At 45.4% G+C, this 144,179-nt stretch overlaps 2 protein-coding genes across 2 annotated transcripts; both read right to left on the reverse strand.

The window, feature by feature from the left end:
- Positions 1 to 21,636: 21,636 nt before the first annotated feature.
- On the reverse strand, positions 21,637 to 33,267 carry LOC130480362 (L-threonine 3-dehydrogenase, mitochondrial-like). Its single transcript, XM_056852854.1, has 8 exons — positions 33,075 to 33,267; positions 31,322 to 31,364; positions 28,809 to 28,879; positions 26,683 to 26,832; positions 26,406 to 26,578; positions 24,692 to 24,782; positions 23,233 to 23,502; positions 21,637 to 21,789 (listed from the first exon to the last, which is right to left on the reverse strand). Exons 1-8 carry the CDS (start codon positions 33,256 to 33,258, stop codon positions 21,641 to 21,643), a joined length of 1,131 nt encoding a protein of 376 aa, XP_056708832.1. The 5' UTR covers positions 33,259 to 33,267; the 3' UTR covers positions 21,637 to 21,640.
- A 29,399-nt stretch (positions 33,268 to 62,666) lies between these two features.
- On the reverse strand, positions 62,667 to 88,737 carry MTMR9 (myotubularin related protein 9). Its single transcript, XM_056852659.1, has 10 exons — positions 88,382 to 88,737; positions 83,656 to 83,764; positions 81,426 to 81,551; positions 79,580 to 79,753; positions 77,084 to 77,301; positions 72,877 to 73,038; positions 71,995 to 72,136; positions 69,399 to 69,619; positions 65,992 to 66,143; positions 62,667 to 63,058 (listed from the first exon to the last, which is right to left on the reverse strand). Exons 1-10 carry the CDS (start codon positions 88,564 to 88,566, stop codon positions 62,880 to 62,882), a joined length of 1,668 nt encoding a protein of 555 aa, XP_056708637.1. The 5' UTR covers positions 88,567 to 88,737; the 3' UTR covers positions 62,667 to 62,879.
- Positions 88,738 to 144,179: the final 55,442 nt, after the last annotated feature.

A 144,179-nucleotide genomic window follows, 5' to 3' on the forward strand; every position in this document is an offset into this window, starting at 1 on the left:
TAGTCCAATATTAGGTGATCCAGTGGTTAGAGGCATACCAATGCTTGGATCCAACCAGCTTTCCTGTTGGTGAAAGAGTAAGGACCATTCAAAAGGCTGTACTTGCATGCATGATGGGTACAATTGCCAGGTCCCTCTTCTTCACCGGTGGAGCCTGAGGGGGGCAGTATTTGGGGAGGGGAGGGACTTCAAAGCCATAGAGTCCAATAGCCAAAGGGGCCATTTTCTCCAGGTGAACTGGTCTCTATCAGCTGGTGATCAGTTGTAATAGCAGGAAATCTCCAGCTAGTACCTGGAGGTTGGCAACCCTAATTGTTCCCCAGCGTCCCCTCTCCCTCCAGAGCTGCATCTCATGGAGATGAATGGGCTGCAGTGGGAAGGGAGAGGCAGGAAAGTTCCATTTGGCCATTGGAAAAATGTAGTCAGGATCCAACTTTCTGACCTGAATATCACCATCTTACCACTGCCTGAAAGGGGTGTGTGTGGTTTTCTGCATCTGGAATAGACACCATTCAGTGTAATGAGCATAGAAAGAGGAAATGGTGTTTTCTCTAACTCAGCTTGTTTAAAACAAGAGCTTTAATGATACAACTGAGGTAATTTGACTCTTCCAATATCCAGGGTGGGGGGGAGGACTTTCCAAAAAGTGGGTATTCTAAAACCAACAAACAAAGTGAAGCAAACTTATCTATGGAAGCATTCCAGACACGCTCTTATGCCTCGCGTGTGTCAATTATTGTGCAACTCGATATCAAGAAGAATTGTCATTTCAAGTCTTCTGCATTAGAACTTCAAAGACCAATTTGAGACTGCGCTCCATTTTCTCAGAAAACGTTTCAACTAGATCTTTGTCTTTGGCTGGCAGCAGGCTTTCCCTCTAATTCTTTTAAGAAACGTCCTCGCTTAGGCTTGCCATCTGGCCAGAAGAAAAGGGTCCTGTCCCTTTAACAGGCTTGACATGTAGAAATGGGCAGTTGAGGCTTTTCATTATAAATCATATTGTCTGCTATTTGCTGTAGGTCAAACAGATATTAAAAGAAAAGCGGCTAGAGGGACCTCCCTCCTCAGGCTCTGCCCCAAAATCCTCCCGCTGGTGGCAAAAGAGGGACCTGGCATCCCTACTGTGTGTACATAGTATGCATACACATGTCCTACGCCCCCTCCGAGCAATCACTGTATGTTTTCATCCACACACAAAGAGACTTGCCTTTTCCATAAGGCCATAGGTGGCATTGAAAAAAAAAATGCAGTTCTTTCCCAATTACTTTTCCAATCAGATGTTCCCTTATTTCTTACATAATTACTTGTTTTGATCACATCTTCCTAAAAATACTTTTAAGCGTTAAGTCTTTTGGATAATATCAAAATACTATAAACTGTATTGGAGAGTACTTGTTCACTGGAATCTAAGCATACCATTTAAACCTCTTGTTCTGAATGTATTTTTCTTACTTCCTTTATCCAGACTTTCAGTTTTCCTCCTCCAGCATAGTTCTATTCAGTGTTAATATCTTAGATATTTCTAAGCTCCTTACACGTTCTTTTTAATTATTATTTCTATTGGGCTCTTTTTGCTTATTCCTCTGTTGTGTGTAAAGTGCCGTCAAGTCGCAGCTGACGTATGGCGACCCCTTTTGGGGTTTTCATGGCAAGAGACTAACAGAGGTGGTTTGCCAGTGCCTTCCTCTGCACAGCAACCCTGGTATTCCTTGGTGGTCTCCCATCCAAATACTAACCAGGGCTGACCCTGCTTAGCTTCTGAGATCTTCCGAGATCAGGCTAGCTTGGGCCATTCCTCTGTTATAGCTTATTAATTCTCTGTTGCTAAAAGGTCATATTTTCTTCTGTTGTTTCAACTATTTTTCTGTGCTTATGATATTGACAACAAGTACGACCTAATTTAGCATTTATCCTTTGTTAAATTAACCCATCATCCATTTTTGTTTGTTTGTTTGTTCATTTATTTTAAGGCACTTTTAACACATCCTCTTCTGCTTCCATGGATTTAAGCCCTGTGAAGAAATGGAAAAAACCAAACATGTATATATTTGTATATTTGTAATTGAAAACAGAAAAGAATATATATTAGAATGAATTTAAAGTCTTTAATTAGAAAGCTGAATAATCATGCAAATTCAGAGTTTGTAAATCTAACAAATTAGAGAGGGAGAGCTGTTGTATTGGTCCCTTAGCTTGGTTAGAGAAGAACCAATCAGACAGCTGGGACAATGTAGCAATCTTATTGGCCCCTTTAACAAACTTTGATAAGAGCCAATCAGTAGTTAGAGTTTTCAATCCCCCTTCGAACTATAAGTAGAACTAGCTTAGTCAGTCAGAAGTAGGGTTGCCAGCTCCGGGTTGGGAAATACCTGGAGATTTTGGAGGTGGAGCCTGAGGAGGGTGGGGTTTGGGGAGGGGAGGGACTTCAATGCCACAGAGTCCAATTGCCAAAGCGGCCATTTTCTCCAGGTGAGCTGATCTCTATCGGCTGGAGATCAGTTGTAATAGCAGGAGATCTCCAGCTACTACCTGGAGGTTAGGAACCCTAATTATTAAAGAATTCAGTTGTTTGGGTCTGAAGAGAAACGAGTCGTTCTTTTACTTGGGAAGCAAGCGCCTAAAGCCTAACTATGTTAACCAACCCTGAATATCTTTCTTACAAGCCCCTTCTTATATCATCCAAAGTTGGAAAAGCCTACTGTATACTTAAATTACCTTGCAACCAGAAACAGATTTCTACAACTTTACAGTGTAAGTTTGTTTTAAAATTATGACTCTAACAGCTTTAGCTATCTCTCTGTGAGGGAATGACAGATTATACAATCTATTGGTTACACAGCCTTCTGACCTTGCAATTCATTAATTAATGTACTGTTGGTTAATTACGCAACTTATTAATTATACAACTAATTGTACAGCCACTGGTTGTACAAAAGAGCCCTAACGCAGCATGTTAGTTGCACAGAATGCCAATTTCTCTGCTTGATAATGTCATGGAGTATTGATTGCTCAGCCTATTGTGTGGTGTATCAGTTGCATAATTCAGATGGCTCATACCATTCATTGCACCTTGTATTGATTGCTCAAAATATCTATTGCGCAGCACACTGATCACCCAGGGTATCAGTCGTCTGAAGGATTAATTGCCTCTGTGGAGGTGTGCTGCCTCTTGCTTGTGTAACCCTTAAATTACACAATTTACAGTAGAAAAGAGCAAGAGTCCAGTAGCACCTCAAAGACTAATAACATTTCTGGCAGTGTATGAGCTTTCATGAGCCACCACTCACTTCGTATCTGAACAAGTGAGCTGTGGCTCACGAAAGCTCATACCCTGCCAGAAATGTTGTTAGTCTTTGAGGTGCTACTGGACTCTTGCTCTTTTCTACTGCTATTGACAGACTAACAAGGCTACCCATCACAAATTACAGTGCAATTCTGTGGGGTGGGGGTGCGAATGGGCTCAGGAAGCCGACTGACCCATACGCTGGCACATCTCAGAGATACACTTGGCACAGCTCTGTGGTGGTTGTGCATTGGTGCAACGCAGGCACAGGGCTCTGCACTAGGTTTGCCAACCTTTAGGTGGCGGCTGGAGATCTCTTGCTATTACAACTGATCTCCAGCCCATAGAGAACAGTTCACCTGGAGAGATCAGTTCACCTCCCCAAACCCCGCCCTCCTCAGGCTCCACCCCAAAACCTCCCGCCGGTGGTGAAGAGGGACCTGCCAACCCTACTCTGCGCCGGCTTGGTAGTGGGCGGTTCAGGAGGCATGGCTGGAGTCAGTTGGCCCCCTTAGCACTTTCAGTCTGGGAACACTCTCTAACAGAGGTGCTAAATTACACCAAGAAAAAAACCATGGCATAGCCCACAGGTAACCCATCTCCTCAGCCAGGACCCCAAGGGGCATCTGCACACTGACAGGTAAGCAGGGACTTTCCCCCAAATCTCCTTTCCCCTTTCCCTGAGCTCGTGGCTGGGAGCCACCCCAGCAACTAGAGTTATCCGGTTCCTCTTCGCCACCAGCGGGAGGCTTTTGGGGCAGAGTCTGAGGGTGGCAGGGTTTGGGGAGAGGAGGGACTTCAATGCCATAGAGTCCAATTGCCAAAGCGGCCAATAATATACGTGGACCCATACAGGTTTTTATAAACCTAAACATGCGTATAAGCTGTGTCCATACTCACCCACAATGACCAGCCGACCCTCACGGTGCTGAGCTAATTCTGACCAGCCTTCAGAATTAGCTCAGAACCGTGAGGGTCGGCTGGTCATTGGGCAAAAACGCACGGTCGCTTTATCCTCCTTTAATCCCTGTTTTAGCCAGGATCGAACGCACATTAGGCGAAATGCATGCATTCGATCCAGGCTGAATCCTGGCTGAAACAGGGATTAAAGGAAGATAAAGCGACCATGCGTTTTTGCCCATTGTGGGTGAGTATGGACACAGCTTATACGCATGTTTAGGTTTATAAAAACCTGTATGGGTCCACATATATTATTATGTTTTTTTCAGAGGTCTTTGTATCCTATACAAAATATTAAGACGGAAAAATATAAAATTCAGACAGTGACATTAATCAACTGAAGAAGCAACGGGATTGCGAAACGCACACGAATCCGGAAGTGTCGTTTTGATTTTTGTTCTTTGGATTTGACTTTTGTACTTGACTTATTCTTGGATGAATTGGACCTTTGGACTGGATTTGGTTTTGGAATTGATTTATATTGAACAAACTGGACTGTGGAATTTGGATTTTCACACAGAACCTTGTGTTTAACTACAACATCACGTGCTGACAGGTGGAGTAACCAGGCACCGGGACTTTTTATTTAGGATTAGTATGTTTATATGGATTAATTTGATGTCCTTGAAACTATTTTGGAATCTTTACAAGCAAGTTAAGTACTTACCTCGGTCTGTATCTTTGTTTTTCATTGCTCATGATTTATTGTTGTTCATAGAAATATATTGTGTTTAGTCAGAGAGCCTTGGTGCTGCTATTTTCTTCAACTAGTGTTTATACAGCACACGTATCAATTTATTCAGGTTTAACTACCTCGAGGCTGGCAACCCTACCCAGGTTCCACTCCCCAAACTGCCAGGAATTTCCCAACCCAGGGTTGGCAACCCTGCATGAACCTGACAAGAAAGTAGCACTGCCCACCTGCCCATCTGTGAGTCCTTTGAAACACCAAGGCACTGCTCAGAGATGAGGTTGGCGTTTCATCTTTTCAGTGGCGTTAACGCTTTTCCTGGCTCAGAGAGAAATGATATAGTTTGGTAAATAAGCCTCGGTTAAAGGGATAGGATATTCTTCTGCAGGCCAGTTGGCAACCCCGCAGTCCCAGACCAGTTCTCACTTCTGCAAATTCTCCCCCCAGTCAGAGCTCTCAGGTTTGCTTCACAGGGCGCCCTGTATAGAGTGCAGCTCAGCAAATACAGAATGAAGTGTTAACAAGTACAGAAAAGTGTTCCTAGTTTTATCTGTAAACTGTGGGAGGAACTGTGTGTGAATTCATTGAAATAAGAATGCTTTGTTGATGTTGCACCAGCAGGCGGAGCCAGAGAGCCATGTTCCTTTGATCCAAGTAAGATACAAAGTGCAGGAATTTCCTTTGGTGGGTTTTTTTTAATGCAATATGACATATTAATAGAAGAAGAGGAGGAGGAAGAAGAAGGGTTGGTTTTTACATGCCGACTTTCTCTCCCACTTAAGGAAGAATCAAACCAGCTTACAATCACCTTCCCTTCCCCTCCCCACAACAGACACCCTGTGAGGTAGGTGGGGCTGAGAGAAAGTGACTAGCCTAAAGCCACCCAGCTGGTTTCATGTGTAGGAGTGGGGAAACCAACCCGGTTCACCAGATTAGCATCTGCCGCTCATTTGGAGGAATGGGTAATCAAACCCTTTTCTCCAGGTGAGAGTCCACTGCTCCAAACCACCACTCTTAACCACTACAGCACCATGCTGGCTCTCATAATAGCTGAAGTAAATTCTTCCTTTTCTAATCAATTGAGAAGAAGTGCATGACTGATTTTTTTTTATTTTGGGGGGCACGGCATAGCTTTTAGCTCAGCCTTTATGGTTGCTGTCTCTGGGTTGGATAATTCCTGGAGACTTGAAGGAGGCGCCTGGAGAGGGTGGACTTTGGAGAAGGAAGGAAGCTCAGTGGGGATGTGATGCCATAGAATCCACCCCTCTGAAGCTGCCATTTCCTCCAGGGGAACTGATCTCTGTCATCTGGAGATTAGTTGCCATTCCGGGAGATCTCCAGGGCCCACTTGGAGGTTGGCAACCCTAGCTCAGCCAAGGATCAGTCCTCAAGCCTGTGGGTTCATAATATAGAAAGTGTTCCCAAGCATGTGTGCAATGCCTTTCAATGTTCCCCTTCACCAGCATTTCATGTACCTGTCAATCTAGATGCTGGTGTCCAGCTGTGGCCTTCAAAAAATGAAAGTCCAAAGCAGGGTCTGGAACATCAGAAGGAGCTTTTGCAAGGATGCTCTGGTGAAGAATTCTCCTCCCCAGGGCAAGGAAAGGCAACCAAAGCCAATGGAGAAGACAAACATATGAGGGGAGGGGCTGTGGCTCAGTGGTAGAGCATCTGCTTGGCATGCAGAAGGCCCCAGGTTCAATCCCCGGCATCTCCAGTTAAAGGGACTAGGCAAGTAAATGATGTGAAAGACCTCTGCCTGACACCCTGGAGAGTTGCTGCCTGTCTGAGTAGACAATACTGACTTTGATAGACCAAGGGTCTGATTCAGTATAAGGCAGCTTCATGTGTTCATGTGTGATCCAGAGATTGTTTTTCTCTGTCTTTTAAGTCCAGCAAGAAGGCTTGGGGGGCGGGGGTTATGCAGGGCAATATAAATAAGAATTCGAGTTTGTCTCCAGTGTGTCTTGACAAATTATATGGTTTTCACGAGAAGATGTCTTGATTTAAAAAAAATACAGGATACATTATGGGAGCTTCCAGGGTGCAGATCTTTGAAAAAAAATACTGATCCTTATTTTCCTATCCAAGCAGGCAATCAAGGGGGTGGGGGAGAGGAACGATCCAACAGCCTTGATTCTGAATTGCAACAGTGATCTTTAGTTTCAGCTTGGCTTGTCGATTTTGTAATTTTTGTCAGTGCAATCTTTGGGGAAAGTGATTTGCTACATTTTTTGGAGAAAGCACCTGCAGTTTCACAACAGCAAACACCGATTCAGTGACCTGATACCACTTGTTCGGAAGCCTTGCTCATGTGAGCAAACATGGTGTAGAAATGATGTCACGGGTTACTATTTTGTGCCAGGACTTGGAAGTCTTGGGTTCCAGTTGCCATTCTCTGTGAATTACCGTGGGACCTTGGGCCAGTCACCCTTTCTCACGCTCATCTACCTCACAGGGGTGTTGTGAAGACAAAAGGGAGGCAGAAAGAGATAACCATATAAGACCCTCTGGGTACCTTTGAGAAATAATGGGATAAAACAGAATGCACTGAGGTCAGTGGTGGGGGCTGCTGGTGGGAGCTAGGGTTGCCAACTCAAGGTTGGGAAATACCTGGAGATTCTGGGGGTGGAGTGTGAGGAGGGTGGGGTTTGGGGATGGGAGGGATTTCAATGGGGTATAATGCTATCGATTCCACCTTCCAATGCAGCCATTTTCTCTAGGTGAACTGATTTTTGTCACCTGGAGATCAGTTGTAATAGCAGAACTCCAGCCACCACCTGGAGGTTGGCAACCCACTTTCTTCTCTGCACATTCATGATATCTTAAGACTCACATTAACATGGTTTGAATGGACTCATTCTCATGATTCTTGGCAGAGCACTTGGGGAGGCTTATTTCAAATTCGTTGCGTCCCCTGGCACATCTTGTCACAAAAAATACCACCATATAATCTTTCAGATTGATTGCCTTCAAAATGTTCTCGTTCATTTACTTTGTGTCACATCTGCATGTGACAGAAGATGAGAATCTATATAAACAGTAAGCAAAAGCATCAGGTACAGCCCTTGCCACATCATACTCCTTCCAAAATGCAACTTCCCCTGCATGTAGAAAGTTAGTTCCTCAGGAAGAAAGCTAAGCTGGAAACATATTCTTTGATGCGCTATTGCAATATGCAGCTAATGTCATTCTATGTGGCACAGTCCTGGAAGGACTATACCATACTTTTTTCTTAATGTACCCTCTGTTGCTCTTTTTTGTCTTCAGGAGCAATGACTTCATCAGAACCCATCTGTAGGAAGCTTGGTAGTTTAGTGCAGTGATTAGCTGTCAGACAAGACCTTGGGAGACCTGTGTTCAAATCCCGGCTCTGCTGTGAAGCTCCCTGAGTGACCTTACCCAGTACATGGGCATGAACTCGCTGGCTCATACTTTGCAGCTACTGTGGTTTATCTGCAGTTGCTGCTCTTATGGTTCTGGAAATTATGTTTTTCTACTTGATCTTTAACCAAGAGAACAAACACCATCTTGGCCCGTAAATCACCACTTATCACAGAGTAAACAAATACAGAAGGCAGGGTTGAACTTTTCGCAGTGTGTCATAATGGAGAGAGGGAAAGCTGAGGCACAGATCTTTTGTACGTGAACTGGAGTGCTGCAGGCATTAATTTCTTAAATAAAAAAATAAAAAGTAAATTTAAAAAAAGGAAGGCAGGAAGAAAGTTTGTCTCCCAGACTACTTATTGCTGTGCTCGTTTTCTGTTCGCAGGGAGTTTTATTGCACATGGGAACTTGAAAAACAACAACCTCACCCTTCTTTCTGCAGTGGTACAGTCCAGTCTGCCACCTCCTTCCCACATGGTTCTGCCCCTTGTGTAGACCAAGCCCATAAGAGACTCACCCATGGAGTGGGTGTAACGATTCTGAGGACAACAGCAGGCTAGTTTGGACCAGGGAATCCTTGGTTCAAATCTGGTCTCTGCCACCCCAACCCAATCTGAAACACTGGGCTACAACTATCGATTTACCTTTAGGATTGTTATAAGACTCAAAGATTTAACATATGTGGAGCACTTTGAACATGAGAAAGTTATATAAATGTGTAGTAGTAGCAGTAGTAGTGGCAATGAGCTGTTGTGAGAACCTATAGGTTGAAAAGCAGAGTCTAAATTGAATGAATGGATTCAATGAATGGTTTTCCTGCATTTGCTTCCACTGCAGGTAATGCCTGTTTTATTACTATTGTCTGATAGGCAGAAATTCAGCTTTTGCACCACTGTGTATCTCCATAGCACCTGCAGGTTGTTATGCTGTCAATCAAGGCACACATGCCACATGAACATACTGCCAAGATGATGGCTCTTTTAATGAGAGCCAGCTTGGTGTAGTGGTTAGTGTCAGATTAGGATCTGGGAGACTCCAGTTTGAATCCTTGCTCTGCCGTGGAAGCTTGCTCAGTGACCTTGGGCCAGTCACATACTTTCTCAGCCTAACCTACCTCACAGGGCCGTCATTGGGAGGATAAAAAGGAGGTGGGAAGAATGATATGGTAAGCGGCTTTGGGTCCCCACCAAGGAGAGAGGCAGGGTATAAACGAATTAAACAAATAAAACTCTGCATCCATACACGGCTTTCAAGAGAGAGGGAAAAAACAGCACAAGTGAAATAATGCCTTTTAATCTTAGTCCATTGTAGTGGATTAAAAAATGAACTAATGAGCAACTTTTGCATGGAGTTCCTGCTTCTGACTTCACAGCCTTCATTTATTTTCCTTTACATGTAATAATATCAGTTTAGCAATCTTTGCTGCCTTGTGATTCAGCATTCCCACTCTGTTTGGGCTTGGATTCAAGGCCTTGCAGCTTCTGGGGGGGAAAATGCAGCAATAATGGTTCCGTTATTTTATGCAAGGCCATAGCAGAAACATCTTTCAGTGTGTGTGTTTCCCCCCTAGGGCTTGTTCTGGGATTTGGTGGCCCTTGACAAGATGCTGTCCAGCGGTCCTCCTCCCAAGCATGGGAGAGACATAGATGGAGAGGGCAAGCATGGAGGTGCTAACCTGACACTGCATCTTGCTCCTTTGTAGGGTTGCCAGGTCCCTCTTTGCCACCGGTGGGAGGCTTTGGGGGTGGGTCCTGAGGTGGGCGGGGTATGGGGAGGGGCAGGGCTTCAATGCCATAGAGTCCAATGGCCAAAGTGGCCATTTTCTCAGGTGAACTGATCTCTGTTGGCTGGAGATCAGTTGTAATAGCAGGAGATTTCCAGCTAGTACCTGGAGGTTGGCAACCCTAGTAGGACAAGCCCAGTACCACCTGCTGTTATCCAAAGGAAGAGGGCAGGCTGTGATCACTTATGCTTAGGGTTGCCAGGTCCCTCTTCGCTATTGGCGGGAGATTTTTAGGGCAGAGCCTGAGGAAGGCAGGGTTTGGGAGGGGAGGGACTTAAATGCCATATTGTCCAATGGCCAAAGCGGCCATTTTCTCCAGGTGAACTGATCTCTATCGGCTGGAGATCACTTGTAATAGCAGGAGATCTTCTGCTATTACCTGGAGCTCACGTGCTGATTCTTTTATATAACTAAGTTAACACAGCATAGGTTTTGTTGTAATTGTTAAATAACCTGGAGGTTGGCAACCCTACTGATGCTTCCTGATGGCAACCCTAACCTAAGGCCAAGGCCCAAGCTTCCCAATATAGTGCCTACCCCTGACACCTGCCTAGTTTCCGGTTCTCACCTGAGTATTTAGTGGAGCATTTCCCACCTTCATATCAATGAATCCTAACACCTGGATTTGTGGGCAAGAAAAAGGGGTTAGCCATGGGGATGATTCACCATACATCTCCACATCTCGAGAAACCTCACCAAGGAAGGGATTCTTCAGCAGCAAAAGACCGTAAAACCAGGTGGACCCTTACCAGCCCAGACCCAGGCATAGCCAGACACCAATAATAAAGTGTGGAGCATTTCTGAAGAGACCCTCATTTTTCTACTCACCGCATTTTCCAGTTTCTCAAACAGCTGACTAGAAAAGAGAATGCCTCTGTTTAGAAAGCAGGCATTGAAATAAAACTTTTAATTTTAATGCAAACACACACACACACACACACCTATATGTGAAATGAGAACAACGCTCTTTTATATTCTTTCTTTGGACTCCCCTAGTAATATCAATAGAGAGCCAGCATGGTGTAGTGCAGTGGTTCCCAAACTTTTCAGGCCACCACCCCCTTAGTTCTACAAACCCAACCCCAGCACCCCCTCCCTATCCAACAACACAGTTGAAGGGGCCCACCTCTAGTGCCCCCCGCTGCCCCCCTTGCCTCTTAGTGCCCCCCTAGGTAACCCCACTGCCCCCCAGGGGGTGGTACTGCCCACTTTGGGAACCACTGGTGTAGTGGTTAAGAGTGGCGGACTCTAATCTAGCAAACTGGGTTCACTTTCCTCCTCCTCCTCATGAAGCCTGCTGAATGACCTTGGGCCAAACACAGCACCCTCAGAACTCGCTCAGCCCAAGCAGAGGAAGGCAATGGCAAACCACTCTGAACGTCTCTTGCCTTGAAAACCCGACGGGGTCACCATAATTCAGCTGTGAGTTGAGAAAACACACAGACGTGCGGTAATATCAAGGTAATTGTGGAGAAAGTATTTTTTTGCTGAGCATCAGAGAGGTACTGCTAAGGTCACTGGCACAGGGCCCCCGATTCAGCACTCCAGTGGGATTCTCTATTCATGTAAAATGGTGGGGAGACCCTAGCATGGACATCCCTTTGCACATGCACACATCTCAGTCCTGCCAATTGTTGGATCAGGGTGAGGGTGAGTAGGATATCACACTGCATATCCAGCAAGAGAAGCCATATATTCCCATCATGATACATTTCCATGCTCCCTTGAGCCACTTGGATAAAATGGGGGATGCACATCTTCACCCAGGGCCATTTATTGTTGTATACAACTGAAGACACTCAATGCCTGCCTGCTTAGTTTTTTCCCCCTTTGGCTGGCTTTCAGCATAGGCTGGTATATGTAGCTTCTTTAGATGGATTGTAACTGAATATTAAGGAATATATTTACCAGAAATTGTTGCTGTTCATACCAAGTTTTTGGGATAGAACATGTTATGCAAGTAAACACATCAAAGTATTTTAAAAAAATATGTTTTCCAATTTAACATATTGTTTAACTTATGATTCCTGCTGGCCCTGTCCAAGTTAGAGGTCATTTGTAGCAAAAGGAAATTATACAATACTTCTCTTCCCAACTCCTGGATTAGTTTTATCATTTTCTTTTTAAATATAATAATGAATGAAAGGTGAATAAGAGTTTTTAATACCCCACTTTTCTCTACCTTAAATAGTCTCAAAGCGGTTTACAATAACCTTCCCTCCCCCGCAACACACAACAGGCACCTTGTGAGGTAGGTGGGGCTGAGAGAGCTCTGAGAGAACTGTGACTGGCCCAAGATCACCCAGCAGGCCTCATGTGGAGGAATGGGGAAACAAACCCAGTTCTCCAGATTAGAGTCCACCACTCTTAATCTTTTCTGGCTGAGTTTGCTAGCTAAGGAGAGTTCAAGTCCTTTTCAACTGTCAATGAACATTGTTTGCTTAGAGTTGCTTTCAACTTGGACAGTTTATTGAAACAGTTACAGGAAAGTTAGATTAATTGCTTTGTAATACAGGTAGAAAGTGTCCTTCTTATCTTGCTGTATCAGATGTAACTCATAAGCACATGCTGATGGCCTTATTGGCACTTAGGTTGATTATCTCATAGTTACCAACCACATGATTATGATAGAACAGGTTTAGAGAAAGATGAGATTGATTTTTAAAAAATAAATATGCACTTCTGTGACAAGCAAATCAGATTTCTCTGGATGGAAGTCTCAGAAGAAGACTAGGATGAGATTTCTTGGTGGGTAACTTGGGCTGTTCATAATCCCTAAAAGCAGTGAGACAATGAGCTGAAACCTGATTTGCTTATAAAATTATTACTTGCTATAATATGATGAAGTAATGCTAGGAACTTTAATAATTTTAGCATTTATCTTCCCAGTAATTGTAGGGTTTTTCATGCCTATATTTTTTTCCTCTCTTGCTCAATAAAAAACAATATTTTTTATCACAATAAAAGTTAAAAGTTTCTACAGATGTTCTGTCTGATTTGCGGGTTAATAGCTCAGAGAACTGAATTCAGCCCCTTTTGTATTATCAGAATTAAAGGTTGTTAATCACCTTTTAATAGATAAATCCTGAAGAACTTTGCTGCTAATCAGTTTTGCACAGGCAAAGCTTTTAAAAGTGTTTAGTGTAGGGCTCTCTAATTGGATTGCAGGAGGGAATCTCACATTACAACTGGAACTGAACACATTCAGTGTTGTCTGCTCTGACTGGCAGCTGCTCTCCTGGATCTCCTGTCTCTGAGGAGGGCAGGGAGCTGTTCCTGTTGGCAGCAGAGCATAGGACTCGCAATAATGGGTTTAAATTGTGGGTGGAAAGAGTTGTTCAGCAGTGGAATCAGCTCCCTAGGGAGGTGGTGAGCTCCCCCTCACTGGCAATCTTCAAGCAGTGGCTGGACAAACACTTGTCAGAGATGCTATAGGCTGATCCTGCATTAAGCAAGGGGTTGGACTAGATGGCCTGCATGGCCCCTTCCAACTCTATGATTCTATACTGTTTGGAAATGCTGGGGATTGAACCTGGGATTTTCTGTCTGCAAAGGAGATGCCCAGCCCCTGAGCCATGACCCCATCCTGACTGTTGAGGAGTGGTGCAAGGGGAGCAAAGGGAGGGGTTACATTTTTCCCCTGCCACACGTTGTCCTGCTCAAAATGACTCTTCAGTCTTGGCAACAAGAATGGGAGACCACTCACCAGTCCATGTCTCTTTGCAACTGAGTAAGGCACTCATACAAAAGGGTCTCTTCCATTGTCTATGTGAAGAAAGATAAGAGAAAATGAGTTCCTGGTCAGGAAGTCCCTTGCTTCTCCCAGGAACTCCCTGTCTGGTCTTAGACCAGCTCCTCTATCAGCAATATGGGGATAATGGTAATAATGGGTTGGATCTCACACAGCCCTTTGGTGAGAGAAAGGAACTGCCGCTGTCACAGGGAGGGGGTGTCTGGTTTTCACAAATGTCCCTCTTGAGATGCAACCCCTCCCCCATATTCTCAAGAAGCCCCTCCCAAACTGTCAGGATCTGGTTGCGGGGGTGGGGGAGGATGGCTACAGATGCTATGGGGAGAAGAGAGACATGCATTCTGTGATCAGAACTCTACTCACAGTTCTTGGGAACCAACCCAACCATTAATTTTAAAAATGATTCACCTGAAGAAATTCTAGAGTACCTTTCTTTGCATTTATCTACTTAGAAAAGACCCTGCTGCAATCTCCAACCGTGCAAACCTGTCTACAGGGCTGTATCTACAACACGCTGGACATTGTGCTATGGCTGCACTATAGCAATCATTTGCAACTGGTTTTTCCTGCATGGACAAGCCAAGTCACTTGCAGTGATTGCTGTAGTGCAGTGACAATGCAATGTGTGGATACAGACCAGGGCACAGAACAAATCTTGATCAGAGAAACAAAAGTGTAGCATGGGGGTATATCTAGGGTTGCCAGATGTGGGTTGGGAAATACCTGGAGATTTTTGGGGCGGAGCCTGAGAAAAGTGGGGTTTGGGGAGGGGAGGGACTTCAATATCATAGAGTCCAATTGCTAAAGTGGCCATTTTTCTCCAGGTGAACTGATCTCTATCAGCTGGTGATCAGGTGTAATAGCAGGAGATCTCCAGCTAGTACCTGGAGGTTTGTGTTATAGCAAAAACAACCTATTATAATGTAAATCAAGTTGCAGAGTCTAAGTTATAAGTTCTATTGTTATTACCCTCCTGGACAAACCTAAGGAGAAAAAAACTCAGTTCCCAACCTCCAGGGCTGGCCTGGAGAAAAAAAATCCTCTGTTGCCACCCTCCAGGAATGACCTAGAGAAAAAAGTGTTTGCCAATCTCAAGGGCTTCTCTAGACTGAAAATCAGTGGTTGCCAACCTCCAGGGCTTGTATTTTAACAAAAACAACCTGATGTAATTTTTACCAGGTTTTCATATCAAATGCACATTTAATGATTATATTTCTACGCTATGTATTCTTACTACAACTATAATTCTAAACATAAACCAACTCAATGTTCTACATACAAAATCTCCCACATACATGCAATACAAAAACCATATAATAGATCAGTCATCATACAAGTCAGTCATACAAGTCAGTCAGCCAAGTCCAGAAAGGGACTCCATGGCAGGTTCATGTCTTGTGACCAGGACAGGGCTGGAAAAGCAAAGGCCTTTCTAGGCTGTGGCCCCTGATCTCTGCAGTCTGGAGATCAGTTGTAATTCTGGGATAATTCCCAGCCCTAACCGGAGATTGGTAACCCTAACTCTCCCCCCCTTCAGGCTTGTTCCCTCAGGAAGAGAAATATCTTGGCCTTGTTACCTTCCAGTGAGCCTCTGGATGATTCCGCTATATTTCTGTATTGGAGGTGATTCCGGGCCAAACTAGACGGTATGGCATCCATGGGTCCAACCCATGGATGCCACCGCCATTTTAGAGATGAGCTTGGGACATTTAAAAATGCTGTGAGGTAGGGTTGCCAACCTCCAGGTACTAGCTGGAGATCTCCAGCTATTGCAACTGATATCCACCCTATCGAGATCAGTTCACCTGGAGGAAACGGCTGCATTGCCAATTGGACTCTATGTAGGATTGCCTGGTCCTTCTTTGCCACCGGCAGGAGGTTTTTGGAGTGGAGCCTGAGGTGGGAGGGGTTTGGGGAGGGGAGGGACTTTGTTGCCATAGAGTCTATACTGATACCCCCTTTGGGGTGAGGAGAGGACATACTAGAAATCCATTTACCGGCGTTTTCTCAAAATGCTGGATATTGGCAGTCAGTCACCAGTTGTTCACTTGACCTGGTCATAGAATTTCAAGACTGGAATTTTGAGCAGACAACTGGCCCACCAACGGTCCCTTGGAGCAAAGTGTCCATGGCAACAACATAACATACAATCCCATATCGATTACTGAGAAGAAATTCCCACAGCTGCTCTTGAACTTGAGATGTCTCTCTTTCCTCCTATGCTTAACACTTTTTAGCAACACTATGGTGTTAGTCCAATTCTCCCCCCCCCCCAGCTTACTTGTAACTGCAAGTCAGAATTCTCTTACTTTCAGGGTTGGCCAGTGATCAAAAAAGATTCAGCCAATTCATTGGTCAAATATTCTTAAAACATCCTATGAATTTGTTCCATGAATGGTGGTGCTTTTTGCTGGAGCAAGGAGTCTCTGAAGATCCTTGTGCTTCAGGGGAAAGCATCGCCATTAGTGGAATGGATTTGCAGGATCTCACCCATTAACTTGCTTTAGTGTACACACACAAAACCCTTAATAGTAAACAAGGGTGATACTTAATGCAGTTACAAAAAACACCTTAAATGTTATTGTGAAACAACAAAACTATCTTTTAAACAAAAAATGTAGATGGGACCTTGCCTCCCACCAGCAACACTTTCTTTCTGCCGCTGCTTGGAGCAGAGGCAGGAGAAAAAAGATACCAGAGTTGCTTGCTGTGTGACATCACTTCTGGGGAAAACCCAGAAGTGAATTTACGTTGCTGTAGGAAATGCTGGATGCCTTATGATTTTACCAAAGTTTCCAGTGATTCCCAGAGTGATGTGGCATCACTTCGGGTTTCCCTGGAAGTGACATCATGCCATGTGCAACGATCCCACATGTTCCTGCCCCCATCTCCCGCCGGTTGCCAGATCTAAGGGATTTATTTGCTGGTAAAAAAGGAAGGTAAGGTCCCCCATGAGAAACAGTGTGGTGTAGTGGTTAAGAGCGGTGGACTTTAATCTGGTGAACTGGGTTGGTTTCCCCACTCCTCCACATGAAGCCTGCTGGGAGGCCAGTAACAGTCCTATAAGAACTCTCTCAGCCCCATCTAACTCACAAGGTCCCTGTTGTGAGTTTGAGGTGGGGGAAGGGAAGGTGACGGTATTCCGGTAATCCACTTTGAGACTCTTTACGGTAGAGAAAAGTGGGGTATAAAAACCAATCTTTCTTCTTCTTCTTTGACCACCAGAGGAGGCTATGCTATGGATCATGGGACCTGCATCTACAAAAGCAGCCATGTGGGATGTAGGCTGTAGCAAGGAGGGGAATCGGGCAAGATTATTATAAAGCTTTTAACAGGATTAACTAAGGTTCTATCAATATTAATGATTTCCTGAACAGTTATGACATTTATCCTGGTCGACCAGAATCAGCTAACATTAGAAAATTGAAAATGAATTAAAGCCAATGTTCAAACGTCTGTTTGGAGACGTTCGCAGTTACAGCAATACATAGAAGGAGAAACTTTGCTGTGCTGCAGGGCTCGGGGCCAAGCAGGCTGTCTACCGCCCTTGCTAACAAATGACAGCGGCACAGATTTAAAAAAGAAACCAAAACCTAAGCTACCACCTGTGCAATGAATACTTGACCACTAAGGTTGCCAACCTCCAGGTATTAGCGGGCGATCTCCTGCTATTACAACTGATCTCCAGTCGATAGAGACCAGTTCACCTGGAGAAAATGGCCGCTTTGGCAATTGGACTCTATGGCATTGAAGTCCCTCCCCTCCCCAAACCCCTCCCTCCTCAGGCTCCGCCCCAAAAACCTCCCGATGGTGGCAAAGAGGGACCTGGCAACGATATTGACCACTGTCAAACAAGAGGCAGTCAGTTGTTTGCACACGAACAATCAATTAGCTGGGGTACCCTCCCTGCTTCGTATTGCTCGTAAATAAAAACGCAGCACACAGAATGTCTTCCCTTTAAAATTTTATTCAAATAGGCATCATTGATGACTTGTGGTACTGGAGGGGGGGGGGGAAGAGATCCCCAAGTCTTCTCTCTGTACAGTGGAACAGAACTGATACAACTAAGAGCCTCCCCTCAGCTCTAGAGGAGACTATTCATTCCTGTTAAATTGGCATTTGGAACTTCGTCAAGCTGGTGCTCGACTGCAATCCTAATGACCTTCTGCACACTTCCTTGAAAGTCCCCACCCATCTCAGGCAAGTTAACACACACAACAGCCAGCATGTTCCCGACTTCAGGTGCATTTTAGGATAGGCAGGAAGGTGCTGGTATGAGTAAATATTTCTGAATAGTCACTAAACCTATGTCCCTAATCTTGCAAAAATCATGGCACATTTGTTTCTGTGGCCCTGAGCAGTTTCATTCACTTTCCTCCGCCACGACGTAATTTTTCCTCATGATTTACTGCCCAGCTTATAGAAAAAAGAGGTGGTTGTTTAAACACAGCAGCCGCTCAATAGACAGTTACAGACCACAGTTCTACAGTTAAGGAGGGGGGATGTAAGGTTACTTTATAAGGCAGGAGGGTCTGGAGTGTGAGGGCAAAGGTGGGCATGTAAAAGAGCTTCAAGGAGCCTTCTGCTTATTTGATCAAGATCAGCTTCACAGACACAGTGGGCCAAATATTTCACTTAAGCTGGGGCAACAGCCCTGACCCAAAGTTCAGGTTCTCTCAGACCTGGTCATAATACAAGCTGCTCCCGCAGAGATTATTTCAGTTTGAGTGCTTGGGAGGTACATTTTGTGAATCTTACTTTCAGGTTTGAGAGAACACTCTCCTAAGGGATGTGGGGAGGGGAGAGCCAGCGGTTCATTGAGTATTTCTCAAACAAAGATAACGGGAAAGATGTCCTGCACTATAAACAACTACCAGGTTTCTACCAGTTTAACGGCCAATGGTGGATCGATGTGTTTTGAGGCTTGAGGTGGCAGCCATCCATCCCCTGATCCAGAGTTAATCCTAAAGAGAAAGAGGGCAACAAATAGAATAGCCTGGCAAGCTACATATACCCTTACAGGGCTTCTTGAGCCAAGTTCAGCCATTTTGGCTGCTCAGGCAATGAAGAAGGGCAGACATAGTCTAGAGGGAAACAATGCACAGCTCATCGCCTTGCTTTTAAAGAACCGGAGGGGGGGTTATCATCTTTGGCTCCTGGGGTGGTGGTGGGCAGGTAGGCATCTGGCTGGCAATGGGTGAGATGGGAGGTTGCTGCATCCCAAAACCTTGAGGCAACTCCCTCGGGTCAATTCATTACAGCTGGCCTTGTTAACGGTCAAAGCCTCTCCTGAAGAACTCTGGAATCTGTAGTTTGATGAGGTGATGACAATTCTGTGAGAAATCCTAGACCCTTCACAAATAGTTTTCAAGCTCCCCTGGGGAAAAGAATCCCTTGCCACCACACGAGATGGCGCAGGGTCTGGGAGAGCTAGAGATGTGACCTTTTGATCCAGGAGATCCCCATATCAAATCTCTGCTGTGCTCTCTCAGCTCTCCAGTTACACTAATCGCATAATACCGGTCTCCCTTACCGGATTACAAAATAAACGGGATTACAAAAATGTCTTAAATTTGTAAAGATGCCAGAATACAATTGTCTTATTAGAAATATCTAGCTGTACCGCTTGCAGAGGGTATGGCAGTACTATGGTGTCAGCCATTCAAGACATTTCCCTGTTCTGAAGACAGCTATTCTGTCAAAAGACTAGTTAAGGACATTCTGTAAATTTACAGGATCCTTGAGTGAGAGGGTGTGGGTGGGTGTTCACTGTTCAAACCTTATAAAAGAAATGAATTTTGTGACCTTGAAATCCTGAGCTACACCAGACATGGTGTGGATACTGAAGTGCTGGTTTGCAGTTTAATTCTTGCTTTTTAACTCTTTGCCAGCTTCCACCTGGCAAGGATGCTCCACTTTGATTTCATGGCCACTGTGAATGCACAGGCATGACGTTGCCAATGCAGTGTCTGCATAGGAAGTTTCCCATGCACGTTCCCCTATCTCTTTTTCTGATTTTCCCTTTCCACATGTGCTCTGCAGTGACTCCACCTTCACTCTTGGGGGGAGGGGTCTGTTCGTCATGACTGTTGTGATGAATCATTACCTTTTTTTTCCCTTCACACATGCACTATAGCGCCATAACTTCTATTAAACTTGAAAGTAAATTCCTAAATGGCAATAGACCATTACAGTGCAATCATAACTAATTTTTTAAGCAGAATCTGCCAATGGTACAACAGGAAAAATGTTGGGAAAATGGTACCTATGAGGGGCTGGTCGTGGGAAAATGGTGCCCATGTAGGCAGGATCTTTGCAGGGCAAGAAAAAGTGCACCATTCCTTAAAGACTGAGTCCTAATACATTTGGAGTACATTCTTTCCAAAAAGATTGAAGTCAAAGCAGATTTGAGAAAGAATGAATGGAGGTCAGGGAAAGTCTGGAAATGGAACAACTGGAGCATGATGTAATGTGGAAGCTCCAAAAAGTGCTCTGGTTTGTAAGTCAAAGTGGAGAAGAGCTGCCTTGTAGAAGCAGACTCTCCCTCCACCCTACCTCTGATCTCCCTACACGGTGGTACCTCCCTGTCACTTACCAACTTTTGGTTGACTCTCATCTCTAAGTCTGCAGGCCTATCTATCGACCCCCTTTTCTTTCCTACACTGTTGGGAGGAAGTGACCAAACAATGAGTTGAAGATCTAAATGCACACAGGCCAAGATCAACCTCAGTGAAAGTTTAGCTGGTTGGCAAGCTGTCCTTGGGGCAGGTGACCATCTCAAATGACAAGTTTACCATGCTGTTCTTCCCTGGCAGAACAAGGACCCATCAGGTCATTTATATCTACAACTGGCACTCCAATCCTCTGTCTCTTCTGCTGCCACGTTCTTTTCATTTTGCTCTTTTAGGCTTCTGCTGCATAATGTTGCAAGGAAATATGGCACCTTCTTTATGAAATGCGGCACCAAGAAGCCACCTTATCAGTGTCTGGGTCAAGAGGGGCGTACCTGAGATGCAGGTGGGCTGTCCTATTCCATTACATCGAGTAACACCACCACCACCATGCACAGCCAAAACAGGTGAGACAAAAATTGATCTGTGTTTGAAATAATACATTATGCTTTGGTAGAATGAATTTGCCGTAAGCCTCTGGTATGATTTGGTATATTGTAAGCTACACCTTAAAGGACTTAGTAGAAAGAACCAGTGTCATGGTTAAAGCACTAAACTCAGACTGAGGAGCCCTAGGTTTGAGTTCTTTTGGGACAGATGGTCTTTTAGCATAACCAGCTTCATGGGACTGTTGTGAGAAAAATGCAATCCCCTTGTAAACGGCCCCTGGCTCCCACATTCCCATTATCTCAGCAGATATGTCATCCCAATCCTGCATCTGCTAATGTCAACTTTGCTTTTAAGTTGTAATCCAATATCCAACAAAAAGACATGGAAGAAGCACCAAAGAATAAGAAAATAAGAACATCCTAGGTATTAGGCAAGGGGTTTTGTTTTGGAAGGGGGAGCAAGATATACCTTACAGAAACCAAATAATGTTGGCCCATGAGACCAACAGCTAGACTGCAACCAAGAATACTTGAAACATTGTTCTCAGTACCAAGTCATATTCAGCTAGCTTGATAAAAACTGGAAGAAAAGTGAACCAAGAGAAAGAAGCCACCCAACACACTTGTGGGAAGTGTAACAGTGCCAGGGACTGCTTCAAGACTTAGAAACGGAGGAAATTTTTATTAGTCATATTGAACAAAGAGGCTGCAGTATGCAAGGAGGGTCAGTTGGCCTGGGCAATCTTGGTAACACAGGATGCAGAGCCCAGGAAGTTGAACATTGTAGTCACTAGCTCTGGAAGGTCATAATCATGTTTCCATCCCCAGTCTCGGCGTGCATTGCTGTCGTCAAAAACCATGGGCCAGCTGTCAGCTACGCAAAAGCAACAACAACAACAACAAAGGAAAGAATTAAGTTGAACCTGGGGGCCAAGCTGCATGGGATAAGCATGTGTGTGCATGGATTTTAAACCCCAATGGCTGGTTTTCTTAAAACAAAGCAGTTTGAGGAGTGGCCATTTTTCAGTGGAGAAGCAGCAGAAGGGAAGGGATGCCTAACTTTCCCCCCTGGAAAATCTGGGCTCCCTGGATTTCCACATCAGTGTTTGCAAGGGTAAAATGCATGTCTGAAGCCCTATGTGTGAGTGGATGAAAAAGATGCAACAGACAAGGAAAGTTTAAAACTCCCTCCCCATTTGTCCAATGAAAGTCACACCCTCCCAAAGCTGTTTTTCATTACAAAGATGAGCTGTCTGGATTGAAACACAGGCACTCAAATTTAACATGACATTTAGGTATAACTTCAGCACTCTTTCTACCAGCATGAACTCCTAAATACCCTGTGAAGTGCAAAAAGCAGCAGAAGGGCTGGGGTACATCTCCACTCATTCTTGTTCCTCCGAGAGCAGGCTGAGGCTTCCCACTACAACACCTGTAGCTACAGTCCTCTAGGGGTAAAAGCAATTTGTATCAGGGAAACAGCACAGAGAGTGCCCCAATAGTGCTGTGGTCTTGATCCAGTAAAAGTTGTTCAACGGTGGAATCAGCTACCTAGGGAGGTGGTGAGCTCCCCCTCACTGGCAGTCTTTAAACAGAGGCTGGACAAGCACTTGTCAGGGATGCTCTAGGCTGATCCTGCATTAAGCAGGGGGTTAGACTACATGGCCTGTATGCCCCCTTCCATGATTCTATCCTAATCACCACCACCCCGCTTTTGTTGTTGTTGTTATGTTAAAATAAGCACCAGGAGATCTAGTCCCAGATTCCAACAGAATGCTTCTTTGCTTGTAGGTTTCAATGAAGGGCAAACCTTGGGTCAGGACTCAGAAGCCTCTAGTGCTAAGGCCGTTAGTAACCTACACACTTCGTTCACCTACAGATGTAGTGTCTGAACTTTCTGGATGATGCCCTAACACTCACGTTTCTTATACCACATTTTCAATATTGGCCTTCTCTGCTATGAGCAATGTAGCGGAAGCGCCGTTGCTCTCTTATGATGAGATGACTTCACCTTATGTGAATCAGACTATTGGTTCATACAGCCTAGGATTGTCTGCTGTGCCTGGCAGAGTTTCCTCAGGTTCTCTAGGTCTCTCTAGCCCTGCTCCCAGAGTTCTCACTTTCTACTTGCCAACTTCCATTGTTCAATGTGTAAGAAATGGCCTATCACATATTGGCCTAAGGCCCTGGCTCTGAACAGTTAATATCAAAGCCGGAGGCAAGGGCAGAGCATAAATATGTATTGACTGGAGGTTCCCTTTCTCCTACACTCAGGATACTTTAATAGACAGCCACAAGATAATACACAGGGACTAACCAATGGCTTGTCTGACTGCATCCACGTTGTAGGAAACTTCAAGTTCTGGAATATGCTTCTGGACCTCTTGAACCAGCTCCTCAGGAGTAAAACTCATGGCTCCAATGTTGTATGTCCTCATGCTAAGCAACTCGGCAGGTGCCTCCATGACCTCCAAGGTAGCTCTCAGGCAGTCACTGATGTACATCATTGGGAGGCGTGTGTCTGGCTTTAGGTTGCACTGGAACTTGCCAGATTTCACAGCATCATGGAAGATTTGGACAGCATAGTCTGGAGGAATGAAAAGTTTTTAACATGACTGCAGTGCCCTGTCCCTCAGTGTGAATGACAAGAATAAGGTACCTGCTGGAAATACCACAACTCCTACTATGCATGTACCAAACGTACCAAACGCATCAGTTCATTAGTTTGGTTTCCCATGACTTGTTTGAAGGAGAAGGAGGAGGAGAAGAGTTGGTTTTTATATGCAGACTTTCTCTACTACTTAAGGAAGAATCAAACAGGCTTACAATCACCTTCCCTTCCCCTTCCCACCCCTGTGAGGAAGGTGGTGCTGAGAGAGTGTGACTAGCCCAAGGTCACCCAGCTGGCTTCATGTGTAGGAGTGGGGAAACAAATCCAGTTCACCAGATTAGCCTCCGCCGCTCATGTGGAGGAGTGGGGAATCATATCCAGTTGTCCAGATCAGAGTCCACCACTCCAAACCATTGCTCTTAACCACTACACCACGCTGGCTCACACGCTGGATGTGTTTAGCTTGATAAAGGTCTTGAGCCAGTAAAGTTTGTCTGGAGAATAGAGTTGTTTCCCATGGCTGTGGCCAAGAAAAAAGGGCTCATACCATAGGAAATTGTTCGGAAAACTACTGTGTGAATGCTCAGCCACTGTGAATGCCCTTGTATGTATACCACCAAAAGAACTACATAGAGAATTGTTGCTATGTGGAAAGAGCCCTAGTCAAACCAGCTGTATGTGCATTGGCCAAAGATGAAGAGTGTGTTGAGCCTCCTTGCCATACCTTAGGACAGATGAATGCCAGATTTTAACTTAGGAAACAAGGGGTCAGCAACATTGGCTCCACTGCTTTCTCCCATGCAAGACAAAGACCTCTTCAACTCTCTCCTTCCCAGTGCCAACAACAACAGAAGTGCTCGCGGAACTTTCTCCTTGTTGCACTTCGTTTGACCATTTTCAGTTGCCCTGGTTATGGCTCATGTGCAGGAGCCAGCAGCTAAAGTGCAAAAGGGGAAAGGAGCAATAGACAGAGGCAGTCAACAGTGCTCCCTCCACTGAGCATGTGATTTCTATTCCTTCCACCACCTTGGATGACACCTTCAGAATTCTCAACAAGTACAGCTCTCCAACAAGTGTAACATGCAGTCTGTTTTCCCCATTAGGATGTATTTGAAGGCTAATTCCATACTGACAAGATATGATAACAACTTGTTTGCTCCCTTACCAGTTGTTCCCCCACCAGGCTGGGAATCAGCTGAGATAATGCCAGGATATCTTAGGCACCGGAAGTCCAGCCCATACCTGTAATGGTAATACTGAAAAGAACAACACAACATGCAGTCAGCAGCAGTACCTGAGAAGTACTCTAGCTAACGCGGATAAAATATTGCAGTGTGGATCCAAAGAATCATGAGCAGAATGGACTTCTCCTCTCCCACTGAAGCCAGCTGAACCCTCCTAAATGTCGCCCCTCAAAGTCAGAGGACCTCCAGAAACAGTTCTGGGTTCAACATATAGATATGTCAGAGGACAGAATACTTGGTGAAAATTGCCCGGCCCTCCTTTGCCTGTGGAAATGTACTTCCATGGCTGCAAAACAATTTTTGACACCAATTCTACGTCAAAGGATTTTAAACACATCCTACAGAATCTGGGCAGACTGAACTTATTCCATATTGAAACAAGTATTTTGAAACAATGGTCTGCAGAGTACTCTTCTTAACTGAAAGAGGACCAATAAAGTCCTGTAAGGTGAACAAGGAGCACCAATCCAAATTGCGCTGGAGAAACAGTAGTCACAGTTCCACAATGGATGATCATTTGAGCCAATATTTACAAAGTATTCTTGTTGGCTAATTTTTCATTGTTACAGGAAATATAAAAAAAATAATGGTCTGCATAAATATTAAGCCTTTCTTAAGTGGCATCCAAAGGCATATTTTGCCAATCAGCTTTCTGATTTTAAGCTTTGCCTGAGGTGGCTAAATTCAGGTTTAAAACAATAATTAAAACCCTGAAGGTTTCAGACTAGAAAAGAAGGGGGGCAGCAAGAAACAACTGGTCCATCCAACGATTGCCAAACAGAATGAAGAAACTGCAGAAAGTCACAAGTTACCAAGGCTTAGGTAAATAAAAAAGGTCTTTAACAAATGCTTAGTCAATAAAGTGGGCACCTGCCCATGTACATGTGGAGGGCATTCTACATCGGGGCAAATGTCCCATCTCTGGTAGCCATCTACCTCACTTCTGAAGGGGCAGATGATCTTAAAACATGGGTAGGCTCATATGAGATCAGGCAGACCCTGGTGTACTCCAGGTCCCTGACATTTAGGAACTCTAATGGTCAAAGCCAGCACTTTGTTTCAGCATGCCATTTGAAGTGAGAGGCACTGAAACTCTTTCAACATTGTCAAGATGTTACCAAAGATGCAGTTAATTGGGCCACTATATTTTAAACCAGTTAAAGTTTCCAAATGCTTTTGTGGGCAACCTCATATAAAACTTATTGCAGTAGTCTAACTTGTACACAATGAACAGAGCAATCCAAAGAAAAATTAGACCTCTTTAAGCACAATGGACTTAGAAGGATGTATATTTACTTTAGGATTACACTGTAAGACATGGATAATGGTGGCAAGATTAGGCTTTCTCAGCTAAGGCTGTAGCTGGTGACCCAACTCAAGTCAACGAAAAGTGCTTTGAGATGCAAATACAACACTAAACTGCAAATCTGATCCCTCAGGAAGTTGCAGCTCAGTACGGGAAAGATAAATCCCATGTTAACCTTCCATCTTTCCAACAGTATCTCCATCTTGTCTAGACTGTTTCAGGTTACTGATCCCTTATAGAACTGATACTAAACTGCTCTCATGACAGATGAAGCTTCTCCACATGTGGAAGCAGTAAAACAACCACATAGATGTCAGAGGAATACTTACTTCTCCCATGAGCTCAGCATGAACTTTGGAGACACCATAGATTGTCCTGGGCCTTTGGATGCAGAGATCAGGGGTTGGGTTTCTAGGGGAGGTGGGTCCAAATGCTCCAATTGTGCTGGGTACAAAGAGTCGCAAGTTGTGTTCAGCAGCAATGTCAAGAATGTTGTGCAATCCTGGGAACGGCAAACAGTTATCAACCTCTAAACCTAGATCTTCATTTCCCTTGGGCAACATGAACCATTATCCAAATAATACTAAGCCACTTGACACTACCCACCATTGATATTTACAGATCTTGCCAAAGGGACATTGGCTTCTCCCACAGCACTGAGCAAAGCACTATAATGAAACAGCCATGTAATCCGGTTGTTCACTACTATCTCACGCAGGTTCTTGTAGTCCAAAATGTCAGAGTAGATAAAAGGACCTGAAAAGAAGAGGTGAAGATGAGTTAGGAGAAGGGGCATGGAAGGGAAGAATGTGTTGGCTGAATCAGCATCTCAACTGTTCGTGGAAGAGTTCTTTACTATCACATTTGTAGCAAAAGTTTGCAAGTACAGCAAACAATAACAACTACGCAATAGGGGTGTCTCCAGCTCACTAAGATGCTGTTTAAAGTACATGGCCTGAGCGTACTAGGCAGCCCACAGCCAAGCTATTTTATGGTAGCACTTCATTCCTTGGAGCACCTGCATGAAAGATCTCACAGAATGCTCTTTTCCCCTTCATTTTGACTTGCTTCTGGACTGCCAAGGGAATTTCACAAAAGTGGGTTATTTGGGCCAGATTTAAACATGATGCTGGGCATGTAAGAAAACCCTTACCAGAGGAACATTCCATGCAGCTAGTGTTTCATTTATGTCAGACCACACATATGCAAGCAAGAGATCTGTGGCTTGGCTGGGCACCATGCTTACTTGTTAACACTGTGTGGGGAGTCCGCCAGCAGAAGGATTCCTTTTATAGTGTAAGAAATTTGCACAAATTTGGCTTCACATTTCTGATGTCATGTTTAATTTAAGCCCCCGGGTTGCAAAGATTCACTCCCTGATATAGGCTAGAGGCAAACAGCTTTCAAAGGAGATGACCAGATCACTGTTTCTCCGGAGCAACATGTTCACATACATATTACTGGGTTGGATCCAGCCAGCTTTTTTGCGCAATCTTGGCCAATCCCCCTCCTTATTATAGCCAGTGTCCCTGATAATTTTTGTCCATGATCCATAGCATAGCCTTTTTGGTGATCAGTGGAAAAGCAGGTTGGATCCAACCCATGGTCTCTGATTAAATAGGCTTCTGAAGCACTGCAAAGACAAGCTGGGAATGAAAGGTAATAATGTGATGAGAGAACAACTTTTAAAATCCCAAAACAATTCATGTGCATATAATACTGCCTCTCTCAAGCCCTAATCCTGCTGTCTTCCATGGCAAAGGAAGATTAAATGCATACAAAACACCATACTTGTCCTCCAGATTTTCTTTGGCTGGTTTACCATTTATGTCACTCAGTTGGCATTGCACTACTACCATCAGAAGAAACCTGATCTGGCTACCTTACCTACATTGTTTGATGCTTCATGGCATCACACACTATTAAAGTAGAAAAGTAAATATGGGTTAAATGTCCAACCCCTACTATGAAAGAACCTCTCTTTAGGAAGTTAAGTAGCTAAAGCTAAACTAACACTAGACTTTGGTGATCTTAAAGTCAAATGAATTAGAAGAGGCAGGGAGATAAATAATCTCAAGTAGCTGAACTTTTTCAAGCAGAAGGAATAAGACAAGAACACATTCAAATATGCTTATGGAGAAATCTCTAACCTGTGCTCCACTCATAATTAAATGTTTAAACTAAAAGATGGGTACATGAAACCCTCATCACAAGTCAGGAGTAATCCTGTGAGTCATATATCCATGAGTCTCTTGGAGCAGCTGTTCATTTCTTCCCACGGTGAAGAACAGGTGGAGGGGTAAAAAATCCTTGAAGTCCTGCCTCCCGAAGCAAGCGATGCTGAAACACCAATCTTAGATGCCCTTCTCTCTCAGAGCGAGAAAAGCAGTACACAAGCCCTAAGCCTGCACACATGAACACCTGAAGCTGCCTTATCTTGAGCCTGACACTTGGTATATTCACGCTCAGTCTTGCCTACTCTGACTGGCTCTCCAGGGTCTCGGGCAGAGGTTATTCACATTATGTACAACTTGATCCTTCTAACTGGAGATGCTATGGACTGAACAGGCATGCAAAGCTGGTGCAGTTATGCCTCTCAAGGACTCCTCTGGAACATGATTGTGAGAGATACTACCCAGACTGCTTCACAAAGGGAACTCTCTCTTGCAGAAAGAAGGCCATCTTTATTGGACTGTAAAGAATATGTGCCTGCTCATAATCTGGCCACTTACCACTATAGAAGACATTGTCAGGTGGCTTTCTAATATCTGACAGGATCACATTGTTCTTCCCAAAGCGTTTTCTAAAGAAGATGATACCATTAGTCTCAGGACACTTCTCAAAACATTCATTTCAGTTAGAAACATCTTTTTCAGAAGACGTTCAAATATGAAAATTCCCATTACATCGCTCAACAGAAGATATGAGATAGCTAAGTATAATTCATTACAAAAATTCCTGTGTCAACCCAGATCAGTCCACTAAGACAGCAGCTTAGGGCTGTTGATTCGGTTCGGCCCAAACTGAAAATCAGCCGAATTTCCCTTGATTCGGCGGTTTTTAGTTCGGGACGAACCAAACTCAAAACTGGCGGGCAACTAGGGAGCCGAATTCAGTGAGTTCGGGAGTTCACGAATAAATCCGGCAAATTCGGGGCGCCAGTAAGCAGCATAACCGTCAGTTAGCAGCATTCTCCTCCCCCGGCCAATCGGTGGCCAAGCTGGGTCTCCTTCTGGCCAATCAGTCAGGATTGAATACTGGAGGAATCAGCTGATGTGCGGCCCGGCCGGGGAGAGAGAGAGAGAGAGGGAAATCCTCCTGTGTTTGTGTGTGGGGGTGCTTGTGCACATTCGCTCCTTTCCGTGGCTGCAGGGGGTGCATTTTTGAGGGTACAGACCCCAAACTTTCAGCGGAGATTCAGACAAGCCTTCTTAAGAGACCACCCAAGTTTTGTAAACATTGGGTCAGGGGGTCCCGATATGGGCTCCCCCCTTTTTTCTTTCCATGGCTGCAGGGGGCGCATTTTTGGTGGTACAGACCCCAAACTTTCAACGGAGCTTCAGATGAGCCTTCTTAAGAGATCCCCCCAGGTTTTGTAAACATTGGGTCAGGACCCCCCGAGATATGGGCTCCACCCCTTTTTCCTCTCCTCCCTTTTCCATTTCCGTGGCTGCAGGGGGCGCTTTTTGGGGGGTGCAGCCCCCAAACTTTCAGCATAGCTTCAGACAATCCTTCTTAAGAGACCACCCAAGTTTTGTAAAGATGGGTTCATGGGGGCAGAAATATCGGCTCCCCCCCTTTTCTCTTTCCGTGGCTGCAGGGGGCGCATTTTTGGGTGTGCCGACCCCAAACTTTCAGCGGAGCTTCAGACAAGGCTTCTTAAGAGACCACCCAAGTTTTGTAAACATTGGGTCAGGGCCCCCCGAGATATGGGCTTTCCCCTTTTCCCTATTGGGATGAATGGATCACCCTCGAGAGATGCATACATATGGATCTCATATTGGATACAAATGGAATCATATTGGATTACCCAGCCTCCCAGCCCCTCCTGATGGAACAGAAGACAGCCACAGTAAGACCCCTTTGGGGGCTTTAATCTATAATTTTTCCTTTCTGTGTGTGTGTGGGGGGGGGGGAAGCAGAGTCTGTGTGTGTGTGGGGAGGGAGCAGTTTCTTTGGGTGGGTGGGAGCCAAAGGGGGCTTTTGCCGGTTCTGCTTGGGGTGTGTGTTCCCCCTCCAGTCTCTCTCTCCCTGGTTTGAGGAGGGGCTTCAGTTTTGTGTCTTCAGGTTTTCCCTCATTCATAAGATCAGTTAGGTTATTTTGATGCTTGCTCAAAACTGGTTTTCAAATGGTGACTTAAAGAATGCATCTGCCTGGTCCCAAGTCCAATGCAAAAGGAGAAATTCCACCCCTTCCTGCTCATTATGCATAGCTAGCTGCCTCTGTCCCTTTCCATGGTTTGCAAACTCCCAGGTGTCAGGTGTTGCTTTGCACTGTTGCAAAGGTGTTGCATTGCATGCTTGTGTTGCTTTGCAGTTGTATTGCTTTGCACATTTTTTCACACCTGCCCTGCCCTTGCTCTCAGCTGTTTGTCGGGGCTGGGAGCTTTGTGTGGGCGGCAAGCTCTGCTCAGAGATACACATTAAGGGTGGGGGGACCCCTTTCGGGGCCCATATCTCAGCCCCCCCTGACCCAATCTTTACAAAACTTGGGGGGTCTTTCAAGAAGCGTCCTTTGAAGCTCCTCTGAAAGTTTGGGACCTTTACCCCCAAAATGCCCCCCCAGAGCTGTGGAAAGGCGCGGTTGTGTTTTTAATGGCTTTATTCGGCCGAATTTTCCCCCCGAACTTTGAATTCCCACCGAATTGCACGGACCCGAAGCAGGAGAGTTCGGACTTCGGCATATCCCGAATCTAAACGGGCTGAATTCAGCCGAATCCGAACTATACTGAATTTTTTTTAATTCAACAGCCCTACAGCAGCTACCTCTCCAGACAAACCACCACAGCAGTTGCTTGTGGTGGCATGACGAGGAGGGCACCAGTGTTCCACAGGGATTCAGCTTGTTTCCCGCCATCGGTGGAAAGGGAGGCATTGGAATGCATGAAACAATAAGGCCATGACTGGCCTGCACTTTTTAACATAAAAAACGGATTGTGAAGGTTCATGGAAATCTTGGTTTTTTTCTTAAACAAATCATATACACTTGGCTGTAAATAAGAAGCATCAAAAAGTCACAGCTTACCGCAAGAGTTTAGCAAGTCCTACTCCAAGCTGACCTAGTCCCCCTAAAAGTCAATGAGAGGAGGTCAAAAGAAATTAATTCAGTGCCTAGCAAACCTAAAAAGGGGGGTTATGTTACATAAATAAGCACAGAAGAAATATTTATATGCTTCACTGGAGATTATCTTTCTAGGGAAAGAGTGACTAGATAATTAAGAATACTTCAGGGCATAGCGACTGTCTTGAAGTCCTTTCTGACTTGTGTTTCTACAACCAGGATCAAACTTAGCATTTGCTCTCAGGGAAACACAATGAACAGCACAATACCTACTGGTGTTCCAGCCAGGACTGGCAGCTTCTGCCCACCACTTGCAGTGGACATTTTAATTGATCATTATCAGGAATTTTATTCATCCTACTACCATGTGTCAGGGGACAGCGCGCTCGTGGACAGCAAAAAAAAATTATGTCCGATTTTATGGGGAACAGCTATTGCTTTACAACCCAACCTAGGATATCTTCTCAAAGAGTACACATTTCTAGTGGTTCTATTCCGGCAGATAAAATGGTGACATTCTGTATCATCTAGGACAAAAGATCAAACAAATGCTATACTACCCACTTAGTGCAGCTTCTTGGTGGGAGACTAGACCTATGTTTACAAAGAAGAATGCTGTAAGAGCCAGCACTGTGTAGTAGTTCAGAGAGGAGGCTTCTAATCTGGTTTCCCCACTCTTCCACATGAAGCCTGCTTGGTGACCTCAGGCTAGTCACTGTTCTCTCTGAACTCTCTCAGCCTCACCTACCTCACAAGGTGCCTATTGTGGGGAGAGGAAGGGAAGGTGATTGTAAGCCGGTTTGAGACTCCTTAAAGGTAGAGAAAATAAGGGTATAAAAACCAACTCTTCTTCTACTACTACTACTACTAAGAAAGATGCCTGGAGCAACATTCCTTGTTTACTTCTACTCTCCACTCCTGCTCTCCTTGGTCTAAAACGCATGGTCAGTTAGCCCCGTTCCACCCAGGATCAAATCTTTGCAAACGGACGGTACCTTATTTACTCTTTTTTTCAGCCCTGTATCGAAGCGAAATGAACCCGCCTTTTCCCATTCCTCTTCTGGGAGAAACAGAAACAGAAATAGGGGGAAACACAGATGATTGGCATCACTCACAGCCAATCACAAGGCAGTTTGTGAAGAGGCAGGAATTCAAATGCTTCCTGCCTGCTGCTACTTGGGAGCTTTTTCTAAGAAAAAGAAAGTCTTTTTTAAAACGAGGCTTGGATTCCCCCCCCCTTTCTTTCAGGTAGCTCCGTTTTTTGTTTTTTTTAGTTCTTAAAATGCTTTTAAAATTACAATCGAGGGGGGCGGGGGAAGTCTCCATTAGTCAATTCGAAAGGACCAATCACCAGGAGCTGGGGGGGAGGCGGTCAGCAGGAACCCGGATTTTCTGTTTACATGGATGCATTTGCACATAGTTTAGTCCCTGCTCATTCCAGGTAATGTGGGTTCATTTGATCCTGGGTGGAACGGGGATGGAACTGGGATGGAACTGTGCTAAGTGACCATGCGTTTTAGAGTCTTATCTTGTACTCTGGGCTATGCATATGGTCTATCTTGTGGTAAGGGGTAGCCTAGGAGACCATCACTGCTTCCCTAACCCTACATTTTCATGCAAACCAACTATCAATGAAGATGGCTTGATATGATTAGCAATAAGGAAATTCAAATAGCTCACAGAAAAACAGTCTGAAACTGCAGTCATGTACACTGACCTGTAATTAATACTCTGGGGTGATCTGTTTCTGAGAAAGATACAGAATGAAAGCTGGCATCTGAGGTTACTTGCCGGGGTGAGAAACCAAGACACCTCACCGGAACGACAGCAACCTGGCAGCCGCAGCCAGGTCTCTGCAGCACCTGCCTGACTGCTCGACTCAGGCTCCTGATGACTGGCATTGTTCCCACTGCAAGTACGCTGGAAGAAAAACACAAAGTTACAGTCACTAATAACCCATTTTGCTAGCTTTTCCGTATGGTGAACTGGATTTGTTTCTCCACTCCTACACATGAAGCCAGCTGGGTGACCTTGGGCCAGTCACACACTCTCAGCCCCACCTACCTCACAGGGTGTCTGTTGTGGGGAGGGGAAGGGAAGGTGATTGTAAGCTGGTTTGATTCTGCCTTAAGTGGTAGAGAAAGTCAGCATATAGAAACCAACTCTTCTACTTCTTCTTCTTCTATGGTAATTTACTTTCAGTTACTGCTTTGGAAAATCCAGGCTTGTCTAATTATTGGAATGTACCAGAAGTAACACAAAAGCTTGCAGTGGATATTACTATGGAACATTCCAACCTAATAATGCTATTTGCTTTAGGATTGCCCTGTTGACAACCATTTGTATAGAGCTAGTATTCAGTTGTACACTGGATTGCATCCAATGGCCATAAACCAAAGACGTTTTGCAAGTCTGCCAGTTGTTTCCTTAACTCCTGCAACCCAAGGGGACACTGTAGAGCCTGCTCAAGACAGCAGGTGGAAAATCCAAATGGCACACTTGTCTTGTTGACTAAGACATCAGATATTCTCTTGCATAAGGTTCATAGAATCATAGAGTTGGAAGGGACCACCAGGGCCATCAAGTCCAACCCCCTGCACAATGCAGGAAATTCACAACTACCTCCCCCCATCCACACCCCTAGTGACCAGAAGATGGCCAAGATGCCCTCCCTCTCATCATCTGCCTAAGGTCACAGAACCAGCATTGCTGACAGATGGCCATCTAACCTCTTTTTAAAAACCTCCAGGGAAGGAGAGCTTACCACCTCCCGAGGAAGCCTGTTCCACTGAGGAACCGCTCTGTTAGAAAATTCTTCCTAATGTCTAGACGGAAACTCTTTTGATTTAATTTCAACCCGTTGGTTCTGGTCTGACCTTCTTGAGCAACAGAAAACAACTTGCTGAAACAAATAGGCATTATGCAAAAGAGCCAATAGAAACTATCCACCATCACACACCACCTGTATCTGAACTTGGTGCAATTGACTTGATTGAAGGAAAATGCTGTACAGCTTTTGCAGGATCAAAAGGAAAAAGGACTGATCAGTTAAGTTGTAGCAAACATGAAAGTTATCTGGGAACAGGCACAGAATACATTAATGCAGCACCTTTTAAAGTGGCATTTCTACAATAAATGTTTTTAGCGGTTACTAATGATAAGTGTTTTGAAAGACACAATGCTTTATTCTTTACCATATCTGTTGGAATATGCCCCAATGTCACTAGCTCTCACAGCCAGCCAGAACAAGCAAGATTACACCTGTTGGCTGTAAATCTGATGCAGGGGTGAAGAGTTCAGACTGCTGATTCAAACTACTGATGAAGTGGCAGCAGCTTTCCACAGGGCCATGGAATGGAGAAAGAGAGGAATACCAGCACCATCGCTTTGATACAATCCTTCTATAGGCACGCCCAAACTAGAATGCTGGTTAGAAAACTCAGTAACTGACAGAAGGGGCTGGGGCTCCATCTGATCAAATATAAATTTTTCATCAAGATCAGCGATAAGAAAAGCTATCAGCCCTTGCAGGGAAAAATATCCTTAGTTACTACAGTTCTGCAGAATCTGCATCCTGGCCATTCCTCCTTTAGTGTTTGGCTTCCTAGAGGAGAAACTAAAGTTACAGATGATCCATTTACTTAAAAGAATACTGTATTTTATGGCCTTTTAAAAAGGCTTTGCATTCCTCCCCACACCCCTTCCAGAGTAGTAATATGAGCCTACAGAAACCAGGCACTTCTCACTTTTCCTGTTCAGCTTACCTCCTTTCCTGCCAGTGGCTCTGCAGAGAAAGAGAGATGAGTCAGAGGGGCATATATAGGGCACAGCCTCTCTGCTCAGCCAATCAGGAGTCTGGAGGGAGTGGGAGTTGTCCACTAGGTTATGCACACCCACATGATATCAGCACAAGGCAGATACATCACTGTACAGTTTATTTGACTTAAAATAACGTCATCCCACCACAGGCGGAGGATTTTGCAGAGGGCATGCAGCATGCTATTTTTCTAAGACAGTCATAACCACATGATAGCCTCAGGGAATAGGAGGCTAAATTAACCCTTACGGATTGGGTGCTACTCTGTGGCTACTGCGGTGACACCAAAAGGTAATGATGCTTCTGAACTACAAGCTGGGGCTGGAATCAGCCACTTGAAAGAGACCAAAAGGCACCAGAGTCACCTATTGCAACAGAACAGGACCATCTTTCTGGCACATATGTGCACGGATCAACCTACACAATCTGCAAAGCAGACACATCTTAACTGAATGAGCTATGCCATCAGACAGTCAAAAGATACATGTAACAAGTCAGAAAAGGTTCTCCTAGGTTGCTTGTCAGGCCACCCTTTAGAGAAGTCCTTCCCATAATGCTCAGCCAGGATTTAGCACATGAGAACACCATACAACTCGTTCTCTCCAGAAAATACAGCCCCACACTTTCCAACACTCCATATGGTATAAAGGTGAGGGGGGGGGGATTGAGAGAGTCCTTGAGAAAAAAAAGAACTCCTCCTCCCAAGTTCTCTCTCCCCTCCCCAAATTTTCACATCCCTGTCCCTGCCTGATGCACCTGCCACAGGGCTGTGTCAAGGGACAGTTCCCCCTGACATTGCTCTTCTGCCCATGGTGGGCATGGCTAAGAACAAGCCCTTCCCAGCAGCAGCAGCAACCCCAGCTGGGAATCAGAGCACACGATAGTGCAGTGGGCAGGGGATTAGGGCCATTCCTGCCAAACAGATTTCCCTATTTGCATTCTGGGTGCCATTTTGTCAGATTAAGCGATGTTATCTCAGTTTAGTTTTCCATGTAATTCTTGGGTTTGGGTGCGCCCCTATCCCATCTTTGGGCACTCAGAGTTCCCTTACTTTCCTTTCAGCAAATCATAGCTTGTGGCTACATATGACCCAGGCCTACAGAGCTCTCCTCAGACACAGAGCTGCAAAACAGTTTGATCATCGATCCCAAGTAGACTGTGGTTTCCTGAGAAAGGCAATGGAACCATATGTTCCCAGTTGTAAGAAACGCTACGCCTGAACTGAATAATGATCATATGGATGGATTCTTGGATCTTGGATGCCTAATAGTGATGCTGGCTTCTAAGGAATCTTTCTGTCTGGGCACAGATGGGTGCATACACAATTATATGGCTAGTGTTACCAACCTCCAGGTACTAGCTGGAGATCTCCTGCTATTACAACTGATCTCCAGCCAACAGAGATCAGTTCACCTGGAGAAAATGGCCGCTTTGGCAATTGGACTCTATGGCATTGAAGTCCCTCCCCTCCCCAAGCCTCACCCTCCTCAGGCTCCACCCCAAAAACATCCTACCGGTAACAAAGAGGGACTAGGCAACCCTGTCTATGGCACTTTCAATGCTCTTTAGGTAGATGGGCTTTTTAAATAACTAAATTTATTAATTATAATTATTAATATAGTGCTGGCTATTACCTTTAAAGCTCTCCCCAGCTTAGGGAGTTCATACTTGTCAAACCACATCTCCCAGGATATTCTCACATGCTAGTTAATCCCTTAGAAAACCTTCTCCTCCTGGTGTCCTCTTTTAAGATTATCTGTGTAGTCACAGTTAAAGCTATGGGATGTGTGTGTGTGTAATAGTCCCAGGCCTCTAAAATGGCCTACCAACGTGGGAGTGGATGGCACCTTCACTTGTTGTATGTAGGAAGGCAAACCAGTTTCAGTTCAAAGGACATGGGTAGAAGCGAAATTGTTTTGGCAGATCTAGCTGCATTCATAATCTCGCTAACAATGTTGTGTTGCCTTTAAACGGTAGTCCCCTGTGCAAGCACCAGGTCATTACTGACCCATGGGGTGATGTTACATCACGGCCTTTACAAGGCAAGCTATGTTATGGGGTGGTTTGCCATTGCCTTCCCCAGTCATCTATACTTTACCCCCAGCAAGCTGGGTACTCATTTTACCGACCTTGGAAGGATGGAAGGCTGAGTCAACCTTGAGCCGGCTACCTGAAACCGTGTGAACAAGAGGGTTCTTATTTTTTTTAAAGCAATATTTCATCAGTTCAGCACTTCCGAGAACAAACCACACAGGCAATCATTAGAGCAGATCTTGGGCAATACAAAGAATATGTTTAAGTGAAATACTATTGCACTTTCCCTTTACTCTATGAGATACCCCCAAGGGTGTCTCATAGAGTTATTTTACTCTATGAGATACCATCGTTTTACTCTGCTCTGGTTAGACCTCACCTAGAGTATTGTGTTCAGTTTTGGGCACCACAATTTAAAAAAGGATGTAGACAAGCTGGAACGTGTCTAGAGGAGGGCAACAAAGATGGTGAGGGGTCTGGAGACCAAGTCCTATGAGGAAAGCTTGAAAGATCTGGGTATCTTTAGCTTGAAGAGAAGACTGAGAGGGGATATGATAACCATCTTCAAATACTTGAAGGGCTGTCATATAGAGGATGGTGCCGAGTTGTTTTCTGTTGCCCCAGAAGGTCAGACCAGAACCAACAGGTTGAAATTAAATGAAAAGAGTTTCCGTCTAGACTTTAGGAAGAATTTTCTAACAGTTAGAGCAGTTCCTCAGTGGAATAGGCTTCCTCGAGAGGTGGTGAGCTCTCCTGTTTTTAAGCAGAGGCTCAATGGCCATCTATCAGCAATGCTGATTCTATGACCTTAGGCCGATCATGAGAGGGAGGGCATCTTGGCCATCTTCTGGGCATGGAGTGTGGATCACTGGGGGTGTGGGTGGGAGGTAGTTGTGAATTTCCTGCATTGTGCAGGGGGTTGGACTAGATGACCCTGGCTGGTCCCTTCCACTCTATGATTCTAGGGTTCATATGAAGAAACAATTATGCTGTTATAATTTAATAAAAATGAAATTAAGACTTTAAGTAAGCGAGCAATGAATAGGCCCTTAAACTTCCAACGATCCATTCTTAGACAGTAGGAAATAGAGATCTTGCAACCATAAAAACAAGATTATATAAACGTCCTAGCTGGCAAGTAGCTAACAAATGCGATTAACCTTGGGTAGAACCTGACGGGTTGCTATACTAGCAAAGTAGCTTTAGTACTTGCTCCCCATATATGAATCCAAACCAGGTTTTAGAATTTGGCAAGCCTTTGACATTCATCAGTATCAACAGAGCTATTTATGGAGAGTTAATGATTTCTAAGTGGTAATAAGAAACTTTGCCGCTTTCATTTCAAAAGTTCTTACATATGTCAATGCCACATTGAAATTGAGACAAGGCTAAAACAAGACAGGAAATAACAGTGTTATAGGCAACTATTCTTTTGTTAATCTACAGCACCCAATGTGCAACTGATGTTATCTAAATGAAAGGTAAATTGTAGAGAGATAAATTTCTATTTTAGATATATGTAATCTGCTAGTCTCCTTGATGGGAACCCAAAGCACATTCGAACCTGGGTCTCTTAGATCCTAGCCTGACATTCTACATACTACACTAGCTCTCTGAGTTTACTGAGTGGGTAATCTCTCCAAGTATTTGAAGAAGATGGCCAAATGTTAAAGAAGGTCTCTGCCTGCATCTCTCTTATGTGCATACAGTTGGCTGAAAGAAGTGTTGGTTTTATACTTGCTTTTCTCTACCTTTTAAGAAGTCTCAAAGTGGCTTACAATCACCTTCCCTTCCCACAACAGACACTTTTGTGAGGTAGGTGAGGCTGAGAGGGTTCTGAAAGAATTGTGACTAGTCCAAGGTCACCCAGCAGGCTTCATGTGAAGGAGTGGGGAAACCAACCCAGTTCACCAGATTAGAGTCTGCCACTCATGTGGAGGAGTGGGGAATCAAACCTGGTTCTCCAGATTAGAGTCCACCGCTCCTAACTACTACACAACACTGGGGATGTAAGGTCTCTCTTGGGGAACTGACATGCTGCCTTGGGGGAAATGTCTCTTTGCCCTCATTTCTGTCCTGCTCATATATTTATAAATACAGCTAATATTACAAGAATGCCATCAGAGCACTCTCATCCAAAGGAACCCCCAGCAGGAATCATCACACATCTCAGGACGATGGAGACAGAGTCCTAGCTGCAAATGGAGGCTTTCTGATGGCTTGTTAAGAACCTTAGAGTAAGCCTGAAGAAAGAACTTAAAGCAACCCTGAGCAGTCTGGGAACATCCCAAATGCCGCAGATGCAGAGGCTGGCCTTTACTTTGGAAGACGAGGATCTTATTAGCTCAAAAGCCACAACAGGTTAACTGAGCTGGAAGCTCAACTATGGTGCTCCCAATGAGAACTGACAAACATGCTGCAAGATGTAGATGGGCAGCGGCAGGCTTGGACTCACAAATATTCCACTCAGTAACAGAAAATCAACCAGCTTTGACTAGCTTGGAAGCGGCACAAGGATCTACATGAACTCGAAACCACTGGGAAAGAAAACCAAAGGAAGTGAGAGACTACAGGCAGCCTGTATTGGAAGCAAGGAATTTGATGGAGGACCTGCAGCCATGTCTAAGGAAGCCTCCTAGAGTTCTCTCTTACTCCACATGCATTGTAAGGACTTAAGAAAGATGGAGTGAGAATTGATAACAACACTTTTAAACGCCCCAGTTTGACACTGATATTAGCATCTACTCAAGAGGTGCTTTATTGGTGCAGGAATTTATCCTTCCATGGGCAAGAAAAGCCATGTATGGATACCTCCCTGAATCTGCAAAGCGCCCATCCAGTAAACATGAGGCTCAATTAGGAATTTAAATGCTGCAGAAAGAAGCTACTGCGCCTATGGGAGGAAGTCTGTGAAGAAACATGAAACACTTCCAAAAAGAACTACTCAGCTCGAAGAAGAGCCAAGAAGTCACAGGAGCTGCAAGAGGAGGACTTCACCACGCACAAGCATTGCAATGCAGATGTATTCTCCAAGAGGCATTGCTTGCAGAACAATGGAGAACTGCTCTGCCATAGGCAGGAAAACAGGGAATGGCTGCCCAGGAGAAGGACGGCGGATACCCCAGACTCAGTTTTCAGAAATGAAACTCTTCCTGATACAGAATATGTTTTATAACTCAATCCTGCATGTTCGTAACAGAGACCCTTACAAAGAGAGTACCCAGGTATCAATACTGTGTATTGATGGAGAACTAATTCACACATTTAATCACCATGGGATTTTTAAAAAAATCTCCTCTCAATGCAATTAAATCTTACTTGATCTCTGTTGTTGAATCCAGAACTCAGAAATGATGTACTGTACAGAAAATTGATAAAACTCACAGGCAGCAAGCACATGACAGCTAACTGTGACAGAAAAGCTAAAGTAAGCAGTCATGTTTTTCCACAGTGAAATTGTTATACACTTTGGAGAGGCCAAAATTCTTGGCCAGCCCCCAACTCATCCAGGAATAGGGTTGCCAGATCCAGGTTCGGAAACTCCTAGGGATTCTAGGATGGATCCTGGGGAGGACAGAGATCTCAGTAGGGTACAATGCCATAGAGTCCACCCTCTATTTGTCTGGCCACATCATCTGTAGCTCATCTTCTTCCTAGGAGTTCAGGCCAGCAGACATGAAATCATACCATTTTATCTTCTGAACGTGGAGGGAAAGCACTGTACAATGATGTTTCCTCCAGCTGCTTTTCTGTTAACATCAACGCCCACTGCTTTCCCATCTGCAAGGGATGCTTCTTGTGGTGCCTGAGATAACTGGATTGCCCAACTGGTTCATCACAAACAGGTTGAAATTCTACAGGCCACTGCAAGACTTATTCATGTGGATCTAGGGTTGCCAACCTCCAGGTGGGGCCTGAAGACCTCCCAGAATTACAACTGACTGTCAAATGACAGAGATCAGTTACCTGGAGAAAATGGCTGCTTTTGGAGGGTGGACTGTATAGCATACACCCTGTTGAGGTCCCTCCCCTCCCTAAACCCCACCCTCCCCAGGATCCACCCCCAAATCTCCAGGAATTTCCAAAACCAGAGGTGGCAGCCCTATGTGGATCACATAAAGCAGCACATTAAACTGTAGCTATGTCCAAGAAAGGAGCCCCGTGGCGCAGAGTGGTAAGCTGCAGTACTGCAGCCCAAGCTCTGCTCACGACCTGAGTTCAGTCTCGACAGAAGTTGGTTTCAGGTAGCTGGTTCAAGGCTGACTCAGCCTTCCATCCTTCTGAGGTCAGTAAAATGAGTACCCAGCTTGCTGGGGGTAAAGGGAAGATGACTGGGGAAGGCACTGGTTACCACCCCATAAACAAAGTCTGCCTATTAAATGTCGGGATGTGACGTCACCCCATGGGTCAGGAATGACCTGGTGCTTGCACAGGGGACCTTTACCTTTTTTATGTCCAGGATACACTATGGACATAAGGATGGTTGTGTGCACTTGCCCAGAGACATTCAATTTATTACCCAGCTTGGTTGTTACAAGCAGAATGTTAACAGTTCACCTCATTAGACGGTGGAGTTCAAGGGCTCCTGATGAGTTCAGCTGGAGCTAGTTCAACATGCTTAAATGCAAGGATGAGTTCTCCCACCTACAACTACTAGACAAGCAAGCTGGCATAATTTACAAAGATAAAAAGAAGGGAAAGTCTCCATGGAATGTATTCAACACTTTTGCAACTATATTCTAGAAGTTTGCTTGCACGGGAGCACGGGTGGGGGGTGAGTCTGATTCTTTTAAAAGATTTCTTTAAAAAAAATCAAACAAAGCTGACTGATGGGGGACTGCGAAAGCCGTATGAGCATGTGAACTGAAGTGTTCAAAGGTGGTATTGGCAAACTGGTCTGAACAGAGGAAGTACGGTAAGCATTTTTTATTTGTGGTTGTTGCCCCACTCTTTGGAATCTATTGCTAAATTAAGGCTGATATTGCCTAACTCTATAAAGTTTTGAGAAAGCAATGTGAGATGTTGTGTGTATAGCCTGTTAGGTGCCCACTGTTATTTTCAATAATGGTCTTTTTTAAAACCTCGGCTGTATTTTATGCATAGATCGTACAATCTTCAGAGTGTTAGTTACATGAGCTATTTTAATTGATGCATAGATATGATCCAGCTGAAGTTGAGCGGTCTTTCCTGTAGAAGAGTTAAGTATGTTCCTTCCTGTTGAAATCAATGAGATTTCAGTGCTCAACTTCACCTGCATCACAACCAGATATTACTCAAAATTGATGTAAGCACTTTAGGTTTATAAACCACCTAACCCAAAACAGCTCTACTACCAGGGGCTGTATCCAGGCTGAATTCCCCAATGGCAGATTTTTCAGGCAAATTTTCCAACTCTTCTGCCTCTCTCCTGCCACTCCAGCTCACTGATCCCCACAAAATGCTGCTCCTGGGGATTTGAGGACCCTAAGGAATGACATGAAGAAAGCCTGCCGTGCAAAGGGAGAATTGGTAAAAATTGCCAGGTTGCTCTGGATCCACTCCCAGGGCTTTATTCTTAGCCACTTAAGAACAGCAAACAGTGTACCAACTCACCCCACATTTTTAGACAGCAGGGCTCACATTTCGTTTTCAGATCAAATACAGATAGTCACTTCCCAGGAATTGCCATACCAATACAATTCTGGTTTTAATTTAAGACATTTCTGTTACAGCCCACAATCTCCTGGCACGTGTCAGCTAAGCATGGGTTAAACTTCCATTCACATACTGAATTGGGCAGCAATGCCTGTGCAGCAGTTTCTATGTGTGGCAGGAAGCAGAATCAGGATTTATAGGTCTCCCATTGCCTCTTCAATTGCTGCAGGAACGTAGCGCTGCTGCAGCAATATGTATGCTTTTTTTTAAAATTGGGGGATGGTAATAGAATACAAAATTTGGAACAAATTTAGAACAAAGCACAGCACAGACACCAGAATCCTATTTACACTGGCACAAAAATGAAAGGAAAGACAATATTGTGGAGGGGGATCAAGCTGGAATCCTACATCTTTCTCCAGGCATAGAGAAGGCTGTGCTCTGCTGCAGAGCCCGCTTCCTCTGGCAATAGCCACTTCTGCTTGTACTAGACCAGTGTCTTTCAGTGAGCTGCAAAGTGCCTAGCACAAGAGGAACATACCCCCACAGACGAGGACCATCTCCACACAGCCCTGAAAGATTTGTGCGCTGAGCAAAGGTAAAGGATCCAATCCACCAAGTTTATTATAAACAGGAGTCTTGGGACACCTTAAAGATCAACAAGTCTTTTTTCCTTTTTAATTCAAGTATAACTTTTGCGGACTTCATTAAGATACATATATAGCACTTTTCAAAACAAGTTCTCAGTGCAAGATAAAAATATAGGAACAGTGCCCCATTATTAAATACCAAGGGGGTCTTAAAGCCCTATTCGCACTGCAGTAAGAGCCAAACTAAATGTGATGGTGTCCTCATGGCTCTCACGAGGCTGCCATTTTAAAATGCTGCAAGGTTCCAATCCTGATCGGGCCCACTGCAGCATGCTTGTAAAAGCTTGGTGGGGGGAGTGCCAAAACAGCTAGTAGGGGGGTTGTTTCTACAACAGCCTACTCAGCTGCCTGAAAGACCCTTCCTCCAAAAGCCACAGGAGACCCCCGATTTCCCACATCAAAAAATCTTGTTTGGCCCCAGGGTTGCTAGCTCTGGGTTGGGAATAGGGCTGCCAAGTGCCCGGTAGTGGCGGGTAAAATCCCTCCTATCCACCGGGATGCCCACCGACCACCTGAGGGCTGGCGGGCAACGTGTGCACGCGCGCACACGCGTGACGCGCCCACGTCACTTTGTTTTACCCAGAAGTGACGCGGACACTCTAGCAACCTCTGCCAAAACTCTATGGAAACCATAGAGTTTCAGCAGAGATTGACAGAACGTCCACGTCGCTTCCGAGTAAACCCCGGAAGTGACGTGGGCGCGCCATGCAGGTCATGTGTGCGCATTGCGCAGGTCATGCGTGCACATCACATGCTGCTGAAGAGTTCCTGCTGGTGGAGCAAAGGGGCCTGGTAAGCCTAGTTAGGAAATATCTAAAGATTTTCGGGATGGAGCCTGAGGAGGGTGGGGTTTGGAAAGGGACTTCAATGGGGTATAATGCCATACAGTCCACTTTCCAAAGCAGCTATTCTCCAGATGAACTGATCTTTGTCACCTGGAGATTGGTTGTAATCCCAGGAGATCTCCAGCCATCATCTGGAGGTTGGCAGCATTACCCCAGTCTGCCATGAAGTCCAGAACTGCTGCTTTGTGCAAATTAGGAATGAATTCCTTGGAGGAAGGGCAGGGCAAAAATGTAAACAAAATACTTGCATTCCCTTGAAATTAGCAAGATTTTATGTAGTTGTGACCAACTAGATTCCAGAGGGAATTGTGCGTAACTGCTCCCTAGGGACTCGGGCTCACATGGTTATTGTGCATTTCCATGGGAAACCCTCCTTCACCTTTCATCGTTGGAAGCCAGAATAAGAAGCCGTGATTGACTATGTGTATACTTCATTGGTACAAGAGCCAAAGAAAGCCAACTCTATCAGTTTGCTATGAAAACATGCAAAGGGCTCACCAACACAGGAGGAGCTCCTGCAGGGTTCTGGAAAAGAGAATACTGATATACAACCAAGAAGAATCTAATACAGACCACTTCCAAATGGGTTGTCTGCCCGGGGTTCAATGAAGTTGGGAAACAGGTTGTGTTCCTCCTTCCCTACAGCACTGTAGTGCATTCACGCATCATCCTGGGCTTCCCTGAACTTTCTCAAAACAGCTTTGCTGCAAAGTTTTGGAAAAGACTGCAGTAAATCCTGGATGGCTTCCATGTGGGTGGGAAAGTTCATATCAGGGTAGCCTCCTCCCACCATCATCAGCTTTGTGTTAAGGGAAAAAAGGCAATTGAATACTGATGTACTATTATAACTGTATGTATAATAGGTTTCCTAGCATGAGTCAATCACTAAGCCATTTCTATTGTGGAGATATAAGGGGAAAGACATGAAAGCTGGGGATTCAGAGAACCTGACGTACACATTGTGATAACACTACATTGATACAACAATATTCAATTGCCAATTTAAACTATTGCTAAATCCACAGTGGCTTGGAGGAGAGGAGACAGCAGCTGCTGGGGGACTGGGACAGGGAAACAGCAGTAAAACCTGCCACGTGGGAAACACCCCCCCCCCCCCGCTGCCTTCTCTATAGGCAACTGCATCAGAAACAGGGAAAACCAAACAAGCCTGCCCCCATGTGGAAACCACCATAATCACTTATAACCCCATTTCCAAACAGTGATTAAACACACTGGGCCCCCAAAAGTGGCCTAGGCAAAGGAGCCTTCCTATATCCAGCAAAAAATCTTTTAAGACCCCCTTCTCAATCCAATCCCAGTCCCAACCAGAATCTGAGTACATGTATGCCACCCTTGCATCCTGGCAGCAGAAAGCACCATGGAAGTGTAACCCCTTAGGCGCTGGAGCTGCCTAAAGACAAACAAGAAGCTTCAGCCTGGAGCTAGGCTTGCCAGCCTCCAGTTGGTGGCTGGAGAGCTCCTGGAATTACAACTGGCCTCCAGAAGGCACATATCAGTTCCTCAAGAGAAAATGGCTGCTTTGGAGGGTGGACTTCATGGCATTATACCCAGCTGAGGTCCCCCCTCCCCAGGGTCCCCCCTCCAAATCTCCAGGTATTTCCCAACCCAGAGCTGGCAACCCTAAACTAGGGGCTTACCAGGAACATTCCTGGAGGACCACTGGCAGCCAGAACCAAGCTGAGCCAAGTGGCTCTGTGGTTTTGACAGCATCGATGGGTCTGTTCGTGTATTAGCCGGGCAGGTCTCCATTGAGGTGTAGATGCGGGGGGGCGGGGGGCAGAGGCAGAAAGCCAGAAAGCCCTAGCTGACAGTTTGGCTCAGACTCTCTCCCCCACCCCATAGCAATTCTTCAGGACTGTTTTAACATCAGTCTGCTCCTGAGTAAGCTTTTGCTTTGTGGGGGGGGGGGGAGTCCTTGTCAATTGTGATGGTTGTTCTTTCTGCTCCATTCAATGGGATGCCCTCCCCTATTTATTTATTTTTGTACATCAGAGTCGATGAATCGTGATTGTGGTTAAAAATGAATCAGGTCAGAGCACAATAAAAACAGAGACAAAGACTTTCTCTTAATCAAACAAAATTCCTTTACTTATCTAAACAGGGTGAGGTACATGGAGAGAAAAACAACTAACAATTCTTACTAATTCCCTATAAAACTTGCTAGAGATTCTAGCAGGTAACTATGGCTTAAATCCCATTGTCTGTGTCCCAGCTCAGGAGAGCTGAGACAAGCATCTTCCTGGTTTGAGATTCAAAACGTGAGTGTGCTCCAAAACTTTTCCTGTCTTAAAGGAACAGGGCAATAAAACACAATTGTTGCTAGTGACTTAAGGCTCGTTTACAATGGCGATTTGCCAACCAATAGAATAAAAGCACATGTCATTACATCATCTTCTTGAGACTAACTAAACAAACAAATTAACTCTTTAACTGTCTTGACAGAAATGGAACTCGCATTGTATTCCCAACAATTTTGTCCCTTTTTGGTGTCATAACAGACTTCTGCTCTCATCATGATAGCCTTTTTTAAACTGGTTTATTTTAAATTTAAAAATGAAATGTTGGTTCAGCCATTTTAGCGAGAGATTTCAACTCTGTATTTGCTGCTTTTGAGTCCTGCTTACATTTTTCTGTGGACACTGCCTGGAGGGAGTGCTGCTGGGAGTGCAGGGTACACACATTTAAAATAAAGGAATGCATAATTTATACCCCAGCTTGCCTCCAGGGAGAACAAGGCAAGCATACCTGGGATTCCCAGCAGTACCCCATACAGACACTGCCCAGACCTGCTTAGCTTCTTCAAGGTTGCTGAGTCACTTGCCTTCAAACCTTACCCCTTACACACACCAACAGACAGAATTACAGTCCCTACAAAAAGAAAGAGGCGTCTTGTTGCACCTGAAAAACAAGATGCATTGTAGCATAAGCTTCTGTTATTAGAGGGTGAGAGCTCAGCCAACTCCTTTAAAATCCCAGGACAAAGAATAATTTATGCACATTTCCTATGGAACGTGCAAGGAGGCTTGTCCTTGAGAGGATGTGTCCATTCAGATTATGGTATAGAGTCTACACACACTGGAATTTCATGACCACTTGAAAACTAACATAAACACAACTACCTAAAGTCAGTATGGATAGCATTGTATTTGGCTCTCCATTCTGTCAGGCAGGCAGCCTCTGCAGTACTAGAACAATATTCAAATCCAGTAGTCTTCAAGGTTCTACTGGGCTTGAATTTTCCCTGCTGTGTTGCTATTTTGGAGGAATTTCTTCCTCCAGAGTAGACACCCCCTTTCCCATTCATGGAACATTATTTTCCTTTTTTGTTTCTCCCAATAAACCCTGCACCTTGGAATTAACAGTGTCACACTTAAGTTTTCACTTGGTACTTTTCCATTTGGTATTCACCTTGAGCCAGTGATGAAGGATTATTGAGGTGAAAGAAAAGAGGTCAAGGAAGTGTCTCTAGAAGTCTGTCGCCCCTCTGCCACAGAGTTCTCAGATATACTTCCCACAGAGACATTTGAACTGCTTCTGCCAAGCAGAACAGGAAAAAAAGGAAGCCGGGGAGGGATCATTTCTCTCCCTATCCTTTTGTTCGGTTATATATGGTTTGTGACATTTCCACACACAACTTAGAAGTATAGTAGTTAAGCATAGTGGTCACTTACAACAACGGTAATGGCAAGAAAACAGTGATTAAACCACATAGCAACTGCCATGGGCTGAGGAAACAGTAGTGCGATCTCTGTTTAAACTTTGGTTGAGATAACTGGACCTACTGATTGATCATGATTCAACAATCTGAGGTTGGGGTCTTCCTTTGTTGAAAAGGGGTGACTTTCAGATTAAACAGCAAAGCGCCCTGATAAATGTTTTCCCCCATTGGCACCACAATAAGTGATAGTTTTTAGGGCACCTCCAGCATCCTGTTTTGCTGCAAAGGAGTAACTCAGCTATCCAACTAGAACTGGGTTCCTTGTAATAGAGGAAGTCCCATGGTGGGTGGCATCCTGGGTCCCCCCATCCACTGCATTGGCTCACTGATCATGCCCACTGGTAAACCAGAAGCCACTGCTACGGACAGCTATTTGCTAGAGAACAACTGGCTACACACTTGGCCTGGCCTTTGAACATCCCTGGGAAGGTCCCAGTAGGCCACTGTTCTAGAAACAGGCTGAGCTAAATGGCCTCTTGAAGTGCTGGAAGCCCTACAGATGACTATTTGCTTAGAGACGGGCAATGATAATGACAGCTGTTATCATTATGACCTGGGGTTGTATTGATTCACTCCAGCAGCACTGCCAGTACTGAAGGGGCAATCTGGCTCAGCTTGTTCCAGGGCTGTTTTAAGGCTCTCCACATAGGGCTGCTAACCTTCAAGCATGGCCTGGAAAGAACCCAGAATTTCAACTGACCTCCAGACTACAGAGATCAGTCCCCCTAGAGAAAATAGTAGCTATAGAAGGGAGAGTCTATGGCATCATATCCCTGCTAGGCTCCCACTCCTTCCCAAACGTCACTCTTCCTATACTCCACTCTCAAATCTCCAGGAATTTCCCAACCTGAAGTTTGCAACCTTATGTCCACCACTGCCCAAGCATGGAAAAAAGAATGTGCACCCAGTTCTGTCCCTGTGGGTCATTGAAGCTGCAACAGGACTGCTAACTAGAAGCATGGGGGGGGGAGAGAGAGAAAGAATGGGAGTTTTGAAAGCATATTCCCCTATAGTGTACATGTACACTCACACACTCTCCCTCTTCTCCAACAGTACAGAGTTTTCTACACAGTCAAAATCTAGCAACACCTTTCTGTAGCAGAGAAGTAGAAAAAGGAGAACAGGGAGAGTGCTTGGGCAAGAGGTGAAGAAAGGAAAGTGAACTGAGGTGTGATCCAAGGAGGGAACCCCAAGGCCAGTTGTAATCTTCCTCCTCCAAGGCTTGCAGCTTAAATGACCACAAGAAGGAGAAGAGGAAGAAGAAGAGTTGGTTTTTATATGCCGACTTTCTCTACCACTTAAGGGAGAATCAAACCGGCTTACAATCACCTTCCCTCCTCCTCCCCACAACAGACACCCTGTGAGGTAGGTGGGGCTGAGAGACTTCAGAAATAACTGTGACTAGTCCAAGGTCACTCAGCTGGCTTCATGTGTAGGAGTGGGGAAACCAACCCGGTTCTCCTGATTACAGCCACTGCTCCAAACCAGCACTCTTACCCACTACACCATGTGGCTCACAAGGAGATGGAGCAATAGTCTAGCAAGCCCGCACTTCACATGGGAGATCTGTTAGATCTCCCCTGCTCAAGCCATGCGCTTCTCAGCTGAAGCAGAGGCTGCCCTCCTAATTGGTTCCATGGCACTGGGAAGCATGGAATAGCTAGGAAGGCTAGGACTAGCAAGCTGCAAAGATAAAAGTTTAAACATTGTTTCCTTGATGCTCCTCCCCTTAACATGTCAATCTGTCAAGTATATGCACAACCAAACACACATTCAGAGATATAACATCTGTCCATACCCTTCTAACACAGCTGGTATCCTCTAGGTGTCTTTGTGCTTGATCAGATTTCTGCTTGTTCTGCAAAGGAAGATCGGCTGATCACGTACCATTAACCTGAATGTAGAGGAGGCATAACAGTCAGAGAAATGGACAAGAAACTGAAATATCACACAAAAGAGGCAGAGGCTAAGACTACAGAACCTGTCAACCTAAACTCAATGACAGGCCAATAAAATACAAAGGAGATGGTTCAGAAAGACATTCTGCTTATTATTATTACCTGTGCCTAGCAGAAGGGGCAGAGAAGATTACCAAGACGAAAGAAGATTGCAGGGAAAGAAGTTGGCAAAGGAACAATAGGGCATTGCCAGAATAAGCCTGACTAGGGGTAATCAGTGATTTCCCAAGCAGAAATAAAGTGGATACCTTGCCACCAGTGTGGGCTAGGCAGCTTTTGAGTGGCTACAGTAAAGATGAATGGGGTGTGGGGCGAGGAGTCAAGGCTGGGGTAGGCAGATTGCTTTGGAAGCATCTCTGAATAGGTCATTGATGATAGGGTAAACCAGAGCTAAACCAGAGGCAGGAACAACTGAAAGACCGGGATGCTTTCAAACAGAAATTCAAAAGGGTAATTTAGGAGAGGGACAATTAGCAGGCAGAAGAAAAGGTGTCTGAAACAGATGCAGGTGTACTGGGATCCATTTAGTGGCAAGTAATACTGGGGATGACAAGAACGTAGACAGGAAGGCACTAAAGGGACAAAAAGAAATTAAACCAGTCTCCCCAAGCAAACTCTATTACTCCTAGTAAGGATAGAAGAGTTTATACCAAGCAGAAGGCTACAATGGGTAGCATGCCAAACTGGAATAGACTGCAGAAGAAGACAGAGCAGGCAGGAGGTAACGAAGAGGATTTTCAGAGAAACGCAACCTAATAGATGCTGAGACAGCATCTGAGGGACCAGAGGTAGAGAAATATAAGGCTTTGAAGAGGAGGACAAGTAGGAGAAGACACCAAAGATACCATTTAAAGAATAACAAAAAGGCACCTTGGAGTGTAGTGCTGTGCATCAGGCAGAGCTTCATGGGAAAATAGGCAGTAAATAAGGCACGGGGCTAGAGATCCGACAGATTGAGGCACACTATCTGCATAAGAGGACTAGTGACAGTATTTGAGAAGTAGGACACAAAAAAGGGAGGCTGTTTTAAGAGGGCCAGGTTTTTCCAGTATAGCAAGGGGCAAGGAAAGGCAGTTCCAAACGGATGTTAAGGCAGGCAACTCCTGATTGTTCGGATCAGGACAGGCAGCTACCATCTGGGGAAGGGAAGGGAAGCAAGAACACACTGAGAAGATGGATAAAGGGGTGTGAAGGTAGCCATGGGAAATTCCAAATTATCTTGTTTGACTGTTAGGAAGTCTCGGAAATGCATGTATGATGCTTTCATGGACTAGTCTTAACACCTCCTGCTTGGCAGCAGTTTTCCGTGAACTGCCCCTGTCAGCAAAGTTCTCTCTCCTCAGCCTTTTCTATTTCTTTCCTTCCTTAGGTCATCGCTACCCCCCTCCCCATGAGGCTGCTGTTTAAACAGGCCCTTTAAAACACCAACATAATTTAAGTTATAACAGTGAAGCAACCAAGCACAAGAAGACATAAATTATGAACTAACTGAAAATGGGGGTGGGAAGATATAGGAAGGCCCCTTCAGCAAGCAAAAGAGTTTTATTAGGAGGTTAAATATAAAGCCAAAGCAGAAAAGTGCCCACAGACAGAATAAAACCAACAAAGGGCTGGGGGGGAGGGGGCATTTCATGGAAGCATTAGAAACCAATGCAGCCTAGGCACAGCTCCAAGGACTAAAACAGACTAAGTAGTCATGAAGATAATTCACAGTGGGTAGCCGTGTTAGTCTGTCTGCAGTAGTAGAAAAGAGCAAGAGTCCAGTAGCACCTTAAAGACTAACAAAAATATTTTCTGGCAGGGTGTGAGCTTTTGTGAGCCACAGCTCACTTCTTCAGATACAGCTAGAATGTGAATCCATCTGTCTTTGAGTAGAGGAGAGTGAATTCAGACAAGCATTAGTATGTAAATGTGAATAGCAGGCGTGATGGGATTAGGTGTGGTATGCAGAAGAGTCTGTGATACCACACCTAATCCCATCACGCCTGCTATTCATATTTACAGCCTGTTAACGTTTACATACTAATGCTTGTCTGAATTCACTCTCCTCTACTTAAAGACAGACGGATTCACATTCCAGCTGTATCTGAAGAAGTGAGCTGCGGCTCACGAAAGCTCATAACCTTGCCAGAAAATATTTTTGTTAGTCTTTCAGGTGCTACTGGACTCTTGCCCTTTTCTACTACTTAAGTAGTCATGAGTACCTCTCCACTACATAACTACACCCCCATACCCCCCCCCCCCCAAGGCTTAAGGAGAAAACTCCAGCGGTACCTTCACCGTTGGAAGATTTAACTATGCAAAGAAGGAAAAGCTAGAAGCATCCTTTAGCGGGAAAAGAAGGCATGGGCTTTGCTCCCTCGCTTACCTCCAGCTAGGCTGCCTCCTGACGCAAGCAGCAGCATCCCTCGGAACAAATGGCAGCCTCTGTCTGGCACCTGACCGTGCATACCCCCTGCAGCCGGCTCGCGTCAGCAAGCCACGCCCACACGCACCTCAGCTTCTGATAGGTTAAGAGAGGGCCTTCATCTCAATGGCCATGGACGTTAAAAAAAAAAAAACACGCCAGCGTTCTACTATGGGGTGGGATTTTGCACTGCAATCTTGCTTCATCCCTCTCCGCGCGTGAGCTATGTGGGGGGGGGAGGGGGGGAGGGGGGGAGGGGGGGGAGGGGGGGAGGGGGGGGAGGGGGGGGGAGGGGGGGAGGGGGGGAGGGGGGGGAGGGGGGGGAGGGGGGGAGGGGGGGGAGGGGGGGGGAGGGGGGGGGAGGGGGGGAGGGGGGGGAGGGGGGGGAGGGGGGGGAGGGGGGGAGGGGGGGGAGGGGGGGAGGGGGGGAGGGGGGGGGAGGGGGGGGGAGGGGGGGGGAGGGGGGGAGGGGGGGGAGGGGGGGGGAGGGGGGGAGGGGGGGGGAGGGGGGGAGGGGGGGAGGGGGGGGAGGGGGGGAGGGGGGGAGGGGGGGGAGGGGGGGAGGGGGGGAGGGGGGGGGAGGAGGTGACGCGGCATTGTCGAACGGTGATTGGCGACTGCGGCGCTGGCGGCGGTTACCATGGCAACCATTTACTCCGGCAGCTCGGCCGGCGAGGGATCGAACGCTTTTGGCGCAGAAAGAACGGGGCGGTGACGTCATCCCCAGGAGTGACGTCATCGCTTTGCTCTGTGGCGAGGGGCGTGGCGACTTTTGGAAGTGATTCAGGCCCATCTGCCGGGGAGTGTTTTGTGCGTGCGTGCATGTACATGGCGTGCTAACGTAGAAAATAGTTTTCCATTTGAAAAAGCCCAACTTTTAACATTGTAAACTTGTTTGACCATTGTATACTGGACATTAATATTAATGTATTGAACTGATTTACATCCTGCGTTTTGATTAGAGTCCCTGCAGCAGCATAGCCCAATTATGTTTAATATTTAAAATACCACGTTAGTTTCAAATCAAAAATTACTTGTGAGGAAGGGAGCGGTGAAAGGAGAGACTAACAAAACAACATTTCCTAAAAAGGAAAAATAATAATAATATGGATGTTATTGTTATAGTATACCAAAAGTAAACATCTACACGGTTTCCCCACACTATATTGTTTTTCAAAACTTACTGGCAGTCACCGTTGGTCCATTAGAAAAATTCCACATGGAGAGAGTAAAATAATATTTTTTTTATTAAGATTAGGATCTGCCAAAAGTGGGGCTGGGACACCTGAGTTTTCCTGGAATTGCAACTAATCTCCAGACTACATAGATCAGTTGCCCTGGAGGAAATAGCCGCTTCAGAGGGCAGACTCTATAACAGTGATGGCGAACCTTTTAGAGACTGAGTGCCCAAACTGCAACCAAAAACCCACTTATTTATCGCCGAGTGCCAATGCGGCAATTTAACCTGAATACCACCCCCAGAGGGGGCCCAGAGGGAGAGGCTAGGGTTGCCAAGTTCCTCTTCGCCATGAGTGGGAGGTTTTTGGGGTGGCGCCTGAGGAGGGCAGGGTTTGGGGAAGGACTTCAGTGCCATAGAGTCCAATTGCCAAAGTGGCAATTTTTTCCAGGGGAACTGATCTCTATTGGTTGGAGATCACCTGTAATAGCAGATCTCCAGCTAGTACCTGGAGATTGGCAACTAGTTCCTTAGTGTTTTCTCTCTACATATCAAGACAAATGGAAAGGTGTTTGGAGGATAGCTTGTGGGCACTTCAAAGGTGGAATAGGACTGCACGCCCCTCCACCCGCACAGACCCAGAGGGTGCCGGAGAAGCCGCTGGAGGGAAAGAAGGAAGGAAGGAAGGAAAGAAGGGAAGGGAGGGGGAAAGGGAAGGAAGGGAGGGAGAGAAAGAAAGAAAAAGAGAGAGAAAGGGAGAAAGAAATGGAGCAAGGGAGAGAAAGAAAAGGACAGAGGGAGACAGAAAAAGAAAGAGGTCATTTATGCATGGGAGGTTTTGCCTTGGATTTGCCACTCGGTGGGGCGCGGCAGCAGGCTTGTGAGAGGCGAGCAGGGTGGGGCAGAGGGCGCCTCCTTCGCACCCACCGACCAGCCATGCCCCTCCGCCCGCACAGGCCCAGAGGGCGCCGGAGAAGCCGCCGGCCATGCCGAGTGTGAGCGCTCGGCTTCTGTTCCCCGCTCTCCCACCCGCCTGGCTGGCCGCGCACGCTCCAGCGGCGGCAATGGCAGCAGCTTCTGTGGAAGAGTCCGGGGGCCACCGCCAATCATGTCGGAGGTTCCCCACCCCTGGGCTACAGCCTCCCCCATCCGGGGTGGGGCAGAGCCGGAAAGACCAGTGGCTTGGAGGAACCGTGCGTGCCGGCAGAAAGGGCTACGTGTGCCGGAAGTGGCACCCGTGCCATAGGTTCGCCAACACGGCTCTATAACATCACTTCCCCCACTGAGCTCCTTCCCCGAGTACCAACCTTCACAGGCAATCTCCAGGGATTTTCAAAACCAGAGTTGGCAACCCTCTGTAGAACGCTTGTTTAGCCTTTGAATGGGAACAGGTGTTTGGGAGGTTGCAGAGCCCTTTCATCCTTGTTTACTTAGAAGTAAATCCTGCTTATTTGCCTTCCTCCCACTGAGTAAGGGCGTCCCACTGCATCTTTGATGCTATTATGCTCTGCCTTGTGCACAAAGAGATTGCTAGTTGCTGTAAGCCATGCTGAGACAAATATTGCGGTAAATACTTTGCAATTGTGTAGCATAGGGCAGAACACTTCCCAGCCATTCTTTCAATAACATCCCTCCTACCATCTTTTGTGCATATATCTCCCTCATCTCTCTGCAAAAATGCCATGTGAAAAAAAAATCCAGCTTTCTACAAAGTATGTCAGCGGGCTTCCCTATACATGCACTCCTAAAAACGCTTTCCAAGGAGTAAGCCCCACTTAATAGACCTGATTAGGATTCTGAGTAGTCCTGCTTTGGATTGGTCATGTGCTTTCTAACTCTGACATGTGAATTACCCATGTGCTTTCTAACTCTGACATGTGGTGATAACTATTATTAATCTCCATGTTCCACCTATTTATAAAACACTTGGAAGTCTCCAAAGCTTTCCATAAACATTACTTTGTTATAATACTTACAAGCAACCAGACTTGCCTGATGCGCCACTTTAAATTACTGGAATATCATGTAAGAAAATTTGAAAAGCCCTTATTTTCACTCTAGGGCCTCATAGTCCTGATTTGTATTGACCGGCAACAAAGCAAAGCTGAGTGTAAACACCAGTTATCTTAATTAGACCTTTTGACCAGACGAAGGACAAAAAAGCAGATTACTCCTTCATTCACCGGTAGGCAAAATTAATTTCTATACCAGTCCCTTTTCAACATGACAAAGCAATGCATATACTTACTTATGTAAGTGCCATCAAGTCACAGCTGACTTTTGGAGACCCCAGCAAGGGTCTTTCAAGCAAGTGAGCAGAGGTTGTTTGCCATTGCCTTCCTCTGTGGAGCCTTCCTTGGGGATCTCCCATCCACATACTGATGCTGCATAGCTTTCAACATTCAATGAGACTGGGCTATATACCATGCTGCCTTTCCTCCCAGCAACACATCTTGTAGTTTTTAAATAGCTGTAGTTCTGCTCTAATAGAACCATCAGCATTGTCTCCTTCAAGCATTCCCAAGGAAATAAAAGGACCCTACAACTAGTGGGTCTTTCAATTATATAGATGGAACTCCAAGCAACTATGGGGGAAATGGGAATTCTAGAGTAGGAGGCAATGCTCAGACATTAGTTCTCCAGCAGCAAGAAAGTGGTCAATAGAACTGAAACTCATTGCTCCTCAAAATTCACTTTAACATTGGCTGTCAGCTTGGAAGCTAAGCATGGTCAACCCTAGTTAGTACTGCAATGAGAGACCATCAAGAAAGTTCTGGATTGCTACACAGAGGCAGGGAATGGCAAACCACCTCTGAAGTCATTTGCTTTGGGATTGCCATAAATTGGCTGTGACTTTATGGCAAAAAAATAAAGCATTCCAACAGCACAGTTCTAAACAGAGTTACACCCTTCTAAATTCACTTTCAATGGACTTTGAAAGATGTAACTCTCCATAGGATTGGTACTGCAAATTTGCTGAATTCTAATATATAATGTCCAGCAATTTAGGAGGAAAAAAATCTTTAAAAACCCTTACTTTCCTTCAAACCAGTGTAGTCCTCATCAGATTGCCCAGGAGCAAAGCAAGGCAAAGACAGTTCACTTAAGGAGACTTTTGAATCAAACAAAAGGAAGATACAGATAAGCTTTGATCAGAGGTCAGCATCCTCTTACAATTAAAGAGGTAAACGACATTAAAATTCAGAGCAAGAGAGATCAGCAAAGAACCAGTATAAGAAAGCCCATTTGCAGAGCTGAAAATATACAACACAACTGGCATACTAAATTTATAAAAGCCCTGTTCACATTACAGTGAATGCATGTACATATGTCAACGCACATTCACTATGTGAATGAAACTCTATACTGAATTGATCAAGTATAGAACGAAGAAGAGCAGCTCCCTGTTCTCATTTCAGCAATCAGTGTTACAAGGCAGTTGCACCATAGTATGAGATTGCTGAGGTACAGAACCTCATTTAGTCCTGGAAATCAGCCATTCATGCACCATCGAGGAAGGGAAGTCTCGTGACTGTTTATACCCTCACCCTGCTATGGTTTCTCATAGCCCCCTCAATTTTCAAGGGAAGTGTTAAAAGTTTGCAGGGCAGGTATGATTGACTTACGAGCCCCTTTGAGAGACAATTGTCTGAAAGGCGAGATATAAAACATGAACAAAACAAATGGATTACACATTTTTTCTCCTTGTATTTCTTTATTAATCTCTTTGATAAGGACTGTGTAGCAGTATTCAGGATTGCAATCCAGAAGAACAGCAAATGTACTCCAGCATGGTAGTGCACATCCCCCCCCCCCCGGTGCTGCCAGCTTGGTTCATTTAAAAATTAAAACTCTGAAACAGCAGCAGGCCCAGATTTGGGACCAAGATATAGTTACCACGTAGCTTGTAATAGTTAGTAGATACAGTGGTCTATGGTACATTATTCACGGCACTACTCAGCTGCATACAGATGTGCTAACAGACTGGCGTTTTCCCACTTTACAGAAAAGTTATTTTGTTTGCAAGGCTTCATAAAGCAATAAAAACACCAATATGTAAGTTAAACATTGGAGATGTAGACACAGACAATAGTGCACTTAAAAACCGATTGCTACATTAAAAAAACATTCAGTCCCAAATACAATCAAAATGTAGTTCACCCCCAAACTCCTTTTGCAATGCTCATGTTATTTTTATCAATGGACATATCCTTGGGAGGGCGGGGGAGAGTGTCCTATATCTTCTCCTGGATGCAGGGACACAATATCCAAGTTGTAGCAGGCGTCTGAACCACAGCACAAGGCACTGTGGAATGGGTAGGGTACACATAAGGTGGAGTACAATCAGAACACACTTGAAGTTCAAAGCAGATGTATAAGAGTTCTTCCTTTGGCAGGGCAGCCACGGCTTTTTACATTCTTCTCAAGATGATCCAACACAGCTAATTAACCATAAAACAATTTAGACACCAGCACTACCGGTTGGAGATCTCAGTAATGGGACAACTGAAGTTTCTCCTTCTGGATCACATTCAGGGAGACCTATCTGCCGATCTCTGATGGGTAGGACAGAGATTGTTTATATAAGACTTTGTATTTTTAAAGTTGTATGAACTCACGGGATTCTGAGAAACCCACAAGAACAGCTTAGGAATCCGTCTCTCCTTAGGCCAAAATCATCAGTGGGTCTCTTCAACTAGTGATGGATGGGCAAGACCTGCGAGCCAGCAGAGTGCTTCTATATGCCCCCTGACATCACATCCCCCCTTCCATTCCCATATTCACTTGGTCCCAGTCCAAGTGTAAGATTAGATGCTGCCCCTCCCCTGTATTTCCAGGGGCCACAGCACAAAGTGCTATGGGTTACCCAGCTCAGCAGGCTCCCCACCAACTATGAGTCCTTTGCATTTCCTTGACCTGGGTGACCTCTGGCACCAACTATATATACTATGGATACAGCCTTGGCAATACAGTCTAGGCTAAAATGTAACAAGGATTTCTATTAAGTATCATTTGTGGGCAAGAATTAATATCCTACATCATCACATCGTTCTTTTAAAAAAAACAACCAAGAGTATTTTGAAAAACAAGCAACTGGCCACAATCTGGTATCATGAAATAAGATAGAAAATCATATGCTAGAAGCATATTAATCAGCCCAGTCAGGGCTCAACTTTCAAAATGTACACTGAATATCATACTAATAAAGGCTGTCTTAATGCTGGGCTAAGGGAGCAGGTTCAAATGAGCTTTGGAGGAGGAACCTACAAAGTGAAAAGAGGGTGGGGCATACAGGCAACATGACAAGGACAGGGTACCTGTCAATCACAGCAGGTTCTCCGGTTTCCCCAGATGTGCAGATCCTGGGGGGAGATAGGTTATCAGATAAGCTGAGCAAGAAAATTAACATTGAGGCCAGTTTGCTTGCACCAATAGAGCTTCTCCATTACCCTGCCTAGCATTCAACTCCACGAGTTCATAACTCATTTCAAAAGAGACCCTTCAGAAAGAGACTGAAGGTTTAGTATTTAGAGAAGTTTTTTTTTTTTTTTTTTTTTTAATGAGGGATAGCATGATCTCATATCCTTTGCAAGAAGTTTCAGAAGTGACTCTGCTGCTTTGGGTAGGTGCATGGAAATAATGTGCACGTTCAGAGGAAATGGCAATATTCAGTTAACCAAGCACACAGCATTCAGAGGGATCAGAATGTTAACAATGGGGGACAAAGGCAGAATAAGGATGCCACTTAGGACAGGTTTATCCTACAGGTTTAACCCACTTCATAACAGGGTCATGGCCCCCAAGCTAACAAGTTCTGGGGAAAGTAGTTCTATGAAGGCTCCATACATACAGCCAGAAGACTAATTCTCAGAATTATTAGTAATGTGTAATGGTACTTGAAGGGAGCTTTATGCAGAGTCCCAAACCACGGTCTCAATGACCCCTGGCCTTGATGAAGCTCCAACGCTCTTTTAACAGAACTGAATGCTACAATTAATGACATCCTTCACACACTCTAGTAATGCAATTTCTAGACCATGCAAATAACTTGTGCAAAATATAAATAAAGTATTTACAAATCCCTTTGAACTAAATCCCATTAAAAATGTAAAAAGCACCAAAAATAACTCCTAAACAGTGCAATCAAGGTTATGAATCACAACAGCCAGCCTTCAAAGATGACACACAAACTGCCTTTTCACGATCGTATGCGAAGGCCTTTAGGATTCGGCACTTAAACAGGGGGACCTATTTTGAAGTAAGGGAGTTAGGGTGGAAGGAACTCATTCCTTCTGTTGCACACTCTCCAGCAGAGGGATGGGAAGACTTGCTCTGTAATGGAAGCTTCTTTGCTTACACTTCTACATACCAAGACTGAGAGTTCTATGCACATTATGACATTTTGGCAGCTCCATGCCTTTATGCCACAATATAATATTAACAGAGAGCCAAAGCATGCAGCAACTTCCAACTTACCCTGCATAGCTCATAGGACTCAAAGGAGACATCTTACTGATATCAGTTACTACAGCATTAAGAACTCCTTCATGCCACTCCATAACATAAATGCAGGGATTCTTTGCCCTATTAAACAGGTGGGGGCTGTTTGTGTATGAGGAAGCAGAGGAGAATAGAGACATTAGCAGGCCAAATAGTGAATTGTCCACTCTGGATTTAGAACAGCCCCCTAATACTAGGGTACCGGTAGGTTTTTAAACTATACTGGCTATACCTATCTAAAAAATTTACAAGTTGCAACAGAGACAGTGGAATTGGTACTTTTGCATTAAAACATTCTAATTTTGCCATGACTGATGTCATCAGGTTGGCCTCCTGCTTGGACCAATCATCTCCACTGAGTTGCCCTTGTGGGGGGAACACCAAGTGGCTGAAATAGTACAGTGGTAGACAGTGCTCAGCCAAACACAATAATTTGCAGTCCAGTTTCTGATAGGAAGCAGACCTTGTGAGACTGGCTGGGCTTAAAAAGTCAAACAGAGGTAGGCTGAGGGTTAGAAAGAGGTACACGAGACATAAAATGGCTGAGGAGCAAGGAGCCCAAAGGCAAGGAGGCTAAAGAAATGGACCAGAGGAGGCAATGGGTTGAGGCCGGGGGGGGGGGGAGTGAGGGGAGAAGGACAGCATAGGTTAATAAGGTAATAATGTAATTAGAAAGAAGTTGGGGGCGGCAGCAGAGAAGTGGTGGGGAAAAGAAAAGGAGTAGCTGAAGGAAGTTGGACAATGCAGTCAGGAGGAATTGGCTACTATGAAGTGGTACAGGAGTTGCTGAGAAGCACAGATGGCAGTCACAGAAATAGAAACCATGGCCACCAAAACATGGAAAAGACTTCTTACTTGTAAAGATCACCAACAAGGAGAGCAACTTTTTTAAAAACCATACCCCCCAACACTACCTTCCCAAAGCCTTTGATTCACTAAAAGCTTCCTTAATCAAACACGGATGTAACAGCGACATGAAGCATTAATAATTATTTCCAAAGTCTGAGCAGGCTTTGCTCATGCACCAAAAAAGGAAAAGAAAAAAGCAGTGCTTTGTTAATTCAACCACAAGGAAAAACCGGCACTACATTTACAAAGCATGGATAGATCTTTCCAAGCAGGGCCACCATCAAATTGGCTTAGACGAAGGTCAGATCCTTCAACAGCAAGTCAAAACTGATGCCTCTGTTAGCAATAAATGACCAGATTATTTACAAGGTGGGATGTGGGAATGTTTTTTATCCCCTTGGAGATCCCTTGAGTTTCATGAGGAAGCAACAGCTCTGGTGTCAGGGAAGGGAGATGAGCCCTTATGCCAGGCTTGCGTTCACTGGTGAACCAACATGGATGTCAACCACCAGCCAAGAACTGTGGAACGGCAGGAACTGGATATTACTCCTATGACTAGAAGAAATTATGAACTTGTGCACCACCATACTGGCAAGTAAGCTGCCTTCACATGGGTGGGCCTCAAGTTAAACATGCACAATTGCAATTCTTTGCTTCCCTTAGAAACTTCCCATTCCAGGCTCTGCATTGGTGGCAAAGCAACTTCGTTGTCTCAGTGGCCACAGTAAATCTGTTTACATTTCATAATCTTGGTAGCAGATGTACTACTACTTGCATTCAAGGATTAATCCAACCTTTCTTTCTGTCCAGGGAACAATGCATGCAAAGTTATGCCACTCCAGTTTAAGGGACTGGACAAATTGTTTTGGTGCCTATCTCCTGAGCAATTCTGCCTTCACTGGTCTTTCCCAGTGCACACAGCAAACAGTCAATTCAAATATACGGGGGGCGGGGGGAGAGCATCTGGTACAGGCCTTTTTGAAATCGTACCACTTCTGACCAGCAGGATCACATGACTGAATGCTTCTTCCTGAATAGAAACTCCCTGCTGGTGGAAAACTCACCAGACAGCAAGAAGGGTTCTCCTTTTTTATGCTAGCTGCCGACATGCAAGATTCCTTGCTTGTCTCGGCCTCTCTTGCACCCCTAATGGGGAGTATCTAAAATGCAGTGTAAAGTGGTACTTGGGAGGGCTTTGCTATGTGCTTCACTATGGATATCTGAGTTAACTCAAAGCCAGATGTTCAGATTGTAGTCTGTGCCAAGCTTGTAATAATATGTTTAGGTGCAACAGCATCCTGAGGAGGGGAAAGAAAAGTATCTGCCCATTTTCAGGACCCTCCCAATACTCCTCAGGTGCATTCGCGGTGATGAACTGGTACCTGACGAAGCACCTGTTTGTTTCTTGTTTTCAGGGACAAACTAAAGAACATAGTCTAACCTGGGAATAAAAGGAAGTTTGCAGGGGGTGGTGGGGGTGGAGAGAACACCCAAAACTGCATGGTTTGCAAAAGGCGAATGTTGTTAAGTTCAGTCCAAAGTCTCTTTCTTGTCTACGCCCAGCAACTCCTATGTTGGCCATCACATTGATGGAGTTCAGCAGCATTTTACGAGCCACAGTTGACCCCGAAACTATACACAATTTATTAGCAGTGGCCGAATTTGCCAGGAGAGGATAGTAGGATGAATTCAGTTAGGACACTTTTGCTCCCATGAACAAAACCAAAGAAACAATGTTGTTAGGGTGTGAATGACTATAGTGCCAAGAGAGGGACTGAGAAACAGAAGGGTTCAAAGTCAATTGCACTAAAAAGGAACTTGAGCGCATGCAAGTCTTGTGTTGAGTGTTTAGTGTAGTGATAACTCGAACGGCTGAGCGGGGACGACCTTGGCGGTGAGTCCAGTGCAACATTAGGGACTGCCCAGCATCTCATCATCTTGTGTGCTGTCATCCGTCTCCAGCTCTGCCAGCTGCCTCCTCAGCATATTCACTTTCACTTGGAGTTCTTTGTTATATTTGATGATATTGATCATTTCTTCATAAGATTCGTCCAGAAATCTGGAGGATCGGTTCCAACGAAGGAAGACACCTGGAGCAACAGAGAAATAGCATTCTTAAACAATGCAAACAGCAGCAGGCACACACTCTCTTCCCCTAAACATAACAAAAGGCATGGCAATACAGTGGACTCAATCTGTTTCTTGTATTCAGAAAAATGTATATCTCAATCCTTCACAATCCCCTGGCACAATCAAGCCTTTCTGCCAGGGGGTGCATCTGGCATTCTGCATCGGGAGACCAGGCAGTTCTACAAAGCCACTGATAGAACAAGAAGCATTGGGTTGTAACTCCAGGCATAATGTGGGGGCCGAGCTGCATGTTATACTTACTACGAAGCAAGCAGCCTGGCTTTCTGCTTAGTATCTAAATGATTCATTAAAGACTCCTGTTTACAAGCAAAGATAAATGCACTTTCCTTTCCCTGCATTCTTAGGGAAGAGAATGCCCTAGCTGAGTTGTGCCACATTTTGCAGTTTTCATTACCATTTCTCATGCAGTAGGAAACATTGATCACACCCTAAAAAAGACATGCTGATAATCATAGGTGACTGGAATGCAAAAATAGGAAACAAAGCCGAATCAAATATTGTTGGCAGATTTGGGCTAGGAGCAAGAAATAATGCAGGAGAGCAACTTGTAGAATTCTGTGAAGACAAGAAGTTCTTCATTGTGAACATGTTTCAGGCAACTGAGCAGACCTCCGGTTTCCGGCATGATACTAGGTGTGAAACATTACACTGGGGTTCTCCCAGATTGTGAAACATTACACTGGGGTTCTCCCAGATTGTATCAGGTCCCACACATCGAGCAGGACCTAATCTTTGGGACGGGAATAAATGTGAGCCTGGTGTCTGTTGACAGAGTGCCATGATAAGACCACTTTGCCCTGAAGGCCTGAATTGATTTCTTGCCTCCTCCCTGTTTGGGCAGCAAGCAGATTTACACTCGCCCATGGAGACTTATAGATCCGATTGGACTCCAAAATGCTCTGTGGGATCTGATTCCCCACCATGGTTCCTTAGATGCGCTGGTGGAGGACTGGCATGGCTGTCTCTCCGAAGCCATCAATGGAATCACTCCCCGATGCCCTTTTCACCTGTGGTATGTGGTATGCCACAGAGCTACAGAGTAAGAAGTGAGAACTTAGAAGGCTAGAGCAAGTCTGGCAGCGGGCTTGCGACAAAGCTACAAGAACATCTTATAGGATGCCATGAGGTGGCAATGAAGGCAGCAAAGAAAAGTTACTATGCAGCCTCCATTGCTTCCCACTAGCTCTTGCCCGGCTCAATTGTTCAAAATAATTAATTGCTTACATCCCTTTCTCAGGGGCATCCAAATTCTAATTTGACCATTAGCTGTGAGGCTTTTGCGAGCTATTTGCAGATAAAATCTTGTCACTCTGCCACAACCTCCCCACTAACATTGATACAGTAAGTGAACTGGAGCCCCTTGGCTGTTTTCAGGTCCAATACTGGGCCATTTCAGTTAGCTCTCCCAGGCCCACCATAAGCCTCCTGGACCCGGGACCCTCCTGGCTGGTTAAGGCCAGTCGAGCTCCCCTGGGGGACATTATCTGTCTCTGAGTCCAGGGGTCTTCCCAGGGAGTTTGAAAGAGGCAGTGGTGCGTCTGCTCTTAAAAAGACCATCTTTATATCCTACTTATCCGGCCAACTACCGCCCAGTATCTAATCTATCTTTCCTGGGTCAGGTAGTTGAGAGAGCGCTGGCTGAACAGCTTCAGGCTTTCCTGGATGAAACATCAGCTCTGGACCCATTTCAGTCCGGCTTCTGCCCTGGTCACGGGATGGAGACGGCTTTGGTCGCCCTCACAGATGACCACCGTCGGCAGCTAGATCAAGGTGAGTCAGCGTTACTGATCTTATTAGATATTACAGCACCTTTCGACACAATCAATTATGATCTTCTAGACCACCAACATTGGAATTCGGGGGACAGCCCCTCAATGACTGCGCTCCTTTCTCCAAGGTCGGGGACAGAGGGTTTTAATTGTGAAATGGTATTTTTGTATAGCAATATGTATTATGCTGTGACAGCTGATATGAACTGCTCTGACCCCAGCTTTGGCTGGGGTAGAGTGTGATACAGATTTTAAAAATAATAAAAATAAATACCTGTGAGAGATTCAAAACCCTTTTGGCTTTCATTACAAGTAGAGTAAGCATCCCTGGCATCTCCATTAAAAAAAGAGAAAAGATTCCGGTAGTAATGATTTGAAAGACTGACCTGAGACCCTGGAGAGGTGCTGCCCATCAGAGTGGACAATACTGATCTTCTGGCTCAGTATAAGGCAGCTTCATGTGAATGGAACTGCTCTGAACACAGACATGCTGTTTCCCAGGTGATAACACACAGCATGGCCATGGGAACAACAGTTAGCAGTTCTATGGTGCTTCAGACACATATTGTTCTCACAACCACTCTGTAATCCCACAGCAGGGGATCTGAGGCTGAGAGACAATGGCTTGCCTTAGGCCACCTAGTAAGTTCACGGTAGAAGCAAGATTCAAACCCAGGAAACCTCTTGGTCTGCAACTCAGTCAAGGGCCAAATCACACATGACATGCAGATGTCAGTAACGTTCCAGCAATATATTTGTTTTTAAATGAAAAGCAGCCACGGGAGACTAATGTTGAGCCAAGGATCAGGAATATAGATGAAAGGTTCAATCTTGGCCTCTCCACCACAGTTCCACTCAAAACCCACTCATCCAAGCTGCTCCTCACCCCACAGAAGAAAAGTGCCCACGGAAGAAAATTAGTTGGGGAGTGATCAGGAGTAGAAAAATAGCTAGCAGTTAACATTAAGAGATTCCTCTGTCTGCTCTGCCTCCCCACATCCTATAAAAGACAGGAAAATTACATGTAGCAACATTCAACACGTGGACTGAATCTTAGCCACTCTGCTACACTCATGCCACATCCCTGAGTCGAGCCATCATACCTTCCCAGAGCTGCAGACTCTGTGGTGCAACCGAGGGCCAGATAACCAGACTGTTGGCCTCAAACAGAGGATTCTTGAACCTGTTGAGCTCTTCAGGCCGATTCACCCAGGACCACAAGGACATCGTCTTCTGGGGCAGCTTGAGTTTACACCTGGCAGAGAAATGAGTATTACTCATCCACTCTTTTGGGAAAAAAAATCACCTCAGTCATCCCCTCCATTCGCCAAATGAATCCCAAGGGGCCTGAAAGGCACCAAAGTCTTTTTCTGTTCTGCTGACTGCTAAAGGAGGGAAGGCAGCTATTCTTTCAGCAAACTCTTACACCGAGTAGCTACCAAATTTAATCTACATTGAAATTCAAGGGGAACTTCAGAAAACACCTGAAAAGCTTCAAGAGAAGTCAGGAGTTTTAATACAACAAATGCAATATGAGAGGTTTTACACAAATCCCTGCTTTACATACCAGCTGTTCTGTTCTCACCACAAGGGGGGGGGGAGAGAAGAGCACAAGAGTGTTTCTCTTTGAAGGACTAGATTCCTCAACTGCTGAAACTGGTGCTTTTTAACTCTATTTCAAGACAACCCTCTCCAGACTTTCCCAAGGTACCCCTGCCCACCACCAAAAAGAGGACGACTCCCGTCTCTTGAAAGCAAATTACGTAAATTCCAGTATATAGACTACCGTGAGTGACCAGCTGCAATAAAATATGGGAAGGAGGGGGCTGAATGTCACAAGGACAACAATGGAATACCCCGTACAGGGCCACAAAATGTGTCGGCCCCTTCCCTGCTACAGCAACCACCTACTGCTGTAGACTGCAAGCACCCAAGAGTCCTAGAGGAAGTTCTCTGGGGAGAGACACAGACTTGAGAGGATGGCTCTTTTACTATCACTTTGCCCAGGGCCTTGAAGAGATAGAGAGAGAAGACAGAAAGAAGTGGGAAGCCTCCAGGTTGCTTCCCCAATGCCTGAAATGACATATGCTCACTTTGCACTGGACATGAAAGGCAGGGCAAAGCAAGGAGAGCGACTCTTGTTTGGAGAAGGGGAAGAAGCAACATGGCACAAAGCAGCCAAAGAGGCCTCTGTTCCATTCACAGATCCAAACCTCCTTACCTGAGCGTTCATTTTGCTCAAGGCTCTTAGCGAAGACGGAGGTAACAGAAGTTACCTTCTGCCTTCTCCAAATACTGGTATGAAGGGAGAGCCGATCACTGCTCCCAGGGAGGTCTCTAGCATGTGCCAGAGGACTTGAATAAAGGGGGTAGGTGGGTAGAGTTGGTGTTGACCCAAAATAATCTATGGGTACCAAAACCAGCTCAAACATTTGTGAAACCAGACTTCATTCACGTGATCCTGGGAAAACAGCACCTTGCTCCATAATGGCTGAGACAAAAGCACACAATGCACTTGGCCTTACTTTGTATGCAAATACAGGTAAGAAAAGAAAAGGAAGCAGAGAGAAGAGGAAGTGTAGAGATAGAATCCCCCATTCTTTGCTTCTGCATGACCTTTCAATAAAAGCATTCAGTAATACAACACACAGGTTCCCTCTTGTGGCAGGAAACATCAAAACACATGCAGAAAAGCCAGCTGATTCACAAACCGAGAAAAAACAGCTGAAGAGGAAGCGCAAGGCAACCTTGGAAGATGTTCATGAATTGCAACATCCAGAGGTTAATGATGCTGGTCGGTTACCAGATATCAACTTGGATCCCACAGATGAAGGGGCGGGGATGATTTCTGCTGATTCCCCCTCCCACACAGCAGACCCCCAACATTCCTTCCTCAGTGCTGTTCCTGGGGGTCCTCCTGGCCCCCAGTGGCAGCATTTGAGTGATATTTTGGGCTTCAGCAAAGGGAGGAAGCGGTGGAAGATGCACGCCATGCACTGAATCCCTTCCGGCCATGGATCTCCTCCACTGGATCCGATCCATTTTGGACTTCAAAGTCACATGCCAGTTATCATCCCACTACAAAGAGGTTTACAGGATATAAGAATCCACTTTATTTGAGGGAGACCATCAATAGGCACTCCAGGTTTTCTTTCTTTGACATCTCCAGCCAAGCAAAATTTGGGTGGCAAGGCAAATAATCTGGTATCTTATACATGGAATACCCATTTCCACAGTGTTCTGTCCTATTGATCTCAACTCCCTCTCTCTGCTCGTTTAGATTTATACCTTGCTGTAACCCATGGGCTTAGAATAGTTTACTGCAATTTTTCCAAATACACATGATCTCTAAAGGATAAAAGAAGTCAAATAAAATTTAAAGGGTGATATCTCAGAGATGTCTATTTAAGATAGAACCCAGGATAATCCATCAACAGGGCACTGCTTTCTGAATGCTACCCCCTGCTTAATGGCTATTTGCTGAAGATGCACTGCAGAACAGAACAGATTGGGTGGAAGCAAAGATAATTCACAGGGGTGGTTGGGATGGTGTCCAGAGTTCTGCTCAAGAGGGAGTTGGCTTTTCATGCCCAGGTCCTTGCATTCTCTCCCTTACAACTTAAAAGATATGAGTGAGCAAGACAAAGCAAATGGTCCACCTGTCTACTGATCCTTGCAAAGGCCCAGACTCTCCCACTTGCTTGACCCGGGAAGGGCCACCACAACAATACTTGAGGACCAAAAGAATTCCAAAGCTCGATCGCAGACAACATGTTTTGCTTGGCATATGCTTTTGCAGTTGCTATGGGTGTGTCTAATAGTCTGTTTGCTATTCGCTGGAAAAGAAAAGAACCAATGTCTGATAAGGATGCCTCAACACAAATTTATACTGTTTCTAAATCTCCAAGCAAAGTCCATGTCATGGGTGGCCAACCTGTACTGTAGTTAGCATAGTTAGAAGCAGGGTTTGTGGTACACCTGCCCAAGAACATGAAAACCTGTAGCTGTGGCTATCATGGAGCCCAGGCTGAACTCCCTCTGTTACAACAGGGCATGTGTAGGTCCTGTACTGCACATAACTGTTAGTACAGTACTGGATCTGGACCTGACCTGTAGCACCCTTTGGCATTAAAGGCTTGCCACTACTGCTACAGGATCTCTGTAGCTCAGAGGTACACCACATCCTTTGCATTCAGTAGTTCCCATGTTCCATCCCTGGCATATGTAATGAAACGATGTCAAGTAGCAGCTGCTGAAAAGACTCATGCCCCCAACTCCAGAAAGCCACTGTCAGTCAATTAGAGTAGACAACACCAGGCAAGCTATACTGATCCAAATTAAGGCAGCCTTGTATGTCCACAACCACCTCAAACTCAGTTTAAAGGTTCAAAGTCAGGACTCCTAACCAAATAAAATGTTGCGTTCAGTTCCTCATCCATGATGCATGATACAATTGTGAATGCCTGTTTTCCAATATCCCTTCTTCTCACCCTCCCAGAAGTTCACCTACCTTTCATTTTCATTGCTGCCCAGGAAAGTGCCAAACTGGGAGGCGTATGAATGTTCAAAGAGCATGATGAGGAAATGATAGTTGAACTCAAAAGAACAAGGGAATTGACGAAGGATTTGCCAGACGCAGTCCAAGAAGAGCAGGAAGATGGGGGCCTCCCATTTCTGCTTGCTATTTGAGTAGGCTGACTGGGCACAGCGCAGCTGAAATGGGTGACCAGCCTGTGGGAAAGAACATGCCATGATGCACATTAAGAGTGCAACCAAAGGAAAGAGTTAAAATTATGCAGCAAAACAACCTGAATCTTTTAAAACAACACTACAGTAAGATTTGCTCAGTTTGCATATCAAAGAGAAGTAAATTTTTTATAGTTTTGGAAGCCATGGAGAACCATTTCTTTCACTGTCATCCTCCCTCAGGAAAACAAAGAACAATTTTTTTGGGGGGGAAACAAATTTTTTGGGGAAATGAACCCTATGCAGTGCTTGCTTTCTTATCAGCTCAAAAATTATCTGAGTACTTTTTTAAAAATGGAAAGATATGCAATGTATGTAACTTGGTTAACAAAAACTTGTACTATTAGGGATATTTATGAACTGTAAAAGAATTAGTTCTACTCAAGTATTAATTTTAATCAAGCAATAATTAGAAATATATCCAGAGATGCAGAAAGCGGCATTACAAGTTATCTAGGTGCCCATAGTATGTCCTTTTGCACTGCCTCCTTTATCAGATAATCCACCTTAAGTTTATCAACCCGTTGTTTGCTAGCAAGGAGTGGCAACCAGTTGAGCATAAGGTAGCTTTTCTTATGTCTACCCAGGATGTGGCCACAACTGACTATGTAGCCAGGTTTTTGCAGCAAGCAATGAGGATTCGTGAATGTTACTGCAAAGGGGAACAGGTGAATTCTGTTGAGTGAAATAGTACAATTACATCTCTGCGGATGTTGTTCATGCCAATAAAGGTTTTGACATTGATTGATCTAAGTGCCCACAGTAACTGTGAACAAATCATCTATGTTACGTTAGAGGAATGCAGGACACCTTGATTAACACACAAGAGGCACTGGGCCCCAGATAGGATGCCCTCTTTCCTGGGAGCAAAACCATAAACTCCTTGTATTTCAGGCTGAGAGGAGATGGTTTCTCTTTATGGGGGCAAATGGGCAGGACCTACCTGCCAGGAAAAAGCAAGACAGACTGCTGTTTTGGATATCCTGAGTTGGCCATAATTGCCAGGAATGTGACCACTTTATGACTGAATGGGGGGCTATGGTGGGAACTAGGAGAAAACAGCCCCCAGTTCAGCATAGGTCAGAGAGAACCCCCACCCCAACTGGGGCGGGTTAAAAAGTTTAGCACACTCTGTCAAAGCACACAAGCCAGCGGCTGGGGAATGGGGAGAAATGGTGTAGAGTCTCCCTTGACCAGATTGTTTCAGAGTTTCAGTTTTGCTTGGGTCTATTCCAGAGCAGTTCTCCCAAACACCTCCCACTACAGAAATTGTAAGAAAAATCTAAATATATGTGACACCTCCTCTCTTACCAAACCTAAACTTAGGTTACTGTTTTAACAGCATGAGATGCATAATCCATAGTGCAGAATATAAAATTATATGATTTGGCATATTTATAGAATTCAGGTCTGTAAAAATGCCTTTGTTCTCTACAAGCAAAATGGTGAATAGACCTAATATTTGACTGAGAGAGCTGTAAACTGCTGCACCCTATTCTACCTTAGCACCTTGCCATTTGAGAAGCTGGGGGGTGGGGAAGTTGAAAGCAGAAAACCACTTTTGTAATAAACAAAAAAGGCGTACTATTTGAATGGAAACACAGTGATACAGTTTCAAGAGGACTAGCAGAATATTTAGATACAAAGTTAAATTGTATATATTTTTTTTGCCAACCACTCTCTTTCCTCCTTCATCTACACTTCTACCTGGATTCTACATAGACAAATACTTCACTCTTTTTTAAAAAATATTTTTTTATTTGCTTTTAAAGATATGGGGTACAGAAAAGAAAAGGGGAAAAGGGAAGAAAAAGGGGATCCACCCTACTCATAACTCTGGAGGGAGAAATAAATGCTATTTACATTTTATTTACATTCTTAACTTGTACTAATATACTCTTACTACAAGACTATGTGCTAATCCTCATTTTATACTTAAATGCTTGATTTCCTGTTGATTGCCTTCAATATATTACTTAACATATCCATGTTACTCAGAGAAAGCGGGATCGATAGACAATTAGAAAAGTAAAATCAAATCCGTTTTCCAACTTACGCTTATCTTATATCTATTTCATTGAATAATACTTATATTTAATTTTCAATATACTCTGTCTTGTTTTTCTCTCTTAGCTCTGTCTTTCTTAATGCTGATACTACCATTGACAAAAATTTCACTCTTCTGCCTGGATTCTGCATAGACAAATATTTCACTCTATCTGGAGCCTCAAAATTTCTTTCAAGCCTGTGGAGGAGGTTCAGCTCTTATTTAGCATATTTTACATAATCCTTTCATCCCCAAAGATTTTTTTCTTCACGTTCGGCCTCCCCAGTGTGAATGTGTACCCCGCAGTTCTTACCTGCAGCCACTCCCTCTCAACCAGTGCTTCAAAGCCACGTATGGTCCTGCATCTCGGATCTAAAATAATCTGAGCCAGAGAAGTCACCTGTAGTGTTGAATCAGTTCCTTCAGTCCCATGAACCAAGACTGATGCTCCCTCTCTGTGGGGGAAAACAGAAAGATTTCAGAGGGGCAAACTTACAGCAGTAAATATGCTATATAGCAAGAGGCAGCACACCATGGTAGAATGGTGATCTTGAACCATGAAGATCTGGTTAACATCCTCTATTCAGGCATGAAGCTCAGCTGAGTGACTTTGCACCAGACACCATTTACCCTTCTCCAGTATTTACAGAACACTTATCTGACTCGCTTCCAAAAACAGGGTAGAATCACATAAATTGCCACTAGTAGTTAAAATACCATGAAAGAGCAGATCCACAAAAGCCCCAAAGCTCTTCTTTACAAAAGTAAAAATACCCTTTTTAATGCAAGGCAGAGTTGACTTACAGGGCTTTTCGGGTATGAGCTTTCAAGAGCTAAAGCTCCTTTCATCAGCTGCTCTACTGCAGATCAACACAGCTACCCTCTGAAACTACCTTACAAGACTTGTTGCCACAAATCGGTAGAAGGTAAGTCTACTGATGGCACTCAATCATGAGAGCTAAGTGAATCCCCTGTGGTCAAAGGCAGTGTGCCTCATCAGTAGATGCCAAAGTACTTCCAAGGCTGTTGCCTTCATGCCCTGCTTGGAGGCTTCCAGAAGCAACTGGTGGGCCAGCAAAACACAGAATGCTGGAGTACATCAACCCTGGCTCTGATGGGTTCCTTTAATGCTCTTACTAAGTTTCCCAAAACTGAAAAGCATGATGGATCAAAGATAGAAATGCCAAGGAACTACCTGTCAATGCACTGAGCAGCCAAGCAGGCGGTGGTCAGGATCTCCTTGACGTGGGTCAGCCAATTGGACGCCTCCAGCTTGCTCAGCCAGCGGTCCATATTATGCGACTGGTCGTTGCAGGCCTCCACCAGCTTGATGAGGCTTTCTTGAAGGATATTGTACCTGCAGGGGGGGAAAACCAAAGCATTGTTTTATATATAAACATAAAAATTTAACACCCTCCCCATGATGTATTAATAGCCACTCACATAAATGGGTACGTGTGTGTGGGAGGGGGTAGAGAGGCCAAGAGCCCTCACTGCTTTCAGGCTCCCTGGATCACAAAAAATGTGGTCTGTGCCAGGAGAGGACAGCAAAAAGCAATCTGTAGATAAGGCAGGCCTTGAAGGGCTCCCCCATCTATGGGGAGTAAACCAAAGCCTACTTGAAACAGGAAGATGGATGAAGGGAACTGATAACTGCTACAGGGCAACGAAGGGGAAACGGCAACTACAGCTAGCACAAGAGAACGGTCAGCAGAAACATCATAATTAGAATATATTACATTTTGACAAAACTGCTGTATGATCTTAGCCACACGCACCTAACTCCTACTGTAGGGCTGTCTAAAGGCGTGTGTGGTTGTGGGCTGGGAGAGACACAGGAGAAGGAAAGGGGGCAAGAGATGAGTGGAGATTGGTATCATAGAAGAAGGACTCCACTCATCGAGGAGAGGGGGACGTTCAAGCCTATAGAAAAAGGGCCTTAACTGAGGTCTCTCTTCCTCTATAGCTTCTCCTGCACCCATTGTTAGAGGTACTTGGAATGGGGCAGAAGGCGGTGACAGGGGAGACTGGGAGCCAGAGTGGTTTGGAGAAATGGGGCTGAAACATTACCCAGACCATCATACATCCAGCCATTATAAACACAGTGAATCTGCTTCTGGAATTACACCCATGGCAGAACTGAAAAAGAGCCCCCCCACCGACTTTTTGCTTTGAAATATGCTTGATCAACATGTGTACAGCTTTTGTCATAGAATCATAGAGCTGGATGGGACCTCCAGGGTCATCTAGTCTAACCAATGGTAAAATGCAGGAAATTCACAAACACCTCCCCCCACACCCCCAGTGACCCCTGCTCCATGCCCAGAAGATGGCAAAACAAAAACAACCCTCCAGGCTCCCTGGCCAATCTGGCCTGGAGGGAAATTGCTTCCTGAGCCCAAAGTGGCAATCAGCATTACCCTGAGCATGTAAGAAAGGGACACGAGAGCCAAGCACTGATCCAACCCTTCCTGCCCTGCCTCTCATGATCTGCCTAAGTTCACAGAATCAGCATTGCTGACAGATAGCCATCTAGCCTCTGCTTAAAAACCTCCAAAGGAGAGCCCACCACCTCTTGAGGAAGCCTGTTCCACTGAGAAACTGCTCTGTCAGGAAATTTTTCCTAAAGTTTAGCTGAAAACTCTTTTGATTTTAATTTCAACCTGTTGGTTCTGATCCAATCTTCTGGGGCAACGGAAAACAACTCCGCACCATCCTCTATACGACATTTGTCTACTACCTTATGCAATGCTGTCTTATCTGTCTGTCCCTTTTTACTCTTGCCAGCATGACAGAGCCAGCGATAAGGGCGAGCTGGATTCCAGGATGGCACGAGAGTCAGCAGTATTACTGACCCGGCAAACCAGAAACAGCTTCAAAATAAGAGATCCCTAAGCAGAGCCAGTACCAAACTAGGCAGGGAGGGGGCTAATCCTTTGCCACATGGGTGAGAGATTCAAAACTGATAAAAGGAAGTATTTCTTCATACAATGTAAAGTTAAATTGTAGAACTCCCTGCCTCCAGGATGTGGTGATGGCTGCCAACTTGGAAGGCTTTAAGAGAGGTGTGGACATGTTCATGGAGCAGAGGGCTATTCATGGATACTAGTAAAAATGGATAGTAGTCATGATGCATACCTCTTCTCTCCAGCATCAGAACAGTTGGGCCTTGGTTTGATTCAGCATGGCTTTTTTATGTTTCTTATCTTCTTATGGCCCCCTTCCCTTGCTACTCATGGCTGCTGCAACCACCTTAACTCCGGCTACCGAATTTCTATTCAGCACTGCACATGCCATGCATGATGCACTCTGAAGACCCAGTGACCACCTTGTGAGACCATCAGCTATTTTTAATGTGTTGCTTTAATGTTTGTTTTGGTAGGGTTTTTACACTGGGGTCACCCACCTTAGGTCCTAGGATGCCCCGGAGAAAAGCAAATATCTCAATATTTTAAAACTATTAAGCAGAAAGAGGAATAAAAAAGGTAGGCCTGTTAGTTTGGTCTGCCGCTTTATGGTGAGTCAGTGCATTACGCATAATATTGACACCGACTGGCAACAGCTGCCAAAGGTTTCCGGGAGAAAGGTTTTTTCCCCCCTCTCCAGTCCTGCTAATCCCAGAGCCTTTTAAACGGGGATGCCTAGGGACTGCATCACAGAGCTCAGTCCTGGATCAATTCTTACGTTCTTAAGCAAGGGTGCATATTCAGGATAATTTTCCATGGATCAGTTACATGTGAACTCTTTAAGAGAACCTGAATACCCGCACTTGCTTTGCAAATTTAAAGTACATTAAATTGTCATGGGGAAATTCCAATTAAGAACACCACTGCTATGAACCTACCAGGACTAAACATATTCTATAATCATGCCACAATAATCATTTTATAGTAAGTCCTAAAAGGGGGACAAATTGACCCCAAGGAGTTGAAAAAGGAGAGAAATGATTGTTTCCAATCTTCCAGAATGCTATACTCCAAAAATCCTTCGACCTTAATGAAGTCAGTTGCTTAGCTGTGTTTTCTGTATAATCTGATGGTGCTAAATCACTCCCCCCTCCACACACACTACACTGAAAGGGAAATGTGCACTAAAGTTAAATTGTCAAAATTACATTTTCTCCTTTGTGCCTTTGCTGCGGTTCTACTTTTGCACACACAAAAAGTAGATTTCCCACCCACCCCCATACAGCCAGTATCATGTACAGTAAACCCTCTATGGATTTTTTTATTTCTGCAACTTACTTTGGGATATATTCACGCACTCCCTTCCCCCACTGGATTAGTGAAGTACATTCCTTGTTCGGATGAGGATTTAAGCCCAAAAGAAGTTAGCACACCGTAGGCTAAAAGTAAGCTGGAAAGCATGTGCACAATTTCTGGTGAGATTTCAGATGCCAGAAGGGAGGTAACTGAAATATCCAACAGATACAACTGCAAGAACCTGCAGACTTCCACAGCTGTTTCCTCAGCTTGTATAGGCCAGTACAGAGAACCGGTTAAAAAAAGTGGCTCCTCTTCACTTCTGCACTGAGCTCCTCAACAGAAAGTACCAGTAAGAAATGTAGGTTGCTTTCGTCACTGTTCCTTGGGCTAGCAGCAGCACAAGTTATGCAAAACTAAGCACATTTACTCAGTACTGATAGAGAACACAGCAATTCTTGATGCAGGGTGGGAAAGGGGGTTAGGCTGCCTAGCCCATGGTCCCTCACAGAGTTTTGTGGCATAATGGATTTAAATGGTGACCTTTAAAAGCCCACGATCACTTGGCCACATGCCACCATGATTGAAGACACTTAACCTTCCTTGACCAAACCTATCAAGGTCATAAGGAGGAAGGTTGATGGGAAGGTGAGGGTGCATCGCAGGACAGGAGTGCTTTCATTTAGCATCGTTGAGTAACCAAGCATTTATTTTCAGATACAAAAGCAGCACGAAATTGGGCAGTAAGTTGTACAGCAAGTATGCTTGTGCACAGGTGTCCCCATACTCATGCACATCTGGCAGAATGTGTGTCCCCACTCCCCTAATGACCAATTAATCATTACATTTTTATCTCTAAGTAGCCAAGGATGGCTTACGTGGTTTCTCTATGTCCCTGCTCATCTTAGCTTCAAAGAAGACCTTTGAGAAAAGTTAGGGTGAGGGTGTGTGACCAGCCCAGGTCGACTAGTGGCTGAGCAGGGATTTGAAAATGGGTCTCCCAGGTCTAAGTCCAGCACCCCAGTCAATTCACCACATGGGCTCTGTTTAAAGTATGTCCATAAAAAGTGGGTTGGTAACTGCAACAATGTGCTTACTTTTAAGTGGTCTCAATTTACTCTCCGATTCCACGCATCCCGACTTCTGATCCTTAGAAAGCTGGAATGATGTTCCTGACAGAAGATCCCTTCTCACACTCACCTCTCAATGGATTTGTGAATCCTCCTCCATTGTGGATAATGGACCTCCTGCTCAAAGCCTCCACCTTTGGCCCGGGCTTGCTGGGCGACGCTCAGGGATCGGGTGTCGATGATGTAGCCACGCTTGCCTGCCCGAAGGGTGGCATTGATCAGCTTCTCGTCCTCCTTGCAGCGCCTCCCATTAGTGCCTGTGAGTGGCTGGCTACTGCGCATCATCACCTGGGAAGACAGCAGAGTAATGTCCATGGCTGCCCGTACTCTGACTTCAGTGGCTGAAGGATCACATTTTCAACACTAGCATAAGAACATCAGCTCAACATGGATCAGACCAAGGCATATCAAGTCCAGCAGTCTGTTCACACAGAGGCCGACTAGGGGGCTCTAGGAAGCCCACAAACAAGACAACTGTAGCAGCATTATCCTGCCTGTGTTCCACAGCACCTAATATGATGGGCATGCTCCACTGATACTGTAGAGAATAGGTATGCATCATGACTAGTATCCATTTTGACTAGTAGCCATGGATAGTAGCCCCCTCCTCCATGAACATGTCCACTCCCCTCTTAAAGCCTTCCAAGTTGGCAGCCATCACCACATCCTGGGGCAGGGAGTTCCACATTTTAACTATGGGTTGTGTGAAGAAATACTTCCTTTTATCTGTTTTGAATCTCTCACCCTCCAGCTTCAGCAGATGATCCTGCGTTCTGGTATTATGAGAAGGAGTAAAGCTTCTCCCTGTCCACTCCCTCCATACCATGCATAATTTTATAGACCTCTATGATGTCTCCCCTTAACCGTCTTCTTTCCAAGCTAAACAGCCCTAAGCATTTTAGCTGCTCCTCATAGGGCAGTTGCTCTAGCGCCCTGATCATTTTGGTTGCTCTTTTCTGCAACTTCTCAAGCTCTGCAATATCCTTTTTTAGGTGTGGTGACCAGAACTGTACACAGTATTCCAAGTGTGGTCTCACCATAGATTTGTACAAGGGCAGTATGACAGCAACAGAAACACTGGCTGAGCCAAGGAAGGCCTTGGCTGTTCGGCACCAGTTATCTTCTGAGCGACTTCATGCTTGTGCGTAGTACGACACTTACCTCAAACACCGAGATGTCAAAATGGAAGTCGAAACACAGATTGAGGACACAACCCTAGACTTAAAGGTCAAATACCAGTTTAACCCCAGATTGGTTTCTACAAAGAAGGGGCTCTGGTTCAGTGGTTGGGTAAGGCCCAAGTTCAGTCCCTGGCATCTTCACTTTTAAAAAGGATTAGGTAGCAAATGTTGTGAAGGACTTCTGCCTGAGACCCTGGAGATAATACTGACCTTGACAGACCAAGGGTCTAACTCAGAACAAGGCAGCTTTGTGTGAATGTTTTCGTAACAAACATTGCAATATGATATCTACCTTGAGGGTTATAATAATAATTATTATTATTTATCTACGGCTATTTGCCAGATAAAACAGAGACAAACCTTACAAAAGTCAATTTTCAGTCCAAGACTAATCTCAATATAAAATATCAGGCTATACATTTTCCGAATTAGATTGGGGGAGTACTCTAAGGTGACGTTCCTTGAGTGCAACCGCACAATATTTAGCCACCTGAGAGGTAATTGTGGAATTATCACCCAACAAAAACCATTTTTCCCAATCAGCCTCTCCTTCAACGCCCATTTTCCCGATGAGGGGTTCAATAACTTTGGAGCGGGCTGTCTTGTAAAAAAGGGCATCTGAAAGAGACATGTTCAATAGTCTCCAGTTCCCCGGAGTAACAGGCAGAGTCTGTCCGCCCTAGGGACCTTCTTGAATTTCCCTTCTAGGATGGCAAAAGGCAAGGCTGCGTATCTCGCCAGTGTATATACCTTGAGGGTTGATTCAGGTGTATATGCGTCCTCGCACCTCTCAAAATGACTGTGCTAGCTGCAAATTTATGTTCACTTGAGGTATCAGAGATATTTGTCAAATTTACATTCTGTTGGCAGCAATGCAAACGCAGAACTAGCTTCAGGGATTTCACACACCTGGCCAGACAATCCCTTCAAGGGAACACTTAGCCCTTTATTGCTACAAGGGAAAAATTCAGACACTCCCACTCAGAAGACTGCATTTGAGATGCTCTCTCAAGTTCACAAGGTTGGAAGAGACCGCAAGGGCCATCCAGTCCAACCCCCTGCCATGCAGGACCCCACAATCAAAGCACTCCCAACAGATGGCCATCCAGCCTCTGCTTAAAGACCTCTGCTTAAAGCCTCAGCTTAAAGACCTCCAAAGACGGGGACTCTACCACCCTCGAGCCCAACAGAGGGAAAGCTTCTGGTGGTTCAAATGGAAAGAGAGGGAGTTGTAGGAATGATACTCTTCCCTGATAGTTATCTACATAGCATCAATAAGTCAACATATCCCCAGAGTTGACAATTTCCAAATGAATACCTGGGTTTGTCCTAGGAAAATACCTGGGTTTGTCCTTGGCACAGAATATATTCAAGCACCAACTTACCATCCCATTTTTCTTGTGGTAATAGCTGAGGACTGGGAAGCGTCCGCCATGGCGAAACATGGCAACTTTGCAAAGAGATTCATCGTCAATTGATTTAGGGACAGTGACAATTGGTGGGTAAGAAGGACACACGGAGAAGTCTTTGTTGATGTAACTCAACCTCCATTCATTTGTCTGCGGGATAAAATAATTAGCAAAATATGATAACTGATAAGATGATGGTTTCCTGGTAGATAAAAGGGAATGAATACTATTTTAAACCATCAAGTTTAAAATGCAGAAGTACCCCCAAATTTGATTATTACTCTGCCAAAAGGGATTTCTTTTCAACATTGTTTGCTTTCCCAATCTGACATGTGCCCACTTACTATGCTTGTTCTTAATTATTATTAATAGCCCCCCTCTCTCACTGAGACTAGAGGCAGGTGACAGAATATAAACAGTGGCCCTTTGATAACTGTTGGAAGCCAGATGGCAGCACAGCCTGGGGGCTCAGCATCTGCCACTATGATAATGCCAGGTCTAAAATGCTTGCACATCCCTTTTAAATGCTGGGGAGGACGGGAGTCCATATACCGCACCTGCATTCCACCAATAATGCAACCTGCCAGGTCTTCTAAGAGAATCGGTCCCAAAGCTGAAGTCCCACCACTGAAAACCACCCTCTCTCTCCAACCAGGGTGGACAAAAATCAATGCTTTAAAAAATAATTGGAATTTTAAAATTTAAATTGGATTTTTTATTAAAATCTGATTTTTAAAAAAAATAAAATGCTTTTTGAGGAAAAATCTATCTAAAGATAGCTTTCTATTTAAGATACATTATAGTCCAAAGGTTATTCATCATGAAATCAGGATTGGTTTTTAATTATCTAGCACGAGGCTGTATACTGATGCAATGTTTACATTTTTGGGTAAATGAATGCCATCAATCCACTCATAATGTCATGCCCTTCCAGAGGTTTCTGTAAGTTTATTTTGGGCAATTTTTCTATCTGGAAGATATTATCACAGACGCTTGGTTTTGCAGTTCTCAAAACTGTGAGTTTGTGTCTGCAGAGCTAACATGCCTTTTCTTAACGGCAAAAATGTTATAAAATAAACATACAGAGTTGAGAAAAAGACCTTAATCCCACTGCTGCTTTGCAAATCTATGTACACAAGATCAACTCCTTATCTCCTAAGTGCTAAGTTTCAAGCAGTTCAATGAACAGAAGATTGACTGGAGTGGGATAGATCTGTACATGGAGCTAAGTGTGAGGAGGGAGGGGCAAGCAGTAAAAATGATAGTGAAACCTTTTGAGTAGAATTCTCCACAAGTCTTGGGATCTTTGTGTGTACAGCCTGAGGTTTATCATATTATACTCTCCCTTGAAGAGAAAGCCTATAATGGCAGCAGGCTGTAAAAGAGACCTAGTTTGGGAATATTTTAATGATGTTCCTCCACATATGAGTAAGGCAGGGACATGTGCAAAATGCAAAAACTGCAACAAAGAAATGCAAGGCCTGGTGGCCTGAATGAAACATCATGAGAAGTGCTGTTTATGTAGAAAACCATGATTTTAAAAAAATAGTCTTCCTCACTAGTGATTTAAATTGTGAAAATCTAGTTTTACTGACTAGTGATTTAAATCAAATCCACCCTGCTCCAAACCATGACTTTTCACTTCTTCTAGGAAGGAACCTTGCCAGCTGAATGGAGAGGTGCACATTTATTAAATGCTTCTACCCTGTTTTTCTCCTGCAAAGCAGGATTCAAGATGCCTACAAATAAGTCACAGCCAAACAAAACAGTATGATAAAAAAAACTTTCTAATACAAACACACCTATTTCAAATAGGACTTACTACTGAACTGAGAAGCTCAAATTCTTGTTCAGGTAAGAAGGAGTGCCAGCCATCTTCAATTACTTCAAACATGGGCCGATAAAAGAAAGGATACATCAGAGTGATGGAATCTAAGGTGGACAGCGCCTGCAGGGAGAAAGAAGAACGTATGCTGTGCTTGCTGAATGCTCTTTTCCTCAAGACGTCAATGAACCCCACCAAGCATTCCAAAGCTCTGCTTCATCTTCACCTCTTAGCCTATTACTACAGTTTCCATAATCTTTACTGGTCCAAATGTCCACCAACACACACTCCCTGGCAGCCATGTTCTCTTAAGAATGAAAGATACAAAATGTCCAGAAATTCTGAAGTCATGGGGGATGGGGTAGGGGAGAGAGAAAAGGAAATGCTGGAGAAAACTGAAATGAATGCAAAACTTTCTTAGCAAACCTAAACTTACTTTATTGCCTTAACACAGGGGTGGGGAACCTTTTTTCCGCCAAGGGCCATTTGGATATTTATAACATCATTCACGGGCCATACTAAATTATCAACTAGCCAACCAAGCCCCAAGCAGGCAGCTACCCCAGATGACCCCCCGGTGCGGGCAAGTAGGCAGGCATCCAACCAGTGGCCCACTCGCCCACCTGGTAGCACAGGATGGTCTGTTGCACCAGCCGGGCATAGCCGTCCAGCCGCACACCAGAGTTGCTCCTGCTCCACAAGGTCGGGGCCGGATTCTACAGCCGGCTCCTGCTACCTCCGCCTGCAGGGATGAAATGAGGACACACTGGCTAAGAACTCAACCACGCGCATTCTGAACCTGCCCCCTTTAACCCCTCCATTGTCGCCACTTCCGCCCCCAGCTCTCTTGTAGTACAGAGGGAATACGTTTCTCCATGGCCTGGGTGGGAAACGGTTAACACAGTTTCTTGAGCGGTCCTAGCAGCTCCATAGCTAACAACTCTTCTGCAAGAGAGAAAAAAGGTTCCTTTTCTCAGCAAAACAAAGTCACATCTGCCTTGAATAGAGGCTATTCCTGTCCACGGGAGGGGGCAGATCACCAGTCTTAGATCCTTCTGAGCTAGAGATCTGCCAGGACCCACGAAGGGCCGGACCAAATGATTTCGCTGGCCTTAAATGGCCCCTGGGCCTGATGTTCCCCACCCCTGCCTTAACAGCTTAAAATAGGACATTTATAACTTACAGAGTACTATTTGGCATAATTTACAATTATATTTAGTAGAAGTGTCTTGGTTATTATACAAGTAAAACTGTAAATATACCCAGTACTTGTGAGATAGCGCTGATAACTGCTGGACCCTGTACTACCTTAGCACACGTACCTTAGTTTGACTGTCTGAGAGGTAGGAAAAATAAAAGTTGAAAATCGGAAACCCTTTTTGTAGCGAACAAAAGAAAGTGCATTATTTAGGCAGAAATCATCACAAGGACTAGCAGCATGGTTACATATCACACTTTATAACACTGAAAACATAGTAGCATACCCATTGTGCCCCAAATTAGTCAAATTTAAACAATAAACGTCTTTGAAAAAAATGTTATATATTTCTACTATATACCAGGAGTTCTCACCACCCTGATGCAGTGACTGTAAGGAGCAGTAGGTCGAAAAGGAAGTAATGACCAAATGCTACAGCAAATAAAGCTAGTTTATCTTGTGGCTCAAAAATCACAGCAGAGGTAGTGCCTGATGAACATCTCTAGAGAGCATACCCCATTAGATGGTTAAAAGCCCTCTTTGTAGGACTGCCTTCAAAGAATAGCAAGAACTTTTAGCTGGTCCTGAACACACCTGTGTGTATCTTAACTGGGTTTCCACTGCAGGGATTATGGAACACCCATTTTAGTCCAAAGGCATTGGTTATCAATTTGTCTCCTGGCCTAATTCTAAATCCTAGTCTGACCTTTAATGCCCTAAACAGCTTTGTATCAGGATCACATATAAGTTTATTTGCTCCTAAAGTTAGTTTTATATTTGTTAACATGAAAGACAGTGATTTCTACATTTAAAGAAATGGAATACCTCAAATATATGCAACCAACTGCAATCACACCCCATTTTAAGAATCAGGAGAGGAAACGACAATGCTTGACTATATTCTTGGTCAAACTTTCCATTCCAGAAATATCCCACTCAGAAACTAGGCACGACTCCAGCCTCCAAAAACCTCTATCAGGAGAAACGAGACCACCATACCATCCTGCCAACTCCTACAGATCACCTTACCTCAATGGAGCTAGCTATGTTCAGAGACTCCTCCATTCCAGGAATATCAAGCTGAATAATCCGCAGGTCTTTGCATTTGATAACGATGGAGCCCAAGGAGCCAAGAAACCTGCAGTGACAAAAGACAGGAGCACTCAAGAGAAGGACAAAGAAACAGCTCTGAGAGCCTTCCAACGCAGCCATTTACAGCATCCCACAGCGTTCAACGGGGAAGGTGATGCAATGGGGCGGGGGGGACAGGCAAAGCCTCACAATTTAGCTGACAAAACCCTTCATTCAGAGGCAAGAGCAGCTGACTGAGAAACACTAAAGGGTGGAGCTACAAGTTACCTCAGCAAACATGAATAGAGTGGTGGACTAAGACCGAGGTCACCTGAGCTCAACTTACCATGAAGTTCACTGGGTGACCCTGGCCAGGTGCTCTCTCTCTCTCATCCTAAACTACCTTACAGGGTTGTTGTGAGGAGAATTAAGATACATGTGCTAAGGTAGTATACGGTGCTGCAGTTTGCAACTCTTTCTCAAGTAATGGCTATACTCACAAGTTTTCCTATAGAAAATAAAGACATTTATACTTTTAAATTCCATAAAAATGCCAGACTCTACAATTTTATAGGCAGTTATAATTGATGCATGCTGTGTTGTGGTGCAGTGGCTAAGAGCGGTGGTTGGAGCGGTGGAGTCGGATCTGGAGAACCAGGTTTGATTCCCCACTCCTCCACATGAACGGCGGACGCTAATCTGGTGAACTAGATTTGTTTCCCCAATCCCCACTCCTATACACAGACAGCTGGGTGACCTTGGGCTAGTCACACTCTCTCAGACCCCCCCCCCACCTCACAGGGTGTCTTTTGTGGGGAGGGGAAGGGAAGGTGATTGCAAGCCGGTTTGATTCTGCCTTAAGTGGTAGAGAAAGTTGGCATATAAAAACCAACTCTTCTTCTTGTACAATCACAAAGTTTAGCTTTGATAGGAAAGTACTGCATATATTCCAGTTTCTCCCCATAATTCTACTTTTCCCTAGGGAGAAAAAAACCCTGTGGGAAAAACTTTTTCTTGCAGCTTCAAAATTTCTGTAAACTTTACATCTCTAATCTTCACATCTAACCTTTACTCCAGAACTATAAAGATCAGGAACATGTTACTATAATGTAGAAAAGAAAAAGACAGGAAATGAGAAGAAAAAGAGATTGTATTGAATTCTATACTGCTCATCAGGATGCAGGCAAGATAAGTAGCTAATATGTGCCTTTCTTTGTTAATGGGAGCTGCTTTGGAAGAAGATATCTGTCTGAAAAGCAGGATATTAACTTAGAAGTACATCGAATAAATAAAATGGAATGCTGGATAAAGGAGTCCAGAGTCAGACGTTGATCCCCTCTGAATTTAATTGGTTACATGCAGAGAAAGTGGAATTGACCTGAACAGCAAAGCAGATCACGGTTATGATTATTTTAAGCTGGATGAAGCCGCTGACAGAGACTAGGAAGAGCTAGACCTGTAGGGCCGGTTTCCATGGTGAGGGAGTGGTCCAGACACAGCAGATCAGCAAAAGCAGATGAGGTCAGCCTGGGACCTCGGGATTATACTGTGTGCTGCCAGACCAATGAGCCCTTTTTGCTGTTATGCAAAATTGCTTAAAGCTTTGCCACAAGACTCTTCAACACCCCCTACAAGTAAACAAATCCCCCCACCCATACCCCTTAATGACATTAAGATACGAACTACTTAAATGGACCAAGGTCTAATATATTAGCTATTTTTACACTCTGCTATTCTCCTCCAAAGGAGAAGGAGGATCCAAAGTGGCTTACCATACATCAATCTCCAATCTTTTATTTTCTCCTCAATAACCACCTTTGTGAGGTAGGCTAGGCTAGCTCAAGGTCACCCAGAAAGCTTCCATGGCCCAATGGATTCAATTCTGGTTCTTCCAGATCCTAGTCTGTGTGAGGTTCTCCAGCCAACCTCGGCAATCCCAAAAAGTCACTCGTTCAGACAGGCAGGTCTAAAGCAGGTAAACGTTTATTCAGGAGCCGCAGGTACAGCATAAGCAATCTACAGGTTCAAAGCTGCTAATGACCATCCATTCTACAAAGCATAACTTTAAGCACAAAGCAACCCCAGGTGCAAGATCAAGCAGGCCTGGGAATTGGGAGATAACAGTGCCTGGTGGGAAGCAGGGAGTGAGCAAGCCATAATACTGAAGTTGCCTGCTTGCGACTCAAGGTCAGAGCAGGAGGGGGGAGGCAGGGAGCGGGGATAGTTTGAACAGCTCTGGGAAACAAAACCGAAAGATGCTCTTGAACAGAAATGGGCCTAACTCATGGCAAGAGCCTGCCTGGACCGCATGACTCCTGACAGTCTGGTACTCTAACCACGACACCACACGGGTAGCAAAGCACATAGTAGACCTCCAAGCATTGAACCTGGGGTCTTATGGTGTTCCTGCTTTGCATGAACGACAGAGGTATGAACCTGGGATCTTATGTTCACATTCTGTCACTGAATTACGACCAACCCCTGTCATCACCTGGGCACCACTCAGGGTGCTGATGTTGTGATCTACCTTCTTCTCTTTATGCCATCAGAACCCAACGGGAGCACCTTCCTGACTGTACCACACAAGAACCAAGTGCAAAAGTAACTTCCCCACATCTTTGGCTTCCTCTAGAGGTCCATCAGAATCCAAGGCTGCATACATTCCAGAAGAACCATAAGGGGGGTGGGAACCTATGCAATGGCCAGGATTAAACATATTCATTTTAATTGATTATTTATTTACAGTAATCTGTTCCAAGCCATTGGGGAAAGGATGAGACAGAAATGGAAGCAATGAACTAAAGATATAAAAATGTGCTTTTTAACCCATTCCTCAAATCACCTTCCAGCAAGGTCATGTTTTTAGTTCACCCTTCCTCAAGAAGCTCAGGGTGGCATTCACAGTTCCCCACTTTGCAGTTTACTCTCCGAACAACCCTGGGAGGTAGGTTAAAATGAGAGAGAGAGAGAGAGAGACTAGCCTAAAGATCACCCAGTGAGCTACCCCCCAATTCACTAACTGTGCTCACTCTCATCAGTCTCTTCTACCTGCCCTCGTTAACCCTCCCAACAACCATCCTGGCAAGACTCTTTCAACAGAGCTACGATCAGCCAAGCTGCATTGGTGAGGTTTTAAACAAACTAATCAGTTGATGCCCTCACAAGGAGAAACAGAGCCATTTCCCCATTTTTTTTCACACTCAAGGAAATTGCAAAATGGCATGGCAGGGGTGTAAACAGGATTATCATCCTGTTTCAACACTGTTCCAAACCGCCTGCTCCTCTTCAGCGCAGAAGAAAGAAATGTGTGTGAGAACGTAGGATGCCAGGAACGAACTGAAAGCTCAGCAGGTTATCATTCGTTTGTTCTACCAAGTTATTCAAAGCCAAGTAGTCCGTCAACCCTCAAATTAGATGCCATCCCCGTGCTTGTGTGGGGCTTGAAATAACAGGGGGAATTCATGGAATCAGGGAGGGGATCAGAAAAGTTATCCAACCCTTTGCCAAAATAGGACCCATCCACTGGAATGATGTTGTTGTAGAGATTCAGCACTGACAAAAAGAGTACGTCTTCATTCAACACATTAACTTATTGAAATGACTGCAACAAGATGAGGGGATGGCCACTAGTCTTTAAAAAATGATTTACACAGATTTGTGGCTTATCAATGGATATTAACCACAAGAGCCAAGCGGAGTATTGATGTTCACAGGAAGTATACCTTTGAATTCAAAGTGCTGAGGCAGAAGACAACCACGCCCTACTTGTGAGCACCCAATGGCATTTGGTTGACTGTTCTTGGAAACAGAATGCTGGACTAGATTACTCTTTGGTCTCAGCCAATAGCACAGTCATTAGGTCCTTATTAATCCAAAGCGTGTAATACCAGGAGGAGGAGAGAAAAAACAGGAGGAAAGACGGTACAACCCTCAAAACCAACATAAACAAGTCATATCAGAAACTGGGCCTGAAAATAGAACAGGATGTCAACAGGTGAAGTTTTTTCCAGCCCAAACATCCAGTAGAAGGGAAAAGGAACCCCTGTGGACTAATGCTTTTTAAAAGCAAAGATATTATCTCGATTAAAAAAAAAAAAAGAACCAGCACAACAGGGTAAAAATTAAAACAGGGCCTTAGCTAATCTGATGGGGGGGATATTCCTGACGTCATCTGTGGAAATCAGAGACTGTGTGCAGGGAAGAATAACCCCCCATTCGGTTAAGAAAATATTATTGGAGAAAGAAAAATATTATCGGAGGTGCCAAAGACTGTGTCACAAAACTTCCTTGGGCAAAAAAACAATAGAACACTAGGCATTTTACAGACATACTTATTGCAGTGGAACTCCAAGGCACCGATTGTAGGGGCTGGAACCCTACAGAACTCTGTCCCCAGCATCAGTTCGGCCACAAATTCATTTGGGAGCTCTAAGCCAGTCACTCTTCATCTACGTTCAGTATCACCTTTTGTAATTTATTGCTCCCCACCTACCTTGCAGGGTAGCTTGAATGATTCCAGAGAGAACCCAGCACCTGAACAATTACTTTAAAAATGTGTATTTTTAGTGATATCATCCTACCAAAATATTTCAACCTAGATCTTTGGGGGAAATAAGATAACATTTTGAAGGCTATATCCAGTTCACCCACCCTGTCCCCCTTATGGAAACTGCAGCACCCTCACCTCTTTTCAATGGAATCAATGTTGGAATGAAGAAGCCAAAGTTCTTCCATGTTGTCCTGCCGCCGTGAAGAGAAAATCAGGTGATGTCCTGTCAAGCAGAGCGTCCCCTCCACTAATGGATAAAAGGGACGGTGAAGGATGACATTATCAGCTCGAGGTGTCTTGATAAGCTCAGCAAACTCCATGGTTTCTTCCAGATTTGGCACAATGTCCCCTGCAGCCAATCGGTACAAATCTTAATTTTCCGGAAAGACACAACTCGAGTTCTTGGCAGCTTCCACACAGGCCACAACCCTTGAGATTACCGTACTAGCTGAGAGTTAACCATTTAGCAGGGGTCATTGCTGCGAGATCCCAGTTCTGATTGATTAGGAGGAAGAGATCTTGAAATCTGTTGCTTAGAAAAAAACAAAGATAACATTTACATTCATGGAGTTTTAAGAATAACCTACAGATATGGAGAGGACTGGTGAAGTGCCTTTCAGGGGAGGAGAGGGTAAAGGTGAGATGTCACAATCCAAGCTTCAGTGAAGCTATGGTTTTGCGTTGTCACAATCCCATCTCTCCACAGGTGGGGTAAAGGGTGAGATGTAAACATCTCCTGCCCCCCAATCCTGTATCATTTGCCTCAAGTCTCTAAAAGGCTTAAGGACTTCAAAGAAGATTTCATGGTGGTATATGTTGCTCTCATTCCCTCTTTCAATCTCTGTAAAGGGGAAGAGACTAACGCTGTGGCTCCCAGTGTGGTGAGATTAACTAATCCCACAAACCAGCACTGGGGCAGGTTGATTGTGAGCCAGCTCTCAACCACCACCACCAGGCGTAGAAGAAATCTCATTCTGACCCAGCATGAAGAGTCAAGCTAAACATAGCCTAACTGGAAAAGTTATCCCTGTTCTGGATTAAATTTTGGGGGTAAGGGGAAAGGAAAGCATTCACTGATAGAGACTGGTATTGCTGAAGGGGGGGGGGGCATTCACTTCCAGCACCCAATAACAGGATGAGGGATAATAAAGGGATAATGACATTGTCTCCTTTTTTGCAAGAATCACAGCGGAGCAACTATATTTTTATGTCTGTGCAGGGAGGGGGGGGGTCTAATACCCTTAGCTCCTTTCCTGCTATGGGACTACAGTGGAGAAGCCAGGGTAGCTAGGAGTGGGGCAGGAATGGGGAGAGCTGTCCTAGGCATGTAGGATGGGAGATAACATTTTATCCAAATAGGGCTAAGAAAGAGGCCAATACCCACCTCTGCACACAAGAAATAAATAAACCAGGGGCGAAGAGAATAGATGAAGGGACTCAACCCCCAGCTGACGGAGGAGGGGCTGCAGGCTCCATGAGGGGCAGAGGGGCTTTCAATCTTGTCTGGCAGCAAAGGGGTCAGCCCTTAGCTGTCTAAAAAGCGGGGCTCAATTAGACCCTATACTACCCCCTCCCCCCCTTGCCTAGACCCCTCTGCCCACCAAAGGGACCCCCTTCAGCATCTCTATGGACGATTCAGCCGTCGAGAAAGGAGGGGGAAGAGAGAAAAAACCCTTCAAGCCTGTACCCCGGATGTTGAGATGCCAACAGGCGGAGAAAAGGCTGGCCAATCCACTCCCGCGAAACCCACGTGATCATTTCAGCGCCCAATCCGCTTCTCTCGTTTGTTCCTCCGGCAGGGGAGGGCGGAAATCGAAAAGTCGACGGGAGGGGAGGAGACAGGAGGGAAACCGCCCCCGCCTCTGAGACGCCACTTTTGCCCTCACCGGAAACACGGACTTGAAAAACGGCCGGCTGGGTACACGTCCGCGAGGCCAAGGGTTCCGCCGCCAAATTTCCCCTCCGCCGGAAGCCAACAAATACAGATCTGTGGCCGCTACGGGTCCTTCACATCAGCTTTTTAAAAACAAAGCTATTACGACGGGTTTTAAATACGGATACGGCTTTATTGTTGTTTTAATAACGACAACTACCTTCCAGACTTTGGAATAAAATGTTGTTAGTCGGTGTGATGCCACAAGCGGCACGGCGTAGCCATATGTCGTTGGATCTCAGAAGCGAAGCAGGGTGGACCCTTGGAAGGGAGACCGCCCAGGAAGACTCTGCAGAGGAAGGCGACGTTAAACCATTTCTGCTTAATCGCTTGCCTTGAATGCCCCTTGCTGGGGTCGCCATAAATCGGCTGAACACACATTTATTCATGGAAGGTTTTGCACTGGGTTTGCCACTCTTCAGATGCGCTTTTCCCCCATCCATATTCTCAAAACTCAACAATAAGCCGCCACGCAGAGTTTTGAGACTTCAGATGGGGAAAATGTGCATCTATAGAGGGACAAATCCGATGGAAAACCTCCCATGAATAAAAAACTTCTCTTGACTTTAACCTTCCTGTATCCATTCTGATGAATATGAATTAGAAAGGCGATTAGAGTCAGGCCTCAATTTGAACTGAAGCTCATGAGGTTACAGTAGAAAAGGGCCAGAGTCCAGTAGCACCTGAAAGACTAACCAAAATATTTTAGTAGTAGAAAAGGGCAAGAGTCCAGTAGCACCTTAAAGACTAACAAAAAATATTTTCTGGCAGGGTAGGAGCTTTTGTGAGCCACAGCTCACTTCTTCAGATACAGCTAGAATTATCTTCATGAGGTTACGTCATCTTTAGAAATAGCATGACTCCCGCGGGGAATTTTGGGAACTGTGGTTTTGCTTTAGACAGCTCGCCAGTCCTAAATGGTCTCAAAGAACTACAACGTGCAGCAGACGGAGCGGGGAGGCAGACCGTCGTAAACCTCATCGACTTTTTCTAAATTGTTCTTGAGTTTCGTCTCAAACATAATTAGCAACGTCCACAGCTATGGGGAGGAGAATGTTTTTTCACTGCTGCTTGACAAACTGAAAAGTTCTCTCTTTTTACACATCTATCTATATTCAAACTCCAGGACCCCTCTTTTATGCGGAAATTAAATAAGATTAGTAGAAAAGGGCAAGAGACCAGTAGCACCTTAAAGACTAACAAAAATATTTTCTGGTAGGGTGTGAGCTTTCGTGAGCCACAGCTCTGTGGCTCAGGAAAGCTCATACCCTACCAGAAAATATTTTTGTTAGTCTTTAAGGTGCTACTGGACTCTTGCTCTTTTCTCCTACTGCAGACAGACTAACACGGCTACCCACTGTGAATTAAATAAGATTGCCAAACTCCAGGTGGGGCCTGGAGTTCTCCGGAAATTATGCGCTTTGGTCCCCTAATCCAGTACCCTGCTATTCAAATCATTCAATAACCTTGCTATTTTGAGCCCTTCTAAATTATTACACTGGTTTTGGTTCCCCTCCTAACTCATGCACTAATTCTCATCCAAAATAAATACTTTTAACCCCCACCCCATCCCACCTGTGACAAGACCTACTAACATAGGTAATGGGGGGGGGTGTCTATCAGAATCCTAGCATCCTACTGGAATTCTTTTGGAATTACTATGGGAGTAAATTGTGTTTCTGAATGTCCATTGCTTGCTTGCAAGGTGATTGTATGGATTAACTTGAAATGGCAGACCAGAATGCTTTTTTCTCGACTTTAATTTAAAAAAAAAAAATTCCAGATGGGTTAAATATAGACGACACCATCACTGTTGCAAAACCTAAAAATTACAATAAACAACACGATGACAAATAGTTATAAGCCAGTTCATAATAGCGTTTATTGAATTATTGGTTTCCACACAGGATTCAAATGTTTTAATTTAACATGATAATAAAGGAGAATGTTAATGTTATTAATTGTATTATCACCCTGAGCCATTTCTTTATAGGAGGTTAAGGCAATTACTACAAGACCATTTCATACATTGCTGCGGGAAAGAGGAAAAGAGAGGAAGGAAGGGGTGGGGAGAGAAGGAGACAGTCAGGACATGAACAGAGGAACAATAAGAGGAGGAGGAGAGAAAGGAAGATAGACAGTAAAGTGCAGCAGGGGGAAAACCTGGAGCCAAATTAGGGACATAACTAAATGAGAGGGGAATACTATGATCCTATATCTGTTTAAACATCTGTAAGTAGCATTGTGTTCCCTCCTCCACATCTGGATGAGGATTGTGGTGATGGATGAGAGGGAAAGCTGAGTTCAGGGCTAACTGCAGGTTTATATGGACCTTGGGCATCATGTGTCCATAAGAACATAAGAAAGGCCCTGCTGGATCAGACCAAGGCCCATCAAGTCCAGCAGTCTGTTCACGAGCCATGTAATCACAATTCTTCACCCTCCCACAACTGTGGCTATACTGGAAGTGCAAAGCAGACTTTCTTACACTCCTAGTTGCATTGGTTCATGTGAATTCTCTGCTTATCAAGTCCAAGTCAAGAAGTTCCTGAAGATCTGGGGGTACAGCCTGGGGAAGGAATGGGGCACAGCTGGATATAGTGCCACAAAACCCACTCTCCAAAGCAGCCATTTTCTCCAGGTAAACTGATCTTGGTTGCCTGGAAATCAGTTGAAATAATAGGCGATCTCCAGCCACCACCTGGAGACTGGCAACCCTAATAAAGAGGCTGAGGTTGCTAGGTCTGGAAATTAATGATAAAAGGTATTGGGATATGTGCGTATAGAGAGAAGGTGGGGGCAAGAGTACCAGGGCATTGAAGATGTATTTGGAGGACAGTTTTCAATGGATTATAAATTGCAGTTCCATTGCAGTTTTTGTAATCAAAAAGATAGATATGCAGGGGCAGGCCTCCTCCTTGCCACTTCAGGATAGTCAGTTTGCCTTAGGGTTGCCAGCCTCCAGGTGGGGCCTGGACATCTCCTGGAAGGACAACTGATGTCCAGATGACAGAAATCAGTTCACCTGGAGTAAATGGCTGCTTTGGAGGGTAGATTCTATGGCATTATACCCTATTGAGGCCCCTCTCCAAACCCCGCCCTCCCCATGCTCCACCTCTAAAATTTCCAGGAATTTCCCAGCCCAGAATTAGCCTCCCTAATTTGCATTGTCTCCTTGAAATCCTGCCGTCTTCAGTGCCCAGTCAATCAAGGCTCTGGATTGGCATTAGGGTTGCCACATGCCCACTGGAAGTGGGAGATCTCCTGCCCTCAGTAGATTTTGCTCACTGGCACTCCAGTGGCCAGCAGGAATTTTAAAAAAAAAATGCCTTTGGCAACTGTGTGACATCACTTTTGGAAAACCAACAAACCAGAAGTCATGACACACCTCTCTAGGAATCACCAGAAATTCTATGGTAAAACTGTAGAGTTTTCAACAATTCCTGGAGAGGACTGACATCACTTCTGGGGAAACCCCAAAAGTGATGTCATGACTATTATGAATGTGTAGATTACACACCAGGCTGGAGACAGAGTTCCAACAGCAACTGCTTTATTCAGCTAACAGGGAAGAGAGAACTAACTTAACTGCAAAACACCCCAACTTATATACAGTTTCCAACCACCCGGAGCCGCCCCCCCCAGTCCGTGGTTGGACGGCCAAAGTCCACTGTCCAATAGGAGAAAGAGACGATGGAGCCTGGAGCAGAGCCTCAAGCGCAACACAGTTCAGCACAGCTGAGTTCAAATGTTCACAAGTTCAATAGTTCAGCATAGTCCTTGCACCAACTAAATACATTACAATTACTCTCTAGGAATTGCTGGAAACTGGTAAAACCCCATGTCCTCACCACACCCCTGGTCTCCTGGTGGTTGCCAGGATGGTTCTGCCAACCCTAGTTGTCTCCCCACTGGATAATGGTGCTGATTGTAAGATGTCTCCCCACCACCCACTGCTGTCAGCTTATTGTGATCAGTCTGGGAATCTCTGTGTATCCTGATTTCCTTCCTTGGATAATATCTTTGCCCATTTATGGGGAGATGGGGATTATAGAGATGGGGATGGAGGGAAATTGGTGTTGCATTGGGTCTTATTACTCTAAGCGGCTCATAGTATTGGATGCATCCAGCTAAATTTAAATTTAAAGGACACTTCTTGTGGCATGCTATGGTATCTTCGCACGCTATTTGGGGGCATCAAAGTTTTCACAGAAATGGCTTCCATAGATGGTGAGCCGTTGCTGCCCATGTCGTTCTGTGCACTGAGTACACCATCAAGAGGATGGCCCTTGACACACTGAAGCAACCGAAGCGGGGCAAAGTTTCTCTCCTTCATGCTGTCCGGAGCATCGGTATCCAGACCAGAGAATCTACAGATAACTGCAGCAGTAAAGACTCAGAATTCTGGGTTGGATTCTTGACTTAAAGGATTGTGTTGACAGTCTGGAAAGGATTCAGAGAAAAGCCACAAAGAGGGGAAATTACTAGGCTTGTGAGGTGCCGCCATGTTCTACACTGGCTCCATCGCTCATTGTCAAATGTCACATACTTACCTCGTAGAATTAGGTGCTAGAATGCAGAGCGATGGCTAATTTAGCTTTAAAAAACGAACTTAAAAACTGTTGTGGAATCGAATGGAAATCCCTGTATAGTATGTCGAGTTTATGTTTGTTGGTTTTGTTTCATTATTTAGCATACGTTAAAGGTGTAACAGCTCCAATCAGACATTGTTTTTTCTCACTGTCTTAAGACAGAGTTAATATCCTTGAAAAGTTTATTCTGCTAGCATAAACCAGCTCTGATAACTGCTGAAGAAACATTTCATCTGGATAGGCCAGGCTAGCCCAATCTTGTCAGATCTCTGAAGCTAAGCAGTGTCAGCCTTGGCTAGTATTTGGATGGGAGATCTCCAAGGAATACCAGGGTTGTGACGCAATGGCAGGCAATGGCAGACCACCACTGAATATCTCTTGCCTTCCTGCTGGCATTCAGGCTGCTAACGCTGGCGTTAGCTGCCCGGATGCCAGCATGGGGGGCCTGGGCGCCGGCGCGGGGGCCCTAGATGCCAGCACAGCGCCTTCCTGACTTCCTAAGGGCTTTTGCCCTTAGATCAATGTGATAGAACAGTGTGATAGGAGCTGTGGCTATTTCCTGGCTGGGTTTGGCCCACAGGATGCCAGTTGCCTGCCCCTGCTGTATGATAGTTCAAGACAGGAATTTGATTCCTGTTCCTCATTCATAAGCACAGGAGAAGTGTCATCGCAGATCAAACTACCATCCATTGAATCTGGTATTCTGTCTCCAACCATGGACAGCTAGATCATCCTGGAAAGTCAGGACACGATGGAAATAGCCCCTCTGTACTCTACTGCCCTGTGTTTGGAAGTTAGCTATTCTGACTAGTAGCCATGACTAGAAACGTATGTCCTCTCCTTCATGGTTTTGTCTAACCCTTTTTCAAAGCCATCTGTACTGTTAGCCATCTTCACGTCTTATGACATGTAGATCCCATGAATGGGCTGAGAAAGAGTAAGGCACACATGCTCACCCTTTCACTGCTTACCTGAAACAACCATGGCCCACTTGAAGAGGATACCAAAGGAAAGTGTGAGAATCCTCATGGCTGCCATTGGCCTGGGATTTCCCGGGGCCTGGGAAGCTAAGAAATAACATTTGCAGTAATATCAAGATGGTATAAAGATTCTCCTGTAATTCATATAAGAACAGACAAAGATGAACCCAGATTATTTGAACCACGCTAGAGTTTCTTAGAATTATAGTACCAGGAGAATAGATCTGGGAGCTTTCTGTCACAGCTTGGATTGCTACAAATTTTGCAGTGAACATGATCTGCCCTTTCCCTTACCAGGTCCCGAGGTCGGCAGCACCTCTTCTTCCCATTTGCACAGGTCCCAAGGTCTAATTCCAGTACAGCCTCTGATTCGGTGCAGTTTGTTTTACAGTAGCCATCACGCCTGATACAAGCCTGTGTGTCTGAATACTTTCTGAGCCCTGTGCCAGGAAACAAAGATTTGTGCAATCATCATTAGATGTATGGGGGGGGGGGGGCTTCCTCCACACTACACTGAAGAAAGGCAGCAGATCTGGAGCTTTATGTCAGTCAGTGGCACCCAGTTGGTGCCATCTGACTACACAGGCTATGGGCTGTGCTTAGGGTTGCCACCCTCCAGGTGGTGGCTGGAGAGCTCCTGCTATTAAAACTGATCTCCATGAGACAAAGATAAGTTCCCCTGAAGAAAATGGCCGTAATTGGACTTTATGGGATTGAAGTCCCTCCCCTCTCCAAACTCTCCTCAGGCTCCACCCCCAAAATCTCCAGGTATTTCCCAACCCGTAACTGGCAACCCTAGCTTTGCTGTGAATATCCCAGCTAGCATTTCCTGTAGTCCTCTCTTTTCCCCACCAGCTCCAGCACTATTTTCATAGGGCTCCCCAGTCAAACCCAGCTGCATTTGATATAGCATGGCTACTACAGTTGCCAGTGTCCAGGTGGGGGCTGGAGATATCCTGGAATTACAGATGATCTCCAGACCACAGAGGTCAGTTCCCCTGGAGCAAATGGCTACTTTGGAGAGAGGACTCTATGGAATTATACCCCACTGAGGTCCCTCCCCTCCCCAGGCTCCACCATGCCCTCCCCAAACCATGCCTTCCCCAAGCTCCAGCCCCAAACCTCCAGGAATTTGCCAACCTGGAGTTGGCAACTTTAATGGCTACACAGCCAGCTTGTTTGGCCACCAGGCCTATAAGATGATAATCTCACCTGACACAACAATGGAGAGCAAAAAGAATCCAGAGAAAAGAAAGGCAAGAAGCCCCATGGATGGGAGCAACAAGTCGAAGAGAGGTCTGAAGTGAGGCAAGAAAGCGACTGAAAGAAAAGACAGAATCATTCTTCTGTTTATATGCAATTTCCTAACAAAGTACAGAGCATGGCTGAAGGGATGGGAAGCCATCCGTCTCCTGTCACACGATCCTTGTGCCTTTGTTTTCTGGGTGTCGCTCCACCCCAGTGCACCAGCTCAGAGGGAGACGGAGATGATGCCTTTCCTCTTGTGGCACCAGAGCTCAGAGTTGCTGCCAACCCCTTCGTTTCAAGACAGTTCCGGAGCAGAATGCAGACACGCCAAACCAGAGCGGAACAAGACAGTTTAATCTCAGTAAGGATGTTGGAGGACAAATCTGTTAAATAATTGCCACAATAGACTCCTCCCTATATGCCTGCTCTACCACTTTGCTCTCCATTTCATCAATGGGACACAGTACAGAACAGTCCTCCCATCTATTTATCTGGGGGGGGGATTACTTTTGATGCTCTGTAAATATTCTTGATTCTTGAGTTCTTATTCTCACCCAAGATTGTACCATTTGATACTGCAGATTGACGGCCACTACTAGGGAACCCTGGAAAATATGATGAGGTGTCAGAAGTAGAGAACAGGGAGTGCATTAGATGAAACAGAAGGCAATTTCCTTGCCGCGTAGCTAGAATCAGAAGACAAGGGAGCCATCAGAGGCACCCCTAAAGAAATCCTGTGTAAGTCTGATTGTAGGTCTTGATCTGATTATAAATATTTAGGGCTTTGGAACCCCTCAACCAAGTCAGAACTTGGCTAAGGAATTAAAAGCTCTTGAGGTTGCAGCTGAGATGGAAAATATCCAGTTGTAAAAGGCCAATGGGCTGAAAAGAGAAGGCATGCTAAATTGTACTTATACTGGCCAGAGTTCATTCTTTTTGGGGTCTCTCTGCATGGTGCTGAGGAAACTATCTGGGAAGATAAAACAAGAGTTGTTAAAAAACCACTAAACCTTTTTAAAGCTCTTTCCTCATCTGTCCACAAAGGAATGATCCTTTCATGATCCAGTGCGGGCATGTAAGGGCAGTGACTACAAGAGATGAGATTAAGCATGACCGAATTCCCCCAATTCTGGAGCTGTTTTGCAGCATTGTAGATTTTTCACAATAAACAATATTCTACCCTTCCCATTTACAAATTTTTAACCTTGTCTGGGGGTAAAATTGCACATCGCCTCTAATGTAGACTTTCTGTCACCACTTTTTCTATTTGATAACAATTGTGGGTAATGAAAAGGCAGAGGGCTTCAGCTGTTACAAATAATCTGACAGGCTTTTTGTTTTGTTTTGATGCTACTGCTGATCATGTGTAGAAGGCTCCATTTCTAGAGGATGGCGCAACTGATCTCACTGAAAGCTGCAGAGCCATTTTCCTTTTTAATCTGGGCTGTTCATCCCATGGAATATCAGAGCTCCCAGAGTTGGTACATGCTCAGAGAAAGAAGTAGGGTTGCCAAACTCCAGGTGGTGGCTGGAGATCTCCCACTATTACAACTGATCTCCAGGTGACAGAGATTGGTTCACCTGGAGAAAATGGCTGCTTTGAAGGGTGGACTCATGGTGTTATACCCCACTGAAGTCTCTCCCCTCCTCAAACTCTGCCCTCCTCAGTCTCCATCCCTCCAGGTATTTCCCAGCCCAGAGCTGGCAAGTGGCAACCCTAGAAACAAGCTATCCCATGAGAGGTCACTTATGAGTTTTTGACCCTCCAGCTCTGCAAGAGCAAAGCTGGGCATGTCATCCTTGAAAAGATCCAGTTTGACTAAACTCTCTACCGCTGATGTTGAATGACTGCCCACTGTCAAGCTGATATCTGAAGAAGTGAGCTGTGACTCACAAAAGCTCATACCCCGCCAGAAATTTTGTTAGTCTTTAAGGTTCTACTGGACTCTTGCTCTTTTTCTACTGATACAGATAGACAAACACAGCTACCCATCTATGTCCACTGCATAGATTTTCAGAGGTACTGTATGAAACACCATGGGCGAGGTAACGTAATGGGTCTGCATGCAATTTTCTTGATTATTTGCCAAAACTACAACAGTATTTGTGGGAAGGGAGGCAGCATGGAAGAGCCCAATCTTATCAGATCTCAAAACCTTCAATACTTGGATGGGAAATTACTAAGGAAGTCTTTTCAGAGGAAGGAAATGGCAAAGCACACCTACTTCTCACCTGCTTTGAAAGGCCCCTTGCTGGGGTCCCCATAAGCCAGTTGAGACTTGATGGCCCTTATGTATACATATTCATCTTCAACCATGCTTAATAATCCATTTGGAGTTGTAAATCTAACCAGTAATGTGCATGTTTGTTTTTATCTAAACGGCTTGATGAAATAGAGCCCAGTGTGACAGGCCTCACAGGATGGGATGTTTTCTCACAGGAAAAAAACACATTATTCAACATTGAAAACTATTATTCTTGGGGGAGGCTAGGCCACATCCTTTGTAGATATTTACAACGATAGGGTTTTGTTTGAAGAGACTTTCAGTTATGTGAGTCCCCACCTGCAGACTGAAATGATAAAGCAGACATAAGTCGACCACTAGGGTTGCCAAACTGCAGGTGGTGGCCGGAGATCTCCTGCTATTACAATTGATCTCCAGCCGACAGAGATCAGTTCACCTGGAGAAAATGGCCATTTTGGCAATTGGACTCTAAGCATTGAAGTCCCTCCCCTCTCCAAACTCCACCCTCCTCAGGCTCCACCCTCAAAATCTCTAGGTACTTCCCAACCCGGAGCTGGCAACCCTATCAACCACCCCAGTGAAAATGAGCACCTTGTTTATAGCCCTGGGAAAAACAAAAATATTATGTTAAAAATCTGGTAACAATGACAACGAAGAGACTGCCCTCGTTCAGGAACATGGTAAAAAAACAAGATATAAATACATCCCCATGGAACTTGGAAGGTGTTTTCCATCTAGCAGATCTCCATATAGACTTCTGCAACTCTCCATCCCATAGGAAACCTCCCCGCCTTTAAAGCATGATTACAGAGAGACTCAGCGGCCCTGGCTTCCTCCCTTCTGAGTAAGCTCTCTTTCTGCCGCGTTCTGTCAGCTTCACTGAAGCAAGGAAGTAAATGTCACTCCAACAGTTCCCTCTGGAGCTGAAGTCAGCTGCCAAATTGACCTTTCACTCCCCTGCGTTCTCCTGCCGTGCTTCACTTCGTCATAGAGGTTAAACTGGGCAGAGGCAGCACTGCAAATCCTTCAGAAACTAGTGCTACCCCTTAGGGTCCCTGGTAGGGTGTCCAACCTGCAGGTGGGGCCTGGAATTCTCTGAGAATTACAACTGATCTTCAGATAGTTCAGCAATTAGTACCCCTGGAGGAAACTGAAGCTTCAGAGGGCAGACTCTATAGCATCACATCCTGCTGAGCTTACCCCCCAGATTCCACCCCCCCAAATCTCCAGAAATGTTTCAACCTGGAATTGGCAACCATAGTCCCCGGCAAACTGATGAGCCAACATCTGTGCCTTCAGGAGTTTCTGCCAAGGGAAACTTCTGGGTCAGAGAGAAACGGCGGCGGTAAGCGCGAGAATTGCGCTCCAGTGAAGGGCTGCAAGGGGGGCCAAAGATCATCCCTCCCGTGCAAAGTAGCACCCCTCAGTGAAAGAGGGGGTGCAAAGAAGGAGGGAGCGAGCGCCCCGTCCTAGAAGCGATCCCTACCGAGAAATCGGTAAGGATCGCTCGGACGTGTAGCAGCTCAGAAGCGGACGCCATTACTTCCCTTGCTGACAGCCGGGACGAGCCACGGGGATTCTCCGATCTTAATTCCAATGCAAGTACTTTCACTTCTACTTATATCAGAAATCACAACTGAGGTGTCTAACAGGATTCGTTAAGAAAAAAAACTTTTTATAATATCTGCTACAACTCCAGTAACAGGACCTGAGCTGAACCTGGCTTTTTGCCAGCTGGATTGCGCAGTTTAAATTCCAGCTGTGCCAACTACAGAAGCCTAACAGATCAGTGAGGGGGAAAACAACTGGAAAGTGATGAAGGTTTAATAAATGCTGCAATCCAGTAACTGATTCTTCTCTAAGGTCTGGACATTATATCAAATTGGAGGTTCCATTTAATACTGAAAAGACACTTATGCTGACTAACTAGTGTGCAGAGCCCATCACCTCCCCTCTTTTTTTTTGGGATTATAAGTATAACAGCTTAGATCTAATGGGAGATAAAAAAGAAAAACATCCTAAAGAGCTTTTGAAACAACAACAACTGCAGCAGGCTTCATACCAAACAAGGAGAGCTTCTGTTTCTAACATAAATTTGATGTCAACAGTTTCATGCCATCGTATTCCCTATTCCTATGTATGGGTGTGAAAGCTGGACAGTGAAGAAAACTGATAGGAAGAAAATAGATTCCTTAGAAATGTGGTGTTGGAGGAGAGTGTTACGGATTCCGTGGACTGCCAAAAAAAAAAAAAAAAACCAATGGGTTATAGATCAAATCAAGCCTGAACTGACCCTAGAAGCTAAAATGACTAAACTGCAGCTATCGTATTTTGGTCATGCCACGATACGACAAGAGTCACTGGAAAAGACAGTCATGTTAGGAAAAGTTGAGGGCAGCAGGAAAAGAGGAAGACCCAACAAGAGATTGATTGACTCAATAAAGAAAGCCACAGCCTTCAATTTGCAAGATCTGAGCAAGGCTGTCAAAGATAGGACAGTTTGGAGGACTTTCATTCATAGGGTCACCATGAGTCGGAAGCGATTTGACGGCACTTAACACACATACACACATTATGACTTTCCCATGAGATCCACATTGGCCTCTTGTCTAAAGTCCAAGAGTGAAGCATCTGCATTCCTCATAATCAATCACACGGCACTTATTCCCCATCTTGGGAGTTGAGGACTTAATGATGGATAAGGGATGAGACCTGGGCATGTTATAGGGACCAAGCCTGAAAAGAAGCCAACATTGCGTTGGCTTAATGCAAGTCATTGCTTGGCTTTCGTTGGTTCTATTATGATGTTCTGTCCAAAACGAGACATGTCAACTCTACTTCCAGCTCCCATTGTCCATTGCCTCCTTCTGCTAATTGTTCTCCTCTTCTGTGGTATTTGCACTGCTCAACCAACCCCAACTAGCCTGGAAGTACAAAAAGAAGCTTTGTCTCCTTCAGTTTTGTTCAGAGAGAAACACGGCTGAACGCAAATTCATAGTGAATCAAGCCGGATCAGATCAGTACTCCATTTAGCCCAGCATCCTATTTCATTCAGTAGCCAATCAGTTGCCCCAGAGGCCCAACAAATCAATTAAAAAGGCCAAGGCTTTCCCCAATGTAGGCTCCTAGTATGGATATTCAGAGGTTTACTGCCTCTGAATGTGGAGGTTCCTTTAGTCATCATGGCTACTAGTGCTTGATAGACCTATTGTCTACAAATATGTCTAATCCCTTTTTTAAACCATCTGTGCTGGAGCAATCACTGGAAGTGAACCCCACAATTTAATTACTGGTTGCTGCCTACCTCATTTTGATGATGCTCAGAACCAAATTTTCTTTGGCTTGATTCACTTTGAAATTGTCGCCAATTGCAGTTCTCAACCAGCAGGAGTAAAGGAAAGAAACTTTCTGTATATACTGGGGGAATCCTGGCCTTCCTGCACTGAACTGAGGCAAGAGGTGCTTTGGGAGGTCACAGGGGTCATCATCTTTCAGTATGAAAGAAGCAAGCATTCAGAAAAAGATCCCTCATCAAAGGAAGAGGCTGGGCTGGAACCTCCCAATCTTTTGTAAATGCCCAGCCATAGTGGCTATTTTATGAGACTGCCGACTACCTGAATTAGCCTGGGTTTGCAGTTCCTTCCTCTTCATCTCTGCCCAGGACTTCTGCCCCAGTGAACCTCAGCCTCACTGGTTCCATTGATGATAATTCACAGTGGGTAGCTGTGTTAGTCTGTCTGCAGTAGTAGAAAAGGGCAAGAGTCCAGTAGCACCTTAAAGACTAACAAAAATATTTTCTGGTAGGGTATGAGCTTTCGTGAGCCACAGCTCACTTCTTCAGAAACAGCTAGAATGTGAATCTATCTGTCTTTAAGTAGAGGAGAGTGAATTCAGACAAGCATTAGTATGTAAATGTTAACAGTATGTAAATGTGAATAGCAGGCGTGATGAGATTAGGTGTGGTATGCAGAAGAGTCCGTGATGTCCAGGGGAGAGATGGGTATGGAGAAATCAGCATTGGTAATGAGCCATGAATGCAAGGTCTTTATTCAGCCCAGGTAAATGCATTGACTTTAGTTTGAATATCAACTGTATTTAGTTTGAATATCAACTGGCTTCAATGCCATAGAGTCTAATGGCCAAAGTCGCCATTTTCTCCAGGTGAACCATCAGACTCCCCTGGTACACTTTTAGGTGTCAGCCACCAGATAGTCCTCCATAACACCCACCCCTGAGGGAGTGACCATCCAACCACCCTCTCCCGTATATGTTCAGATGGGGGGGGGACTGAATTCCCTTCCTTGTACCACTTGGGGGTAGCAACAATCACACTCCTAACCCTACACCCATTTGGACAGTGGTCACCAGATTGCCCTCTCCCATATTTCGGCTTGCAACAGCAGCCAGGCTCATTTCCTTTGCTGCCTTTTGGTCAGCAGCTGGCTGAATAGCCACCCCTCCATCTAGTCTGTTAACAGCATCCTGGCTCCGCTTCTTCACACCCGTTGAAGCAATAGCTGGCTTCTCTGACTGTCTGACACACATTCGGATGGCTGTAGCATTCCCATTCAGATGTGGGCAACAGCACAGCAATATAGAGAGCCAGCATGGTGTAGTGGTTAAGAGTGGTGGTTTGGAGCAGTGGACTCTGATCTGGAGAACCAGGTTTGATTCCCCACTCCTCCACATGAGTGGCGGACGCTAATCTGGTGGGCTGGATTTGTTTCCCCACTCCTACACATGAAGCCAGCTGGGTGACCTTGGGCTTGTCACACTCTCTCAGCCCCACCTACCTCATAGGGTGTCTGTTGTGGGGAGGGGAAGGGAAGGTGATTGTAAGCCAGTTTGATCATTCTTTAAGTGGTAGAGAAAGTCAGCATATAACAACCAACTCTTCTTTTTCCTTCTTTTTTTTCTTTTTTCTTTTTTCTCTTCTTTTTTCTTTTTCTTCTGTATGTAACATAGAAACATAGAGCTGGAATGTACCTCAAGGGTAATCTCATCCAACCCCCTGCACAACGCAGGAAATTCACAACTACCCCCCCCACTCCCCCAGTGACCACTGCTCTATGGCCAGAGGAAGGCAAAAAAAAAAAAAATCCAGGATTCCCGGGCTATCTAGCCTGGAGGAAAATTGCTTCCTGACCCCAAAGTGGCAATTAGCATTACCCTGGGCATGTAAGAAAGGGCCACGAGAGCTGAGCATTGACTCATCCCTTCCTGCTCTCCCTCTCATGATCTGGCTCAGTTCCCAGAATCAGCATTGCTGTCAGATGGCCATCAAGCCTCTGGTTAGAAACCTCCAAAGCCCACCATCTCCAGAGGAAGCCTGTTCCACTGAGGAACTGCTCTAACTGTCAGGAAGTTCACCCTAATGTTTAGCCAAAAACTCCTTTGATTTAATTTCAGCCCACTGGTTCTGGTTCGATCAACTGAGGCAACAGAAAACAACTTCACGCCATCCTCTACATGACAGCCCTTCAAATTCTTGAAAACGGTTAATCATCTTTCTTTCCCACTGATATCAATTCCCCCACTGGTTGGGTTTTGAACTAGCCAGACATCTTTCTGTTAATGTTTGTATGTTTCTAATGTTTCTAATCAGTTCTGTTTGTTCAAAGAGAAATTTTTGGAGTGGCAGGAAGGGAGGTTCTGCAAAATTTCAAAAATTTCCCTCTATAGATGCTGAGAGACAAGCAATGTCTTCCCAAACCTTCCTGTTCCCCTGCTAGAGCACCACCCTGTGGTGTGTGACAGAAAACTGCATAGGCTTAAGTTACAAAGGGGTGCCTTGATTTCTCTCCAAAGAAAAATGACAGAGAAATGTAAGAAGTCTCCCTTTTGCAAGAGAAAAAACAGAATAAGAGGAATCATATTCCTCATATTAAAAAACCCTGAATTTCGGAAAAACAAATTCCACTCCTCATAAGAACACTGTTCCTGCCTCACCAAACCTGGAGGTATCAGCTGGGAAGAGGAAGGTTATTTTACATTCATTAATTATTTGTTTTATTATATTTATATTCCCCCTCCCCCCCACCAAGGCCTTCGCTCTGATCTTCCTCTTCCTCCCTCCACATTGCTCCAATTCTCCCTCTTTCTCTCAGTCTGGAGGAGAGTCAGCCTGATGCCTCCTCCTCATCTTCAGTCTCTGACTGCAAGGTCTTAAATAGCTTTTGTGATCTTCTACAAGCCCCACCCCTTCCCTTCCCCACAAGACTTCTTGGTCTGGTGAGGACCTCATCTCCATGGCCACCAGCTTAGAGGCGTCTTGCTTCTTCTAGGGTGCTGGGTCAGCTCCAAGGGGCCCCTCTACTCCTCCCCCAGTATTCCTTGAGAGGTGATGGTATTAGCCCCTTATGCTAGCCCTAATCTTCTCAGCGGTGTCCTACCTCTGAGGATGGGGTCTGGCAGTCCAGCTGTGCTGTGGCATTGGGGCTGGAGGCTGGCACTGGGACCAGTTCTGGACAGTCGTTTTCAAGTTTCAGTGGTCTGCTAAGTGATTGAACTACTGCTAAAGAGTTGTAATTGTCCAAAATCAAGCTTTCCTTGAGGGAAAAATATAACAGCTATTTTTAGGGTTGCCATCCTCCAGGTGGGACCTAGAGATCTCCCAGACTTACAACTGAACTCTAAACAACAGAGATCTGTCCCCCTGGAGAAAATTGCTGCTTCGGAGGGTGGACTCCTCAGCATTATACCCTGCTGAGATGCCTCTCCAGGCTCCACCCCCAATTCTCCAGCTAACAAACAAATGGGCATAATATCAATAATTATTACCAAGAGTCATGCTAAACAATGCTGTTTTTCCTAGGTGTCTCTCTTGGAAAACAAACGCAGTCACTTAAAATTACAGCAAAATTGTTTTTCTTCCCCCTGTGCCTCTTTGCAAGGACAAATAACAGATCTATTAATTTTTTGTTTGTTTTGCAAACAGTTTAAGTGACTGACAGTCACTATTCATTGTTGTGTTAAAATGAGCACCTGAATGCAACAAATGGATACTGTGGCCTAAATCTGTCAACCTTAAGAAAAAGGGCACTTAAGTTTTCTCAAGGAGGAGGGCAATTTCAACTAATTCCCACCTCCCACTCTGGACCCTCACTGTGTTGTTCCTGAGAGTCCACTGACCTTCAGGAACAAATGGGGGGGGGGGGCGTTCAGCGGCCTGTAGCAAAAGGAGGAATCAGCTAAAATCACTACCCCCTCTTAAAAAATATGAGGGCACTGAAGCCTTCTTAGCAACCTGTTTGGATACAAACCCGTTTAAAAACAGGTGTTCAACTTTGCACACACAATTCTGCAGGTTTCTCCTACAGCACTGAATGCATAATTTGTATGTGCCCCAGGACTGTTACCAAAATCCATCTTTGTGCCAGACCTGTCGTGCGGAGAGCATCCCCTTATCTTGAAACCTCTTAAAGCACAAGTCCTGGGGTAGGAAGGGACTGTTAAGAGTCTGATGTGTACACGGGTCCAGCACAATAAGCTCTTGGAAATAAAAGAATGAAAGGGAGACAAGCACTTAACCAGCAAGTAACTCTATTACCCTGTCCACAGGACTGGAAAAGAAAGCTGTGAAATCAAGATAAAAGAACAGGACAGCAGGAAGTTGCAAATATGCCATGGCAATTTATTACACAATCCAGTAAAACCATTCATATCTGTAGCATCCTAGCGTGCACTTGTAACTCTTTTAGAGAAATATCCAATTAATGTTGTGTTTAATCCAAACTGTGTTCTCCCCATTTGGGTAGTCCAGAGTGAACCAGCCCAGAGGAATGAGATAGGTGGGGGGCTGCCCCAAAGGGACAAGAAAGTGCAATGGGGTAAACAGAAAGGAATATTGGAAGGGGGGCAGGAGTTTCTGTCCAGGAAGGGCTTTTACTGGAGGGACCAGCTGGCAGTAGGGTAGACAGGCCGAGAAGGGGGTGATGAAGGTGCTGAGGCAGACAGGGTGGAATAACTGGACGGTCAAGTTTTTCATCCTTCCGAGGTCAGTGAAATGAGTACCCAGCTTGCTGGGGGTAAAGTGTAGACGACTGGGAAGGCAAACTACCCCATAAACATAGTCTGCCTAGGAAATGTCAGGATGTGACGTCATCCCATGGGTCAGTAATGACCCGGTGCATGCACAGGGGACTACCTTTACCAAGTTTGGTAAGTAGTGTAGGATAGGAGATAAGAACACAGACTCTGCCTGTCCTGAAGTGGAAGGTCTAGTGGCCTTGTGCTTGTGGTGTTGTCAGCAGAAGTTTGAGTGCACAACCAACTACCAGGAAGAAGATCCGGACAGAGAACCAGTTACAAAGATGGCATGCTTGAGATACCCTCTTTGTGTACCTTGAATTACCTGGGATCTAATGGGGAGCCCTACTATTGGCTGAATTCTGCACAAGTTTGGGACTTCACTAGCATTAGGCTAAGGACCTGGCTGCCTATTGGTGGCTTAGGCAGAAGAGGTCATAGCTATCCTGCAGGAATGTCTAGATGATGGGATTATCTGAGCAGCAGACTGGCTTAATAACTCTTAACAAAGTCAGAGATCTGGTTACATGACGTTTCCTGGGTTTGTGATTGAATCACTGGAGGCATTTGAATTATGAGGAAGATTTCAGGGCCTATCCTTATTGTCCTCCAAACCTGAGTCATAGCTTATGGCCATGGATGTGAGGAGTTTTGAGATGTCTAACCAATGACCTTAATTGCTGTTCTCTTAGCTCATGAGGCTTTGGGCTACTTCCCTTTGAGAGGATACTGGAAGTGACCTCTTGCCTTGTACAGAAAATTTAATACTATACCGGAGGGATCTCTCCTAAGTCTGTGTGTGTGTGTTAAGTGCCGTCAAGTCACTTCCGACTCATGGCGACCCTATGAATGAAAGTCCTCCAAAATGTCCTATCTTTGAGAGCCTTGCTCAGATCTTGCAAATTGAAGGCTGTGGCTTCCTTTATTGAGTCAATCCATCTCTTGTTGGGTCTTCCTCTTTTCCTGTTGCCCTCAACTTTTCCTAGCATGACTGTCTTTTCCATGATTCTTGTTGTCTCATGGCATGACCAAAATACGATAGCCGCAGTTTAGTCATTTTAGCTTTTAGGGTCAGTTCAGGCTTGATTTGATCTATAATCCACTGATTTTTTTTTGGTGGGGGGCATTCCACGGAATCCTTAAGACTCTCCCCCACACCACATTTCAAAGGAATCTATTTTCTTCCTGTCAGCTTTCTTCACTGTCCAGCTTTCACACCCATACATAGTAATAGGGAATACGATGGCATGAATTAATCTAGTCTTGGTGGCCAGTGACACATCCTTACACTTCAAAATATTTTCTAGCTCCTTCATGGCTGCCCTTCCCAGTCTCAATCTCCTTCTGATTTCTTGGCTGCAGTCTCCCTTTTGGTTGATGGTGGAGCCAAGGAGTAGAAAGTCTTGAACAATTTCAATTTCCTCATTGACAACCTTAAAGTTGTGTAATTCTCCTGTAGTCATTACTTTTGTTTTCTTGACGTTCAGCTGTAGTCCTGCTTTGGCACTTTCTCTTTTAATTTTCAGCAGTAGTCGTTTCAAATCTTCACTAGTCAAAAAGGGCAAGAGTCCAGTAGCACCTTAAAGACTAACAAAAATATTTTCTGGTAGGGTATGAGTATCTGAAGAAGTGAGCTGTGGCTCAGGAAAGCTCATACCCTGCCAGAAAATATTTTTGTTAGTCTTTAAGGTGCTACTGGACTCTTGCCCTTTTTGACTACTGCAAACAGACTAACTCGGCTACCACTGTGAACAAATCTTCACTGTTTTCTGCCAATAATGTAGTGTCATCAGCATATCTCAAATTATTAATGTTCCTCCCTCCAATTTTCACTCCACCTTCATCTAAATCTAATCCAGCTTTCCTAATTATATATTCTGCATATAGATTGAAGAGATACTCCTAAGCCTACGGCAGCATTAAACCAAGAGTATCCCTTACATGAAGGGGGGGAGTACTGGGCATCCCCATTGGTAACAGTTACAGTACCTGTGCTTAGAACCAGTGGCCTGATTTGTTGGGTGTGTTACTTCAGAAGCACATTACATTCACTTCTGGACAATTGTTGTTTTATCTATCTTGCTTTTCTATTTTCATTTAATGACTAAAACCCCTTTGAATTGCTGATGCTTGCAGGACACAAGACTGCTGAAGTGCAGCAATAGGTCCTTTAAAGTAGTCTCATCCTCATTCTGTACCCTCTCAAGTTTATCCTTGCCTAGGATTGTCATTGTCTAGCAAAGATGGATGTGCGTCCATTCATTGTCTTGCCTCCTGATTGCTTCCCCAAGAAAAGATAATTTGCTGCATAGTAATGTAGCCTAACCTACCTCACAGAGTTGTTGTGAAGATAAAATGGGGGCAAGGAAAATGATGTAAGCTGCTCTGGGTCCACTTTGTGGAGAAAGGCAGGATATAAAATAAAAAAGACCAAAAAGACAAATCAGTGGGTTATAGATCAAGTCAAGCCTAGAAGTTAAACAACTAAACTGAGACTATCATACTTTAATCACATTATGAGATGACAACAGTCACTGGAAAGGACAATAATGCTAGGAAAAGTTGAAGACAGCAGGAAAAGAGGAAGACCCAACATGAGATGGATTGACTGTAAAAAGGAAGCCACGGCCCTCAGTTTGCAAGGCCTGAGCAAGGCTGTTAATGATAGGATGTTTTGGAGATCATTGATTCATAGGGTCACCATAAGATGGAAGTGACTTGATGGCAACACACACACACACACACACACACACACACACACACAACACTATCCCCAAGTTCTCCTCCAATTTGACACTTTTTTTGCTGTCGTGTTGCAGTCAACTTATGATTACCCCCATAGAGTTTTCAAGGCAAGAGACATTTAGAGATGGTTTGCCATTGCATAGCAACCCTGGACTTCCTTGGTGGTTTGCCATCAAAGTACTAATCAAGGCTGACCTACTTAGTTTCGAGATCTAATGAGATCTGGATAGCCTTGACTATCCAGGTTGGTCTTGTAAAGACCTGGCCTATTACTTGTCTCCATTGGAAAAGGAGGTTTCAGAAATTCATGGTTCCCAGCTAAGAGCATTGGAGTACCTTACCTTTCCATTACTCTTTAAGATTTTCCCTTACCCTTACTATTGTCTTTCTCTCCACCCACCCCCACCTTGTTTTTTTCTTCTTTCAAGGATTACACAAACAATCTTCTGAGGTTACCATATGGTAAGAGTGTAAACATGTACCCATTCTTTCAGTTGTTTACATATTTTTGCTATTTGTGTGGTCATGCTTTTTTACTGTAGCATGACAAACATCTGAACCCTTGTTTGCCAGTGTTCTAGCTGAGTGCCCAGCTATTAATTCCCACTGTAAAATGGGAACAGTGTTTGACTTCCCTTTTCTCAGGAACAGGAGGTCCAGTGTCAGACCAATCCTAGTGCCTGCAACATCAGCCTGCTGATGATGCTGGCATAACTCCAGAAAGGCTGACATCAGCATACATGTGACAGATGCCAAGGCTAGGGATGCCAGCCTCCAGGTGGGACCTGGGGATTGCCTGGAATTACAGCTCATCTCCAGATTACAGAGTTCAATTCCCCTGAAGAAAATGGATGCTTTGGAGGGTGGACTCTTTGGCATTGTACATACTGAGGTCCCTACTCCCCAGGCTCCTTCCCCAAATCTCCAGGAGTTCCCCATCTGGGATGTGGCAACCTTACTCCCCCATCTCCCACTGGTGGCCAGGGGGGACCTGGTAATCCTAGCTAGGGTCCAGGGCTTCTGGCAGGGCCCAATGCCACTGACTACACACCTCCCCTGCTGCCCACTTGTCCTCCCCATGCTGCTCGCTTGCAAGCACTCTGCCATCCATGTCCCCAGCCATATACACCAACCAGCATTTCAGGGAATGGGCATGTGTTGTGCACGTATCTGGGAATGCAGTTGGTGACAGGGCTCATGAAGGTGGGGGAAGGATGCAAAGGCATGTGGGTCAGCTGTTGGGAAGGGAGGAATGAGGCATCCTGGTGGTAGGCAGAGGAGAGAAAGGGGACCATGACCACTCTCTTCTAAATCCCTGCAGGATACCCAGAAACTATTTACACATGAACACATGAAGCTGCCTTATATTGAATCAGAACTTTGGTCCTTCAAAGTCAGTATTGTCTACTATGACCAGCAGTGGCTCTCCAGGGTCTCAGGCAGAGGTCTTTCATATCACCTACTTGCCTAGTCCCTTTAACTGGAGATTCTGGGGATTGAACCTGGGACCTTCTGCATGCCAGCAGATGCTGTACGGCTGAGCCACAGCCCCTCCCCAGTAACTACATTATTGAGACCTAGATAGAATGCATGACTCAAATAAGGAAAGGTACCAACAAGTACACGCATGGTTAACAATTCAAGTCAAGGAAGCCAAAAAAGGCTGTGGAGAAATGCTCTCCACCGTAAAGTTGGCCCCAATAATCCAACCATTGTGTTTCACTGTATCTGTGTCACAGCCCCTCTGCAAGTCTGTAGCTGGCAGAGAGGACGAGCACTGGGAATGATGCAGCTGTGTCCCACACACAGAGCACTCAAGTTATGTAAAGGCTGGTGGGGGTACAAAGGGTTTGCCACCTCACACCTTGTGTTTCACACCTAGTCTCTGACCAGGATGGCAGAAGCCACAAAGGACTAAGTTTTTACCTAGGGACTCCATCTTGACCATGTGGTGAGGGGCAATGGGGAGAAATCCTAACTGAATACTAAGGTGATAAAGAACTTGAAGCTACTGCAAATTCAAGTAATACTTTCCTGTATTAAACATAATTTAAGATAAGTACCAAGTGTAGGGTGAGAAGACTGAGCATTTTTACCTTTTTTTTTTGTTTCCTCTTTTTTTTTGGTACACTCTTTTAAAGGCTGTTAGTGATGGTTACTACCCAGTTTTTTGGGTACACCCCCCCCCAGGAGTAAAGGAATAGGGGTGTTGTTGCTGAGTGAAGCCTTAAGGGTTTTCTGAACTCCCGGGAACTGAAAGGAAATCCATTGCTTAAGGAAGATTGGGAGATGGTGGGGAAACTGATTTTTTTTTTTTGCATCAGTTTTTACATGTCACTATTCAGTCAGCTTTTCCAAAAGTTGGGTCACAGTGGTCAATAAATAGACCAGACAATGCATAAGACACATCTTCTGTCTGAACTATGTCATGCCCCATTTGTTGGCTCTCCAGGGCAACTGGTTGGCCATTATGGAAAATGGGATGCTGGACTAGATGGGCCACTGGTCTGATCCAGCAGAACTTAGGTTCTTTTGATATACACTGTCCTTGAGGGGCATAGGAATAACACCTTCTAAAAATGATGCATTTATAATTTTGGCCAAAGAAGGTCTAATCTGGGTGTCCAAACAGGAACAAATAACAGAATTTCACCAGCAAAGAAACTAGCTAAGGCATCAGAGCGAGTGATCAGGTGTTAGCACCAGATAGATTTTATCATTGCATCTCTTGACAGAAGACAGGCGGGTAGAGGAGGCATCCTGTCTGCAGTAGGCAGCCTGTCTTCTTTACAGAGCAGAAGTGATTGGTCTTCTGTTCTCTAAAAAAAGAAAACACTCCAGTTCAGGAGCCGTCAACGTGGGAGAAGATTCAGACCTCTCTATGTGACAGGGTCCAATTCTTCAGCTAATAGTAGCCAGGAGGGACAGTTATGCATAAATCCGTCAGTTTATGTGTAAAGTGGAGTGAAGGATCTATTGTTGTTCTTTTAGAAAAACAGAACATAGTAACTGTACAGGTCTGAAGCACAGCATTCTGGAAGCTGTCCAAATAACTTTAGCCAAAGTGTAATCATGTACCTCCCCACCCCCTCCTAATAGTAGCACTTGCCTTATGTGTAAAATTATTTCATGTTTTTCTGGCTACGTAGTCTTCTTCAAAGAGTTTTTAAATCTTTCCTTTTTATTAAGTGTATTATTTATGCCATTCTCTTATTATTGTTAAGGTGAGGTTGACATTTCTGCTTTCGTAGATCATTAAAGTTATTATCCACTTTACCCACTTAATGCATGAGTTTACCCGTCACCTACGTCCAAGCTCCTCCCCTGTTATTCACGGAGTCCTCCATAAATACCAGAGCTCCATACCAAACCACTCATCGGAACTTCCAGGTGCTTTCTCCTTCACTGAATCAGCTGCCAGTTTGATTTGCTTGGGATCCGAAGCACCATGAGGGCCTTGGTTCTTGCCGTTGTTTTGCTGTTCCTGGTCTCTGCAGCTTCTGCAGGTAATGATGAGGGGAAATCCAGAGGTGTGAGTGTGGGGAGGGGGGACTCAGTGACTCCTAAGATCCCTTTGAACACTGCCCAATATCTTTTTTTTCCAAGTGAACTTTGGGAATTATGGTCCTGTGAAGGGGAGTGCAAGTTTTGTTGAAGTATTCCATCACCCTAAAATCATAGAATCATAGAGTTGGAAGGGACCACCAGGGTCATCTAGTCCAACCCCCTGCACAATGCAGGAAATTCAGAACTACCTTCCCCCCACACCCCCAGTGGCCCATACTCCATACCCAGAAGATGGCAAAAAAAAAAACCCCTCCAGGATCCCTGGCCAATCTGGCCTGGAGAGAAATTGCTTTCTGTCCCCAAAGTGGCAATCAGAATTACCCTGGGCATGCAAGAAAGGGCCCTGAGAGTCAAACACGGATGCAAACCTTCCTCCCCTCCCTCTCATGAGCTGCTTAAGGTCATAGAATCAGCACTGCTGACATATGGCCATCTAGCCTCTGCTTAAAAACCTCCAGAGAAGGAGAGCCCATCACCTCCCAAGGAAGCCTGTTCCACTGGGGAACCACTCTAACTGTTAGAAAATTCTTCCTAACGTTTTGATGGAAATTGTTTTGATTTAATTTCAACCCGTTGGTTCTGGTTCGACCATCTGGGGTAACAGAAAACATCTCAGCACCATCCTCTATACGAAGTCCTATGTGACATATACAATATAGATCCGCTAGATGATGTATCTGCAATTGGTAAAGCCTTCAAGGGTTTTAATAACCCTGACTCTCAAATAATTCTCCCCGCCATAAGGATGAAGTAATTATATTATTATTAATGGAAGGCCCTGACTTGGATGGCCCAGGTTAGCCTGACTTCATCAGATCTCAGAAGCTAAAAAGGGCAACTCCAAGCTAGTACTTGGATGGGAGACCACCATGGAATACCAGGGTTGCTATGCAGAGGAAGGCAATGGCAAACCACCTCTGTTATTCTCTTGCCTTGAAAACCCTACTGGGTTGACATAAGTCAGCTTTGACTTGATGGCACTTTACACGCACAACCGTGGAAGACACTGCATTGTTTCAACTAATGATTCTGGTAGGGAGGAGATCATTTTTAATCCCTAAGTAAAGCTGTACTGGAGGGCATATATTGGCTGGGTTGGGGATTTGCTGAGCACTGAGTAATGTTTGAATGGGGATCTAAGGGAGCTGTCCAGCACTAACGATCAAGAATGGTGTTTTGGTTTCCAGAGTTAGATCCCGACCATATCTGGAACCAAGTTCTTCAGGACCTTGGAGAGGGCCCAAGGCAAATTGATGTTATCATTTGTTTGAATTCAGTAGAGGCCTCAATAGCTATGCAGCCATGATAGAGATCTAATTCTCACCACTTAGCTAAGAACTAGCATGAATGTAAAGTCATGGCTTGAAGTGATGCATTTTGGTACTGCTAGGTATCCTCCAGGTCTGATTTCTCTCCCAGGAGCTTATGGAAGAATTAAGGCCCTTCAGCAGGTGAGAAACATAGAAACATCAAGCTGGAAGGGACCCCAAGGGTAATTTACGCCAGCCCCCTGCACAATGCAGTAAATTCACAGCTACCTCCCCTCCATTCCCCCAGTGAACCCTGCTCTATGACCAGAGAAGGTGGAGCTACAGATTCAGTTCTTTGCTCGAGAACTACCTATTACTCAGCCTCAGGAACAGCATAACCCCTCTTCCTTTCAGTAGCCAGTAGAAGGCTCATTCTCTGACTAGATATCTTGCCACCTTGGAATGTAGTAGATTTCTGGGTCTGGATGAGGCAGCCCACATCTGTAGAGAGACCATCAGTACCCCTCTCTGGTGGCTAGGACACTGCTGTTGAGGACTCTCCCCAGTTAATCAATTAAAGGTCATGATGTAGTGATGCATTTATAGATACTGTCATCATCACCTAATTCTGGACTTTCCCTCTTGCAGGCTGCAAACACAAGGACTGTGACTACAAAAGTTGCACAGAAAAAAGCTGTCCAAAAGGCTATGAGCCTGTACCAAGCTGTACCTGTAGCTTGCTGCACAAATATAAGCAGTATTGCTGTGTGTACTCCAAAAAATACTACTCTGAAGACTGATAGTCCAGAGAAGCTAAGAAGAGGAGCTTCAGGGGCAAGAGTCATCTCCCTAGTCCTTGGCAAAGCCATTTTGTATGCTCCCTCTCACTAAATAAAGAAGTGATCTTCTAAAAAGCAATTTTGCATTTCATTCTTTAAAGTTCCTCTACTTCTTTGTCTACATGGTGTTTTTTTTTTTTAACGGAATAATTTCTTGTGCCCTGTTGAAAGAACTGTCATAAATACCTCTTCCACTCACTCTAACTTTTATTCTATGGCAACCTTGCCAAGAACACTCAGGCAGAACGTTGATGTTAATATTCAGAAAACTCTGTGTCACCGATCTCATCTGGGACTGTATTTATTTATTTTATTTATTTCGTTTTATACCCTGCCCTCAGTCCCCACCCACATCTGGGTGGCTCACAACATAATATTCCATACACTGGATACAATAAACACAACATGTTACATGTCAGAAGAGAGCTAAGCTTCCTCATCTGTCCAAAGGGAAGGAGTTCTGACATGGGAGAGCATTCAGTTAGGGGCTCATCCTATGGCAACCCATCCTTCCCAACAACTCCGGCTATAATTTTAATCCAAAAATGGCACCTTTACTCTGGGAACCACCGTATCCACTGACCAGCTAAGACAACAACTGTTGGAAGGAAATCTGAACAGATTTGAAAGGATATTTTTCCAAGATTCCAAATTACATATTTTCCTAGATTAGCATTTGAGTTCTATAGTGTCCCGGGACGGGCCAGCTGGCCGGCTCCCGGGCCGACAGCTCTCCCGGACCCACAGCCCCGGGCCCCGGCTTACCCGCTGGAGAAGCGGAGGGGGTACAGCCGGTCGCCCAGCCCCCCCCCCAGAGAATCGGGGGAAGCCAACGCTGCTCCTTCTCTCTCCCCCAGGTAGCTGATCAGATGGGGCCCGGCAACCCAGGAGCGGAGCGGCGGCGCCGCAAATCCCGAGGCCCGGCGCGGCCAGAATGACGCGGCCGCACAGCCTCCGCCCCCCTCAGCTGTTGAGCGGGCGGGCGCGGCTGGGGCGGGGGAGAGCGGCCGGCGCAGCTGAAGCCGATCGCCGCAAGACGCCGGCAACGCCCGGCTGGGGGGGGAGCACGGGGGCGGGACGGGGGTGTGGGGAAAAGGGGCGGGGCCTCTCTGGCTGGAAAAGGTGATAAGGCGAGAGGGGAGCCGCGGCCAGGGAGGAAGCCAAACAGAGGTTGTGAGGAGGCGGCGAGAGAGGGAGCCGACAACCTGGCAACGTCTGAGAGGGGAGAAAGCTCTGACTCCCCCCTCGGACTGGTCTGAGGCCGAGGAGGCTCCTCCGCCCCCACCCTTGGTCCAGGCAGAGACCCCGGGGGTCCCAGAAGCCCAGGAGCGGCGTGACAACGTGGTGGAGAATGCGGGCCTGGGGGCAGGTGTAAGACGCCCCCCACCCCACTTGCCGATACCCCCTGGGTGGAAGGCTAGCCGGCCTCTATTGCGACCCCCAGTGTTACAGATACCCACAGCTCCTAAAATGGAGCCAACAGAAGCGGCGGCAGGCACCTCAGGTGATTTCAACCAGTTTGGCCGCTGGCTCACCGAGCACCATGGGCGCATGATGCAGGACCTTCTCCAGCGCCAACAGGAGGCACAACAACGCCTCGTCCATGACATGTCGCTGCAGCACCAGGAGGCGCAGACGGCCCTCTTTCGTGAGTTCCGTCACACCTTAGAAGCCAGCCGAGTGACTAACCCCACTACACCCGTAGAGGGGGCGGTTAGGGTACCAGCCGTCCTACTCACGAAATTAGGCCCCGAAGACGAGATAGATGGCTACCTCGAAGCCTTTGAGAGGACGGCTGAAGCCTCGGGGTGGCCTAAGGAAAAATGGTCCATCATCGTGGGACCCTACTTGACGGGACCCGCCCAGGCCGCTCTGAAGGCCTTACCAAAAGAGGAGAGTAAGCGATATGACCGCCTGAAGGCAGCCATATTAGAGAGGTACGCCATATCCCCCGAGACCTATCGCTGCAAGTTCCGGGCGCTACAATGGAAAAAAGGCGAGCCTCCCAGAGCGTTTGTAACCTCCTTGAAAGACCTGGCTTACAGATGGTTACGACCTAGAACTACGGCCAGCGAAGAAGTGGCCGACCAGGTCGTCATGGAACAACTAATCTCAGTGCTCCCCCACAAGGCCCGAGATTGGCTGTTGTGTAATAAGCCGACCGACTTGGAGGCTGCCATGACCTTATTGGAGAACGTGTTGGCCAGTGATAATCGAGAACCAGCCCGGGAGGGTGGCAGAAATGAGGGGAGGATGAAGGGTCCCGAAAGCATCCCCAGAGGGGGACGGGCGCGCCTAGCCCCGCGATTCCCAGGCTTCCCGAGCCCAAGACCGCGCTGGGGGGGCCCCGGGGGGTTCCCAACAGCCGGGTACCCTCCAGGCGAGGTAGGACGGAACCCGTCCAAAGAGGAAAGCAAGAGTACGGAGGGCAAGCCTCTGGGGCCCTGCTTCACCTGTGGGCAGTGGGGACATTTGAAACGAGACTGCCCTATGATGGAGTGTGATCTCGGGTGGGAAGAAGCCATGCACGCCGAAAACACGCGGGCTCGCCCGGCCGCACTATTGACAACCCTCCTGCTGGGTAAGAGAAAAGTAAACACACTGGTAGATAGTGGCTCCTCCATATCCATGGTGAGGGCCACGGTACTAACGACACGGTTACCAGTGATACGGGTGGCAACGGTAGCATGCTTCCATAAGCATGTAGAGCACTATGATGTCGTACAAACAACGGTGACGTGGAATAATAAGCAGTACAACATGGAAGTGGCCAAAGTTCCCACGTTGCCGTACCCTATGTTGATTGGGAGGGACGCCCCTTTCTTCGGAGATCTCTTGAGGGACCTGCAAGGAACTTGCCCGAGGGATAAAAGCCTGGCGATCGAAGGAGATGATGAGGAGCATCCCGGAACCTCCAGAGCAGCTAGGGTCTCTCTGGAGGAGGGCCACACAAGGTCCGCCGAAGCAAGCATCCCCGGATGGGAGGTCGACCCGGAGTTCCGCCAGGCCCAAGAGCAAGACCCTTCGTTAGCAAGGTTACGCGAGCTGGTAGCGGTGAGTAATGGGTCGGTGGTGGATGAGAGGCGAGCTCGTAGATGGCCGCAAATCCAGAAGATGCGGGGTTTGTGGTATCGGGTGGTAATGGATAAGGGGAAGGCAGTGCCCCAATTGTTAGTTCCCCAGAGGTATAGGCAGCAGCTGTTAGGACTCAGTCATGACCACTCCTGGGCAGGACACCAGGGGGTGAAAAATACCCTGGCCCGCTTGCAAGACCGATTTTTTTGGCCCGCTATTTCCCGGGAAGTTAAGGGTTTCTGTAAAGCGTGCCCTCAGTGCCAAAAATGGGAGAGCAGACCTCCCCCCCGGGCTCCCCTTCAACCCTCTGACATCATTCACAACCCCTTTGAGCGGATCGCTATGGACTTTGTAGGGCCTCTCCCTCGTACCCCCAGGGGATTTCGGTATCTGTTGGTCATCATCGACTACGCCACAAGATACCCCGAGGCTATACCTTTGCGCACTCTACAAACGCCAAGCATGTGCCGAGCACTGATACATTTCTTTTCCCATGTGGGCCTACCCCGTGAGATCGTGACTGATAGAGGTTCCTCCTTCACAGCCTCTATCACCAAGTCCTTATGCAAAGAATTGGGCATCCGGCAGATTTTTGCGGCTATTGCCCATCCCCAAACTGACGGACTAGTCGAGCGCTTAAACCAAATGGTCAAGACCATGCTCCGCAAGTTGGCCAATGACCGCCCTCACCAGTGGGATTTGTACGTGGATCCCGTCCTATTTGCTATCCGGGAAACGCCCCAAGCTTCCACGGGGTACGCCCCCTTTGAACTCTTATATGGACGGAAACCTCGGGGAATCCTGTAGGTGGTGGAGGGCCAGATGATGGGCTCAGAACCCAGGGACTCCGGGGGTCAGGAAGTTTCCGAGTATGTACGCCAGTTACGGGAAAGGTTGGACGTGGCCCGAACGGCAGCCGCCCAAAATCTAGCCCTGGCACAGCTGAAACAGAAAGAAAGATACGATAAAGGCACGAGGGAACGACATCTACAAGTAGGCTCACAGGTGCTCGTCCGAGGTAGGGTGTTCGGACCGGGAGAGAAGGAGTTATGGAAAGGACCCTATGAGGTAAGAGGAGTCCTTGGGCCTTGTTCATATGAAGTCTGGTGTGGGCCCGGCCGACGTCAGCTAAAACGGTTACATATAAATGATTTGAAAGAATGGATCTGCCAAGAAGAACCCGGGAAAGAATGCCATCTGGGAGAAGAACCACTGAACCTCTCTGAGGGGGAAGTGCCCTGGGGGCTTGACGACCAAGGCACAGAGAGACCAAAGATGGGAGCCTCCCTTACAGAGCGATAGCGCCAGCAACTACAAGAAGTGGTGGCTCTCCTCCCTCCCGTCTTTTCTTCTACGCCTGGACGCATCACGGGAGTTGTCCACGCTATCCGAACCCCTCCGGGGCAGGTGGCTCGAGCCCACTGGCGACCCGTACCCAGGAAAAGATGGGAAGAAGTAGAGCATGAGGTGGAGAAGATGCGAAGTTTAGGAGTCATCGAACCCTCTACAAGTGCCTGGCGGAGTCCCATCGTCCTGGTACCAAAGCCTGATGGGAGTATTCGGTTCTGTGTTGACTATCGGGCCGTCAACCAGATAGCTGACTTTGATGCCTACCCCATGCCCAGGGCGGACATACTTATCGACCAGTTGGGAACGGCCAAGTACCTGTCCGCCCTCGATCTTACAAAAGGGTATTGGCAGATCCCAATGAGGCCGGAAGATAAGGAAAAAACGGCCTTCGCAACAGCCTCGGGACTCTACCAATTTACGGTGATGCCGTTCGGACTCCATGGGGCAGCCGCCACCTTCCAACGCATGGTCGACCAGGTGCTGGCCCAGTGCCATGGGTTTACGGTCGCCTATATAGATGACATTGTCATCTTCAGCCCTGACTGGGAAACCCACCTCCAGCATATAGCCACGGTTTGCCAAACCCTCTACAACGCGGGCCTCCGGGCTAATCCCACTAAGAGTCATCTGGGATTTCGAGAAATTAAATACCTCGGGTATATCGTGGGGCAAGGAACCCTACGGCCCATCCCGGAGAAGGTGACGACCTTAGAGAAAACACCGCTCCCCCAGACTAAGCAACAGTTGTGACGCTTTCTGGGGTTGGTCGGCTATTATAGCAAGTTTATACCGCACTTTGCCACCGTGGCTTCTCCGTTGACCGACTGCCTTAAGAAGGGTTGTCCGAACCAAATACGGTGGACCCCGAGAACACAGGAGGCGTTCCACACCTTACGAACTGCCTTATCACGAGACCCGGTATTGCAAAATCCAGATTTCACCAAACCCTTCATAGTCCACACGGATGCGTCCTCCACGGGCCTGGGAGCTGTCCTATTGCAAGAGACGGGCGGGAAGGAACATCCCATACTGTTCATCAGCCGCAAGCTGCTCCCAGCGGAACGTAATTACGCTACCGTCGAGAAGGAAGCCCTAGCAGTCAAATGGGCTATCGGTTCGTTACAGTATTATCTAGTGAACAACCCGTTCACCCTCGTTACAGATCATGCCCCCCTACTCTGGATGAAAAGGATGAAGGATCATAACGCCCGTATCCTCCGCTGGTATATATCATTGCTTCCATTTTCCTTCACAGTGCGCCATGTGCCGGGGTCCGTGCATATCCTGGCTGACTACATGTCGCGGGTATTCGAAGAAGTCGACCCGGATCAGCACCCTTTAAGGGAGGGGGTGTGTCCCGGGACGGGCCAGCTGGCCGGCTCCCGGGCCGACAGCTCTCCCGGACCCACAGCCCCGGGCCCCGGCTTACCCGCTGGAGAAGCGGAGGGGGTACAGCCGGTCGCCCAGCCCCCCCCCCAGAGAATCGGGGGAAGCCAACGCTGCTCCTTCTCTCTCCCCCAGGTAGCCGATCAGATGGGGCCCGGCAACCCAGGAGCGGAGCGGCGGCGCCGCAAATCCCGAGGCCCGGCGCGGCCAGAATGACGCGGCCGCACAGCCTCCGCCCCCCTCAGCTGTTGAGCGGGCGGGCGCGGCTGGGGCGGGGGAGAGCGGCCGGCGCAGCTGAAGCCGATCGCCGCAAGACGCCGGCAACGCCCGGCTGGGGGGGGAGCACGGGGGCGGGACGGGGGTGTGGGGAAAAGGGGCGGGGCCTCTCTGGCTGGAAAAGGTGATAAGGCGAGAGGGGAGCCGCGGCCAGGGAGGAAGCCAAACAGAGGTTGTGAGGAGGCGGCGAGAGAGGGAGCCGACAACCTGGCAACGTCTGAGAGGGGAGAAAGCTCTGACTCCCCCTCGGACTGGTCTGAGGCCGAGGAGGCTCCTCCGCCCCCACCCTTGGTCCAGGCAGAGACCCCGGGGGTCCCAGAAGCCCAGGAGCGGCGTGACATATAGATACTGACTTGAATTTTGCCATTTTATGGTGATGATGATGTCTATATCTTGCCATAAAGCTGGGGTTTCTGAAAAGTTTATAACACACATAAAGAAAAGTTAAAATGATGAAAATTATATAGAAATAAACTACCAGAAGCAGAAAACACAGCAATAGATTAGAAGCATGCCTCAGAGATACTGCCAGTTCAGTTCCAGACCACCGCAATAAAGCAAATATCGCAATAAAGCAAGTCACACAAATTTCTTGGTTTCCCAGTGCATATAAAAGCTATTTTTACGTTATATTGTAGTCTGTTAAGTGTGCAATAGCATTATGTCTAAACAACTAATGTACTGTAATAATATTGGAAAAGTTTGAAATATTGTGAGAATTACAAAATGTGACAGAGAGACACGGAGTGAGCACATGCTGTTGGAAAAATGGTTGGTCTTTTATGCCAAACCCCCATGTCATATTACACACTTTTTTTAAAAAAAAAAGTTTCCCTCAGATGTTAAAGCATTTTTTCCAGAATGCTGGCAAGACATATGAGCCCTCAATATCCTTAGTCAATTGTGGTGATGGCAGCAAAGAAACAATATTTTCCCGCCGGTATTGCATCCACACAGTGTAGACCTGAAGAAGAAAAGGAAGAAGAGGAAGAGGAGGAGGAGGAGGAGGAAGAGTTGGTTTTTATATGCTGACTTTCTCTACCACTTAAGGAAGAATCAAACCGGCTTACAATCACCTTCCCTTCCCCTCCCCACAACAGACACCCTGTGAGGTAGGTGGGGCTGAGAGAGCTCTAAGAGAGCTCTGACTAGCCCAAGGTCACCCAGCTGGCTTCATGTGGAGGAGTGGGGAAACCAACCCTGTTCTTCAGATTAGCCTCTGCCGCTCATGTGTATGAGTGGGGATTCAAACCCGGTTGTCCAGATTAAAGTCCACCACTCCAAACCATATCTCTTAACCACTACATCACGCTGGCTCTCTTCAAGGTGGTCACAGGACTGTTGGGTTCTGGCCAACAGGAGGAGGTAGACTGCTCTGAAGCCTGCTGGGATAATTTTGCTAAGTACTTTGTTGATAAAATATTTCACATCCATTCTGATTGGGACTCGACTACATTAGCAGCAACAGGATCAGATGGTCTCAGGGTACCAATTTGTCCAGTTGTGTGGGATAACTTTCTGCTCATGCAGTCTGAAGATGTGGACAGGATTCCTGGAAGTTTCAGATTTACCACCTGCTTGTATGACCCTTGCCCCTCCTGGCTGCTTAAATCTGCCTGGGGTGATGGGGTGGGGATGGACTGGGTCTGGAAGATGGTAAATGCCTCCCCAAGAGAAGGGGGTGGTCATTCCCGCCTTGAAGTGAGCAGTGGTAGATCCACTCCTACATAAACCTACTCTGGACTCAGGAGAGTTGAATAACTACCATCCTGTCTTGAGCAGATTGATTAAACAAGCAGTGGCTGGCCAACTTCAGACATTCCTGAATGAAATGGATTGTTGAGATCTATTCCAGTCTCATTTTAGGCTTGGTTAGGGGATTGAAACAACCTTGGTAGACCTGGTGGATGACATGCGCCAGGAGATGAACAGGGGGAGTGCCACCCTGTTAATTCTCCAGGACCTCACATGGCTTTTGATGCCATCAATCACAGTATCTTTCTGGATTGTCTTTTGAAACAACCTTGGTAGACCTGGTGGATGACATGCGCCAGGAGATGAACAGGGGGAGCGCCACCCTGTTAATTCTCCAGGACCTCACATGGCTTTTGATGCCATCAATCACAGTATCTTTCTGGATTGTCTTTTGGGACAAGGGGGCACTGTTGTGTGGTGGTTCCAGTCTTATCTAAGGGTAGGTTCCAGACTGTGGTGCTGGGAACCTGCTGTTCTGTCCCTTGATCTTTGGCCTGCAGGATTCCCCAAGGTTCCATCTTGCCCTCCGTGCTTTTCACCATCAATGAAAAGCCACTGTAGAGTTCATTTGTAGATTTGGGCTGAGTTGCCACTAAATGAAAGTGACAATCACCTCTATCTTGCACTAACAGCAGATCCCAGGGAGACCATGGAAATTATGAACGGGTACCTGGAGGCAGTTTTGGAACAGATGAGAGCTAATCAGCTGAAACTGAAGCCTGACAAAACAGAGGTTCTACTAGTGGGGGAAGGATCTGATCCAGGAAATGAGTTATCCCCTCTTCTGGATGGGGTTGCACTCCCCCTGAGGGATCAGGTTCATAACTTGGGGGTGCTCCTGGACTTGGGTCTCCTGTTGGATAAACAGGTGGCAGTGGTGGCCAGCTTTGGCTGGTGAGGCAGCTGCAGCCTTTCCTGGCAGAAAAGATCTTGCCACTGTGGTGCATTACCCAATAACATCTAGATTAGATTACTGCAATGTGCTCTATATAGGGTTGCCCTTGAAGACTGTCCAGAAGCTACAGTTGGTACAGAATGCTATGGACAGAGTGTTGTCTGGAGTGGGTTGTAGGGACTATATCACTCCAGTCTTGTTCCATTTACACAGACTTCCAATTTGCTTCTGGGCTCAATGCAAGGTGCTGATATTGACCTTTAAAGGCCTGCATGGTCTGGAACCCACATACCTTAAGGACCACCTCCTCTCGTATGAACCTACTCATATTCTCTGTACATCTTTGGAAGTCCTGCTTCAATTGCCCCCACCATCTGAAGCTAGACAGGTGGCAACCCAAGAAGGGACCTTCTCAGTCATGGCACCAAAATTTTGAAACTCCCTCCACAGGGAGATTCATCTGTCTCCATCAGTGTCTTTCCACCAGCAGGTGAAGACTGGCCCTTCAGCTGGTGTGTTTTTTGTTTATGCATTTTAATTTAATTATTTTATAGTTTTAAATGTATTTTAATTGCACAATTTTTTATGTTCACTGCCTTGTGAACCATGGTTGGGTGGAAAGGAGGCATAAAATAAGTAAATAAATAAACTAGTCACATGGAACTAGCAACTGAGTTTTCAATCTCAGTAATATTACCTTAGAATTCAGTGAAGTAGAGTTCTAAAGGTTTCATTACTCTCTCTCTCTCTCTCTGTGTTGTTGTTGTTGTTGTTTTGGTGGAGATGCCTGAATGATGATCTCAAACCCCAAGAGGAAACCTCATAAAACCTATAGTTTCTAACTTCTCCTCAAATAACATGAAAATACTTTACAAACTATTAGCTGATAAAGATCCTGAGATAACTGAAAATGTGGCAAAATTTCTGACGATAGCAGTCAGCCAATGGGAATCTAGTCAAAAGTAGAATCACAACATTAAGAAATGATTTATATTAATTTTATTTTACTTTAACTTTTATCCTTTTATATACTGCAGATTGTACTATGCCAATAAAGGAATTTGAATTTGATTGCAAAGAAAGATGAAAGGTCAGGGGCAAAAGATTTTAGCCATCAGATCTTTTTCTTGGTTTAGTTCAACTAGCAAATACATTGTGTGACTGTGTGTGTGTGTGTGTGTGAAGTGATGTCAAGTCGCAGCCGACTTATGGCAACCCCTTTTGGGGTTTTCATGGCAAGAGACTAACAGAGGTGGTTTGCCAGTGCCTTCCTCTGCACAACAACCCTGGTATTCCTTGGTGGTCTCCCATCCAAATACTAACCAGGGCTGACTCTGCTTAGCTTCTGAGATCTGACAGGATCAGGCTAGCCTGGGCCATCCAGGTCAGGGCACTGTGTGACTGTAAAATACCCAAAATGGCATGTTTGACTGAATGATATTCATAAATGGGTAATTTACCAGATTAGCAACTTCCCCTTTTTTGCTTTTCTCTTCTCCAACTATACCTCCCCTTCATGCTATCGGTTACCTTTTGCAGTTTCTCTCCCCCTTCTCCCATGCTGACACTAACTGATGCTTGGAATCCTTAACCAAGATCTCATAATGTCATTTCACATGTTCTTGACAGGATCCTTTTCTTATAGAACCAAGCGTTGTTTCTATAATTTTAAGGTTTTTTAAACCCTCTGATTTTTCATATTTCATATTCTTTCTGCAAGCCAGGCAATGCCTGGGCCTTCAGACTTTGGAGGCCAGATCTCCCCATTGAAAATAATGGCTCTTTAAAATGTAAAGGGCTGGTGTGCTGAGGAACAAGTAGGGGGCATGCATCCTTTCTTCTTCCTTTCGGTCCCTAGGTTAGGTGGGAAAGTGCACCTCCTTGAAATATGCACTACCTTGAAATGTGAAACTCCTGAAATTCCAGGAGTATTTCTGCTTTCCCTTGACTTCTATGACTGCTGTCTTCTCTGCACTTCCCTCTAATGGCTGTAATACAGTAGCGCAGCAGTGTAAACACCCAACTGGAACTTTCCCAAGGCAGACATTCGCCAAAGACAGACAGTGAAAGAATGGAGCAGAAGAGAGGCAACTGGCCCACAGGGAAATATCCTAGTGAGTAGGGATGCATGAACACCCACCGGTTTGGCTCATTCCCTGGTTGTCCATTGCAAACAGAATGTCTTTGACAGTCAGTTTGGTAGTTTGTCGATCTGCTTATGGGTGCGCAACAGGTTGTTTCACTGTATTCCTAATTAACCATGCAGGACAGCACTACTGGCTTTTTGGACATGGGGCTTCTCACACAGCCCAATTGTGGTTTACTACCTCCCCCATCCTTGCTGGATAACCGCTCTGCTCAGCAGACAATTGTTTAAATAAACAGCTTGATCACTCACAATTCAGATTAATCACCAATAAATGCTATGTTTCAATAAAATCCTACCATACAGTGTTTATTTAAGCAGCCTTTAGTGATGCCAGTCAGTTTGAATCAGCAGCACCTTTGTGCTTGTGCAGTTTTAGGAAAACCGAATGCAAAGTGATCGCTCATAAATAATATAAATCACAATGCAAAGTGATCACTCACAACTAGTATTGTATAAACCAGATCACTCACAAATAATATAAATCAGTCCTCAATGAATGCTGTGTTTCAATAAATTCTGGCACTTCGGTATTTGGCTTAGTCCTTAGTGATGCTAATAGCTGCTGATCAGTTTGAATCAGCTGTGTTCTTGCATATGCACAGTTCTGGGAATACCCGATGCAACACTGGTTCAGCAGGCATTTGAGGCTACTTGGCACAAACTGAACAGACTGATCAGCTCACATCTGATTGATACCTTCAAACATTATAAGTTCAACTGGCAAACATGTTTGCAGCAAAATTTGCAGCATCCCTACCGGCAATTTCAATTTGACTCCGCATCTGATCACCAACCTGTTCACTCTCCTATGGATTTGAAATGTCCTACCTGAAAACAGGCAATCATGAAAAATGTCCCCCTCCATGAACCTGAAATTATAATGACGTTTTTCTCTGTGCAACCCTCACCCCCAGTGAGAACTCTCAATTGTATAACTACTTGGATTCAATTAATTAATTGATTAATTAATTTATATTTATTAATTTAGTTTGAAAACATATATATCCTGCTCTTCCTTAAACTCAGTGCAGCTAACAGCAATAGCTCAATAACAACTCAATAACTGAATAACAGAATAACAACTGAATAACTGCATAACAACTGAGTGGGCATGTCTGTGGAGGAGAGGGCTATCCATGGCTACTAGTAAAAATGGATACTAGTCATGATGCATACCTATTCTCTCCAGGATCAGAGGAGCATGCCTGTTATATTAGGTGCTTTGGAACACAGGCAGGGCATTGCTGCTGCAGTTGTCTTGTTTGTGGGCTTCCTAGATTGGTTAACTGTGTGAACCATGGATGGACCTTGATCTGATCCAGCATGGTCTTTCTTATGTTCTTAAAAGAGCTACCAAATCCAAAACTCAGTCTCTTACATCCAGACTGTAACAACAAAAATCATATGCAGCACTGTTTCACAATACTGGTGCCCTACAAGACTGTCCAAAGGTCATCTTAAAAAACAATGACTTACAGACCTCCCCAAGAGTTAAAAGGATTAGGAGCTCATGGATCTCCTCTGGGATACCATTACATAGGTGTGGATCAATAGCAGAAAAGGTCTGTCTGTTCATTGAATCCAGTTGATGTGAGTGGATAATTAACATTGATTTGGGGACAGATATCAGTGTATACAAGAGCCTGCTCCTGGAGAGATGGTCCACAGTATATGTGGGTCCCATGTTGTGAAAGGTTCTCAGGCTGGAAACTAGCACCTTAGCCTGAACCTGGAAACTAAATGATAGCAGTGAGCTGCTTGAAGACTGGAATAATACACCTTAAGTTGTCTAGAACAAGTAGATCAGTCCCCTCTAGAACATCCCAGGTCCCAACTAGCATAACCTCTGGATTCAGTTTCAGCTTGACATATGTAAGACCCAAGACACATAATCTGGGTAATTAACATTGGGATCCTCTGCCTGTGTATGCTGTGGTCCCAGTTCGGTGCAGCACTCCAAAAGAATGAGGGAGGAAATAGCTCTTAAATAAGAAAGCACTTTATTCCCCTAACAAGATACAGAATGGAAAAATAGAATGGCAAGAATAGCAAGTCAAGACAGTATAATCAACAAATACAAAACCTTTACATAACCCTGCCTGCCCGTGAGCTGTTGTTTATTGGGGGGGGGGACCTGGAAAAAGAGGGACTGGCTAGCAGTTAGTCAAGCCAGTGGTGCTTTTGGAGAATAAAATGATCAGGGGACTGGAGCAACTGCCCTATGAGGAGTGATTAAAATGCTTAGGGCTGTTTAGCTTAGAAAGAAGGCAGTTAAGTGGAGACATGATAGAGGTCTATAAAATTATGCATATCATGGAGAGAGTGGACAGGGAGAAGCTTTTCTCCCTCTCTCATAATACTAGAACACAGGGTTATCTGCTGAAGCTAGAGGGTGAGAGATTCAAAACAGATAAAAGGAAGTATTTCTTCACACAACACATAGTTAAATTGTGGAACTCCCTGCCCCAAGATGTGGTGATGGCTGCCCACCCGGAAGGCTTTAAGAGGGGAGTGGACATGTTCATGGAGGATAGGGCTATCCATGGCTACTAGTCAAAATGGATACTAGTCATGATGCATACCTATCCTCTCCAGTATCTGAGGAGCATGCCTATTATATTAGGTGCTGTGGAACACAGGCAGGATAATGCTGATGCCATCGTCTTGTTTGTGGGCTTCCTAGAGGCACCTGGTTGGCCACTGTGTGAACAGACTGCTGGACTTGATGGGCCTTGGTCTGATCCAGCATGGCCTTTCTAATAAAGGGGATCTTGAAGAGAAAAGATGGGTGTCAGTCTAGTGCAGAAGCAGGGGATGGAAAGCAGATCCGGGGATGGAGTTCCAGGGTTCAAAGGAGGGGAGAGCTCAGTGATTTCAGCCTAAGAGTGGGGGTCCAGAACATGAACCAACCAGGAGGTTGGGGAAGCAGGCTTGGATCTACAAAACCAGCTATGAGATGCGAGGGGCGAGGTCCTATTTAGGGAGATTCAGTAGTTTCAGCAAGAGTAAGGAAGGAGACCAACCATGAGGTTGGGGTAATGGGTAGGATCCAGAAACCAGCTACAAAATGGGAGAAGATGGCATTCCCTTTTAACAGGTAGGACCATAGTGGGAAAGCTTTGGAGATGAGGGGTCTTGGTTCTTATTGGCAGATTTTGAATTTAGAGGAGTGAAAGTTTTGGGTGGAAGAAAGAACTCCAAATATGGGCATGATATGCTGTGGCGTGCCTTACACTGTACGCTGTGGAGTGCCTAAGGTTGATTAGATTACCTGTCCAGGGTATTAGCTTGGCGTAGTTTAACAAAGGACTGAGCAGAGGCTTGGTGATACTCCTGGGCTCTTGACTGAGTTACACTGGGAGTGGGGGACAGAGGAGGTTTGGCTAAGTTGGGAGGCTTGCTTATTGTCCTGTACAATTGGGTCTTCTGGTCAAAAGGGCATGGGACAACTCTGGGGTCTGAGCAGGGCTTCTATTAATGTTTCTGTATACTTTCAGGAGGTGGGCTATTTCCAGCCAGGATTGCCCCAGGAAAAATTCTGCCTGTATCCAGGGACCTTAGTTTTATATTAAACAGAATATTTAATCTAGGCCTCTGACTAGGGTTGCCAACCTCCAGGTACTAGTTGGAGATCTCCTGCTATTACAACCTATCTCCAGCCATTAGAGATCAGTTCACCTGCAGAAAACGGCTGCTTTGGCAATTGGACTCTATGGCACTGAAGTCCCTCCCCTCCCCAAACCCCACCCAGGCTCTGCCCCAAAAACCTCCTGCTGGTAGTGAAGAGGGACCTGGCAACTCCTTCCTCCTGCAGCTATGTCAGAGAGGCTTCTGTGGAGGGCAAATATAGGGGTTTCTCTGGAGGAATCTCTTCATTGGGTACAAATACAATGGGAAGGTTTCATGAAGATATAAAAGGTGAATGTCATCAGCATATTGATGATACTCAACTGACAGCTCGAGATGCTGTCACTTAAAAGCCTAATATAGCCAGTAAACAACTTTGGTAGTAGAACAGAATCTTGAGGAATACCAGAACTTGGAGCAGCCATGCACCAGATTGGGCGTCTCCAGTGGAAACTCTCTGCATCCTATATGACAAAAAAGACTTGATCCAATGGAATGCCATGCCCATAACCCCATCTCCTTTTCTCGAAAGTGTGATGAGAGTGTGTGATATACTTTGACTGCAGAAAACCTAACCGAATCAGAAGGGAGGATACACTTCTAGCCGTCTGAAGTCTAATTAAACCTCCGACCCTTAACCTGTAGTCAGAGTGAAAATAGGGTCAAGGGGACACATTAGGTGTGCCTGGAGTTGCTGTGCCACCATGTGCTCAAGCATCTCCTCCAGGGATGGCAAGTTTGACATCAGTCATTAACTGTGTAGCTCATACCTTGACAAGGAAGACTTCTGTAACAAAGCTATTCCTCTTTCTTTGGTGAGGGGCTTAGGAAAAAATACCTTTTTACAAAGGATTTATAATTGAGGACAAAGCTGGTCTAATTTTATCCTGGCCAAGGCTTTATTACCTAAGAAGGCAAGGGTCTATCTTGCACAAGGTTGCTGACAATTTTAATTAAGATCTGTCTGAAAATATCCATGCAATACTGACAAAGGGATGATTCTGTCCCACAGACATCGTAACTGTGTCCAAGCTGGAAAGAATGAGAGAGATATTAACAGCAAATAAGTCAGCAAAGACATTAGATTGATCTATCTTTGCTAGAGCTATTTGAGTGATTGGGCATTTAAGGTAAAAGGTAAAGGTCCCTTGTGCAAGCACTGGGTCATTCCTGACCCATGGGGTGACATCACATCCCGACGTTTACAAGGCAGACTTTTGTTTATGGGGTGGTTTGCCAGTGCCTTCCCCAGTCATCTTCCCTTTACTGGGAACTCATTTCACCGACTTCGGAAGGATGGAAGGCTGAGTCAACCTTGAGGCGGCTACCTGAACCCAACTTCTGTCGGGATCGAACTCAGGTCGTGTGCAGAGCTTGGACTGCAGTACTGCAGCTTACCACTCTGCGCCACGGGGCTCCTCATTGGGCATTAGCAGCAGATAAATTCCATGCTTGCAGCTGATGGTGGAAGGCAGTCTGGTCAGGGATAGAGGTAGCAGGGGTTGGGCCTAATCCCCCCCGCCCCGTGAAGCCATCACTGCATGTCCAGCAGCACATTGAAATGACAGATGCTTTCCTTATATTTACTGTAATGAAGGAAAGCCTACTGTGCAGCCAAAGAGTTGGCAGTCATCTTGCTGTACTCCACTATCCACTCCATTGCAATGGGCTGCCTGCCTTTTTTTGCAGAGCAGAAGGTATTGGCTTTCCAAACCCTAAAAAAGTTTTTTTTAAAAAAAGCCAAACAAATCTGGGGCACATAAAATGAAAGACAGATCAGATCTCTTGGTGCCACGGGACCCCTCTCCTCATCAAAAAGCAGCCTTGGGGTGTGCAATCAGGCATGAATCCATGAGTTCATAGTTAACACAGGACTGTGTTGTTTTCCAAAAACAGAGCATATGTGCTGTACAGGATCAAAGAGGTGGTGGTGGCAGCTGTCCAAAGAACTTTGATGGAAGTATAATAATATTTGTCTCCTACCCTCCTTCCACAACATTAACATTTGCTTCATGGGCAACATTCATTCATGTTTTTCTGGCAAAGCAATCTACCTCAAAGCATGTTTTTACCCATTTTTAATTATTATTTCTTTGTTATTCTCTTATTATTCTATAGGCATGGTTGACGTTTCTACCTTTATAGATCATTAAGGTTATTATCCACTTAATCCACTTAAGACAACATTTCGTCAGTGAATTACCTCCAAGCACCTCCCCTGATATTCACTGAATCCTCCATATATACCGGAGTTCCATAACATACCACTGATCAGACTTTCCAGGTGACTTCTCCTTCATTGAATCAGCTGCCAGTTTGATTTGCTTGTGATCTGAAGCACCATGAGGGCCTTGGTTCTTGCTATTGCTTTGCTGTTCCTGGTGTCTGCAGCCTCTGCAGGTAAGAATGGGGAAAATGAGAACAGGGAGGTGGAAGTCAGTGGCTTCATTGTCCTGGGAACATGGGTCTTAATTCTTACTAGACCTTGCTAGGATTGCATTCAGTGACTCCAAAGAGTGATCCCTTTGAGAGACCTCTTTTTCCTAGGGACTCTTTTGAAGCATAGTCATGTGAGCAGAAGGGGAGAGCTCTCTAACAAATCTTAAACATGACATTTTCAATGCACTTGATGTTGTTTTTTGGGAGGGATGGGGGTGCCTTCTCAATCATCAATGTAGTAACCAGCTAAGTCTAAAAATGCAGTGGCCGTGGGGAAATTTTATTTATAAGAGTTACGATGGGCATTTGATGTGTTGAGCTGGCAGCGGTCCCCCTTAGCAATCCACCTCCAGAATTATGTGATCATTTCATGTGGTATTTTTCATTTGTGGCATTTTGAACTTCTGGATTATGCTCATGGGGTATGAAAGTTCTTGTATCCCACACCACAGATTTCTGATTACAGATTGTTTGAGAGATCAGAAGCTATTTAGCAATCTTTGTCTATGGTTGCCTTTGGCAACTTCCTTTAAAAAGCTAGGAATTTACATATGAGGTTGTTTTTTTAAACAACCTCTGGAGCTCTGGGAGGACAAATCCTGACAGAAGTTTTTTTTAAATCCCTTACCTAAGACAATATTGATAAACATATGAAACAATTGACATACATGGCTAGTACTCACACCAGACATCATTTCACAACTGGGAATGTGGTAAACTATTGTTTTAGACTCAGTATTCTCCTGATTCTGCCATAGGTTGCTGATTACTTTGGTTCGGTGATGGCTTGAGAGGCCACAGGTATATAGCAGTCTCAAGGTGCTTTAATGGTCCTTTTCTCTTTCCTGTGGAACCAGGTCAGGGGCATCTAGGGATGCGTCATAGAGAATTCTTCCTAAATTTTGAATGTGTAATTTAAAAAAAGATTTAAAAACTGAATAAAAAAATACACTGACTGCCAGAATAGTTGATTTTGGGACATTTTGTTTAAGTGTTCCACTTGCTTAAAGGTATTTCATGCATAAAGCCTCTGTAAAGCTTTTATATATGAGCTGTAAAGCTAAGCAAATGTCAAATAATTACTTTGGAATGCTTTAGAAAGCTATGGAAGCCCAATACATACAGGCAAGGAAATCTAACCAACATCCTTTGACTACCCTTTCATGGAAAACCTGAATAACTCTCTCAGATTTACCTTAGATAAATCATTACAACTTTAACATGTGATGATTCTGTAACTAAGTAGTTGGTTCTCAAATTGATTTTATGAGCTCATATGCATGCGTACCTCAGTACCTCAGTTACACACAGTACACTGATAATACTTGTTAACAGCTCAAGCAAGATTTAAAAGGCTATATTTAACATTTCAGTAATTAAAAAGCGACAATTGTACTTTTCCCTTCAGCTACATTAATTGGCTGTCAAAGATTTTTTAAAATCCTGTACTTTTTCTGATCTGCTGGTGAATTTTCTACAATGGCTATGAGAAGTGCATAAAAACGCACATGTTTAGCATGTTTATCATGACACCAAGGCAGATTGACCATGCCTGAGTTTAAGCTCAATAGAAGACCTAGCAAGACAGCCCTGATGAACATCCAAGTCTCACCACTTGGCTAAGAACTAGTATGAATGTCAAGGCGCAGAGTCATGGCTTGGAGCGATGCACTCTGGTATTGCTGGGTATCCTCCAGGTCTGCTTTCTCTGCCAGGAGCTTATAGAGCTTGGGCAGTTGAGAAGGTGGAGCTACAGATTCTGTTTTTTGCTTGACAACTACCTTCTATTCAGCCTCAGGGGCAGAGTGAGACACTAAACCCTCTTCCTTTCAGTAGCCAGTAGAAGGCTCATTCTCTGGATAGCTATCGTGCCAGCTTGGAATGTAGTAGATTTCTGGGACTGGATGGGGCAGCCCGCATCTGTAGAGAGAGCATCAGTACCCCTCTCTAGTGGCCAGGACACCGCTGTTGAGGACTCTCCCCAGTGAATCAATTAAAGGTCATGATATAGTGATGCATTTTTAGATACTGTCATCATCACCTAATTCTGGACTTTTCCTCTTGCAGCCTGCAAAGACTGTGACTACAAAAGTTGCACAGAAAAAAGCTGTCCAAAAGGCTATGAACCTGTACCAAGCTGTATCTGTAGCTTGCTGCACAAATATAAGCAGTATTGCTGTGTGTACTCCAAAAAATACTACCCTGAAGACTGAGAGTCCAGAGAAGCTAAGAAGAGGAGCTTCAGGGGCAAGAGTCATCTCCCTAGTCCTTGGCAAAGCCATTTTGTAGGCTTCCTCTCACTAAATAAAGAAGTGATCTTCTAAAAAGTACATTTTGCCTTTCATTCTTTAGAGTTCCTCTACTTCTTTGTCTACATGGCGTTTTTTTTTAACTGAATAATTTCTAGTGCCCTGTTAAAAGAATTATCAAGATTATCTCTTCTGTTCTACTTATAAAAAATTAAGAGATTCAGAAAAAAGGAGTGGTAAGGGAAAGTAAGGGAAGAGCCCCGTGGCGCAGAGTGGTAAGCTGCAGTACTGCAGTCCAAGCTCTGCTCACGACCTGAGTTCGATCCCGACAGGAGTTAGTTTCAGGTAGCCGGCTCAAGGCTGACTCATCCTTCCATCCTTCCGAGGTCGGTGAAATGAGTACCCAGCTTGCTGGGGGTAAAGGGAAGATGACTGGGGAAGGCACTGGCAAACCACCCCGAAAACAAAGTCTGTCTTGTAAATGTCGGGATGTGACATCACTCCATGGGGTCAGGAATGACTTGGTGCTTGCACAGGGGACCTTTACCTTTTTAAGGGAAAGTAAAAAGCACCAAATCCCTTCAGAAGTAGTTAGCATGAGATTAGTGAAGGTCCTGTTAAAACTGAAAGGGCCAGTGTGGCTACAGAGCATAGTCAAGGAAGCCATACATGGTAAGATGGATTCCTTTAACAAGCGGCAGTCTTCTGAGATGAGGAAGTAGGAGACCAGGCTTTGGCAAAACACAATTAAGCAGACAGTAAAGCAAGCAAGTAAAAAAACAAAACAAAAAACTCAATTAGCACATTGCCCTACCATACTCAAAATGAAGAGAGCACATATGTACCACTGGGTTGAACTGAGCTGTATTTATTGTACTGATCTGAGACTTATTATAATCAACCCTCAGTGCAGGGTAGGGATGCCAGCCTCCAGGTGGGACCTGGAGGTTCCCCAAAATTACAGCTCAACCCCGACTACAGAGATCAGTTCCCTTGGATAAAATGGGTGTTTTGGAGGGTGGACTCTGTAGTATTGTGACCCACTGAGGTCCCTGTCCCCCCTAGACTCCATCCCCAAATTTCCAGGAGTTTCCCAACCTAGATCTGGCAACCCTACCCCCCATCCCCTCCTAGTGGCCAGGCAGGATCTGGCAACCCTAGTCTAGGCACCTACCTGTTTGGCTGCCAGAGGTATACCAGCATTAATGGGCATTCCCACCCAAGCTCCAAGAGGGAGGTTGTCTTAATCCAATTGTTTTCCTGGCCTGCATGCACACATATGCTGAGATGTGGTTAGTTATTCTGCCACCACCCCCATAATGGCAAACATTAGGGTTCAATGGTGAAGCCCCAGCCCCAAAAGGGCCCCATCAAAAGGGCCCCACTGATAGTTGGAAGTGAAGGATTTTATGCTGTCTCTTAACCCCAGACTTCAGAGGAGGACTACAAGAGAGTCAGTGAAATAGATAAGTCAGGACACTGATCATCCTTTCTTCGACTGCTCTGATGCTATCCCTTTGATGTGTAGATTGCAACTCTCAGGGAAAATGTCCTTCTGCTTTCACACCTTCTCTCCTCACATCAGACTCTTCTCCATCTTGGCACCATGAGGGCAGGACATGGCTCCTTTAGCTCCATCCATCCTAATTAGTTAGACTAGATTAGAAACCTTATGTCTATAGGGTTGGCAACCTCCAGGTACTAGCTGGAGATCTCCTGCTATTACAATGGATCTCCAGCCAATAGAGATCAGTTCACCTTGAGAAAATGGTCGCGTTGGCAATTGGACTCTATGGCATCGAAGTCCCTTCCCATCACAAACCACACCCTCCTCAGGCTCCACCCAAAAAACCTCCTGCCAATGGAGAGGGGAGATCTGGAAACCCTATATGTCTACCTTATCCTGTTTAGAATGGAGTTCCTTACAATAAAGGAAGCATCTTGGTTTTGCAAAAATAAAAAGGCTCCGGGTGTAACTTGGTTGAAAAGCAGCACACAAACCAGATGATTGTATATGCCCTTGAGCACTCTGCTATTCTAACAGGTGAAAATCCCAACACTGATAAGCTATTAGAAACAGGTCTGGGGAGTCTCCCCCCTCCCATCATAGTGTCTCAAAGTGCTCTCCGTAATCCCTTAACTTAAACAAAAGCATGCACTGTTGCAGCCAATCCCAGTAGGGCCTAACCAGTCTTAACCAAGCCTAATTCAACACTCCCTCCCCCATATGGCTGTGGGAAGCTTCTGAGCCACTACCACCTTCTCATCTGAGTGGTAGCCGAAGAGGCTGTCGTAGAGGTGGAGGAGGGGTGCAGCAGCAGGGGCAGGAAGTAAACCCAACCTTGCATTAGCTTGCATTCTCACAAAAGGCCGGCAGCTCTTACAGGGTCTGTATGACTTGCTGCACGCTTTTCAGAAGGACTGTGGCTGAGCAGGACATTTCTCCTCCAGTGCAGCACAGGATGGGGCCTGGCGAGGAGGAGAAGAAGAGTCAGTTTTTATACCCCGCTTTTTCTCTACCTTTAAGGAGTCTCAAAGTGATTTACAATTGCCTTCCCTTCCCCTCCCCACAACAGACACCTTGTGAGGTGCGGAGGGTGGGGGCTGAGAGAGTTTGGAGAGAACTGTGACTAGCCCAAGGTCTTTCCAGCAGGCTTCGTGTGGAGGAGGGGGGAAACCAACCTGGTACACAAGATTAGAGTCTGCCGCTCTTAACCACAGTACCACACTGGATGAAACTGGATGACATATAGCCTTCTCGCCTTCTGAGCTGCTGCCACAGGGCGCACCTGAAGACGCTGTGGACAACATTGAGGCCAGACGGGGCAGCACCCAGATACCAGCCCCACTTGACAGAAACCCGCCAGGGAAGTGGTTGGACCCTTGGATGACAAATCAGTGAATTTTTTTTTTAATTAAGACTTTTTTTTAAAGCCCACTGGTCTTCCATAACCGACTGATGGTGACGAAAACAAATCAAACACCAACCTCTGCCAGGAAACAAATAGACAACAAAGCGAACCAGGGATGCTTGAATCCCCGCTGAATGGGATTGCATCCTGATTGCTTGTTGTTATCAGGTAGCCAATATTTTTATGATCAGTTCGAGTGATTGTGACCCCTTTGTGGCTGATTGAAGGGCTGCCCCACTCCTTCGTGCACGGCACAGCACAGCACAGTATGCTCAGCTTTCCTGCACGTGTGCTGCCACACAGCCCAACAGAGCTCTCTTCCTTCCCTCTTCGTCAGTGCTGAGTACCGCATAGCTCCACAGCCACAACAAAAGGTGGAATCAGTCATCGACCATATAAACTACTGGCAAATTAGGGTTGCCAGGTCCCTCTTCGCAACCGGCGGGAGGTTTTTTGGGTGGAGCCTGAAGAGGGTGGGGATTGGGGAAGGGAGGGACTTCAATGCCATAAAATCTAATTGCCCAAGCGGCCATTTCTCTCCAGGTGAACTGATCTCTATCGGCTGGAGATCAGTTGTAATAGCAGGAGGTCTCCAGCTACTACCTGGAAATTGGCAACCCTATGGCAAATCAACAAAGGGTCTTTTAAAAACAAAAACACCCTACGCTGCTCTTTCCTTAGTGGTGGTAATGGCTGCTGACCTGTTTTGATCAGGAGGGTTTTTGGAATGTGTGCTTTTACAAAGCACCACGGGAGCTGCAGGGTTTTTTTTTATGTGCTTTAAAATATAAAGTTTTAAAATAGAAAATAAAACTATGCAGCTTAGTGCGAAGCAACTAGAGTTGCCAGCATCCCCCTGGCCACCAGCAGGGTGGATGTATATGCATATACCCTGACGAGGGTTGCCAACCTCCAGGTGATTTTCCAGCACAGTCTGGCAAGAAAGGTTTTCAAAGGTACCTTCAATTAACATGGCTTTAAGCATTGAGTGCTGTAGTTTTGGACCTTGGCTCCACAAGAAAATGCATGCAAGGAGCTCCTGTCAAATTTCACTGCCTTTGTGCAATTGAGGAAGAATGGTTCGAAAAGGACTTTTGCAGCCAGCCATTCTTTTTTTGCTTTTGCTTGCGCTTACTTTATTCATTGAACTTTGTTTCCGTGTTACCAAGTGGACTTTTTAGTGGTAAATTGTTAGTAGGACATTCTTATCACAAGTGTGTTGTTATAAGTGTTTTGTACATAGAAAATGCCCTTGCATGTGTGCAATGTCGAAGTAATTGATTATAAGCAATTTGTATAACTTGTGTTTCTTTGCTTGCCACATATATGTCCCATGCAAGGTAACTTATTATCTCCTTTGTGGATCCTTGTGATCCTTTGTACACTCCTGTGTTTGTGGCGGGATTTTCAATACATTGTATTCATCATATCTTGGCCACCATGCTGTTTCTCTTTTTGTTGCTAAACCGCCAGGTAGTAGTGGAGATCTCCTGCTGTTACAACTGATCTCCAGCCAATAGAGATCAGTTCACCTGAAGAAAATGGTTGCTTTGGCAATTGGACTCTATGGCATGGAAGTTCCTCCCCACCCCAAAAACCTCCCGCCGGTGGCAAAGAGGGACCTGGCAACCCTAACCCTGACCAAAGGAGCATCCTCCCTGTAAGGGGTCAGAAACCTATACATACCTGTACTTAGGGCAAATATTATTGGGATTGTATTGCCTGGTGCATACCAGGGTCCAAGGTTTTGATGTAACATCTCATAAGGGTGTGCAGATCCTTAGAATAAAAAGAGCAATGGTTTACAGTTAAAGATTTATTAAAGAGATAAAAGAATAATAGCAAAGGGAATTAGGAAATTGAATACACACAAAACACTAAAAGGAAAATGTTCTACAGACTATAAATTCTAATAAGTCCTAACCTAACCACACATTATTAACTTAAAGAAGGGGGGGGAGAGGAGAACAGGTAAGAGAAGCATACAAGACTGGTCCAGTGAGGCTGAAGTCGGGTGAGATTTCCATCGATGGAAAAAAGGAGGGGAAAGCCAGATAGGTGAAAAGCAAGATGGAAGAGCAGAGTGCAATCTTTACAAAAGCTGCCTGCGTTGGGATGGCAGAGCTGAAGCAAAGACACACACAACCCACTCCCCCAAGACACCTTGTCACCTAGGGCTTTCGAGGTCCATACTTGTGAAAAGACACATGTGAGCTCAACCCCCCATCCTAAGGTAATAGCAGTCTCAATGAATTACATTCAGCCTTCCACAAATCATAACAGGACCTGCCTTATTGGTTAAGATTGGAAACACCAACCCTCCAGAGCATCCATTTTCTCCAGGGGAACTGATCTCTGTAGTCTGGAGGTGAGCTGTAATTCCAGGGGATCCCCAGGTCCTGCCTGGAGACTGGTGTCCCTAGAAGCACCCCAAAATGCAAAAAAGAACATTTTGAAAGAAAAGGCAGCTTCAGCTTGAGCTTGAACAGCCTGATTTTTAAACAAAAGAGCCAGGTCCAACAAAACGTTTGTCAAGAATAGGCAGCTAAATACCACTCAGACCATAAAGTTTTGCCAGCCATTCTCACCTCTCTCTTGTCTGGAATCAGTTTCACTTTGATCCCCTCAACCCCTTGATGAAGGCCAGCAGATACTGGCCTAGAGCCAAGACATCGGATTCTGGAGGCTTCATTAAAGAGATGTACGGCTATGTGTCCTCAGCATATTGGTAACACCCCACACCAAAGCTTTAGTTTAGACAATCTCTGCTTCAGTTACTAAAGGGAGATAGATTACAGAAAAACTAAATAATTTGCCTTACTCTGCTCTGTGAAATATAGGGGGTTATATCCACTTGAGTCAAATTAGGGTTTCTACCCTCCAGGTGGTGGCTGGAGATCTCCCGCTATTACAACTGATCTCTGGAGAAAATGGCCACTTTGGAAGGTGGACTCTTTGGCACTATGCCCAATTGTAGTCCCTCCCCTCCCCAAACCCCTTCCTCCTGAAGACTCCACCCTCCAAATCTCCAGGTATTTTCCAACCCTGAACTGGCAACCCTAAGTCAAATAGAGGCCACACTAAGTGTACATCTAGAGTTAGCTGACAAATTAAAAACTAACAAGTTACCATATGGCATACATCCCACATATTCTTGACATTTCTACATACTCTCAACTTTACCAATGACAGAAAAATCTCAGGAGCCACACAATACAACTTCTTCCCACTGTATAAATATACGCATTGGTGGGTTTTCACTAATAATTACCTTCACAGGTCACAGCAACCAGCAGAAACCCAGTTAAAAAAATGACAAGGGACAAAGCGTAAAAGTCATGCTGCCCATTGATCCGATAGAAGAGTTGCTAAGATCTACTGAACCATATGGTAAGAAGTCCTGGTATATGCAGGTGAATAGAAGAGGAGGAGTTTGGGGTAGGGCATGAATGAACAATTGTCTTAGAAAACTATTGTTTGATGTGCTGATTCCATCAAGTTCTCCCACATGCTGTAGAATACGAATGCTTCAGTGCCCATTCCTCACCACCTTCCATATGGATTGTCTTTAGTGTCAGGAACCTGAACAAACCACCTTCATTATCTGGCTGGTTGAGTTGAAAAGATGAAACAGGTAAGTGGTAGCAGTCTGCGCAAGCAAAACATAACACACATCTCACACGAGAATGATAAGAAGGGATAAATCAAACTCTTTAAAGAAAACTATGAACCCAGAAAGAACTGAACAAAACAAAATGGGGCTTTGCTAGACAAGATGGTGGTGATGGGGGTGGTGGTGGTGGAAGAAAACATTAAACACTGATTTGGATCAAATGATGGCTGGGACAGGTATTGCCAACTCCCAGAATACTGAGACATAATGATATACAGCTATTAGTTTTAGACATGGAAAGAAATGTGACATATATTCAATCTGGGCAGAATATGAATGTTGAAAAATTAAATAGATATTGGAATTCCAGATGGACAATTTATTTTCTTTATTTTTATTCTTCTGAAGTTTGAATGTTAGGAAAGCTTGCAAGGCAACCATACAGCCCAGCCATAATGACTGGCCTGTCTGCTCCTGCTGCCCACCCCCATGCAAATTTAATAGAGTAGAGGGTCCAAATTAACATAAAATAGTGAATTGAAATCAATGGGCTTAAAAGGGTGTAACTCTGCTGATCAACGGGGTTATCAGTTTGGGCTTGTGTTGCACAAATATAGAAATCACATCTATGAATTTTGGTGATGGGAACATTGGGGAAACATTCACAATCATGCCTGTTAACAGACAGTGGTAGATCTTATTATTACCAGCACCTGTCTGCTTTGGTGTAGTACCCCTCTGAGTTTCTGTTGCTGCAAATGCTGCATCCCTTGGATTACTGCCTGCCTGTGTTGGATTCCTGCTGCCTGGAGAAGAAGATGTTGAATGGTTTGAAATAATTGGTTTATTTTTAAATAATTTGGTTTATTTTTTTGGTGAAGAGTGCTTGTTGCACTTTTTTGTCTTTGCCATGTTGGTGGGTTGAGGAGGCTCAGGGCCTAGCCTTCAGAAATGTCAGCATCTCATGGGACACTTCTCACACAGTGTGAAGGACACCCATCTGCTGTGTGAGATGCAGGGACTGACAGGCGTGATGGAGCACCACCTATTGGGCGACGTCAGCACTTGCTGGAACTCCACCTATGCCATGCTTGAGCATTTGGTGGAGCCAAAGGGAGTCCTTGATGCCTTGTTCTGTGAGACTGAGGTGGTGCAGAAAGAGAGCCAGTTCAACCTGGACTAGGGCTGTTGCAAGAACTCCCACATTTTGTGAAGATTGGGTCAGGGGGTCCCGAATTATGGGGCCCAGAAGGGGTCCCCCCATCTGCCCGTTGGAATAAAACCATTAAAAACACATTCACAGCTTTCCGCAGCTTCGGGGGGGGGGGGCATTTTTGGAGGTAGAGGTCCCAAACTTTCAGTGTAGCTTGAGGGGACCCTTCTTGCAAGAACCCCCAAGTTTTGTGAAGCTTGTGTCAGGGGGTCCCGAATTATGGGGTCTGGAAGGGCCCCCCCTTGATCAGCCCATTGGAATGAATAGAATAGACCTTTTGGAGTTTGCAAACCATTGCTATTGCATGTGCAACACGCGACCTAAACTGTGCAAACATTGCCACACTGACTGTTTACTGCCCTGCTCCTTTTTGTCATGGCATCACTCCTGCGCCTGCCAGCACTGGTAATCACAAAGTGTGCAGACCTTTTGGAATTTGCAAACCCCATTGCAGATCTTATTAATGGGGGGAAACCTGAAGACACACACCTGAAGCCCCCCACCCCTCAAACCAGGGAGAGAGAGAAGCAGAAAAGGCGAAGCCCCCCCCCCTCTCAAACCAGTACGGCTCGGCTCAATCCCAAACAGAAACAAAGCAAGGAGGAGGAGGCACGCTGGTGCCGAGCAGAGGGAGACTCAAGCCGCACCGCCGCACTCAACTCCGGGCAAGGGTGGCAACAGGCAAAAAACACAAGCAGAACGCGCACTCCCGCAGAGGTGAGCGGGCACCCCCCTTTGGCTTCCCCACCCACCCATAGAATCTGCCCCCCCCCACAGAAGTAAAGGTATAGAGAAAAAAACCCAAAATCAAACTGTGTGGATGTCTTCCAGCAGGAGCACGGAGAAGTAAATCCAATCCTATTCCGGTAAGCAGCAGCAGCTTGGCCCAGTCAGGATCTCTCAGCAGCAGCAGCACCAAAATGGAAGGAAATGAATACAGTCAGGACAGGAGTTTTTATACTCTTCTCCTGGCCATTTCAAAAGTGAGAATCCCTGCTCTGATTGGCCAGGAGAAGACCCAGTTTGGCCACCATTGGCCGCGGGAGAATGCTGCTAACTAACTGGCGGTTATGCTGCTGATTCGGGGCCGCCGAATTTGCCCGAATTTATTCTGTGTAAGCCCAAACTCGTCGAATTCAGCTGGCCGTTTTCCCATCTTTTTTGAATTTGGCTCCATCCGAACTAGAAACTGCCAAATCGGGGAAAATTCTGCTGTTTTTCTTATCAGATGGAACTGAATCGACAGCCCTAACCTGGACAAGTGGTTTACTATCTCTCAGACTGTGGAGGTCCTTAAGCCCTTTAAGGACTATACACAGTTGCTCTCATCTGACATGGCAATGCTGGCTCTGGTCATTCCCGTGATCCAAAAGGCTCGTGAGAACTTGGCTGCATTTCTGGAGCCAGCTCAAGGACATGCAGATTCGCTTCCAGCAGGGCATGCACTGGTACAAAGGCTGCAAGATGGTGTGGCATCCCACCTTGAGCCTCTCACCCAGCAGAAGGTCTACATGTTGGCAACCATGTGTGACCCATGCATCAAGGGCAGGATCGCTGAGCGGGCCA

The sequence above is a fragment of the Euleptes europaea genome, chromosome 7, assembly GCF_029931775.1.
Source record: "Euleptes europaea isolate rEulEur1 chromosome 7, rEulEur1.hap1, whole genome shotgun sequence".
Classification (NCBI taxonomy): Eukaryota; Metazoa; Chordata; class Lepidosauria; order Squamata; family Sphaerodactylidae; genus Euleptes; species Euleptes europaea.

Excerpts from the sequence above, each read along its gene's own strand:
- LOC130480362 (XM_056852854.1), bottom strand. The coding sequence starts at position 33,258 with ATGCCAGTCATCAGGAGCCTGAGTCGAGCAGTCAGGCAGGTGCTGCAG. Across the intron at positions 26,579-26,682 it reads AAGATCTGTAAATATCAATG|GATTGCACAACATTCTTGAC; the intron begins GTGGGTAGTGTC and ends TGCCGTTCCCAG. Across the intron at positions 21,790-23,232 it reads TGCAGTCAGACAAGCCATTG|CTGACAGCTGGCCCATGGTT; the intron begins GTTAGTCCCTGT and ends GCTTTTGCGTAG.
- MTMR9 (XM_056852659.1), bottom strand. The coding sequence starts at position 88,566 with ATGGAGTTTGCTGAGCTTATCAAGACACCTCGAGCTGATAATGTCATC. Across the intron at positions 81,552-83,655 it reads ACATAGCTAGCTCCATTGAG|GCGCTGTCCACCTTAGATTC; the intron begins GTAAGGTGATCT and ends TTCTCCCTGCAG. Across the intron at positions 72,137-72,876 it reads GCTGCTCAGTGCATTGACAG|AGAGGGAGCATCAGTCTTGG; the intron begins GTAGTTCCTTGG and ends TTTCCCCCACAG.